At 55.1% G+C, this 136,636-nt stretch overlaps 4 protein-coding genes across 16 annotated transcripts; 3 read left to right on the top strand and 1 right to left on the bottom strand.

The window, feature by feature from the left end:
* The first annotated feature begins 5,496 nt into the window (after positions 1–5,496).
* On the top strand, positions 5,497–11,742 carry LOC114111638 (extracellular matrix protein 2-like). Its single transcript, XM_027963449.2, has 8 exons — positions 5,497–5,869; positions 6,197–6,478; positions 6,765–6,880; positions 7,204–7,336; positions 7,554–7,711; positions 8,573–8,712; positions 10,566–10,892; positions 11,330–11,742. Exons 1-8 carry the CDS (start codon positions 5,497–5,499, stop codon positions 11,508–11,510), a joined length of 1,710 nt encoding a protein of 569 aa, XP_027819250.1. The 3' UTR covers positions 11,511–11,742.
* A 6,829-nt stretch (positions 11,743–18,571) lies between these two features.
* BGN (biglycan) lies at positions 18,572–32,441 on the top strand. Of its 2 annotated transcripts, XM_015104664.3 has the most exons (8): positions 18,572–18,681; positions 27,129–27,380; positions 27,652–27,764; positions 28,530–28,743; positions 29,247–29,357; positions 29,610–29,703; positions 29,806–29,944; positions 31,336–32,441. In XM_015104664.3, the coding sequence occupies exons 2-8, from the start codon at positions 27,140–27,142 to the stop codon at positions 31,531–31,533; spliced, it is 1,110 nt and encodes a 369-aa protein (XP_014960150.2). In that variant the 5' UTR covers positions 18,572–18,681; positions 27,129–27,139; the 3' UTR covers positions 31,534–32,441.
* Positions 32,442–55,589: 23,148 nt separating this feature from the next.
* Positions 55,590–98,664, top strand: ATP2B3 (ATPase plasma membrane Ca2+ transporting 3). Of its 7 annotated transcripts, none has more exons than XM_027963063.2 (21): positions 55,590–55,916; positions 59,296–59,493; positions 59,763–60,020; positions 60,226–60,351; positions 60,478–60,603; positions 63,363–63,404; positions 64,495–64,659; positions 64,936–65,150; positions 65,636–65,878; positions 66,203–66,444; positions 68,742–68,976; positions 73,576–73,755; positions 73,872–73,959; positions 74,648–74,754; positions 75,558–75,749; positions 77,094–77,307; positions 78,040–78,251; positions 79,427–79,534; positions 80,851–81,033; positions 85,978–86,064; positions 95,808–98,664. In XM_027963063.2, exons 1-21 carry the CDS (start codon positions 55,709–55,711, stop codon positions 96,126–96,128), a joined length of 3,750 nt encoding a protein of 1,249 aa, XP_027818864.1. In that variant the 5' UTR covers positions 55,590–55,708; the 3' UTR covers positions 96,129–98,664. The 7 variants fall into 7 exon arrangements, with proteins under 7 accessions (XP_027818864.1, XP_027818867.1, XP_027818866.1 ...); XM_027963066.2 differs by having other exon boundaries at positions 85,978–86,091; XM_027963065.2 differs by having other exon boundaries at positions 85,978–86,131.
* A 4,493-nt stretch (positions 98,665–103,157) lies between these two features.
* Positions 103,158–112,639, bottom strand: CCNQ (cyclin Q). 6 transcript variants are annotated; one of them, XM_027962984.3, is made up of 6 exons: positions 112,363–112,639; positions 109,690–109,873; positions 108,274–108,406; positions 106,649–106,876; positions 105,805–105,840; positions 103,158–103,654 (listed from the first exon to the last, which is right to left on the bottom strand). In XM_027962984.3, exons 1-6 carry the CDS (start codon positions 112,478–112,480, stop codon positions 103,565–103,567), a joined length of 789 nt encoding a protein of 262 aa, XP_027818785.1. In that variant the 5' UTR covers positions 112,481–112,639; the 3' UTR covers positions 103,158–103,564. The 6 variants fall into 6 exon arrangements, with proteins under 6 accessions (XP_027818785.1, XP_027818787.1, XP_042098518.1 ...); XM_027962986.3 differs by having other exon boundaries at positions 103,158–103,594; XM_042242584.2 differs by having other exon boundaries at positions 112,514–112,639.
* Between the last annotated feature and the right edge of the window lie 23,997 nt (positions 112,640–136,636).

Below are 136,636 nucleotides of genomic sequence, written 5' to 3'. Positions count from 1 at the left end.
TCCATCGACAGATGAATGAATAAAGGAGATGCAGCATATATATATATGTGTTTATATATATATAAAACTCAGCCATTAAAAAGAATGAAATTCTTTGCAGCAACATGAATTTGCAAACATGCATGGCCCTAGAGATTTTCATACTAAGTCAGAACGAGAAAGACAAATACCATATGATATCACTTATATGCGGAATCTAAAATACGAAACAAATGAACCTATCTCTGAAACATAAACAGACTCACAGACATAGAGAACAGACTTGTGGTTGCCCAAGGAGGAAGAGGGAGGGAGAGGGAAGGATTGGGAGTTTGGGATTAGCAGCTGCAAACTATTATATATAGGATGGATAAACAACAAGATCGTACTGTATAGCTGCTGCTGCTACTAAGTCGCTCAGTCATGTCCAACTCTGTGTGACCCCATAGACGGCAGCCCACCAGGCTCCTCTGTCCCTGGGATTCTCTAGGCAAGAATACTGGAGTGGGTTGCCATTTCCTTCTCTGTACTCTGTAGCACAGGGAACTATATTCGATATCCTGTGATAGACCATAATGGAAAAGAATATGAAAAAGAAAAACTATATGTGTGTGCGTGTGTTTATAACTATACATTTTTCTGTACAGCAGACATTAACACAACATTGTAAATCAACTATACTTCAATAAAAAATTTTTTTTAAAGTCAGATCACATGTAGCTCCTCTGCTTAGAAATCCACAGCAGTTCCCTGCTTCCTTCAAGGTCAAAGGCAAAGTCCACTGGCCACACTTTAATGCGCTATCAAGCTAGCCCTGCAACCCTTCCCCAGCCTCACCCCTCACTCAGCCTGCTCCACCACACTGGTCTCCTTGCTGGTTCTCAAAGTGGGCCAAAGCCTTTCCTGCCTCAGGGCCTTCACACTGCTGTCCATCCTCCTCGGGGGGTTCCTTACTGGAGCCCTTTTTGCATGGATATCTCCTTTTTACTCACATCTCAGCCCAAACGTCAGTTTCTCACAGTCCTCATCCTGCCGAAAGTGTTTCTTCCTACCAGTCACCGTGGCCAGCCCCTTTCCTTCTGATGGGGTCCTCATGCACCTCAATAGACAGCACACTCTGTGAGCACAGGGAAGCTGGCCATGTGGTTCACCACTGTACCGCACACTGTGCCAGGCATGGTGTCTGGCCCACTGCAGGGGCTCAGGAATGTTCTGTGAGCAAAGATCTGTTCTCCAATCCTCCCTTGACAGGAGAGGAGCTTTCCGCTGTGCAGTTCTAAGGAGGCTTGAGGGACGAAAGGGCATTGCTTTGTCATCCTCTAGGCTGCCAATTTGAGTGAGTCCTGACTCATGAGGGTATGTGTGTTCTTGGGGGGCAATTGCATGTAGACAGTGGGCCACGTGGAAGGGAAGAACCGGAGGAGAAGAAGCAAGACTCCCTTCCTAGCCCTCAGAACCTTGAGATTGTGCAGCCAGAAGCAATTGTGATCATCTCATCCAGTTTCTATACGTCCCTTCCAGTTCTCAGATTCTAGAACTTTCTAAAGAGACCATATCCACCACAACGAAATGGGGAGACCAAGGCCCTGAGCAGGGAGGCTTCCTCCTGACATCACATGGCTGAGCTGTCCGGGCAGAGCTGGGAGACCAAAACCCTTCCAACAACCCTCAGGCTACATCTCTGGTTCCTGGAAAATCCAGACACCAGGCTCAGGGTTAGTGTTGGCCTGGGGCCCTGCCTGTCTCAGCCCAGTCCACGAGCAAGCTCTGTGTGCCGGCTGTGCTCTGTGAGGGCGGCTGCAAGGTCCCCACGATGGCCAGGCCCCTAGATACTGGACAGAGTAGATGGCCAGGTGGCTGATGAGCCCCCAGTGGGAGAAAGGCAGCGAGGACAGGACTCCATGGGACTGGGGGGCTGAGAGTGCTCCAGGCCTCGCCCCTTCCTGCCTAGGTGGGTAGGAGCTTAGGCCTCCCTCCTCCAGGCCACTGTGCCAAAGAAACCTGGGAACAGGCTTCCCCCACCTCCAGCCCAGCTAATGGGAACCAGATGGCAGGATGTTTAGTCAGCGCCTGGGGAGCGGCGCGAACAGGGGAAATGGGTTGGGGGCCAGGATTCCAGAATCCATCCCCAGGCAGGGGGAGGGTCAGAGCCGGGGCTCCCACCAGTCCATCCATCTCCAGGGGCCCATCTGGGTCCTACCACGTCCTCAAGCAATGCCCAGATTGGGAGGCAGGAGACCCGGTCTCCGGCATCAGACTTGGGCCAACCCTATCCCCTCTCAGTTCCTTCTCTGTACTGAGCGGGGAGGGATTGGGCTCAGTGGTCCAGGATCCCTGGGCAAACCCTGGTCTCCTGTGCCTACATTCTCCCCATCCCCCAGATTCAGCAAAACATTAGCCCAGGATATCCTGTGTCACCTATGAGCACACAAGCAGATGATGGCTTCATCTTTGGCTCCCAGGGAGCTTGATCACAATCCCCAGACTGTCTCTGTCTCATGGTCCCAAATTCAGTTCTTAACCCAGAGCCCCGGATAGGATGGCAGACCCTGTGTGGCTCACGTAGGACTGTTAGGGGGCCCAAGGGCTCTGGGAAGGCAGTGCCTGCTGTGTCCTCACCACATCTGGCACTCGGGACTCAGGCTGTTCCCCAGGCACAAAGGAAGACTCACTTGTAGGGGGAAATCTGTGCCCTCTGCCCCATGCTAGGTCTCACACATTCCTCCCTGGCCCCGGACAGATACCTTGAACCCCAGATGGCTACAGGCAACTCCTCCACAAGCCTTCCTGGCCCTGTTCCTCACTCCTCCCCCTCTCCCCTCCACCCAAGCCTTGCCCACAATTAACTCATTTTTTAAGATCGCTTCCAAACATAAGTCAATGCTGGACAGAGCTGTAGGAAAAGCTTCCTCAAGGCTGGCCCCAAAGAGCCATGTGGTGAGACCCAGCCGCTTTGCCAGCCCCCGCCTGCTGCCACAGCTGGGCCTAGAGCTGGGGCCCTCTGAGGGCGGGCCAGGGAGCTGTGGTCAAGACACCCCTTCTTTTCCCCTGCTCTCAAACCCCATCCCGACCCAGAGGGACCCATCTGCCTGATGTCAGCAGTCCCAGTGGGACCTGGAAACTGTTAGCCAAGAAGTCTGTGAGGACCTGTGAGATGGCCTCACCCAGGCGGCTGCCAGGTTGCCCCAGGCCAAGGGTTACTGAAGAACCTGGCTGCCCTGGCCCACACACACTCCCATGTTGGGGTGAGGGCATGGAGGGGGCCTGCAGGGTATATGTATACCCACCCTCCATTTTACAGAGGAAGAGGTGGAAGCCTGGAGGAAAGGGAACTGCCCAGAGGTGGGGGGCACTGGGGCCCCATCCCAGCTCTGCCCACGGGTTCTGTCTCCCCTGGAATTGGGAGGCCTCAGCATTGGCAACTGCATTAGAGTGGCTGGAGCCACCATGGTTTGGGTGGCCTGAGAATCTGCCCTGGCTCCCAAGGACGTTGGAGGCCCTGGGGTGTGTTGTTGGCTCTCAAGGCCCGGACCCTCTCTTTTCCCAGCCACTGAGGTAGGACCTGGAAGCCCAAGGTGGGCAGCCCCGTCTGTGGTGGGCCTCACAGGTCCCCCTGTGTACAGAGACAGAAGCCCTATTCACGGGGGCCACTGGGTCAGGGCCAGTGGAGAATGAATGCAAGCTTCTCAGAAAAGGAGCGAGAGTGCTCAGGTCCAAGAAAAAAAAAAATCAATCTCTCTTTCTCCTCAGATGAGAGCAGTGGATTTTGCGAGAAGCGGGGGGCCAGGCCTGGGGAGGCGTTTATTGGGGGACAGCCTTCCTGGAGGAGGGCTGGGCCAGGTAGGGGAGGCTCGAAGCACTGTAGCTCTGGGAGCCAGACTGTCGCCTACTGCCCCACTGGTGTTCCATCCTTCCCAGCCTTTCATCTCTTTTGCCAGCTCCAGCGACCATGAAGAGGGTGCTACTCCCCGTCCTGGCTCTCTGGGTGGGGTGCTGCCCTGGAGGGGCCTTGGCCAAGCAAGTCCTTGGCCCGAGAGGGCCCGGGGTTCGGCCAACCCCCACAGGGCTGCCCACCCTGCAGCCGCCGCCACCCAGCGCATCTGGGCCCCCAGACGGTGAGTAAGTGGCACTAGCAGGGAGGCTGGCATGATGGCACTCTCCCCCACTACCGGGACCCCCACCTCCAGGGCTGGTGCAGAGGGAGAGCAAGCAGATTCACCCTGAGGCTGCCCACCTCATGACCCCCCATGAGTGTTCCATGCAGGGCCACAAGGGACCCATGAGCCTCAGGGAATCCATTCCTGGAGGGCAAGGGGGCATGGTGGACTCTGAGAGGCCCTTGTGCTGATTGCCCATGGTGGGGACAAGGGAGAGAAGACACCCCCTTGCCAAGAGAGGCTGCTGCAGCTGGATCTGGAAGAATGGACCCAGGTTTGCTGGTTGGAGAGTACAGTTGGCTGCCCTAATGCCTACCAAGGGGACCAGGAGAAGTGTGGGAGGCCAGAAGTGGAGGCCCCGCCCAGGCCCAGGGGTGGGATGGGAGGGGCCCGTGAGGGGACCCAGTCCCCTACCCACTGCAGACAGCAGGACTTGCAGGACAGGCCCATGGTCAGTGCTGGTTGAGGAGGGGCTACCATGCCGTGAGGGGCTTCCCCGGGTTGCTCAGCAGTAAAGAATTCACCTGTAATGCAGGAGACCTGGGTTTGATCCCTGGGTGGGGAAGATCCCCCTGGAGAAGGGCATGGCAACCAACACCAGTATTCTGGCCTGGAGAATTCTATGGACAGAGGAGCCTGGCGGGCTAGAGTGCATGGGGTCACACAGAGTTGGACACGACTGAGGGAACTAAGCATGCACGATGCAGTGGAGGGGAGGCCTGGATTGGGAGACTATTATCCCTATTTTGCAATGGCTGACAGCCCCTCAGAGTGGCCTGTAGGCTCTCCTCACCCTCAACACCTCCTCTCCCAGTAGGCACTGGGGCCTCCACCTCCAGGAGCAAACTGTGCCATGTGGCAGCGACCCTTCATCTTCCCAGACGGGATCCCTACCCTTCCCTGCCCAGGAAGAAGCCACAGGGAACTGGAGACACAGGAGCAGGCCCCACCTCTCTGCATAGGGCAACTGAAGGTCTCCTGGGCCCTTCATAAGGGCCCTGCTGGTGCCTTGTCCCTGAAGGATCCCTGGGAGTTCTGAGAAGCAGGCAGGGTGACACGGCCTGCTTATCACATTGAGAACCTCTCTCCTAATCGGAGTCCCCCACTCTGGCACCGTGAAAATGCAGGTCGGAGATCAGGGAATCTCTGACACTTGGTGGCTTTGGGTTGGTGACAGAAGGCCAAGAGCTCCTGAGGAGAGAAAAAAAAGGCAGAAGTGAGGCCTGGGGAAATACAGGAGAGAGACAGGCAGGCCAACGGCTTATCTCCCTCCTCGGGAAGGAGGTGCTGCCTCCCAGGCACACAGGGGTCCCAGCCACCCCACCCCAAACTGGCTCCTTCTGCAGGTCAAGTGCGACCCATGCTCACGAACGGGAGCCTGGACAGGCCTGACAACGGGCAGCTGGACAGGCCACCGCTGCGGCCCACCTCCAAGGAGAGAGCCCCCAGAGCCTCCACCCAGCCCACAGTCCCTCGCTGGAAGGTCCTCGCCAGACCCAGGCTGACCCAGAGGAGGTCGACACAGCAAGCAACCTGGGAGAACAAACAGGGCCACAACCATGGGGCCAGCACCATGCAGGTCCACCCCCAGGCCACAGATATAGCCAGGCCTGGGGTGGCAAGAACCCCCCAAGCCCAAGAGGGTGCCATGGTTGCCAAGAAGGGCCAGGGTAGGCAGGTCGGAGGCCGGGAAACCAAGAAAAGGGGCCCAAAACCCCAGAGGTCCCCCAAAGGTGAGGACTGGCTTCAGACACATAGCCCAATCACACTGACACCCCCACCCACTGAGACCCCCCACCTGCTCTCAGAGTGCCCAAGCTGAGTGCCCCCATCTGCAAGGCAAGAGGGTAACCCTCCCCAGGCAGATCTTCTACCCCAGCCTTAGGGCCCCAATTTGGGCCTTTGCCCTTGGTGCTGAGGGCAGGAGGCCCAATGGCCTGTTTTTCTGGTACAGCTGGCTGAGTCACTAGCAGGTCTGGGGAGCCCCGGGAAAGACCTTGCTCCTCAGTGGGGCCTTGTTGCCATGTGAGCAGGCTGAGGCCTCTTCTCTTATCCTCCAGGGGCCCCCCAGCAACCCAGGCCAGCAGGCTGGTGTAAGAAGGATCATAGCCGAGGCGAAGGGGGCAGCAACACCTCGGAGACCACAGGTCATGGGTGGAAAAGAGCTGGAAGCAGGCGAGGGCAGAGCCCTGGGCCTATAGGCCCAGGCACTGTGAAGTGGATCATGCCCTCCCTGCCAGCTTCCTGCCTCCTGGCCCAGGCGGCCATTGCCTGCAGCAATGTCAAGATGAAACGTGTCCCTGCCCTGTCCGACCCTGCCCTGACCACGCTTTACTTGGCAGGTGGGTGGGCCCGCTTTCCCACACCTACTCCCATGGCAGGGATAGAAGGACATACACTTAGGTGTCCACCGCAGTTGGTCTTTGGTCCCCATGGCTGCCACCCCGCCACGCCTGGGGACGACTCACCACCCCTCTGACCTGAGAGGCTCTGACTGTGTCAATCAGAAGAGCCAGCTCCTTCAAGGAGTCTGTCACTGCGGCCTCTGGCCTGTGTGGAGGAGGTACGGAGTGGCAGAGTGGAGGGGGATGGAGGAGCCGGGAAAATGGCTGCCTTGTGTGTGTGCAGAGAACGAAATTGCCAAGATCCCAGCCCACACGTTCCTGGGACTACCCAACCTGGAGTGGCTCGACTTGAGCAAGAATAAGCTGGATGCCCTTGGCCTGCACCCCCATGCCTTCAAGGTACACAGCAGCCCCTCATCTTGGTCTCCTAGGGGGGCCAGTGCCAGGGGCATCAGTGATTTAGGGTGACATGGTCCATAGCCGGGAGCATGGAGGCCAACACAGATCCTGAGGTCCCCCAAGGGACCAGCACTCTTGGGAGAACCTGAGTAGAGTTCTAGAAATCTCCAGACAAGCCTGGTCCAAGAGGGAACCAGGAAGCCATGATGCAACCCAACCAGGGTGTCTGTGGGAAGGACGAGCCTAAGGCCACACCTGGATGGCCCAGCCCCAGCCAGTGGCACCCCAGTCTTTTAGCTTGGTCTTCTCCTCTAACCTCCTAGAATCTGACGCGGCTGAAGCGGCTGAACTTGGATGGGAACTTGCTGTCCACGGTGCCAGCCTTGCCCACTTCCCTGCAGGAGCTCAAACTCAATGACAACCTTCTTCAGGGCCTGGAGTACAGCAGCTTCCGGGGTGTGAACAGGCCCCAGGGGGAGGGGCCAGGGGGAGGGGCCAAGCAGAGGCTCCACCCAAGGCAGCCTCCCGGGGGACAGATGGGGAGCACCAACCCAGAAAGGTGGCCCTGGCCTCCAGGGCCAGGGGGGTGTCTCTGGACCTAAGGTGGGCAGCTCCCAGCCAGCCTTCTGAGCTCGGCAGTCAGTTCACCTGTCCCCTCGGCCTGCTGCCACAGGTCTCAGCCAGCTGCTGACACTGGAGGTAGAAGGGAACCGGCTACATGACGGAAACATCTCCCCCCTAGCCTTCCAGCCCCTGCGCAGCCTGCTGTACCTGAGGCTGGACCGGAACCAGCTTCGGACCATCCCGCCCGGCCTGCCAGCCTCCCTGCAGGTAACTACGAGCCCTGAGGCCACGAGAGGCAAAGGGAAGTGAAGTCATTCAGTTGAGTCCGACTCTTTGCAACCCCAGAGACTGTGGCCCACCAGGCTCCTCCATCCATGGAATTTTCTAGGCAAAGAGTACTGGAGTGGGTTGCCATTTCCTTCTCCAGGGAATCTTCCCAACCCAGGGATCGAACCTGGGTCTCCTGCATTATAGGAAGATGCTTTACTGTCTGAGCCACCAGAGAATCCCTGGAAGTGAGAGTCACTCAGTCGTGTCCAAATCTTTGCGACCCCATGGATTATAGAGTCCATGGACTTCTCCAGGCAAGAATACTGGACTGGGTAGCCTTTTTCTTCTCCAGGGGATCTTCCCAACCCAGGGATCGAACCCAGGTCTCCCACATTGCAAGTTGATTCTTTACCAACTGAGCCACAAGGGTAAAGCTGTGGCCAAAAGACTGGAGTGTCTGCCCGCAACAGCTGAGCCAGCTGCCTGAGGGGGCAATTTTGATGCTAAACCCACAAGGCCTCAGCACCAAAGAGCCTTTCCTCCGCCTGATGAAACCTTCCTGGAGTCCAAAATTGAGCCTTGAGGACCATTGTGGACCTGCCAGGTGTCCCTGAACAAGGCTCATGCCCTCTCTGGGCCTCATGATCCCTGGTGCTTGGAATGCCCTCTGAGCCTGTGTCTTGCGGGACTCTGAAGAGTCATGGTACAGCTTGCAGGTGTCAACTGGGATCTTTTGTACAGCTGGCCACATCCCTGAGAGGGGCAGAGACAGTGGGATCTAGTGGAAGGGGGCAAGGAGCTGGGCTAGGCCACCACTGAGTGGTGGGTGGACTTGCTTACCCTGAACCCTGGCCCTAGGAGCTGCACTTGGGCACAAATGTCATCGAGGAGGTTAGAGAGGGCACACTGAACCACAGCCACAGCCTCAGTGTGCTGGTTCTCAGCAACAACCGGCTCCAGGAGGACCGACTGGCACCCCGTGCTTGGATCAATCTTCCGTGAGTACTGTGGTAGCCCTGGCACTGGCCAAGTTCTGCCCCCATGAGCACAGAGATAGAGGATGCTCACAAAGGAAGCAGAGAGTTATGAGGGAAGGCAGAGAGACTTCACGGGGCCTGGTGGGTCACCTGGGTCACCTGGGTCCTTGCCCAGGGTTCAGGGTGGCCTGGGCCCTCAGTCACCACCTGCTCCTCCAAGATTTCCGTCTGGCCTTCCCACCCGACAGAACTCCCAAGGCCACAAAATCCCTCCTCTGCCCGTGCCCAGAGGGAGGGCAGTCTAGGTGCTGCAAGCTGTCCCCATGCTGGGTTTAGCTAGGAAGCAATGGGGGCAGGAAGGGGCATGGAAGAGATGGCAGCCACAGGAAAAAGGCCTGTGAACTTCCTGGGGCAGCCATAAGTAAGTACCACAAGGAGGGTAGCTTAAAACAACAAAGAGCTCTGTTCTTGTAGTTCTGGAGGTCAGAGATCCAAAATCAAGGTGTGGCAGGGCCGTGTTCCCTCCAGGGTAGGATATCTTCTGCCTCTTCCAGTTTCAGGGGGCTCCAGGTGCCACTTGGCTTGTGGCCACATCACTGCAGTCTCTGCATTTTTCACCTGGCTTCCCCTCTGTGTCTGTCTCTCCTCTTCTGTCTTATAAGACCACCTCCCATTGTATTTCCTGCCCATCGTAAAGCAGGATGATATCATCCCAAGATCCTTCACTCACTCACATCTACAAAGACCTTTTGGCCAAATCAGGTCACATACACGGGTTCTGGGAAGCCATATCTTTGGGGGACACTAGTCACCCCACTATAGGAAGAAGAGTCCAGGATGAGTCCCTATGATCTCATTTGGATGGCTGAGTCAGGTCACCAGCAGGAGGGGCTGGGGAACAGACAGGGCCTTTACAGGCACTGCCTAAAGAGTCAGGATGTGACCCCAGGACTGGCCAAAGGGCTGGGGAGGGACAATCCTTGGGGTCTGAAGACAACAGAGGCAGGGCAGGGGTGGGGTGAGGGAGGGGTTGAGAGTCCGGACCGCCATTTCAGGGACCAGAGCCTCCCGCCCTGCACCCTCGTGTTCCAGGAAAAAGTTACTAGGACGTTTGGGTTTAATTATTCCTTTTTCCTCTCCCCCTCTTGCCAAGGGGGCAAAGGAAAGCAGACAGCAGCCTAGGGAGGGGCCGCCCAGCCGTGTTCTACTCCTGCCACGGGGCCTGGGCAGGGGGCTGGCGGCCAGTCAAGCCTAGGCCGGTGCTGGCCAGTTTTTCTCCGGCTGGTAGACAGAGAGGGGGCTGCTGGCTCGGCAGGCTTAGGAGGCACCAGTGACCCACCTGCTTTGGATGGAGGATGGCATCCACCCCAAGGCCAAAGAGCTGACCCCACCCACAGGGGCTGGGTGAGGGGGGATATCAGTGAGAGAAGCCACTTGCCTTGCCCCAATCTGTTCCAGAAGCATCACCACCCTGTGCTCCTATTTTCCCTCCCCATCAGTCTTCAGCTTGCCTTCAGCCTGGGTAGGGCCAAGAGGTCGAGAAAGTGCAGCGTGGGGACTACCAGGGAGATAGCTCTTGGCCCAGACCACTGGCCCCTCCGCTCGGGCTTAGGAGGGAGGGAAAGGAAAGGGAAAGGAAAGGGTCTTCCATCTCTGCCCCAAGGGCCAGCCTCACTAGCTCTGCAGTGAGCAAGGGAGGACCCCGTAGACCTTTTCCCAGCCTTCGTGGACAGAGGGCACACAAGCCAGACAGGGCCTGGCCCTCCCCAGCTGTTGGGAGACTTGGTGGCAGCTGCCATCTTGAAGCAAGTCCCCACCCTCCTCTGGGGCTTGGACCAGGGGCCACCGACTATAGCTCCCCTACTGCACCCCAGGAAGCTGGAGGCCCTCGACCTGTCCTACAACCAGCTGGTGCACGTGCCCTCCTTCCTGCCCCGGGGCCTTCGCCACCTGACACTGCACCACAACAGCATTGAGCGCATCCCCGGCTACGTGTTCGCGCACATGAAGCCCGGCCTGGAGACCCTGCACCTGGCCCATAACAGCCTGCGCGAGGACGGCATCGACAGCGTGTCCTTCCTGGGCCTGCAGGCCTCCCTGGCTGAGCTGATCCTAGACCACAACCAGCTGCAGGCCGTCCCAAGAGGTCTCCTGGGCCTCCGGGCGCTGCAGGTGCTGCGTCTGAGCCACAACAAGATCAGGTAGGGCTGCATCCCGCTGTTCCCTCACCCCACCCCGCCCTGGCCTGTCCCCACCTCCAGTCCGGGAGGGAGGCAGCTCCACTGAGACCCAGAGACCCCGCCTGGCAGGCTGGCCAGATGTTCTGGCCTGTGGACTCATCACCCAGGGGCCCCAGAGGCCGGCGGCAGGACTGTGGGGTCATCCTTCCCTGCTTCCATGGGCCCATCTTGATTGCTGTGATTGGAGGCCATGCCCAGAGGCTGGTAGAAGAATCTGGGCCAGGGGAGGGCAGGAGAAGTTCGGAGCCCCAAGTAGCCAGGTGACCCTTCACCCTGGGCCTGGTGTCTGTGCCTTGGTGTCCCCACCATCCACTGTGGGGCCATGCTTTCTTTCCTCTACCTGATGCCTGACTCTCCTTTCATGGGTCTCGGCTCCTCCTGCAACCCCTCCTCCACAGACACGTGCCCCTGAATTCCATCTGTGACACACGTGTGGCCCAGGACTCCAACCTCATCTCCACGCACCTGGAGAACAACCTTATTGACCGGCGCCGCATCCCACCCACTGCCTTCTCCTGCATCCGGGCCTACCATAGCGTGGTCCTCGAGCCCCAGCAGGGGGAGGGGGAGTCTGCCTAGCCCCACTGCCAGCCTTCCCCGCCCCCTTCTCTTGGGGGACTGGAGGTGGCAGGAGCCTAGGCCCAGCTCTGATGGATTGATGCACCACTGAAAGAAAGTTCTAGAAGACCCTGCTGCTTCAGATGTGCCCACATCCCATTGACTGCCGAGGCCCCTTCACTCAGTAGATGGCCCAGCCTGGTACGGTGCTGGTTTGGACCTGAACATAATAAATGAATCTCATTCAAGCCCACTTGCCTCCACCGCCCTCCCTCCTTCCCTCTCTCCTGGATCTCAGCTGCCTGTACACGCTGGCACTCCAGGGTGCATGGAGCCCTCAGAGCCCACATCCTGGACATGGCTTCATCAGCAGGAGGTTAAGAGGGCCTGATTCTAGAATCTTCTCCAAGAGCCTCCCCACCCCCACCCTCCCTGGCCAGGGTCCTGAAGTCCCCTTGCAGCTTGGCCCAAAGCCATCTAGAGGCCCGGCTCACCTCCACTGTTCAGGGAAGCATCACTACCCTCTTGTCCAGGAAGCGTCTCTGTCCCAGAAGTGGACACACACAAGAGGTGCTGACTGTCTGCCTGGTAGGGGAGACAGCAGCTAGCTATGAGTGCTCAGCCCCGCCGGGCCCTCCAACTGAGCCCGTTGGAGGTCATTGGAACGGTTCACAGCCCCTGCCCTGGGGCATGGGGAGCTCATGGCAATATGGCGGCCAGAGAGAGAGCATATGACAGGCACTGAGGATGCAGCGCAGCTGCTGGATGTGAAGGAAGAAGTGCCCACTGTCAAGACCTTGCCCTGCCAGCGCCTTGGCCTGGGGTCTGGGCCTGGGAGCTGGAAGTCCTGCATCAGTCCCATTCTGTAGTCAGCCCCTACATGCCTCAGCCCTGAGTTCTGAGCAGAGAAAAGGCCAGACTCTGGCAGGGGGCGGGGAAAGGCCTGGGAAGCTGGCGGAGTGTTTGCTTTGGACTCATCCTTGCATTCCTTTTCCTCTTGGGCCTGGGCCCACAGATATGGCACTTCCTGTTTGGACTGGGTCAGAGGTCAGCAGCCCTTGAGGCACTGGCCCCGTGGGGAGGCCCCCGTTGCTTTCCCAGCTCTCACAACCCCTCCTCCCCAGTCTGGCTGCCTGCCCCTCCAGCCCCTCCAGCTCCAGTTCAGTCAGCCCCTAGTCCCCTCCCCAGACTCAGAGTTCTGCCCCCCCCCCCCCCCGCAGGCACAGGAAGTTCAGGCTGGGCAACCCCCACCTCCAACTGCTCTTACCTCCCTACTGAGCAGACCCTCTGGGCTAATTCCACTTCACACAGAGAGTGCTTGGCCCTTGGGGCTTCTGTCAGGTGGACTGAACCAAGCAGGGACTGGGCAATCCTTCCATGACCCTCCTCAGCCCCGAGTGGGTATTCACCATTGAGCTCCCCAGAAGCTGACTCAGAGGCGAGGAGAGGTGTGAGGAAGTCTCCTCGGAGGCTCTTGAGGGGAGAGGAGAATAAGAGTAGGCCCAGAGAGAAGCTGGTATGTGACCAACAATGCAAGACAAGCCAAGGCCCACAGGTGTCCTGGACCCAAGCTGATCAGGAGCTGGAACAGGGCACAGGACTTTTATACCCCCTGTCATCATTAGGTAGGCCTTCCCAGCAAAGGAGGGGGTGACTGGGGCAAAGACCCTCTGTTCAGCTCAGACAACTCCCCTAGAGGGCCAGGATGTCAGGGCCTTCAGTTCTATCCAGGTGGTGTCCGTGGTGGCATGACCCCAAGGAGGGTGACAACCCCAGACAGACCCCAAGCCAGGGGAGCAAGCACAGTGCAGCCAAGACCTGGCGGCAGGACCAAGCCCACCCTGTACCCTCTGTTCACTGGTGCCTGCTGGCAGTGGTGCCCAGTGGTGGGCATGGCCCAGTGAGTAACCCAGAAACACTGGGCATCAGAGGGTTCCTCATGGTCATCACGGTGATGGTGGTGATGACAGGGTAGGGGTGACTATATTCAGGTGGTGAAAAGCAAGGCATTCATCAGTCCCTGGACCAAGGTGGCAGAGGTCTTCCGATGGCAGGGGTACGACTGAGGATGAGACCAGTGGGGACAGTGGGAACCAGGAGCAAACACAGAGGCTAATGGCTGCTAGGAGCAGAGAAGGGGGACAGGGAACCAGGGGGCACTCCTTCCAGGAACCTCAAGGGCCCCACCCCACGTACAATCCCAGAGTCCTGCCCACTGACGTTCTTCCGGCCACCTCTTCCTCCTGCCCAGGGCTCCAACCCAAGGGCCTGCCACCCAGTCCTTCAAGGGGCTTCCCCCAGCGGGTTCCAAGCCTTCCTCCTGCCTCATGGTCTTTAAGAAAGACAGGCTGAGGAAAGGGCGTTAGAGAGTGAGGAGGATAAAGGATGTGACGGGCATGCTGCCCCCGCCAGGCCTGCCTCCCCTGACCCCGACCTGTGAGCAGTGGCACCATGGGGGGCACGCAGGGCCAGTCCAGCAAAGCTGGCTGCCTTGCCCCCGGCCCTGCACCTGCTCTCAGCTACAGCACCTACCAGAGCCTGCTGGCCCTAGGGCAGCAGGCAGATCCAGGGCCCACTCCTGGGGCCTGGCGTCTGCCAAGGGAGGACCCCCCCCCGTTTCATGGCCTTCTGGGGTCTCCCTGGCTTTGCAAGCAGCCGCAGATGCAGCCCTGTGGCACAGTCCCCTGTCCAGCTGCCTCCTCTAGCCACACCCAGAGCGTGCCTCTCTAAAGATAGCTAGATGTGGGCCAGGCCCCCACGAAGCCCCCTTCGAGCCCTGAAATTACAGCCCTAGCGGCCTGGGACACAGAGCCACTGTGTGATTATGTCTTCAAGGGAAGGTCAAAAAAAGCTCTGGCATAGAGAGTGCCAACTTTCACCGACTACGCCTCAGCCATCAGAGCTGGGAACCTTCCAGAACGTGGAGGTTCGGCCCACTCTAAGGAGTGGGACTGGCCCCCGGCATCCAGCGGGTCCCCTGGGCACGTTACATCTGCTGGCCTTGGGGGCTCCAGAATGCCAAGGAACCAATGAGGTGGGAGGGACTGCTCCTAGTTACTGTGGGCCTGGCCCCTGCCCTGGCCCTGCCCAGGCCATGAGGGTGCAGAGATTTGGGCAGTGTGGATGAGGGCAGTGGATAAAACCAGCAAGCTGAGAGTAATGGCAGGCAAGGCTGTGAACTTGGGGGTGTCGGCTTGGGTGCAGGGGCTGCAGTGCCTAGGAGCCTCGAGGGCCCTCTCCAAGATCTTGACTGAGTTCTAGGCAAGGTGGCATGTTCAAGAATTAACCCTAATGTATGTGTGTGTCAGGTCCCTGCCTGGCAATGGGGCTTCTATGGGTGATGCCCCCTACTGGGCTGGCTGTGCAAGAACCTTTGGGAGCACTTCAAGGAGGGGCTGGAAAGCAACCCTGGGACACCACTGGGAGCCACCTCCTCCCAGAAGTCCTCCCTGCGCCCCTCCTCCCAGAAGTCCTCCCTGTGCCCCATCCACTGAGCTCCAGGCCGGTGAGGGGGACCAGTGGAAGTTGAGGCTGACTAACTCAGTGTCCAGGGAAGTGACAGAGATGCAGAAGAGATACCTGAAAAAGGACTGGGAAACCCAGAAAAACAAAGAAGGGGAGTGATTAGCAGTGTCAGAGGGGAGCACCAGCCAGACACAGCAGGGCAGGGAGGCCAGGAAGGCCCTGAAAGGGGGCTGGCTGAGGACCCCTGAAGGTCAGGGCCAGGCTAATCTCTCCAGACCCTAGAAGCACACAGGATGGGGGCAAGAATCTGGGTGGGCTGGCGCTCAGGCTGGGGCAAGCGCTCTCTGAGCCTCTGGGAGCCTGGCCCACTGGGCCACCTCCCAGGCTACCAGGCTCTGCCCTTTAGGGATGTACAGCAAAGGCAGCTTGAGCGGGCTGTATTCTTGACTCCTGGCACAAGGGCCTTCTAACAAGTGGAGGCTGCTAGGGTATCCTGGCTGAGGGGCAGGGGGCTGCTGGCAGGATCACCCAGTCCTCTTTAGTCCCTTGGGACTAGTGTCCAGATTAGGGCTTTGGGGGCCTGTGCAGTGATGTCCCAGAGGTACAGAGCATGCTGGGTAATGGCCTTAGTTACCCCTGGGCTCCTGCTGGCAGAGGCTGGCCTCTGCCTTCTGGCCCACCCGCCCCCACCTCCAGTTCCTCAGCCAGCCCTGTCTGCGCTGGTTCTTGTGGAGCTAAGACAGCTGTGCATCAGCCTCCTCTGAGGGCCCGGGGGCCTCAGGAAATGCCTGCTCTTCCTTCCTGCCTTGACCCCATGCCTGCCCTCCCCTGCCTCCTGCTGCCTCCTCCCAGCCCCAGGAGGCCAGAGGCCAGGAGGCTGTGGCTCTGCTGGCCAGCAGAACGTGCTGTGCTCAGCGGCTGCTTCAACTGGGGGTCCCAGTTGTTCCTCGGCTGCAGAGAAGAGGGAGGGGGCGGGGGAGGCCCAGGACTGAGGTGCAGCCTGGCTGGTCTGGGAGTGGCCCCCAAATTAGAGGGCCAGGCCCAGTGACTCAGTGGGCCTTGGGCCGGGCGTGCAGTTATGGCTTATTGCAGACTGCAAACCACAGACAGAAAAGCCTTCCAGGCGCAAGAACCGTATTTACAGACATATTGCCCCAGACGCACCTCCAGCTGTGGGGAAGAGCTCCAAGGTGCAGGGTGTCACCTCACTGCTGCCCCAAGTTCCCTCCAGGAGCCTGCCTGGCCCACCACTAAGCTTTCCCACCTAACTGCCCTCCTGCTCCCCTATGGTCTTCCTTCTGCCAACAATGTCCCTCTTCTCTACTTGTCTGCTCTAAGTCCTCTCCTCCAGGAAGCCTTCCTGAGTGCCTCTGGCGCTGTGTATGGCCATGGCCTGCCCCAGTCGCCTCCCCGCAGAGCTCAGAGCCCAGCCGTAGAGTCCCCAGAGCAATGCAAGGCTCCACAGAGGGTGGCTGGGGGCACCAGGCCAGGTGGGACCTTACTCAGTAAGCAACTTGGCTCCTTGGGCGGTAGGCATGCCTTGTGCCCTTTTTGTTTGCTTGGTTGTTTGGTTTTTTTTTTTTTTCATTTAAAAAAGATTTCAATAACTTTATGGAGCTATATTGCATTGACCAAAATGCTTGTCCAGAGTTTTCTATAATATGTTTTGGAAAGATTCTATAGCATACAATTAATTCACCTATTTAATGTGTACAATGGTTTTTGTTTGGTATCTTCACAGAGGGTCCAACATCATCATAGTCAATTTTAGAACATTTTCCTCAAGTCCTAAAGAAAATTCATACCTTTGGCTGTCACCACTCTATCCACCACGCCCTCCTAAGAAACCACGAATTTACTTTTTGTCCCTGTCCATGTGCCGATTCTAGACATTTCCTGCAGGCTCACGCATTGTGAGCAAAAGGTCTTATATGTGTTTTGGACCCTCTTTCTCCTCCTTCCCAGCTGTGAACGAGAGTTGCTGCTCTGTGGGGTGACCTGGGCTTCATGGTACGAGTCCTTCTACTGCCGGAGATATTTCAATATGTCACCAATAAACAGGAAAAAAAAAAAAGCACACAAACAAATAAGCGAAATAAACCCCCGTGTCTGGAAGGGCACGTGCTTCCAACCAAGTGTCACTACCTCACCCATGGGAACAAGAGGGAGCCACCACAGCTTTGTCAAGGCTGTGTCCCAGGTCCAACTGGCCATGCCTGAATGGATGCTTCCACACGGAAAAGAGATCTGGGCCCAACCACTGCCCTGGTAGAACTTTCTAGAACCTACCTGCCGGCTAGGTGGGCGGGACCCTGAGGCCTCACCCATGTTCTACTTTCATTGGCTCCGCCTCTCCCTGACCTGCCCTCAGCCCCTGCTAGGTTGAGTTTTTTCTTTTTTTTCCTCCTTTGGGCTCAGTGGAGTTCTGTATGGCCTTCATTTCTTTCCAGATTCTCCTTTGCAGATCTCAGGGGCGCTCCTTGCCTCAGTTTCTCATCCCATCTAAACCCTCACCTCTGTCTCCCCAAAGCTGCTCTTGCAGGAGGCTCCCTGGGCCAAGACTGGGCAAAAAAGGGTGGGGGAGCAGAATTGGGACCCCACGGGACAGGGAGGAGGGGTGGGCTTGTCTCTCAGGAAGTGGCTGAGCTACCAGGGATGGCGTGGGTGTCATGGCTGCTGACAGCCACTTTATGGGACACTTGGTGGGCTGACCCGGTTACTCCAAGAAGTGGCCAGCACCAGCCTCAGCGCTGAGGAAGTGGCCACCCTCACCGCGGTTCCTGCACCCTAGGGGACCTGCTGGATGGAGCAAGAAGGATGACTGGCCGGGTCCGCCTCTCTGAATCAGCTTCTGTGAGCCTCAGCTCAGGGCAGGCAAGCCGGGGAGGAGGACCCCCCAGAATCTGTGCTGCCCCCTGCCAGTTCCCAGCTGAACCCCATTCTGAGGTCACGGGGACAAAAAGGCTGGAGTGGGCCAGGAAGTGGATCCAGCCCTTCCAGCAATCCGCCACGGCTCCCTTCCTGATCCCAGACAACCACCTCCTCCCCAGACTGCAGCTGCCACAAGTTCGTTCTGGGAAGGCTCAGGACAGGATACCAGGGGCCCCTCGCTGGACTAGCACTTGAAGGCCACCACCTCCTTGTCCCCCTTCCATTTCTGCCCTCTTGCCTTCCTCTTCCAGGCCAAGCGCCGGCCAGCCAGCCGGCTCCCGCCCCCCTGGTTGGGCCTCAGTGTCCCCATCCGGATGGTGGAAAGTTTGAATCTCTGAGGCTGCGTTGTTGTTGGCCTGGAGACGCCAAGGGGCCTTGTCTGAGTGAGAGAGTGTGCCTCCCCGGGGTGGGGGGCAGGGGGTCGTGGCCTTGGAGTGGGAGGGGTCGTCCTTGGGGTGGGGGGCGTAAGGGGGAGGGGCACAGCTAGCCCAGCCGTCTGCAAGAAAATTACTCCCTTTGAAGCTGCCAGGGGGGCCGGGAAGCCTGCCCCCTCCTTCCCTTCCTCCCTCCCTCTCTCCCTCCCTCCCCGCCCCCTCCCCGCTGTCCCCTCCCCTTTGGCCTACCCGCCCGCCCAGCCTTTACCCTCCCTCCTGCCGCCTCCCTCTCCCTCTCTCCCCGAACTGCCCAGGAGTGAGCAGCTGCTCTCAGACGACACAACACACAGACGGACGCAGGGACTGGCTGACGCCTCAGGCTGCCCACCAGCCACCGCGTGCCCACCGCTTGCCCTCCTCAGGTAAGCCCCCCACCCCACAAGCCCCATCCTGTCCCCCACCGTTCCTACAGCTGGCCTGGAACCGCCCTCGCCCTCGCCCTCGCTGTCTCATCCTCCAGATGCCCCGACCCTGCACCCCCCAAACTCACCCTCCTCGTCCCTACCCCTGCCCCTGCAGACACCCTTACCGCCATCTCCCGCCCCCACCCCGCCGCCCCCAAGGCTGCTTGCAGATTCCCACCCCACCCCACCCCACCCCCCGCCCCTGCTGCAGGATCCCAGCATGCCCCTTCATGGCCACCCTGCGGTCCCTCCTTGGTCCCAGTCCTATCTTGGCCTCTTTTCCTCCCTGGGTCCTCCAGGCACCTTCTCCATCCCCTTCCCTCTCCCCTTGCTCAGCCTTGCTTCACACTCCACATCCCCCTGGGCTTCTGCCCCTTGGCAGCCATCCCAGAACATCATCAAGTCCCAGGTGCGCCCTGCACCCCCTCGCTGGCCTGACTCCGGCCCCTGGTTAGGACAGACCTTCGGGCTCCGGCCTGAACTCAGTACTGGGGAGCGATCCCCAGGGCCTGGGGCTAGACCACGGTGTGGGCTCCGCGACTTCGTTTCCCAGGCACGCCCCAGGCACCCTGCCCAGATATTCCTTGCTTACTCGCAGGCGAGTGTTCTGCGTTCACCTCCTCCTGGGTGAGGCGTGGGTCCACAGAGCCGTGATTGGGGATGGGGTGGGGGGTGGGGGATCTGAGTGGGGCTGCCTGAGTGGCTCAGGCTTCTCTGTCCCCAGAACCTCCTTGAATTGAGGCTCCAAAGAGGGGTGCAGAAGGAAACCCAAGCCACTGTGCCGTGTTAGCCAGGCCAGCTTGGCCTGGGGCCCCAGAGGGCTCTGTGGGTCAATTTGAGGACATCATCATTCCAGGATGGGCACCTTTAGGGAGGGGTGGAGTTCAAGAGATCCCAGGCTAGGTGCTCTGTTCCCCAAAGGCCGCACCCCGTGGGTACCTGGGGGCACCTCTAGAATGGAGAGAGCATCCCAGATCTGAAACCAAACAGTGCTAACAAGGTTGCCCTCCAGAACTGGTCCCACGGGACCCCCTACTCCATCCATTGTAGAGGGGGCAACAGAGGCCCAGAGAGCGGCAGGAAACTGCCAAAAGTGGCCCAGCCAGTCAGGGGCAGAGCTGGGGCCAGGGGTCAGGGCTCCTGACTGACAAACCCGGACTATTGACCCCATAGCATCCAGGGAGCTGTTAGAGGCACTCGAGTGTTGATCATGATAGCTTATGGTCAACTGCAGGGTGTGCAGATTAGTGTGGGAGGCGGCCAGGCCCCAGGCCTCTGTCCTAGCAAGCTCCCAAGATGGCTGGCATGCCAAGGGACCTGCCAAGGAACATAGCAGAGTGCCCTGGAAGACTCAGGGGTGGGAGCCCCACCTCACCACTCTATGGATGGGTCTGGGGCCTAGGCACGGGTTGGCAAGAGCTTCCTGAGTTGGCTCTGCTCAGTGGAGCAGAAGGCCCAGGGTCCTCTGAGGCAGAGTGCTGGTGTGGGGCACAGAGCAGACCTTGCTCAAGCCTGGGAGATTGCTCTCACAGTTGAAGTCTTCTTAAGGGCCGCTCAGGTTGCCGATGCGGCCAGTCCCGTGCACTGGGGTCTCCTGCTTCTGTGCCCACTCCCCTCCCTGGCCAGCCACCCTGTGGGGACTTGTTGGAATTGAGAGAAGCTGGAGGTGCTCTGGAATGTGCATCCAGTCTCTCGGGTTCACGAGGAGGGATAACACATGGCCGCCCCTGTGTGCGCACAGGTGAGTACCTGTGCCACCCGCAACCACCTATACAATCCACACCGTGGTGGTTGGGCAGAAGCGCTTTTGTGCAGAATGCCCTATGACCAGCTGTCATAGGCACATCGAAAGGAAGGCACATGGCTGTCTCGCAGCCACAGGGGCCAGGCCGTGGAAAGAGGCTGGCATCAGGGAGGGCTCCCATCACCATGTAGCCAGCAGCTGAGTGGCCGCCCCACAACCCTGGCTGGCTCACCCACTGGCCCACCTTCAGGTCGCAAAGACCCAGGTCACAGAAGGCATTAACCAGCCTATTGCTTTTAACGTCTTGCCCTGGAGCAAGGGCCTCACTGTGTTGATGAGGAGTCCGAGGCCCAGTCCCTTCAACTACAGGTCTGGCGACAGTTCTTTGCCAGTTGATTTTAGGGGCCCAGAAACGTAGGGTACTAGCCCTCTCACCATTGCACAAGATGACATACAAGCCTTGGCCTGAATTTCTCCCCAATCCCATCAGTGGCCCTGGCTCATCACAGAAAGGTGAATGGGGAAGGACTGGAGCAGAGGGGGTATTCAAAAGACAGGAAAGCATCTCCTCTCTTTAGCGATATTCTGTAGACACTCAGGACCGCAGAGGGTTCCTTCCAGCATCAGCGTTAAGTCCCAGAGGAGGAATCAATCATGAGCCTTCTTCCCAGAGCCACCCACCGCCGGCCCTCCTCCACTCCCTGGAGAAGCCCCAAGGAGACAGTCCCATCCCAGTGGTCACTTGTCCTTGGTCGCCTGGGACAGTGGCCGGCCCCCAGGGCCACCCAGGAGCACATGAACAGCAGGCACAGCCCAACGCCCAAAGTGCCCATAGGGCCAGGCACTGTCTGGCATGTGCCCCCTGCCCTCAGGCAGGACACCAGCCCCAGCTCCAGGGTCTCCAAAGCTCCACCTGCTAGGCCACTGAGCCGTTGGTCCTTTGGCTGGCATGTCTGGGCATCCCCCTTCCTTGCCCATGTGCCAACATCCTGGATTGTTAGAAAAGGTCTTCCCACACCCACCATGACAGCCTCCCAATCGTCCTCATCAGTTACCCCAGGGTGGGAGATCTCGGTCCCTGCCTTGAGCTGGGCACCCCTCCCTGAGCCTCTCTGCCCTGCTGGTGGGATGGGACACACCAGCCCAAGGGTTTAGCTCTACTCGAGGGGCTGGAGGGTGACAGTGACCTTCCTGGGGGCCCCTGCTATGAGCTGCAGTGGGGGAAAGGGGGATAGGCATGGGCTCCTGAAGGCGGGCACACAGGATCCTGCCAGCTCCACCCTCCTCCTGTTGGCTGGTTCCCGGGCCAAACAGTGCCCTCCCATCCCCTCTGTCCTCTCTGCTCATGTATTGGGCCCACCCACACTTCGATTACACACAAAACCTTTTTGGTGAATCCCATCTTCAAGGAAGCCAGTGGGAGACAGCCTGGGGGGAAATGGGGAAGGGGTCTGCTTAGTCTTGCTCACTGGGGCTGTGGGTCATCTAAAGATGAACCTTCTAGATAAGAGGTCCTGGGGTGAAAGCCTTCCCGTACCTGGAGCCGTCAGCCCCAGGGTCCCCCAGGACTTTCTTCACCCCCTCTGGGAACCTCCCCCAGGCTCTTGGAGCGCCAGCCACAGTTCGGCCCTCTTTGGCTTGTCCCCCACCCTCTCAGCAGCCCAGTTTGTGCTCCTCGGTGGGCTGGGATCTCTGACATCCCAAGCCCACCGAAGGTGCCAGGGACTCTGACGACTCCCCCCTGTCTCTCCCTGGGTAACACATCCAGGGTCCCAGCCAGCTCACACCCAGCTCTCCCGGTCCATGGTGTAAAGTCCCAAGTCAGCAGAAACTGCAGCACAGGGCGGAGCTGCAGGACACAGGGCAGCGGGCTGGGAGAGGTCCCAGGCTCTACGCAACAGCAAACCTGCCCCCGCATCTCGCCTACCAGCAGCCTCTAGAAGAATCAGATGGCCCAAAAGGGACATAGCAGTCAGAAGCCCGAATGTCCAAGGGATCACGGATTTGGGCAACAAAACTGGGACCTGAAGGAGCCGGACAGAGGGCAGAGGGAGACTGGCTCTGGGAGCCCTGTCTCCAGAGACAGGGGCAGCTGGGGAGCTGGGTGCCACCTCCATCCTCTCACAGTCTCAGTTCCAGCTTGGCCTCGATGGTGGTCCTAGGGATTTACAGGCCACCTCACCACACAGAGGGGGAGCCCTGGGAGGGGCTGAAGGTCACAGGTCCAGCAAGACCTCCTAGGCTGGCTGCAGAGAGCAAGCTCCACCCCAAGCTGAGCCCCCAGCCCCATGAGGGAGCAAGGCAGCCAAGGGCCTCAGGTTCTGGGAGCCAGGCTGAGAACATCTCCCTGTGGGGTCTGGCGCCTGCTGTGAGCTAAAGGCTTGGGGGACCCTCCAGGCCAGGGTGGCCTGATGGCTTTCCCAAGCCACTTCCCTGCAGCTGCAGGAGGGGTAGGGCCATCTGTCCCCACGGGCCGAGGGGAGCTATTGATGGTGGCGGCCTGAGAGATGCCATGTTTCCAGAAACTGCATGATTCAAGCCTGGGGGCTCCAGACCCACAGGACAGAGCCTTGTTTTGCATCAGCGTCACCTCCAGCCTGAGTCGGGGAGAGGCGATGGGAGAGACAGCACTTCCTGCTAGCCCTGGGGAAGGCTGTTAGGAAATCACTTGGGCCTCCTGTAGCACCCCTGGGAAGCAACAGCACCCTCGCTCTCCCTCGGGCTTTCTTCAACGAGCAGGAGAAGGAAAGCTCTGGGGCGGAAAGACCAGGTGACCTGGCTCATCTCCTGCCTGATTCCTGGCATGGCGGAAGGCCAGCCCTTAGACCTTCCAGCCTTCCAGAGGTTTCCCAGCAGGATGGGGGTGTGATGGGTGTCTTCAAGGCTGTGGGGAGAAAGGTCTGGCCTGGGTAGCACCAGCCACTGGCCTGGGGCCAGCTCCTTGCAGCAGATGGGCTGGCTCCCTGTGGGTCTCTGACGCCCACATCCAGGTCTAGTCTATGCCTGAAGGCTGCAGGGGCACAGGACCCAGCAGGAAGGAGTCGTCCTGGCCAGCCATGCTTGGATGCCTGCTCCCTTCATAGCTGGAAGGCATGCTGAGGCCACGGTGATGGGTTCAGGGGTGGCTGGGGTGTAGACACAAGCAGGGCAGAGCTCACCCTAATCCCCACTGCAGCCACCAGCCCCTCACACAGTCATCCTCACATGCCTGCACACACGTCAGCTTCAGGAAGACCCAGGGATGGCACCCGTGCCCACTCTCTGGGTGCCACCTAAGGGCAGACTAGAGCTGGAGGGTGCGGGGGACGATGGGTTGGAGTCTAAGAGGGAAGCGGGCAGAAAAGTGGGCACCAGCAGGGCTGAGTGGAAGATGGCATGCGTGTCTGAGTTCAGGTCGGGTTGCTTGGTGGGGCCAGACACTGGGCTTAGGAGTCCAGCATCTGTGACTTGGCAGCTGTGGGCCACACATCTGTAAGTGAGTTCCCAGGGCCTGCCAGACCTCAGGGCCTGCTCCTGCCACCCTTGGCCTGGCGTGAATGCCTGGCATGGCCCCTCCGTGTTCTCAGTGGTTGCCAGTGTGTCTTGTTTGGCTGGGACCTGGAGATATCCCAGTCAGAGGACTGCACAACCTTTCAGAGGGCCAGACAAGGAGAGCCCTATTGGGTGGGGGAGGCGGTCCTCACTCCCACCCATGGGCGCCCAGCCTGAGGCCTCACCGCCATCACCACTTCTTTCCGTTGCTCTGAGGAGGTGGAGCTCGTTGAGCTCAGAGAACCCCCTGATGGGGCCCAAGGCTGCCTGAAGTCCTCGGGGACATGCCCGGGGAGGCTGATGAAGGGAAACTGAGGCCTGGAGGCCTGGCTAGGCTGGGGGGACCAACTATGGTTCTCACCCTCTGTGTCCATAGTGAAAACCTGGAGGCCTGGCGTTGCCTGAGGTGGGTTCTTTTCTCTAGGTCTCCATTTTCTCTTTCATCAAATGGAACTTTGGTCCTGGGCGCCTCCTCCAGGCCCCTCCCTGGCTCCTTCTGGCCCTGAGGGCTGGGGGTGTCTTTCGCGGTCTCTGGCAGGCTTGGTGTCCAGCCAGCCCCCCTCCCCTCTGCACAGTTCTGGCTGTTGAGTCGCTTGCCAATTCTCTGTGGGGAAAGGAGGGCTGTGGCAGAAAGCCCGCCAGCCTGCCCACTGCCTGGGCCCGGCCAGGAGCGGGGGAGAACCAGCCAAACCTTGTCCTCTGCCCTGAGGGCTCTGGGGGCCTTCAAGACCTCAGCCTCCCACTCCCTCAGAGTGAGTTTCCAAAAGAGCCCGCCTTTCCCCACCCCACACCCCACCTCAGCCTCTTTGCAGGGACCCCAGATGCACCTTGGAACCTGGTTCGACTCCTCTGCAGCCTCCTGTCGCCCCCAGGGAGGGTCCCATGAGCCCACGCAGGGCCTCGGTGGCTAGTCCTGCCAGGGCGCTCCATGTGGAAGGCCCAGACGCAGGCCGAGGCTCCCTGTGGAGGCCCCCAGGCCTTCCCGGTTCCCCAGGCCTGGCTGGACCGCCCCGCCCCACCCCAGCCATCCAAGTGGACGGTGGATCTCAGAGCCTCCCAAGGCTTCAGCGGGGTGTTCTAGCCCTGACTCATTCCCCCTGTGAGGTAGCGGCTTTGGCAGGGGTGCCAGGCGAGAAGGGGGCGGCCTCCTCTGCCTCCTGCTCTGTCTCGCCCTTCTGCCTTCACCCTCCCCTTCACTTCCTCGTCTCAGCCCTGGGTGTCCAGCCGTGCCTGGGAAGTCTGGGCCCACCCTACCTTGCCTTGTGCTTTGAGAACCTGTGGGAAGGAAAAGGGACTTTTGGTCCAGGTAGGCAAACCCAGGGTCTTCTCCCCACTCTGTGCCGAGACCCTTGGGGCTGGGGGTGGGGTGGGGTGGGGACTCCTCCAGTCCTATGGGACCAGCATAGGGCTGGTGGGCCCTTGAATATGACCATGGGCGCTCAAGGCCCAAAGGAGCCAGGAAGGCCAGGGGCTCCCCCAGCCAGGAGGGACCCTCACTTTGCTGTGTGACCTGAGAGGCAAGGCTGCTTTTCTGAGTCTATCAGTGGGGGCTGCACGCTCAAGAGGATTGCCAGCCTGCTGGGGGCGCTCTGGGGCTGGCTCTGAGGCTGAGGCCGCTGAACCCCCGGCCTGGGCACCCCACCCCCCACCTCCAGCATCTGCCCACCAAGCGCACTGCCCACCCCAGCTGCTGCAAAGGTGGGAGCCAAGACAGGTCACGTGACCAGCTCTGACGGGCGGGAGGGGTACGAGAGAGGGCGGCCAGATAGCGATCAATGGGAACCCCAGGGGCAGAGCTGTTGTGCCCACGGGTCTGCAAGTGGCCACAGGCCCTCCCACTGCCTGAGGGTAGCAGGGCTCCAAGACAGCCGCCCCCCAGGCCACTAGCCCAGCCCCACATCCACTGGGCCTGCCTGGGGCCTCTCCTCACTTTGCAGCCAGCCATCAGGCTCGGGGGGCTCACCCCAATCCTGCTGAAGCCCCAAAGAGCCCCTCCCCTGTCCAAGACAGGCCCCAAGTGAGGGCCTCTGTGGGGTAGGGTTGAGGTCCGCACGCGAGGCAACCCCAGACACCCTGTGCTTGGGTAATAAGCAAGGCAGGCACGTGTATCCCTGTGTCATACTTGGGAAAATGAGGCTGGGGCTTGCCCAGGAAATCTAGATGAGGGGGCAGCCTCTTCGTGGACAAGGTTTTCTGCTAGAGGATCCCATCTGGATGGGAGCAGCCTCTGCTGGAGGAGGAGAAGGCAGGCAGATGTAGGCACCAGGGGCAGCCTCGGACAGAGCGGCTTTCCCCCAACTCCCACCCCTAGCCTGCTTCCCAGCCTGAGGGCCTCCAGAGAAGCCTGACCCTGCCCGCCACCCTGGCAGTAGCCTATTCCCTTCCAGTGGCCTTTCCAGGGGGCTGGGCCATGGACAGAGGTCAGGGGAAGGCTTCGTGGGCCAGAGGAGGAAGCCAAAGCGCCCTGGGAGCAGCAAGGATGGAGGGGGACGCCAGGGTTCTCCCTCCATCTCTGGGATTCCACACATGGGCTAGGAGGATGCCCCCTCCTCTGCTTTGCTCCAGGGCTAGCCCAGCTCTGCCAAGCATGCCCACCCTAGTGCCTTGGCCTCTTGACTTTCTTAGAAAAACGTGGGTGCACTGCAAAGGGGGCTCAGGCAGGAAAGGATTGACCCCAGCCCTGGTAGTTATCTTTCAATCTTGATTCTTCAAGGTCTGTGGGGGCAGAGGGCTGGGTTTCCCTCTCCACCACCTCCACTAGCCTCCCCGATCTCCCCACACACAGGCTGAGGCTGACTCAGTGTCCTGTGCAGGGAGGGGAGTGATGCATGTGTGTGTATGCTCATGCATTGGAGGGGTACAGACTCACTAACTGGAAAGACACAGCATAGCCCACGGTGGCCAAGTCCTGCCTGAAAATGGAGCAGGGCAGAAGGAAGCCAGCCATGCCCCTACCCTGCCCAGGACCTTCTACCCACCCACACCTCCCTCCTGGCCACTCCAGCTTAGGGTCTGGCTGCTCTGGGGAGGTGTGACAGACATGAGGCCAGCACACACACAGAACCCCAGCCCCCGGGTGTAGGCATCGGCTGGCCTCCCCTGATGGCCCCTCCTCACCTTGGCTTTGCAGGCACGCCCACCATGTGGCCCCTGTGGCCTCTTGCAGCCCTGCTGGCCCTGAGCCAGGCCCTGCCCTTTGAGCAAAAAGCCTTCTGGGACTTCACCCTGGACGATGGGCTGCCCATGCTGAACGATGAGGAAGCTTCGGGTGCAGAAACAACCTCGGGCATCCCAGACCTGGACTCCCTCCCACCCACCTACAGCGCCATGTGCCCTTTTGGCTGCCACTGCCATCTGAGGGTCGTTCAGTGCTCCGACCTGGGTCAGTCTGGGGGGGATGGATGTGGAAGGCTGAGGGTGGGCAGGGAGTGACCTGGAGCTGACTCAGGGATCCTGATTTCACTGTGGGAGGGTGTCCCTGGGTCTGCTTAAAAGCACATGGGGAGGGAGAAGAGTGTCCAGCCCTGGCCTTGGAGCTGCACCCACTTGGAGCCACAGAGTCCCCATGTGTGGGTCTGCATGTGCGCCCCTCTGGGGCTGTGGCCGTGGCCATGGCCGTGGCTCACACTGCTGACTGCGGTGCTGGCCCCCAGGTCTGAAGGCTGTGCCCAAGGAGATCTCGCCCGACACCACCCTGCTGGACCTGCAGAATAATGACATCTCTGAGCTCCGAAAAGATGACTTCAAAGGCCTCCAGCACCTCTACGTAAGCCCACCCCTGACTCTTCCAAGGGGCTGGGAAGAGGCAGCAGGCCTGCAGCCCAGCGGGTGTGTGGAGGGGTGGGGTCCCGATGGGTGTGGGCATGCACTTGTGCAATGTGAGAGGGGACCGGGGACCCAGGGAGTCCTGAGAGAGGTTAGGAGGCAGCTGTGGCAAAAGCACTCAGGGTCATGGGCACATGTGCAATGTCAAGACAAGATAAAAGGAAAGTGAAGTTGCTATTTCACTTTCCTTTTATCCTGTCCTGACTCTGTGACCCCATGGCCTGTAGCCTACCAGGCTCCTCCATCCATGGGATTTTCCAGGCAAGGGCACTGGAGTGGGTGGCCATTTCCTTCTCCAGCGGATCTTCCACACCCATGGATCAAACCCAGGTCTCCCCATATTGCAAGCAGACTCTTTCCTCTCAGAGCTACCAGGAAAGGACAGGATCACCCAGCCCAATTCTCTCTGTTGACCGTTACCTTTGCATCTTACTGGCTCCTCCCAGCAACACAGTAAGGAAAGGCTGCATCTCAACCAGGGTGCAAGTAGGGTAACCAGGGCATGAGCTGCAGCAGCCTTGCTGGACCTGAGTGCTGGCTCCCACTCTGCACTTTGCCCATGAGCAGAGGCAGATCTCCTGAAGGCTGAGCTGGGGCTCCAGCATCTGTGAAGCCCCGACAACGTGAATCACTAGCTCAGGGGCAGGGAAGAGGAGAGAGGAGAAGGCAGGCAGGTGGGGAACTGAGGCTTTGTGTGCCACCTCAGGCCTTGGTCCTCGTGAACAACAAGATCTCCAAGATCCACGAGAAGGCCTTCAGCCCCCTGCGGAAGCTGCAGAAGCTCTACATCTCCAAGAACCACCTGGTGGAGATCCCTCCCAACCTGCCCAGCTCCCTGGTGGAGCTCCGCATCCATGACAACCGCATCCGCAAGGTGCCCAAGGGAGTGTTCAGTGGGCTTCGCAACATGAACTGCATTGGTGAGCCAGGCCCACCCTGTGGTGGTCCTCACCCCTCCCCCACGGTGGTGAGGGTGGACAGGGAAGGAGGAGGGTCAAGGAGGAGGGCTCTGCTCGCCAGAGCAGCCGGGTGCCATGGACAAGCCAGCTGGCCTCACAGAACATTCTGGAGGCTTGCCTAGGGTCACACCCCATAGCTGCCAAGGCAAGGTGAAGAGAAACCCAGGCCCATAATGAAAGGGCAAGTATAGAGCTGGCACAGCCTGCCAGCCAGGGGCCAGGTGGGAGAAGCTGGGAGGGCTCCCCTTGTCCCCAAGGGTCCATGCCAGGCCCAAGGCCCTTGGTAGTTTGTGGTGTTCAACAGCAAGGAGTTTGCAGCTTGTCCAGTAAATTAGTGGCACTGCTTTCAGGGGGAGATGAGGGAGCGGGTGCTTAGTGGGAGTCCCTTAGGAAGTGACAGGCCCTGAGCGTGTGGGGACAGATGCTTAGCCTTGGCTTCAGGGCTGAGAGAGCCTCTCTCCTAGAGATGGGTGGGAACCCCCTGGAGAACAGCGGCTTTGAACCGGGAGCGTTTGATGGCCTGAAGCTCAACTACCTTCGCATCTCCGAGGCCAAGCTCACTGGCATCCCCAAAGGTAGGGAGGCATTCTTTCTTTCCCACGTTTTGGGGGGCAGCACAGGTAGCGAGCCCAGAGCCATCTGGAGCCACCCAGTGTACTCAGGGAGGGCTTTGGTCACCCCTCTCCCCACCTGGGGCAGAGCTCGGCTCTCTGCTCCACCAAGAGTGAAATCGTGCAGACACACATACACACACACAGGACCAGGCCTCCCCCACCCCACAGTCTCCCCTCCTGGATTCAGCTCAGAGCATCCTTTTTTCCTGGCAGACCTCCCTGAGACCCTCAATGAACTCCACCTGGACCACAATAAAATCCAGGCAATCGAGCTAGAGGATCTGCTCCGCTACTCCAAGTTGTACAGGTAGGCTGCGGAGGTGGGGTCTCAGGGGGTCCTGAGTCTGCCCAGTGCACTGTGGCCCATGGACCCCATCACATCGTCATTTATTCATCTATCCCTTCCCAGGCTGGGCCTGGGCCACAACCAGATCCGCATGATTGAGAACGGGAGCCTGAGTTTTCTGCCCACGCTGCGGGAGCTGCACTTGGACAACAACAAGCTGTCTAGGGTGCCAGCTGGTCTTCCAGACCTCAAGCTCCTCCAGGTGAGAGCCAGGTTTTTCTAACACGCAGCAAAGGGAGGGGGCAGTCGATGTCCCTGGGGCAGCTGCTGAGACCCTAGCTGTCAGTGCTCGGACCCACCGCGGAGCAGAACGGGAGTTCGCTGTGCAGCTGGTCAGATGTGTCCTCTGGCCGGTGACTCCAGCTCCTCATCTGGAAAGACACTGAGAAAGCGAAAGGGGAAAGTAGGGACCCCACTGTGGACAGCGAGGAGGCTGGGTACAGGGGTGGCAAAGTGGCAGGATGCGCCAGAGCCAGCCTGGTAGATATTTGAGCTCAAGGTCTCTCGGGTGGGTTCAGTTCAGTTTGGTTCAGTTCAGTCGGTCAGTAGTGTCTGACTCTTTGCGACCCCATGGTCCACAACACACCAGGCTTCCCTGTCCTTCATCAACTCCCAGAGTTTACTCAAACTCATGTCCATTGAGTGGGTGATGCCATTCAACCGTCTCATCCTCTGTTGTCCCCTTCTCCTCCTGCCTCCAATCTTTTCCAGCATCAGGGTCTTTTCAAATGAGTCAGCTCTTTGCATCAGGTGGCCAACATATTGGAGTTTCTTAGGTGGGTGGGACCCCCACAAAGGTGCCGCAGGCCCAGGGGCTTGGGAACAATCTGGGCAGGAAGTGGCTTGATGAGGGGGTCAAAAAGTCCTCTCAAGGTCTTCTTTGGCCTTGCTCTGGACCTCAGACTCTGCCTACATGCCAGAAGATTGGCCATTCTTGCAAGCTGTCCAGTTGGGATGAATCCATCACCCAGCCCTGCAAGGGGATTGCCAACCTACAGCGGCAGTGCCCTCTAGTGGCCATATCCTGCCACCTCTAGAAAGCACTGTTGCAGCCCTCCAGGCCGCATCCCTCTGCCCCACCCCATCAGACAGTCCTCACGCTCCCCACACTACAGTCCCATAGAGAGAAGCTTTGAGGAGTTGGGGGGTGGGAGCAAGTGCTCCTGAGGACTAGGAGGAGGAGGAGACCCTCAGTCCAGGGAACCCAGAGGAAGGGCCAAGGACTGTGTGAACCCAGGGTGGCATCCTTCCCACATCAACAGCACCATTCATACCCACCCCATTAACCCCCAATCCCAGCATCCGGTCACACACCAGTGCCTGAACACTGCTCAACAGCAGCCTGACAACCATACGTAAGCCAGTTGTACTCCTCCAGACAAAGGAAGAATCACCTCCAGGCCCTCAAAGGGTTGTATGGATGCAGCACAGGAACCCCTGAGGCGGCCAGGCAGGACTCGGCTGGCACGGAGGGCATCAGCCTTGCGGGTTCTGCCCACTGCTTGGGCTCCCCAAGTGGGGCCGACTCAGGGATGGGGTTGGAGGGGGGGGCAACGGGGCCTGCTGCCTTGAGCTACGCCTCTCTGTCCCCAGGTGGTCTATCTGCACACCAACAACATCACCAAAGTGGGCGTCAACGACTTCTGCCCAGTGGGCTTCGGGGTCAAGCGGGCCTACTACAACGGCATCAGCCTCTTCAACAACCCCGTTCCCTACTGGGAGGTGCAGCCGGCCACCTTTCGCTGCGTCACTGACCGCCTGGCCATCCAGTTTGGCAACTATAAAAAGTAGAGGCTGTGGCAGCTGCTGCAGTGGCGGCCTGGGAAGGGTCTCTTGGGGTGCACGGTGCGTGTCCTGAAGGGGTGGCAAAGCAAGGGAGCCAAGCCCTGCCTTCGACCCCCACCCTCCACTCACGGCCCCTTGACACCCCCACCCTGGCTCCCAAGCGTGCAGGTGGGGTGTGATGCCTGGCCCCCATCACATGCCCCTTGACTTCAGAGCTGCCCCTGCCCACCTGCATCATACCCATTCAGAGGCACCCCCCCACTCAACCAAGCTTTCTTCCCATTCACCCCAAAAGGAAATAATCTGAGGCTCCAGTCCAAGGTAAATGGTCCCTGGGGGGCTCCAGGATGGAGACCCCACTAAGCCCACCCCACCTGCCAGACACACATCCCTCCTCAGCCTTTTTTCCTTCTCAGCCCCCCACCATCCTTCTGCGAGTTCATGGCCCCCCAGGACAGCCTCCTGGGTCTCCTGGCCCCTGGACCGGTCTTGTTCAGCTCTCTCTGTCTGTCCCTCCCTCTCGTTTCTGACATCCTTGGGCTAAGTCTGCTTTCTGTTTCTCTGCCCAGCCATTACCCAGGCAGGTGGAAGTGGGGGACAGCTGCCCTCCTCTGCCCAGGCTCACCCGAAGCCTGGGTGATCCTTCCAGAGGCCAGCAGATAGGGAGGTGCTGCACCCCCTCCTCCACAGCCAAGAGAGGAGCCCTGGGCTCAGCCAGACCCTGAAGGTCTGTCCCACTGGAGTTCCCATCACGCTTCTCACTGTCCCCTTTCCCTCCATGATGGCTCAGTCTCCCCTCCCCTTGCCTTCCAGCCTCTGGTCTGGTGGAGGTTTCAAACCATCACACCCAGCTTGAGGAGGGGCTGCTTCTGAGGTTGGTTGTTGTCTTTCAATTAAAGAAACACTGTGCAATACGGCTGTGTGTGTGCCACCTCTCAGGGCGTCTGGGGACCCAGCAGGAGGGGGAGCCACAATGGGCTACCACAGCTGGCTTCCAAGTTCTGCCTCTCTGTGCCCATGCCCAGCCTTGGGTTGCCTACTCACTGCTTTCCCTGCCTTCGAGGAAGGGTCCTGAGCACTCTCAGGTTGGAGGCTAGACCTAGAGGACCTGAGAAACCAGGCAGAAGGCCCCAGGCTGCCCCCTTTCCCTCGCTTCTAGTCCCCTCTGTTGCCCAGTCTATCCCTGAAGCAGAGCTGGCTACAGACCACCAGAGGGAGCTGGTCTTGGAGTCTGGGGGCTCAGAACGGTATGGGATGTCAGCTGTGGGCAGAGCCGTGTGCCACACCCATGTGAGCACCAGGGTGCGCACTCCTAGGAGGTTCAGGCCTCACATGGACAGGATCCAGTGCCATGTACACCTACCTGTTCTGACTTGGCCTAGGCTCCCAGCGGCATGTCCATTCAGTAGGTCTCCCAATATGCCAGCAGAGCCATGCCCAGGTCGTAGCATGCAGGCTTAGGCTCACTAGGAAGGACCGGGGACACAGCCGGTGAAGCTGGGGGACATAGATCTGCCCTAGAGAGGATGAAGGGAGAACAGTCCTCAGAGAAATGCCCCTTGGATGGCAAGCCCATCGGGCTAAGCAGGAGGCAGGCTGCCTCCAGCCTGATGTCTCTGTCCTCGTCCTGCACCAGGGTCCTGGGCACTGGGCGATGGGAGCCAGGGCTTCCCTGAGCAGCCATGGGCCACTGATGGAACACGAGAGCCTGGATCTCTTTGAAGCCCCTGTGTGGTCTTTTGTCATGCTGGTGGCCCCGGGCAGCTCGTACCAGCCCTGACCTGGCAGTCCGCACTGGGTCCCTTCAGTGCTGGAGCTGCCCGGGCCCTCTGGGTTGGCAGGGGCCCTGAGTCACCCCTGGCAACAACGCTCTGCCCCAGGGGTCTGGCGTGGAACAGCCTTTGCCTCTTCCTGAAAGCCCTGCCCTCCTGAGACTGGAGCCCACGGAGGTGGGGGCCAGCAATGGATGAACACCACCCTTCCCAGGTTCTCAGTGTAGGGCCCTTCCACCCCTTGGGCCCTTCAGGAAGCAGGTTTTTCCTTTGAGGGATGGGAGGTGCTGTTCAGTGTGGTTGGCCCCACGATAGAATGCCACTCGTCGGCATCATAGCACTATTCTGGGCCATGTGTCCCATGGCCCCCGCAATCTCTGCTGAGCTGGGCAGGCTTGGGGCAAGGGCACTGGTGTGGGGCCAGGAGTCAGGGCCTCGATCAAGTCCCCTCACTGGCGGGAGCTCGGGGCACCAGATCCTGGGGCACGGCTTCAACTCAGCACCGCCCCCCCCTGCCCCCGCTGGGAATCATGGATGCCTGTCTTCTCTCCCGGTGGCCTTGCCCTTCCTTCCCTCCCCGCCTCTGTCTCTCTCGGGGACATGGGTGCCTTGACAAGCCAGTGGGACCTGTGTCATAATGCTGGGAGACACAGAGCTGACCCCTGGGGTAGGGCCCCTGGGAATGTGGCCCATGGACCTAGTGGGTCACCCTGCATGAGAGGTGCCAACACCCCACAAGCATGACCAGAGTGTGGCTCTCAGTGACCCAAGGGACCACCCAGGCCACCCACTATCCCACCTCCCCACTGCAGGTTCGGAGACCGGTTGGAAGGGAGGTCTCCATAGCCAGAGCCCCAGGTCCAAGACCAACAGTCCTCTTAGCGTCAGTCGGCTACGGGGTGAATGGCAAGGTCTGAGATGACAGCAAGAAGAATGCGAAAGTGGAGAGTGACCGGCCTTTGAAAAAAGCCTAAGGCCACATCTCTGGCAGCCCACAGCCTGCCGAGTACAGAGAGCTGTGATACTGAGCTGTGAGCTGGGGTGGGGAGCGATGGATGGGTGGAGGGGAGTCCAGTTCCAAAGCCACAGTAACCCCCAGGGAAAGAGGGGGGAGGAACTGGCTCCAGCCGACCTTGAGTTGGACTGGGTCCAGCCTGTCCTTGGGTACAGTCTGGGCATGGGGGAAGAGCTGGAGAGGGGGCAGGGGGTGGCGTGGGGCCCCCTGGGGAGCTCTGGGCACGCAGGTGTGACTTGCAGGAGGGGTCTGACCCTGAGAGTGAGCTGGGGCCGGCGCGCACACACACACACACACACGCGCGCGCACACACACACAGGGCAATGAAAGTCATGGCAGCAGCTCGCTGGGGGCCAGCAGTCCCGTGAACAGAGAGGCCACCAAGGGGCTGCCTGAGTGACCCAGGGCTGGGGCGGGGGACATTTCCCAGTCCTCCTGGCAGGTCAGGTGCCTTCTGGATGTGGCCGGGCCCAGCTGGAGCCTAAGCTCAATCCACCGCTGGGGTTTAGACAAGTTGGGGCTTGTCCGGGGGGCAGTCAGCCAGGTGTCTGAGGGCAGGGGCAGGGGCACTGAAAGTGACAGCCCCTCCTGAAGGGCCCAAGGGCTGGAGGGGCCCCAATCTGAGAACCTGGGGGGAGTGTTCATCCATTGCTGGCCCCACCTCCGTGGGCTCCTGTCTCAGGAGGGCAGGGTTTTCAGGAAGAGGCGAAGGCAGTTCCACGCCAGACTCCTGGGGCAGAGCATTGTTGCCAGGGGTGACATAGGACCCCTGCCACCCCAGAGGGCCCAGGCAGCTCCAGCACTGAAGGGACCCAGTGCGGACTGCCAGGTCAGGGCTGGTATGAGCTGCTCAGGGCCACCACTTTGACAAAAGACCACACAGGGGCTTCAAACACAGATCAAGTCTCTCGTGTTCCTGAACGCAGGAGTCCAAAATCAGGGTATCAGGAGGGCTGCAAAAATTCACTCCTGCCTCCCTCTTAAAAGGACACGTATCACAATAGGTAGGGCCCACAGCTTGAGATGGTATGGCCCCTGCAGCCTGGGGTCTTCTCTGCCTGGTTGTCCTGGCCATCCTTGCATCTGGGCCCTGGGGGGCACCCGCTTATATCTGGAGCTGGTGGTCAAGCTGGATTTTCATTGAGATGGGTGATGGGATGCAAGCCTGACCCAGTCATCCACACCAGGGAAGAAGAGCCCCGAGTGCTCTGAGTGTGTGTGTGTGTGTGTGTGTATGAATAACTGAGTGCATACAATTGTGCACGAGTATGTGGCTATGCATGAATAATTGGAGATGAGAGGGTAAAGGTGTGAGAATAACAGCATATGTGTGTGTGGGTGAGTGAGTATGAGTGAGCCCTGTGAGATAGTGAGTGTGGCTATGAGGAATTGTGGCTGAGCAATTGTAAGTGTGCACATGTGAGGCTGTGACCATGGGTGAGCTTTGGTGTGAATGTGCATGCATAAGTGTGCATGTGTTCTGAGTGAGCAAGTAGGAACGTCAGCATGAGGGAGCATGTGTGTCACTGTGTGTGTGTCAGCGTATGTGAGTGGCAGGGTGTGTGAGCGTGTGTGTGTCACCATGTGTGTGTCAGCGTGTGTGACAATGTCATCATGTAAGAGTGTGTCCACATTCAGGAGGATGTATGTCAGCATGTGTCAGAGTGTGTGTGTGTGTGTGTGTGTGTGTGTGTGCGCATGCACCCACGTGGAACGTCTGAAATGTACCAGATCTCAAGAGCTGTCCGGAACAGTTACTTCTTGCAGGAGGGACAGACTGTGACAAGGTGGGACTGTCCCCTGACCTGGGGAAGACCTCCTGCAGTGCTTTTGTGGCCTTTAGGTCCTGCCATCCTGGCACCTCCTCCCCGAGCTCCCAGCACCATCTTATGTCTCCTGCGGCCTTTACCCCAAATGCCATGTCTTGACTTCAAGCTCTGCCCACCAGCTCCCTGTGTCAGGGTCCCAGCCACACCCCCAGCGCCCAGCCCGGGCCTGGCACTCAGGATACCCTGGGGCCCTGTTTGTCCGAGGCAAGAAAGAATTAGTGGCTGTGTCTGGGCCTTGTGTCCCTGCCTGCTCGGGGGTGGTGATGCTCCCTGGGGCCTGGCACTTGTCTTCCGTACACTCAGCCCCCGTCCTATGCCACCCCACCCTGTGGCACTCTGCCCACTGCTCCCAGTCGGGGTGTAGAGGCACTGACTGCCCCTGGGGTTGGGCAGCTTGGGGCTTTAAGGACCAGGGGCAGGGCTGGCCAGCTCCTACCTGGCCACTGGGTGGCCGTGGGCACACACTTGAGTCTGTCTGTGAATGTCACTACGTGCATTTGGCCACACGGTGGTGATTGGGGGGGGGGTCTTCTCCTCACTAGAGTTTGGTCTGTGTGTCTGTTTCCATGTGTCCGTGAAGGTGTGCTCTTGTGTGTCTGCCTCTGGGTGTTCACCTGTGTGCAGGATCGCCCTGGGTCCTGTATGATGGTGTTTGTGTGATAACCTTTGGGGTCATCGACTTTGAGACCCTGTCCCAAGCTCTGGCCACTCTCCCGGAATACTGTTTAGATGTCTTAACTTCCAACCATTAGCAGGTAGTTTCCTGAGAATAACCAACACCTCTGAAGCTGCGGGGTGGGGGTCAGGGGCCAAAGAAGAGCAAAGACCCCCACATTACAAGTCAGCAACGCAGCTTCACGCCCCATTTGACTGTCAAGGAGACAGAATCCGGGCGGTGCCCTGGAGAGGGAGAGGCAGCCCGCCGCTCTCTGCGCCCTTTCTATGAGCTCCCGGGTGCCAGGGTCCCCCAGTACCCAGCCTGCGCCCACCCCCATCCTTGGCAGCCGCCCTCCGGGGGTCACTGCCAAACCAAGAAGGGCAGGCACCCCCGCGCGTCCTGGGCGCACACTGGGCGCGGAGCTCCGGAGTCCCGTGGCTTGCGCCCCGCGGCCCCCGAGCCGCGCGCCGCCCCCCGCGCCGGCTCCCTCCTCCCTCCGTTCTCCTCCCCCCTCCCGCTCCCTCCCTCCTCCCTCCCTCCGGGCTCAGAGCTGCGGCTGGAGCCAAGCGCGCCGCGTCGCCTGCCGCTGCCGCTGCCGCTGCCGGTGCAGAGCGTGGGGAGCACTCAGCCGCAGCCTTCGGCCGCCGCGGAGGGTCGTGCCCGCGTCCCCGGCCAGGCCGCCCCGTGCCCGGGCCTTGCGGTCCCCGGAGCCGATCGTGGCCCGCCGGGCCGCCCGCCCGCAGAGACCAGAGACAGCGCCCGCCTGAACCGAGGCCGCGGGAGCGGCCGTGCCCATGACCGGGTAAGTGGTGCCCTAGACACGCGGCCGCCGCCGGGGTGGGCGCGGGCGCGGGCGGAGCGGGCGGCCCGGCAGGTGGCCCGACCCGCAGGTGGGGGGACCCAGATCCCCGCTCGGAGCCACCTGCGCCCCGCGTCTGGCCTGCGTGTCCTTGTGGCACCGCTGCCGCGAGTCACTCTCGGGGGCCCTGGGTGGCCGGGCCGGCAGCGCCCCGCAACCTGCGCCCGGCGCCCCGCATCCTGCGCGCACGCGCATCTGCGTCTAGGGAGAAAGACCGCCGGGGGCTGCGGGCGGGTCCAGGAAAAGGAGGGGAGGGTCGCACAGCCCGAGAGTGGGTGCCGGGCCTGGGCTGGAGCCGGCGGCATGCACACGCACCTTCTCGGAGCCTCTAGGCACCCCTCCCCCACACCCCCGCACCCCACGCCCTCACACTGTATCATCCTTCCCAGACCCACAGTCTGAGAAACCCTCACACGCTCCCACACTGTCCCCCCTCCCCCGCACACCCACACAGCTGCTGGGCCGACCCCGCCACCAGCCCGGGCAATGCGACGGGCAAGCAGCCCCGGCCACACTTGGCTAACTCCTCCATCACTCCGTGCGCCAGCGTCCTCCCCCTCCTCACCTGGGTGACCTTGGCCGGATGGCTTCTCCCCACCGGTCCTGCCGCGTTCTCTGAGGTTTCGGATTCTGGCATTTGGAGCACAGTTGTGGCACGTCCCCACCCCCCTCCTCCCGAGGCTGGGAGCCCTGGGTCTCCTCTTTGCTCTCTGGCAGACTTGGTCTCCTTCCTGCCCCTGGCCCCTTTAGGGCTTAGCGGCCTGATCAGCTGCGGATGGGTGGGGGCCCGGCATGGGGCTAGGAGGACCAGAGTCAGCCTTGGGGAGCCCAGGGCGGGGGTCTGGTGAGGGGCTGGGAGAGGTAGTGGCGATGCTCGGTGAAAGTACAGGGCAGGCCTGGGGCCCTGGAACCCGGCACTTGACACTCCTCGGGTCTGGGGCGAGGGAGTGGGGCCACTTGGTGGATCAAAGCTGAGCCTATTGGGCCCCCAACCTCAGGCGCATCTCTGCCAGCCACGGGGTCAGGTCTAGCCTGACCCCAACCATTCCAATTTCCCTTGGCTGCCCCAAGGAATTGAGTGCCAGCCTGGGAGGCAGCCCCCTCCTTTGCCCCCCAGCTCTGTCCCTTCCCAACCCACTGGCGTCACCCCTCACCTATCGGTGAGCATCTTCAGGCAGGGACTGGGTAGTCATCTACACGGGGTGCTCAGGTGCCCAGCAGGGGAGGCCTGACTCAGAGTGGGCATGGGTTTCTGCATGGCATGTTTGCGACCTTGACCTCACGGAATCTGCAGAATCACCCAGGGAGGGAGGCCAGGCCCGCATTCTTGTCCCCATTTTCCCTAGGGGATAATCGAGGCCCCAAGAGGGGAAGGAACTTAGGCTTGCATTTGCCTGAATGGGCAGGTGGCTGCTGGGGGAACAGCTCCAGAGGCCCTGGCATGGTTCTCATAGGGCATCTACTCTCTGGCTGAGTCTCAACAAGCATCACCACTGTTGCCATCACCCCTTTTCCCAGACGAGGAGGCCAAGGCCACGTGGCTCCTGAGAGGGGAACTGGGGTGCAGACCTGAGTGATGGGAACACCCGGCCTTCTCTGGCCCACGGAGAGAAGGGTTGGGGGTTACTGCCCAGGCCTCTGAGGGTCTCAGTTGAGGCTCAGCAGAGGGTCTGAGGGTGGAGCCAGTCCCTGGAGAGCAAGTCGTTAGGAGGGGGCTGGGCAGCTGTGATCTGAGGGCATGGATTGTCCCCGCTGCTAGCCTCAAGGAGGAGGGCCAAGGACACAGGCAGCCTGGATCAGACCAACCTGGTCCATGCCTAGCGCCACCAGGTGGTCTGAGCGAAGGGGCAGGCGTCTCTGGCACAGAAGTTGGGGGCTGGGGGAGTAACGCAGGCAGATGGAACCGGGGTGGCGTGGGAGGGGGCTTTGTGCAGAGCCAGAAGGGAAACCAGTCCTCCGGGGAAGGAAGCCCCAGAGGTTAAGAGCGCTGGCGGCTGGTAGGCAGGGACTTTGCAGCAGGCCCCAAGGGGACAAAGAAGGTGGCCAGAAGTGCCCCACTTTGGTGCCAGCTCTGGGCCTGCTGGTCTTTGTGACCTTGGCTAAGTCTCTTCCCGCTGCAGGCCCAGGGAGCCCAGGGGTGGGCCTTGGTGAACTCCGCTGACATTTGAGGCTTCAGAGCTGGAGCTTCAGAGGCTGAATCATTTGGGAGCGCAGGGAGGCCAGCCGTGACTCAGTGTGGACTCTCCGTCCGGTCCAGAGCAGCCTCTCCCAGCGCGCAAAGAGGCAGTGAAGGGTGCTGGGGTCAGCAACAGCCTCTCTGCCCCTCCTCCAGCCTGGCTTTTAGAGAGAGACCCTCATCTCCTTGGTGGGCAAGATCAGAGGATCCTGGGCCCCTGGGGACTCTGAGAGCTCAATTCCAGCTGGGACTCTCCCAGCTGGGCAAAGCCAGGCCCAGCTTCCTCCTACCACCTTACAGAGTTGTCAGCATACATGTGGACTTTGCATGCTGCACTCCCTTCGGTTTGTAAACTGAGGCTGTGTGTATTTAACTGATGGCTGCTGTCTCTGTCAGAGGTCACCAACGCGTCAACTACTGTCAGCCCTGATAGTGATAACTTGTGCCAGACATGGTGGTCAGGGCTTCCCAGACATTCTCTCACTTCAGTGAAACAACCGAATGAAGCAGCAACTGTTGCTGTCCCCGTTTTGCAGATGAGGCCACTGAGGCCCAGGGTGGTTAAGCAAGTTGCCCAAGGTCACACAGCCAGGAGAAGGTGCTCAAAGCCAAATTGGAAGGCAGGCCAGTTAGACTCCCAAGTCTGGTTTGTGAGTGTCGCCACTGGTTCCATCGCCTCTGGGAGTCTGGGTGGATCTCAGCAGAATGAAGCGTTGGACGCATGAGCCTATTCGGGTCAAGGGCGCTTCCAGTCCTGGAAAGACCCTACACCTCACACCTCACTGAGTCTTCAGAATGACCCAGTAGCTGGGCCCCCAGATACCCCCTGAGGGAAACGGATCAACTGTGAGGTTTTACGAGTCCAGAACAAGTTGGGGGCACTGTCTGCCCTTCAGTATTCTTCCCTGGGACCCCTCTAGGGCACCTCTACAAAAGTGGGTAGGTGTCTGCTGATACATGGAGACCTGGGCTGTAGCAGCGAAGGCAGACGGTTCCGTCTGACCTAGGGCGTGCTGCCTGTGAGATGGGCTCAGGGGGCCGGGCTCGGAGATGACTTTACTGGGAACAGCAGGCAGACCCTTGCACTGCACAGATGCTGCCACACCCCCTATGCTTCCCCAGAAGGCCAGTTCTTTAGCTGGTACCCCAACTGCTGGCTGTTTCTCCCTGCTCTGCCCCGGTTAAGCTGGCAGAAGACAGGCCAAGCAGTGCCTGGTTGCAAAGCCCTGCCTGTGCACCTTCTGTTGGGTGGGAGGTGCTGGAAGTGGGCCTGGGAGCGCTGCTTGGAGAGCAGGATCTGAGCCCAAACATCCCCAGGACAGAGGAAAGAGGCTCCCTGCCAGAGGAGTCAGGGCTGGGTGTCATCAGACTGCCCAAGCTTGGGAAGGGGATGAGGCCAAGGTCACGTGGCTAAGAGGTGGCAGAACTAACTCCCAGAACCACAGGGCAAGGAGGACCAGTGCCGCTGTGGGGGCAGAGCGGGAGGTTTCTACTGAGTCCCAAGTCCAAGGCAACTCGGGTCCACATCAGAGTCTTGTGAAGTGGGTGCTGTGGTCAGTGTCCTTGGGGATCGCCTTACATAATGCTGTCCTGAGCCTGACTCAGTGTTCTGTAGGTGGCTCCTCAGTAAAGGGGAACCATTGTCTTCAGATGAGAAATGCACTTCCTATAGCGGCCAAGGTTCAGTGTGGTAGCCATCGGCCACAAGTGTGAGTGGATGAAAATTGCAGTTGAAAATTCCAGGCTTTGGCCACACACCATGTTTCAAGTGCTCAGAAGTCACACACAGAGAACATTTCATCAGTCCAGGATGTTGTGTCACCCCATGCCACTTTAAAGCCAATGCAGACCGATCCTCATGGGGACCCTGAGTCTACTCCCACACTTACCAAGGGCCAGCCCAGATGTGCCCACAGAACTGGGCAAACTGAATCTGTCTCCTGCCTTGGGCTTGGGATCTCTCACTGGGCATGCTGAAGGCACCTGGGCAGCTCTGCAGATGGAAGCTCTTGGGTGGGTTTTTCTTTTAATAATGCTTATGTCTTTCATTTTAAAATAATGCTCTTAACATGCATGCTTTTAACAGAAAATTCATGCAATGCTGAGAAGTAGAAGATGTAGAAACAGCCCTCCCCATCCTGTCACCAAAATGCCAGCCAGTGTTTCCCATTTCATTGGACACATTTCTGCTCCGTTTTCTTTGCATGGGCTATTTAATTTCACATTATTGTAATTATACCGTGGGCACCATTGTGGAATGTATTTTTTTTACTTCACACGAGCATTTTCTTTATTGTAATTCCTTTCTAAATGATTTTTTTTTTCAAAATGGATATGGTTTAATTTTTTTTAAGATTATGAAAGCAGTCAGTACTTATCGCACAAATAAAGTACTTGAACAAGGCAAAGAAGGAGCGACACACGATGGTTCGCTCAGTCGACAGCAGTTTCTCAAGCACCCAGGATGTATCGGGGCGCTCCTCAGGGCTGTAATTACAATTTTTAATGGCTGAATAATATTCTCTCAGGAGATTGTAATTCGCTTAATTATTTGGCTATTTGTGGAGATTCAGACGGTCGGATTCATTTCACTCTCCTCCGTGAGGCTCTGTTGAGCATCTCGGCGGGTGACTCCCTCTGTCCCAAGGACAGAGTGCCCAGACGGAAGTTCGTTCTGCCAAATTCTGCTCCAAAGGGCTTTTCTGGGTGTCTGAAGGGCTGGCTCACTGCAGCCTTGCCAGCATTAAGCTTTATAATCAAACAACCTGGCATAAATATCTAGGTCCAAAATAGCTACTTCAGTTTCTATGTCTTGAATTATTCCCGAGGATGAGCATTTTTCCACGTTTATTGATTGTCTCTCTTCTTGTTGAGTGATTTGTTTCTTCCTCACCTTTATTTATGAAGGGCCAAGAGTTTCCTCTTGCTGTTCTGGGTAAACTTGATCTGTGAAAGATACTGACAGTTCAGCATTCTGGTTGCAAATAGTTTTAAATCCCCTTTGTTCTTTGCCTTTTCATGTTTTCATGCAAAAGGTTAACGATTTCTGTCTCACAATTCTGTGTGTGTGTGATTCCTTCTATTGCTTCTAGGCTTACAGAATCCCTTACAGAAAACTAAGAACTGTCCAGGGCTATCTGGGTTGGCCCTATGTCTGTGTGTGTGTGTGTGGAAGAGGAAATGTCAAACCACTCCAGTATCCTTGCCTGGAGAATTCCATGGACAGAGGAGCCTGTTGGGCTATAGTCCATGGGGTCGCAAAGAGTTGGACACGACTGAGTGACTAACACACACACACACATTGCATGTGTGTGAGTGAGCATATGTGTAGCTGCATTTTTAAGATGTCTAACTCTTTCATCCAGGGGTGGGCAAACTTTTTCTTTGAAGAGTCAGAGAGTAAATATTTTCCACCTGGCAAGTCACAATGCCTCTGTCCTGACTGTGGCTGTGTACCAATAAAACTTTATTCACAAAACCACTTCACAGCCAGATTTGGCTTTGAGGCCGGAATTGGCCAAATCCAGTTTAATCAAAAAAAAAAAAAAAAAGCATGTTGGGAAATAATACAAGGTGAGGCTCCCGAGTGGTGAGCCATCATCTCCATTTCTTTTATTAAACCGTTGTTCCCTGGCTAATGTGTGATCTTGATGTCTGGTCGGGCCTGTGCCTGGGTCATCTGCCCACACCCTGTGTCCTTTGATGCCTCACCTGCAGGTCCCACATGAATTATCTGAAAGCAAAACTCCTTTGCTCTTCTTGCTTGCCTCTTCGTCCCTTGGCCTTTAGAGCTGCTTGTCCAGTCCCTCGAATCAAGCTCTTGTTGTCTGGGTCTCTTCAGCCTCTGGAGCAAGGATGCTTCCCCGCAGACTTGGCTGGAATCTGGCTCTCCGCAGACACTGGGTTTTCCTCACAGAGGGACACAGGGGAAGCAGGGGTGGGTGTGAGAGCGTGATCAGAAGCAAAGGCCCACAGTAAGGATGGCCAGATGGCCCAGGGTCACCAGACCCTGCTGATTAAGAAGTAGGAAGACAAAGCCGGCCACCAAGCAAGGGGCCGGGAAACACGGGCTTCACTGCCAGCCACCTCTATCCTGGCCACAGGGGACCTCAAAGCATGGGGCTCTGGTCCTCCTGGAGCCCTTTGGCATCACAGGTCTGAATCCAGGCTGGACCTGAACACAGGTGGATGCCACCCAGCCACGGTGGACCCTTCTTCCCGACGGGCCTGGGCACGTCCTCCAGCCCCGGACCATGGTGTGCTGGGCATCTTGGCACAGCCGCATGCTGACAGCCACCCTGGACCCCCCGGGGGTGAGGACGGTGGCAGTGGGCTCGGGGCCAAGCCTCTGTGAGACAACCGCTGGGCAGCTCGTGGTGGTGGGACCAGCCCGACCATGAACACTCAGTGCCCTCAGTCGGGGCACCTGCTTCCCTGCCTCGTCCAGGTGTCCAGCTGCCAGGCAGGCCCAGAGGGACCTTCCCTGATGCCCGCTCCCCAGCCCTGGGCCTCAGCTCCGTTCCTGCTGGAATAGTCTGGGCAAAGTGTCCTGTGTTAGTTTGGAGCCAGGGGCCTGGGAGGGAGGCTCGTGAGCCAGGGCCGGGGGTCCAGGCTCCTTGGTGCTGGGGTTCTGGCTGTCCTGGGGGCCCCCCACCCTACCTGATCGCTCCCTCCTGGGCCGCTGACCATGCCCTTCCTCCCAGGTCCCGGTGGGAGGTGCCTGGATGTGCTCCCCTCCTCTGTCCTGAGGAGCACAGCAGAGCGAAGGTGCCCCCAGCACCCCCATCCACCCACAGGGCCAGAGGGCAAGGACTGGCTAGGGGCTGCTGCCTGGGACCCCAACCCTGGCAGCCCCTGGAGAGGCCCACGTGGCTGCAGCTCTGGGTAGGAAGGGAGCGGTTTGGTCAGGGCCCCTGGCCTCCCTCTTCTGAGGAGGAGGCAGCACTGTCATCTGATTGCAGGGGGTGCCAGACCTGTCCCCCCAATTCACACCCCACCATCCACCAGCCCCTTCCTGGCTCTCGGCCTTAGTGGGCCATGATCAGCCTAGTGGGGGGCATTCGGACCCTGTATTGTTGTGATGGGGGCCCTTCTGGCTCTGCAAGACCCCCTACTCCCTCCCGGGCACCCCCCTGGGGCTGCAGGGCTTTGCTGGAGAGGCTTCTGCATTTGTGTGTGGGGTCCTCCATCAGAGATAGCTTTCAGGACCCAAGAGTGCACAGGGTCCATGATTCAGATGGCAGCCAGGCCCCTGTTGTCTGGTGCCCTGGTGACCTTCACATTCTGCCATGGCTGCCAGCTGGGGTTGGTAAGGATGCTGGAGCAGAGCCTGGGAGTCATGCAGATGCCCCTCCCTGGGCCACAGCTTCTGAGCTGTTCTCCAGGGTGGCACTACTGGCCACTCTCTCGTCCTCTGTCCATGCTCTTGGCAGCAGGTCAGCCTGGAAACGTGGCCCGAACACTCAGGTGTGCTAGCCTTTCATGTGTGGGTCACAGAAGGTCAGCTAGACTGGACTCCCACATTCAGTCTGAGTGCGTCTCCTCTGCTCCACCCAGCATCCTTGCCATTCATTCGTCCCAGTGGGGTGCCCACGACCAAAGTCTTTGCTACATACTTGGTGTGCCCATGCCCAGGGTCCCTGTATGGTAATGATCCTCATCACTTCTTTCTCCTGGCCATTAAACCTACCTCCAACCTCCGGGCAAGCTGGGTCCTATGAGGGACCCAAAGAGACCTGCTTTGCCATCACTCAGAGACCCTCTAGGTGGGGCCCAAGTTAGCCCACACATCTCTGGTCCCCTATCTGCAGCCCGGCCTTCTGGACTCTTCTGTTGGCCGAGGGGAAGTGGGGGTTCTTCCCTGACGGTCCTCCAGCCCCTGACCTTGACTTGAAGAGTGCTTCCAATCTGCCTTCCCAAGGGGAGACAGAAAGCAGACCCTTCCCTACAAGGACCCATAATGGGGCCCCCTCCGTCCCTAGGAGGAAGTGTGTGTCCTGACAGTCTCCTTATCTAGTCCCCCTGGGCCTGCAGTGTCCCATGGCCTCCAGCTGTCTGTAATTTCCTTAATTACCTGCTTAGGACTTGGCTGCTTCCGGTGGCTTGGAGCTGGCTCCAGGGAGTGGAAGCTGGCAGGGTGGGCACTGTGGTACCATGGACAGAGCCAGGGAGGATTTTTGTGTGTGTGTCGGGGGTGGGGGGGATCAGGATTGAGGGCCCCTCATTCTATCTACATGTTCTTGGTGATGAAAGCCTGGAGGTCAGGGCTCCACAAGCCCCATGTGTGTGTTCTCTGCTCCTTAGGGGACCAGAGGCATGCCCCAGGGGCCAGGCCCAAGTGCTTCTGGGTCTCCCCCACAAGCCCACCATTCCTGAGCCCACCAGCCAGGCCCGGCTCTGCGGAACAGGCCCAGGACCTAAGCGGCTACCACCTGCTTTCAGGGTAAAGCAGGAGGGCAGAGTGTGGCAGCCTGGCATGCGGGGGCGGGGCAGCTGGCCCGGGCTCCCTGCTGCAATGCAGCGCTCTCCTGGCACGGCGGCCGTAATTGGATAATTAGTGTCACTATGCTTCCTGCCCGTGGGCTTCTCTGCTCCTGCTCGCTCACGCTGTCGCCTTCCCTGGCAGGAAACAAATGATTGCTACCCCCCCCACCTCCAGGGTAGAGTCATGACCCCCATAATGCTGCAAGGCCCCAGTAAGTAAAAGGGCTTCCCACTTCCCTCAAGGATGGAGAGGTACCTGGGAATGTGAGGCCACCCATGTAGGAGAGTGGACTTCCCCCCAGAAGCATCCTAGGGACTCAGTTCCTCTCCAGGCCCCCCACCCAGGCCTCGTGGTCCCCAGGAGGGATCTGGGGCTGGGTCAGCTTGAGGATGGCCCCAGAAATGGGGGAGCATGTGAAAGGCACCCCCATGGGTCAGCCCCTGGCCAAGCAGAATGGTCTGGCCTCCCTGGTGGAGCCTGGTCCCTACCCGCGAATTCTGGTCTACAGGTTTGGCTGCTGGGCTTGAGAAAACCCTCCAGGGAAACGGGCCCTTGGGGCCCCTCCTAGGGGGGCAGTGTGTGGTGGTGGCAAGTTCACAGCAATGCCACCAGGAGGAACAAGGGCACCATTCCCTGATTCCGAAGTGGAGACCAAGAGAGGTTGAGAGATTTGTGCCGGGCCTCACTCTAACCCCAGCACCCCCAATCTCTGAGGTATATGGAAACAGATTTCCTGTCTGGTCACTTTGGTGAGCTCTTTGAATTGGTTTGAACCACGTGTTCGTCACTTTTCTGGGCCATCACTTGGCAGATGAGCAATGTAGAGTTCTCTGGAATCAGAGTACTTGAGTCCACATTGGCCTCTGCTCATTGCTGGCTGTGTGATCCTTTTCTGTTTTAAGAATGATTTATTGACTATAGAAGACTTTTGTTGCAGCCTGCAGGGTCCTTGATCCTCGCCGAGACATGTAGGAGCTGCAGTTTCGGCATGTGACCTCCAAGTTCCCCAACAAGGGACCGAACCAGGGCCCCCTGCCTTGAGAGTCCAGAGTCCCAGTCACTGGAGCATCAGGGGAAATCCCTGGCTGTGTGATCTTGAGTGAGTTCTTTAACCTCTCTGTGCCTCAGCAGCTTAGTCCTAATGTGGGGATAATGACTCCTCCCACCTTCGAGGCTTGGGGCACAGAGGGAATGTGGAATTACACCATGATACAGAAAGATGCTCAGTATTGCCTGTGACCTGATGGCTTGTCTGTGTCTCTCTCTCCTAGGACAATATCAAATGACACAGATGAGAGGGAGCCCAGTTCAGAACCACCCCATGTTCCAGGGAATCCATGGAAATGTCACTGGTTAGCAGGTCATGGAAACTTCAGGGAGGCCTCCTGGATCTCTGAGAACCAGGGCTGACTTTGGTCAGGGAGGGAAGGCAGGCATCTTACCTGCTGGCTGAGTTCCTCTCTATATACCTGAATTACCCAGGAGAGAGGCTTAAGCTCTGTAACAGAGACGTAGCTTAATGGACATAAAAGTGAATGGGAGAGAGGATTTCTTCTGTGCGTAAAAGTCTAGGGAGGCAACCTTGGGCTACTTGGCCATCAGGGATCTGGCTTCCTTGCGTGGCATTGCCATCTGTGACATATGGATTCCACATGCCAGATGGAGCAAGATAACTGCCTCTGCTCCAGTCTTCACATCAGCATTCCAGTCGGCAGGAAGGAGAGGGGCAGGGGAGAACACATCCTTCTCTTTAAGGACACAACCCTGGAGTTGGCTCTGTCCCCAACTTCTGCTGAGAACCCTTAGTGCTGCCTGAGAGTAATGCAGTTCCATGTCCCTTTTGCTCGCATTGGCCAGGATCTAGTCACATGGTCCTCTGTAGCCACACTGGAGTTGGGGGAGGATAGTCGTTAGCTGGATGACTAGACTAGCTAAAGATTAAAATACGACGTGGGAAGACGGGAATAGAAATCAGGAAAAGTCTAGCGAGTCTCTGCCATGAGCTCCTGGGGATTGGTGAGCAGCTCCTAAGGCTGGATTGTCTGCTCTGGCCACACCACCTTCTGGTTCCTTCGGAGGACAGGATGGGGTCAGCATCTCTGAGGAAGTGCACATGCACAGCAAGGAGAGAGGGGGCACCCACGGAGGCCCTGGGAGCCACACGGCTTTCGAGAAGGGGACAAGAGTGGTGGCAGTGGCTGCCAGCAAGTCTGGCCTCTCAGCTCATCTGTTTCTCTGCCATGTATTGAGGCAGCCACCCAGCTGAGGCAGGCTGTGGGTGGTGCTGAAAGCCCTTGAGGCCGCAGAGTTGGGGTGCGGGAAGGTCTGCTTAGGTTTCTATGCAGGCAGGTGCTGCTCCAGGAAGTTAACATTTACATGGGCCAAATGGTCAGCTGATCTGCCGGTCAAGGCAGTGGAAATTCTGTGATGACTGTATGACCTGGGGCACCACAGGAAGCTAATCTGGATACAGAGCAAAGGGGCCACGTGGCCTCTTAGGTTTCTTAACTGTGGGAAAGCACACAGAACTTCCAATTTAGCATCTTGACCATTTTTAAGTGTCCAGGTTGGTGGCATTAAATACATTCACGTGGGTGTGCAGCCATCCCCAGAACGGTCCATATTCCCCAGTGGAAACTCTGCCCCATTAGACTCTAACTCCCCCTCCCCCAGCCCATGCCCCCTCTACATCTTCCTCTCAGTTTAGGGTCTGACGACTCTAGGCATCTCATACCAGCGGAGTGATATGAGGTCTGTCCTTGTGTCTGGCTTCTCTCACTGACCATCACGCCTTGTCGGTCCAGCAGTATTGTATCGGGTGTCTTTTGAAGGCTGAATCACACTCCATTGTGGGGCTGGACCACATTCTCTACATCCAGGCATGCATTGATGGAGTCTTGGGTGGTTTAAAATGTTTTAGTTGTTGCAAATAAGGCTGCTGTGAACACGGGCAACGAGTATCACTTCAAGGCCTTGCTTTCCCTTCTGTTGGGGAGATTGCCTTCAAGTAGGATTGCTGGATCCTATGGTAATTGTACATCTACATTTTTGAGACCCACCCGAAGGCAAGAGCTGAATCAGGGAGACCCCAGTCCCTGCCACCTCTAGGAATCCAGACTTGTGTTTCTCCAGGTTCTAGAATCCTTCTGGAGTGGACTGTGCTCAGTGGGGAACTCCAGTGTCCGGAGTCTGTGCATCTGTGGTTCAGTTGACCTCACATGGTCCTTTGAGTCTGTCCCTGGGGCAGCTTGGGTGTCCTGGTCACAGCACAAAAGGGACAGCCCCACATGGGTGGAGACGGGAGTGGGTGCTGCACACGAGTATTGGCCCTTTTCTGCTGTTATTGTTTTTGTCCAAAGCTGTTCCCTGGGAGAGCCACTTGGTGGGTGCACAGATTGTACCAGGAACAAGGGGGAGGGAAGGCATGGAGGTGGGGGAGGGGAGCTGGGCTGTCCCTTTAAATCTGTTTTCTCTGTTTTAGTTCCTTCTTTTATCCCATCCTCCTCCCTCCACTAGCACAAGTGTCGGTGCTGTGAGGGCCCAGGAGCTGCAGTGATGGCGCCTCTGAAATATTAATGAGGATGTTCTCTGCCTCAGCGCCTTCCCCCCCAGCCTCCCTCCCTCCCTCCCTGGCTGAAAGCAGGCCTGGTCCTTGGATCCCTCCTTTCCCTTGCCCCTGTGGTTGTGGTCACCAAGGTGCGTTGGGCAGAAGGGAAGGGGTGGGGCCAGCAGAGGGCGAGGGCCTGGCAGGGAAGGGGTGGCATGGGTGAAGTCAAGGGGGAGGGGGTGCTGGGATCCCCGGCCCACCTGCCTGGGATCATGGGGATCTCCTGGGCAGAACGAGGGTAGGACGCCCACTCCCCTTAGTCTCCAAGGGCTCCTGGCTCCAAGCTCATCTGCAGGTTCCAGGTGCCTAGACGTAGCGAGAGGAGGGGACTGTTATTTCAAGAAATCTCCACAGCAAGTCTGAATGCTCAGCCCCCTGGTCCCCACGCAGCTGGGTCAGCCAGAAGGGCACGCACGGGGCAGGTGTCAGGTGGCATCTGGTGCCCTGGGACTCTGCCTCGGATGGGACTCAGATGGGACTGGGGACTCTACCATGGGGGTTCTGCTCCCTGGCAGGGGTGTTCTCGGCCCCAGCTTACTGCCAGGAGGGCCCAGGGACTTCTGGCTGATACCACCAGCCACAATCCGTCCACCCCAGGGAGGTGGCAGTGCCAGTCACAGATGCCCGGTCAGCCCTGTGGGTACAGATGTTCTCCGCTCCTCGTCTCCTCGGAAGGGCTATCTCTCCTGGCAGCCCAGGGTGGTCTGACCCTCCCTTTGGGGACATGGAAGGCAAGGCCTGGAGGTCTGAGCCTCAGTTTTGCCTTCTCTGAAATGGAGTGAAGGCGTCTCTTTGCCCTCATGGGGTGTCTGTGAGGAGGCAGTGAGGGAAGCCTCTGGAGCTGGGGCTTGGGAACGGAAGCACCCCCATCTCATTCAGAAAGCTCCTAGCTGCCCAGGGCCCCAGGGGGAGGGGGTTCACAGGAGGTGAAGTTGGGGACCCAGGCATATTAAGTCAGAGGTACTGGGCCAACTCCCAAAGCCGGTCAGCGGTGGCCAGGGAGGGCCAGCGCAAGGCAGAGAAGACTCCTGGGTTTCTGGTTGAGTGGACATGAGTCACAGGGCCCAGGGGCAAGAGACATCGGAAAATCCAAGCACGAACTTGAGCAGTCTCCAGCTGTGCCCCACGAGACCCCACCCCCACCCCCCCAGGTAGCAGCCTGTTGAAAGTCACACAACCGGGGGAGGTAGGTCAGGAAGCCCCCAGCAGGTCGGCTCCTGCCACCCCACCAGTGCCAGCCAGTTTGGGCCAGGATGGAGCAAAAGCCAGAAGGTCCGAGTCCCCTCTCCATGGAAGTTTACAATTCAGTTAAGCCAATTAAGGTTTGAGAGATGGAAGTGTACAGAAATGGTATGTTCCCTGCCCTTTCAGTGCCTACAAACCGTTCTAGGCAGCCAGCCCAGGCCAGGAAGTCTCTGTCAGGCCTGCAGCCCTGATAGGCCTGATCACTTCTGCTCTTGGCCATTTCGGGATGACTGCTGTCCTTTTTTTCAGGCGGAGGGAGGCCATCCCCCAGGCTTACAGGGAAACCAAAGGATATGCTGTTTGGTCTTGATCTTACTGATGACTCCTATACCCGGTAGCCTGTGGAGTTGATGAAGAAGAACGTTCTTAAGAGCACACTCTCCAACTTGGGGGGTCAACTTATCATCCCTGCATCCCACCTCCCAAGGACCCTGGCTTCTCTCAGACCACCCAGGCCTCCACTCACTCACTTGTCTAGCTCCCTGTCCCCAGCCACAGCCCACCACGAAGTGGGCTCCCTAGCCACTCAATAACCACGTGTCTCAAAGAGATGATGACCCAAGCACAGGACAGACCCACTCTCGGGTCGGCGCCCTGGCAAACAGAGTGAAATAAGGATTTGGCCATGGGATTCTAGACTCAGCGGCAGTTGGTTTGGGCGGGACTGTGTGGAGAACCGTTCATGTGAATTGCCGCTCAGGTTCATCAGAGGCTGTCGGGGGAGAAGGGGACAGGACCATGTGCTGACCGGGCTATGGGATGGAGCTGACCAACCAGCACAGGACAGGAGCTGAGGGGGCCTTTAAAGAAATGTGCAAAAGGGAAGGCTAGGAGGACTGATGCTGGGGCATGCTTTCTGGGCAGTGCAGCTTGGAGGCACAGACTGACAACTCTTGAACCAGGCCACATAGTGACCAGTCACCCAGCTGGAGGGAGACCTGTCGGGTGGTAGACGGGGAGATCCCTGGAGCCTGCCTGGCAGGCGCTGAGGGCCAAGGAGTGGGCCACAGCTGCAGGCAGGAGGCCAGGCTGCAAGGTGGAGCAATGGCAAATCCAGCCAAGGGACCGCAACGAGAGGCTGGGAGAGCTCTGTGCCCTCGAAGAAGGCCAGGCCTCAACTCTCCGCCTGGTCCCCTTACCAGGAGTCACTCTGGAGCCAGTAAGGCCACAGCAATGACAGTAGGGAGCCCTGGTGTGGCTGGGTCTGGGCAACCGCTGGAGGAGGATGAAGGCACCCTTGGGTGAGCCCTGGTTGTCAGGGCCAGGAGGGAGGGTGCTGTGCCCTAGAAGGGTGCAACCTTCACCTGGATGAGCCCACCTGACTCATATGGGCGGGACTGAGTGCCTTCCAACCAAGTCTTGTCTGAGTGAGTGTAGAGGCCAAAAGGATAAAAGGAACAGATTGTTCACCTGGCTTCCCTTTTAGAGCAAAGCATTGGGGAGGTGGCTTAGTGGGGGGGCCATGAAGGCACCCAGCTTGTCCTTAGGACCCCAGGGTCGAACCCACAAGATCTTGGAATGCAGGCCAGTGGCCTGCCTGCCAAGGGCATCACAGCCCGGGGTGAGTGCCGGCCAGAGCTAGGGACTCTGCTCAGGGACAAGTGACTCACATATTTGCCAGATGCCCCCCAGCCTCCCGAATTCATAGTACCCCCAGGTTGATCAAGCTGCCTATCTGAGCCCCAGGATCGGACTCCTGAGGCCGTCGGTGCCCTGTCCATGGGCCCAGGGCTGATCAAAGCCAAAGCCAGGGCCTCCACGGACGGACGAGAACCCCTCTCCCCTCCAGCAACCAACAGGCAAAGGGGCTGGGGCGACTGAGCCCAACATGGCCAGTTTCATCCAGGGTGCTCCCTACTGGGAGTGTCGAGGCAGAGGCACAGAGCTCAAGGCATAGAAAGCAGGGCAGACAGGTATCCCAGCACAGGCAGCACCTAAGCAAAGGTGGAGAAGGAAGCTGCAGGGGCGGGGGGGGGGGGGCGGGTGTGACAGTTCGGGGCATCTGCAGAGGACTCAGGAGTGTGACTGACAGTCAGAAGCTGCCATTTCAGCCTCCAGCGCTTCCAGAAAGAGCCTGAAGTCAGAAGCAGGAGACCCGGATGTCCCTGTGTCTCTGCCCCTTCACCTGGCCAAGTGACAAATGGGAGGGGGATTCCTGCCGTGCCTGCCTAGGTGTGTGACGCCTTCACAGAGCATCCCAGAAGGAGCCCACCCGGCCTCAGACTAATGCCTGGAATCCTCGCTTCCTTCAAGTCCCCTGAGCTCCAGGCACACCCTGGGGTCCCCACTCCCCCTTCTCCTGCAGTCCCAGCCCTCATCTCCTGCCTCCCTCCCCTATTGTGCATCATCAGCCAGCAGCCCTCTGCTTGGTGGTGGCCTCTGCCACTCTCGGTGGCATGGGATCGGCAGCCCAGTTTCCTGTCTGGGACCCTGTCCCGTTACCTGCCTCCTTCCTGGTCTCAGAACACTCTTCCAACCAGAAAGAATGGCTCACTCCTCCATCCCGGCCCCCAGCTGAAACTGTGCCCCCCCCCCAACACTCCGAAGCTGTTATGGCCATGTGTCTCAGCAGCAGGACCTGCTAGGTACCCACCTCCTGGCCAGAGAGTGCAAGGACCTGTTCAGTCCTGCCCACCCCTCCGTAGCCAGCAGGGATGGCCAGCATGGACACAGAGTAGGTGCTCAGGAAAGATTGGTCAGATGGCGAACAGGAGGGACAGGCGGTGGGGAGATGCGTGGGAGCCGGAGAGGACCGTGCATTCGCGAGTCTGCCATCTTGTTCCCACGTCTTCCGGCAGGGAAGGCTGCTTCGTGCAGAAACTGTCTAGAGTGTTAACACTTAAGTGCCCAAACTTTGACAACCTGGCTCACTTTAGATGGCCATTGGCTGAGATGCCTTTCAGGCTACACCTCTGTGGCAGGAACCGCCTCAGTGTCCAGAGGAACTGAGATCCCCTTTGTGTTCCGAGCCCCCTTGGGCTGGTGGGCAATGAAAGAAATGAACCTTGTTTCCCAGAGACCTTGGTCTCAGCCCCTGAGGACTGGGGCACGTCCCTGCTTCTGGCATTGGCCAGCCTCTGAGAGTAGCCACAGCTCTCCTGAGATCAGAGGCCACACGCCTCTGGGCCGTTGTGTTTCCATGGGCAGTTCTAGATCAGAAACCTGGGTGGGTAGCCAAGAGCTGCTTCCAAGAGGATCCTTGTGAGCCGGGAGCTTCCCCAAAGGTGAGGGATCCAGCCCAACTGAGCCACGTTGCCAGGAGCCGTCTGCGCCGGTGTGAAGGCCAAGGCCACATGTGCTGAGACTCGTTCAGTCCCGGGAGCTTAGTGCGCGGCCTTGGAGATGCCGCCACTCCGCGCAGGCCACAAGCCGGGATGAGAGGAGGGGAGAGACTAGCTAGAGAAGCTCGGGACCTGGGACAAGGCAGCCCAGCAGCCCCTGTGGCCCACACCAGCAGACCTAGTGAGGGCTCCAGACGGGGCAGCCAGGGGTACCAGAGTTCCTCGGGCAAGTTTCAGGATGCTCTGTGGAGGAGGAAGGTGGGTGGCCTGGGACTTAGCCAGCTGTTGTTAATTTCGGGGAGACCCCAGCTCCTCACTTTGCCATCTGGAGGGCCGGAGGGTGAGGGGGACGGGGTGGCACTGTGTTGTGGGGCAGGGTAACAGAGAAGTCACCCGTGACCTGTGGCTGTTTTCTGCTTTCTCCTCCGCCCTCCCCTTCCACTCCCTCCCTCCCTGCCTCTTTCCCCTTCCCTCTGGCCCTCTCCCCTCCTTTTCCCCTGCCCACCCCACCCTCTCCCTTCCTAGCCCTGGACCCCAGGTGCCCCCAGGGTAGCAGAAACACCCTGTGCACTAAGCCCTGACCTAGTGCCCAGCTGCCTCTGTCCATGGCTTACCCTGTTCCCTGGACCCCCACGGGCCTGAAACCTTGAGCCGCAGGGGCCCCGCCCGAAGACCACTGCCTCCAGGGACGAGTCTTAAATCAGGCAAGCGAGGGAGTGTGATGGAGCGTCTATGCCGGGGCAGGACAACCCACTGTTCGTTCCATCCCAACATGTCACGCCTGCTCCAGTGTGGGGGCCCAGGTGAACTTGGGGGGCAGCAAGAGCCCCCATGTCCCAGGTTGCCTAGTGCTAGCAGTTGTAGCAGAATGGGAGGCTCTCATTCTGCCTCCTGCCCCCAGTGGCAAGCCCTGCCAGCTTGTGTTCCTGTGGTGGGCAGGACTGAGGGGTAACCTGGCAGGCAGGCCTGGTAGGCATGAGGGCCTGGCCCGGCCTGGGGGTGGTGGTGGGGGGGGGGGGGGGGGAATTTTGCACCCAGTGAGTCATGGCTCAACCTGAGTGCACATTTGCAGAGAACATTCCAGAGAGGGGACCTTGGTTTCATCTCAACTGCGCTTCTCACCTCCTCCCCAGGTGTCTGCACTTGACCTCCCCCCTGGCTACACCTCACCCCAGTGCTGGGACCTCGGGGGGCCGCCTACCCCCGGCGGAGGCTGCACCTGCGAGAACACCCCCGCCCCCGTGCCACAGGCAGGATGGGCGACGTGGCCAACAGTTCCATCGAGTTCCACCCCAAACCCCAGCAGCAGCGGGAGGCCCCACATGCAGGCGGCTTCGGGTGCACGCTGGCCGAGCTGCGCTCCCTCATGGAGCTCCGGGGGGCCGAGGCACTGCAGAAAGTCCAGGAGGCCTACGGGGACGTGGGCGGGCTTTGCAGGAGGCTGAAGACCTCACCCACCGAGGGTAAGTCTGCCAGCAGGGCGGGTATGCCAGCGGTGCAGAGCCATTACCTCCCCATACTCCTCCCTGAAGAGGCTCTGTAGCCCCAGGGCAGACAGGGCTTGCAGCCGCTTCCCAGAGGCACTCTTCACTAAACCATGACCACGATTGTGCCCTTATGCCCTCCCTGGGCATCCATTTTCCCCTAGAGTGGGAGATGCTCTGCATGGGGCAACCTGCCCCCCTGCTCCCTGCCTCCATCACCAGTGGTTCCCACTTGCATCTCTTCTCTGGATGAAATAGCACTGAAGTACCCAAGCCAAGTAAGGGAGGAAGCTGGCACCGAATGGCACATGCTGGTGGTATGGGCCCTAAACTGAAACCTCAGCAAGAGATGAGCAGGGCGGCCCTTGACCAAGTGTTCCCCACATGCTGTCCCCCTTCTGTGTCCTCCAGAAGGTTCTGGGCGTGGAGGCCTTATGGGTCTGTTGGGAGGCCAGGATCCCCTGGGGGGGACCCAGGCTTGGCCCTGGGTTTCACCAACTGGAGCATTTCTGGCCTAGCTGCCACCTCCCTGGCAGGGCTACTGGGGCTACCCCAGGCCGGTGCCAGGATGGTCCCTGACCAGCACAGATGAATCCTATCGGCCCTGTCTCAGCTGGCACACTTTTGTCCACCAGTGCCCTGGCTTCCACCCTTGTCTCCTGCTCCCTGGCTCCATCTGTGTGCAGGTGACACCAGGGCTGCAACAGGGGGTAGAGATACGCCCCTGCTCCCCGCAGAGGAGGTGGGCCTGAGGCTGGGTGAGAGCACACCCACCTGGCCAGATCAGGAGCACCGAGGGCCCGCCTGGGTCCCTCCTGCTTTGTGCTCTCAAGGGCCCCAGCCTGGTGCAGGTGTGTGATCGATCAGGGGCAGATGGCTTGGCTTGGGGCCAGAGGATCTCTATCCTCCCCTCCTCCTGGCCCGTCCCCCCACCCCCAACTTGGGGCTGGGTGGAGGGAGGCCCGAGGTAGAGGGCCATTTAGCCACCAGGGCTCTGGCCTCTCCCAGATAAAAGGAAGCAGATGGGCTTCAGCTGGCAGCTCCTTCCTCTGCCTGTCAGGCCTTGTTAAATATTTAAAATGTCAAGGCCCCTGGGAACATGCCCGATTCTGTCACAGTGGCTCTGGCACTCACCCGGTGGAGGGGCAGGCCTAGAGAAGAGCAGGTGCCCAGGTGGGTGGCCCGGCCATGGCAGAGGGAGCCAGCCGGCCCACTCTGCATCCAGAATAAGGCTGTGGTCCTGGCCCACCTAGATGCTCCCACTGCCATTCAGACACAGTGACCTGAGCTCCAGGATGGACAGGGAGGTGGGGTGCAGCATAGCTGAGCCTCAGGGCCCCCGCACACCCCCTGGCAAGGTGGGGGGAAGGCAGCAGGCCAAGCAGGTGCATGCTATATTGGAGGAGGGGACTTTGGGTTTCCTCTCGGCAGTAAATGCATCCAAGAAAATTTCAGAAGCTGGGAGCCTAGGCCAGGCTAGGGTGAGCGGCCCTTCCCCTTCCTGGCCTCCACTGACACTCATGGAAAGGAGGGGCAGATGATTGGAGAGCCGCACGATGTGGTCCTAATCCAATTCTGATGGCATCTGGCCTCTGGTCCGGGCAGGGTGCCCATCTGTGTCCATGCCAACCGCCGGCCGCTGCCCCTGCAGCCTAGACCGGGGCTGGACCAGTGTGTGCTCAGAACCAGAGGGGCTGCTGCTGGCTGTCTTGGGTTGCCCTCGCGAGCACTTCTCCAGACCCCGGTGCCAACAGGAAGGCCAAGGCCTCGGGCTGCTCTAGGGCAAGGGAGAGAGAGGCATTGCGGCAGCATCAAGGGCAAACCAAGGCCAATGGCCAGGCCAAGGGAGGGAGAGAGGAAACTCCTGGGAAAGGGGCCCTGAGGGCTTGGCTGGGCAAATGGGGTTGGGCAGGCAGCATGCAGATTCTTGAGGCGTGACAGGGGCCCAGGGGCTCTCTAGATAGTGGGTTGGGCCTCTGTGGTTCTTGGTGGCTCCAAGTCAGCACCCTTTCCCAGAGTGGGGGTAGTGGAGACCCTGGGTGTCTGGGAGATTCAGAGTTCAAGAACCTTCTGAGTAGTAAGCCCCCTTTTCATATGTTCTGTAGGTCAGGGGAGTGGGACACAAGCCCTCAGCTGGGTCGCCGAGCCCTTCAGAGCTGAGGTTCTCAGTTTCTCCCAGTGGGAGACCACAGCCTCCAAAACCTTGACCCGTGGCCGGGCCCAGCACAGTGAGGCCAGCAGAGAGGGACAGAGATAGCTGTGGCTGCTGCTGGTGAGGGAGACAGTGTGTGGCCGCAGCCTAGCTCGGAGGGCGCATTCTTGTTGGTCCTTCCACCCCGAGGCGCCATCGTCCCCTCCCCAGAAACAAACTTTCCCTACCCAGCACATGCCCACCCTCCTTCTTTCGGATCCTCTATACCACCCTCAGCACGTTCATCTTCTCAAGTCATCTGGGACCATGTCTTGCGTGGGTTTCCAAGCCGACAAGGAGCACCCCACGGGCTGGGACCCCAGCCCTTCCGGTTGCTCTACCCCGACCACCGCCCGTCCGCACTGGAGGCCTTGGGAATTGTAGCTCCTCAGGCCTGGCAACTGCAAGCCACGGAGTCCATGAGGTGTCAGTGTGGGGTCAGGCAATTGGGGGGGCCAAAAAGCCAGAAAGCTTTGGGGTGGAGGGGTCCTGTGGAAGGGCCTAGAAGGAAGCCAAAGCCCAAGGGCTGAGGTGGGACCAGGGCACTGTGTCTGCCCCTGGGGAAGATGGCCAAGTGGATGTCTGGCCTTGGGAGGCAGTGGCCTGAATGCCAGTCCCATGTGGAAGCTTTCGCTGCCTTCAGGAATGAGCCTGAGGAAACTCACCCTGTGAAAGCAGAGACCCAGAGACCTTGGTGCTGACCTGGGTAGGAAGTGGGTTGTCCCAAGAATGAGAAGTCAGGCCACAGATTCTGAAATGAGTGCCTGGGGCCAGCCCCTTTGTGGGTGTGGATTTTGCACCCTGCATTCCCTCCCTGCCACCCCACACACAGCAGCTTGCGAGGATGCAGAGGGGGTTGTTAGCTCCTGGCCCCACCCAGGCGTATGGGAGGGTGGTCCAGCCCTTCCTCATGCTGGGATCTCTGCACTATCACGTGCTCGCACACCTGTGCCATCCAGGCAGCTGGAGACACTGCCTGCGCCCCCTATGTGCCCTCCAGGCTTTGCAGAAGGGCTCCAGGCGCTGGGCCAGCGTGGTTCCGCTTCCTGGGAACTTTCAGTCTAGAGGGGGAGACGGGCGGATGTGGAAAAGGGAGCGGGAGGTGCGGGGCTGGCCTTTGCCATCATCTCCTTCTGTGCCTCTGCTCTGCATCCCTGCACTGCGCAGGCCTGGCTGACAACGCCAACGACCTGGAGAAGCGCAGGCAGATCTACGGGCAGAACTTCATCCCCCCCAAGCAGCCCAAGACCTTCCTACAGCTGGTGTGGGAGGCCCTGCAGGATGTGACCCTCATCATCCTGGAGGTGGCTGCCATCGTGTCCCTGGGCCTTTCATTCTATGCACCGCCCGGGGAGGAGAGCGAAGGTGAGGGGCGGGGCGTGGAGGGGAGGGGCGCCGGGGGCGGGTTGTTGAGGGGGCGGAGCATTTCATTCTATGCACCGCCAGGGGAGGAGAGCGAAGGTGAGGGGCGGACTCGGAGGGGCGGGGCGTGGAGGCGCACTGCGGGCCGAGGGCTGCACCACCGAGGGGCCGGAGGAGGGGAGGGTCCTAGGAGGTACCTGCAGCAGGAAGGAGCCAGTGAAGGAATTCATCTGCCGCCTCCATCCTTCCCTTCTGTCCTCGGGCGGGCGCAGCCTGTGGGAACGTGTCGGCTGGGGCCGAAGACGAAGGGGAAGCCGAGGCGGGCTGGATCGAGGGGGCCGCCATCCTGCTGTCTGTCATCTGCGTGGTCCTGGTCACGGCCTTCAACGACTGGAGCAAAGAGAAGCAGTTCCGAGGCCTGCAGAGTCGCATTGAGCAGGAGCAGAAGTTCACCGTCATCCGGAATGGGCAGCTCCTCCAGGTGCCCGTGGCCACGCTCGTGGTAGGGGACATCGCCCAGGTCAAGTATGGTGAGTGCGCCCAGGGCAGCACCTCCAGCACACCCAGCTGGGTGCTTCTGTGGGCCCGGTTCCCTAGCAGCTGGATGACCGGACTGGGGATGGGTGGCTACCCAGGCCCAAGGGGACATCCTCTTGGAGTGGTGGGAGGCAGTGGGGAGGAAGGCTGCTCAGACGCTCGGACGGTCTGTGGTTCTGTCTGCCTGGCCGGCCTTAGGAGACCTGCTGCCTGCTGATGGCGTGCTCATCCAGGGCAACGACCTCAAGATCGATGAGAGCTCCCTGACAGGCGAGTCGGACCATGTGCGCAAGTCGACAGACAAGGACCCCATGCTGCTGTCAGGTGAGCCCCGGGGGAAGCAGGGCTCCTGGTCCTGGGAGGCCTAGGGGGACAAGACCTGGAGGTACTAAGCGTGCCTCCCAGCCCACGGTACAGATGTCTGTCTCAGCCTTTGTGTTGCTGTGCCAGGCACTCATGTCATGGAAGGTTCTGGAAGAATGGTGGTGACGGCCGTGGGTGTGAACTCCCAGACGGGCATCATCTTTACCTTGCTTGGAGCTGGTGGAGAGGAGGAAGAGAAGAAGGATAAGAAAGGTAAGGCAGCACTAACCGTTGTATGAAGCCTGCTTTCTCTTCTGAGCCTGCCTTCTGGTGGTCCCTCGCTCAACCCATCCCTGCTCTGGCACTGATGAGAACCAGCCCTCGGCGGGTGGGAGCCCATACCCTCTCTCCTGGAATTCCTTTTGGAGGCCCCTCTTCTGAGGTCTTTGCCCCAGAGCCAGCAGGTTGGGACCCCCAGTCTTGTGCGAGATAATTTCCTTTGGATGGCTGTGCCCTGAAGGCTTTGGGGCATATGTGCCCAGGCACAGGTGTGCCAAGGTGTGGGGAGGGCCCTGCTTTAGTAGGAAGGGAGTTGGAGGGCAGAGACCAGCCACCCTGGCTTGGGAGAGCACTTCGGGGCCATCATTGGGGGAGGTGTTCAGCCCGCAGGGGGAGGTGTTCAGCCCACCTGGTGAAGTGCTGAGGGCCCCAGGCCACCATGACAGCTAGGTGTCATAGCCAAGGTGGAGGGCTCCCAAGTAGGAGGGCCTGGGCACCCTAAAGGCCATCATGGCAGAGGAAGCTGAGAGGGGGCTGGGGCCCTCACCCCAAGGGAAAGCACTGTCAAGGGACAGATGTCTTCAGAGATCCCAGCTCTGTATCCAAACTGGCACATGGCTACCCAGCTGCTTCCCCTGAGCCCCAGACATGGCAGTCCTCACAACATCTGCTCACAATTCACCTTGCACTGACCTGGATCTCCCCTTAGGCCACTCCTGTGACAAAGCAGGTGAGGAATGGCATTTGCTCCATGTGCACCCCACCTCTGAGTGAAGCCCCCTGCATCCACTAGAAGTACAAAGACACACAGTGGTACGAGGGGACCGTGTGCCAGATGCCTGCAGCCAGGGTCCTGTGGACATAGGCAGCGAGTCACCAGTCACCAGCTCCACCCCAGTCAATCAAGGCCACTGGGCCTTGAGCGCAGGTGGGATCAGTCTGCCAGCCCAGGAACATGGGGATGGGTCAACATAAGGAAAGACTTCCTCATGTCCCCCTTCCTGGGCCACTGTGTTCCTTGGAGGAGACAGGTGAGCTGCTGTTGCCTAGAGGCTTCCCAGGGCCCCAGGTCCTGGCATCCTGGGCCTGGGTTCCCTTCGTGGACTCCCCTCCCTGCAGGGCTCAGCCCAGTGTCTCTGCACAGTCAGTACCCTGGTGCCCCCAGGACGGCCCAGTGGGTGGGTAGGCAGGCCCCGGACCTCCCCTAGGCTGGACTGGAGTCCCCAGTGACCTCCAGTGACATCCTGATGGCTGCTTGGCAGGTCGCCCCCCTCCGTGTTCCTTCCCGGGCTCCTCCCCTCCCACTAGGTCCCTTCAATGTCAGAGGCCTGAAGGCCTCGGTCCTAGCCCCTTATCTTTGACCTCCAGCCCCCTGGGTCCCCGCAGCCCCGGGTCCTGTCCCCCACTTGCTATGTCAGGTAGGAGGTATCTCTAGCACCTGGCTTCCTAGAGGAAGGGAGCCCCGAGGGGAAGCCGACCTGGCCAGGCTCTGGGAGGGGGCGTTGCACCCACTACTGCACACTGGAGACTGGAAGGTGGGGTCTCACTCTCTCCCCACCTCCGCTGCGATCCATCCTGCCTGCAGGCTGAGCACTCCCTGACCACCAAAGGCTGTTTCTTGCCTTCTGGCCTGACTTCTCGGGGTCCTCTTTGGGCTGACTTGTCTTTCCTCTTCCTCCCCTACCTTGGCTCCTGCCCCCTCTGCAGGCCAGGTCCAGCCATCATCTTCTGGCTGTGCTCATCTCAAACCTCCCTCCCCCCTCCAAAAGGCTCCCCCAATCACAGGGCAATACCCTTTCCTCGTGCCGGATTGTCACCCACCCCTTTGCCTCTGAATGCGCCCATGGGGCCCAACCAACCCCCCATGAGGGTGGGGAAGGAGCCTCTCCTGATTGCCTGGAACCCCCCAGACCACACCCCACCACCTGGGAGCTACGTTTCCTCCAGTCTGCATCTCAGGATCTCCAGTGACCATGAGCTATTCTGTGGGGGCTGATGAGCCAGCCCACGCGAGCCCTTCCTGCCTGGGATCAGTGGTCTTTGGACGTAGGGCTGTCCATGTGTGGTTTCTGGAGAGCTCTCTTGGGTGTAAGTGAAGCAAGAGAAGCTGGGGTACAGAACCCGAACCCCCAAGCCTGAAGCCCCTCACCTGCTGGCTCTCCTGAGCCCTCCCAGTGGGACAGTCCTTGCCAACCTTGCAAACCAGAGGCACGGCTGGCACCATTTACGTTGACATGGGGAAGCCAGTCACTGCCACCATTCCTAGCAGCCAGCTTCAGGCTTTATGGTGGCAAAGCACATCAGCAAAGGATCCCCGCACAGATCCACCTGGGGTCCAGCCCTGATGCTCCCTCCAGTGCTGTGGGTGTCCTGACCCTGGCCAACTCCTCTCCCTCCATGGCCATGCTGTGTAGAAAGCTGATCTCTAGGCCACCAGGCTTAGGAACCATCTAGGCCAGGGAACTGCAACCCTCTGAGCCCTGGATAGATACCGCTCCATGTAGGACCTGGGCTGCACAGCAGGACACGAGCCGTTGTCTTCCATGAAAGCAGTCTCTGGGGCTAGGAAGGTTGGGGACAGCCGATCTAGGCAAGCCCCTTGTGCTGGTTCTGGCCCGCGGGTTCACTGCCTGCCCCTCCTCCCGCACACACTGGCTGCAGTGTCCTGTGCCCCGCTGTCCCATGTGCGTGTGTGTTACCAGGGCCACGTGGTGTTCTCAAGTCTCCGTGTCTGTCGTTCCTCTCCGTTGTAGGCAAGCAGCAGGATGGGGCGATGGAGAGTAGCCAGACCAAAGGTAATGGGCGCTCTGCACTCAGGATGGGTGGCAGAGGGTGCCAAGTGGGGTGGGGGGGCTGCCTGCCTCTGCTGCAGGGGCAGGACCTGGAGGCCAGGTGAGTGGGGCGGGCAGCCAGTCAGCAGACCCCGCCAGGAGTGCACAAAGATGGCCCGTGAGCCCACATCCTGGTGAGGGATCTGATGCTCTGGAAGGGGGACTCACCCAAGACCTTGTGGGGCCAATGGGTTCCCGGCTCAGTGGCCTTTCTGCTAAGGCTTTGAGGCCTGCTGCCCTCTTGGATGAGGCAGACAAAGAGTTCAGAGGCTGCTGGTGGTTGGGCGGGCACTTGGGACTGGAGGTTAGTCTGATGGCCAGGGCCCAGGCTGGGACAGGGAGTGGCAGACTGCATTGGGGGCAGAGACTAGAGTGGTCCAGCTAGGTGGGATGTTGAGTGTCACTGAGGCTGCAGCTAAAGGGCTAGGAGATGGGGCCACAGGGATTGGCTGATGTGCAGAGTCACTGAGAGCTCATTCAGTGGAGATGAGGATGAGTGGTAGCATTGGGTACACCCTCCGGGTGGTGGAGGGACCATAAAGGGTGGTGAGGAACACAGTACCACTAAGTTAGGGCAGCAGGGGTGCTGTGACGGGACTTCTAGTTCCAGAGAGGAGGTAGACAGACAGCTAGTAGAGAGGAGCAAAGAAAGGCCTGAGCCAAGAGCAGGGGAGGACAGCGCGGGGATTCTTGGGCCTCCCTGAGGGCAGTGGGGACATGGCTTAGACGCCAGTGTGCCAGAGTCAGCTCTGGGTTCTGGAACATTCTGTGGACCCCAGGTCTCCACTCTCAGGTATTGAGGTTTGGGGTGTCACAGGACTGACCACGCTGTGTGCATTCCCCAGTTAGCAGTGCTTCTGTCTGTCTTCTCTTCCCCTGCAAGGCCCCGAGAGGAGCATCTCGGTCCTGCCCTGGACAGCGCCCACTTCAGGAGGGCCTGGGCTGAGGAGAGAGGAGGGCTGGTGTGCCATTGCTTGCCCTGTGAAAGCCCCCCTGTAGCCGTCACCCCAGCAGGCAGGTCCTAACCTTGGCTTCGGGCTTCTCCTTTGTACAGCCAAGAAGCAGGATGGGGCTGTTGCCATGGAAATGCAGCCCCTGAAGAGCGCAGAGGGCGGGGAGATGGAGGAGCGGGAGAAGAAGAAAGCCAACGTGCCCAAGAAGGAGAAGTCAGTCCTTCAGGGAAAGCTCACCAAACTGGCAGTGCAGATTGGGAAAGCAGGTGGGGGCCGTCGACGGGGTAGCCCAGGGGGCCACCTGGTGGGCAGAGAGGGCGCTGGGCTCCTGGGCTTGAGGTTGGGCCAAGGAGAACAAGTGAGCAAAGGAAAAGTGATGGGGACCCAGGGGACCGGCCAGGGACACATGACAGCCTTCAGGGCCCGCTTCTGCCTCTTCTGGTGAGGATGGACTGTGACCCTCCAAGAGTCCAGGGACAGGCTGAAGCATCCCTTATCTCTTCTGTCTTGCTCTCCCTTCCTGCCTCTACTGCCTGTGGCAGGGCTGGTGATGTCCGCCATCACTGTTATCATCCTGGTCCTCTACTTTGTGATCGAGACCTTCGTCATAGACGGCCGGGTGTGGCTGGCAGAGTGCACACCTGTCTACGTGCAGTACTTCGTCAAGTTCTTCATCATTGGTGTCACCGTGCTGGTTGTAGCTGTCCCAGAGGGCCTGCCTCTCGCTGTCACCATCTCCTTAGCTTACTCCGTCAAGGTAATAAAATCAACATACCATGGATTCGAATTCCGTGGTACCAGGATACAGAACCAGGACTCGAGGCACAAAGCCCTTAAGCAGCTTGAACAAGCGAGGACCAGATAAAGTTTGGGATCGCTCAGGGGCAGAATGGGGGCGGGGGGTTGGCGAGCAGGGATGCAGAGCTGGGTTTGGACATCCTTCTCCAACCTGGCCTCCTGGACATGGGGGCACGACGAGCCAGCATCTGCCAGATGAGGGCAAGGTCCCAGGGCGGCAGGGAGTTGAGGTGGGGGAGAAGATGAAGGACGACCCCTAGGACACAGTGGGGGAAGGCAAAGATCGTGGTGGGTGGGGAACCCAAAGGGCCTGCCTGAGAGGGGCACCGGGCAGGGGCATCATTCTGGCCCATCTGAGCTGTGTTTCTTACTCCCTCACCCCCTGGGCCAATCCCCTCCCCCAGGACAGCTGGCTACCCAAGCCTCCATCTGTGCCCTTTACAGAAAATGATGAGGGACAACAACCTGGTCCGCCACCTGGATGCCTGCGAGACCATGGGCAATGCTACGGCCATCTGCTCTGACAAGACGGGCACACTCACCACCAACCGCATGACCGTGGTGCAGTCCTACCTTGGGGACACCCACTACAAAGAGGTTCCGGCCCCCAGTGCCCTGACCCCCAAGATCCTCGACCTCCTGGTCCACGCCATCTCCATCAACAGTGCCTACACCACCAAAATACTAGTGAGCTGGGAGCCAGTGGTGGGCGGGCCCAGGCAGGGGCGGCAAGGTGTGGCTGCAGGGTGGGCTGTCACCAGGGGCTGGCTAGGCTCCCTTAAGGACTTTTTTGAGCAGGGCCACAATCATTTCTGGGGTGCTGGGCTCCCTCCTCATCTGTGGACCCTGGGCAGGGCCTGCAGGTTCTGGAAGCCCTTCACAGCCCAGTGAATGGTGGGAAAGCTGCCCATCTAGTCCATGCTGGAGGCCAAGGCTGGCCTGGGGTCCAAGGACAGTAAGGTGGGTGGACTTGGGGCCCCCAGGGCCATGTTGGTTCTCCTCACCTCACAGCCTCCAGAGAAGGAAGGCGCCCTCCCACGCCAAGTGGGCAACAAGACAGAGTGCGCTCTGCTTGGCTTCGTCCTGGACCTCAAGCAGGACTTCCAGCCGGTGCGGGAGCAGATTCCCGAAGATAAGCTTTATAAAGTGTACACCTTCAACTCGGTCCGCAAGTCCATGAGCACGGTCATCCGCACACCTGACGGCGGCTTCCGCCTCTTCAGCAAGGGCGCCTCAGAGATCCTGCTGAAAAAGTGAGTGGATGGAACTGGGGCTAGCCAAAGGCTATGGCTTTTCTGGTTTTCCTATTGCAATAGACAGTAGCCTGAAACTGGCCCTTTTAATCACTTTAAAGTGCATTCAGTCCCAGACAAGTTGATAACCCCAAAGGAAACCCCATGCCTATCCCCATCCCCCCAGTTCTTGCAGGAGACTCAGGTTTAATTCCTGGGTCAGGAAGATCCCCTGGAGAAGGAAATGGCAATCTACTCCAGTATTCTTGCCTGGAAAATCCTATGGACAGAGGAGCCTGGTGGGCTACAGTCCATGGGGTCACAAGAGTCGGACACGACTTGGTGACTAAAACAACCAAACAAATAACCAACAACAGCTGTTTTTCTGTTTGTGAGTTTACCTATTATGGACATTTCATATGAAGGGATCATACAGGATGTGTCATTTTGTATCTGGCTTCTTTCACGGAGCGTGGTTTGCAAGGTTCACCTGAATTGTAGCCCTTATCAGTGCTTCATCCCTTTCTGCAATGGAATAACATTCCATTGCATGGACAGACCACCTTCTACTTATCCAGTTGTCCCATTGACAGACCGTTGAGTTGTTTCCACCTTTTCGCTACTGTGAGTCGTGCCACTTTGAAGGCTTGCGTAGAGTTTCTGCTTGAACACGTATTTTCAGCTCTCTTGGGTATATTCCTGGGAGCAAAACTGGTAACTCTGTGTTTCATCTTTTGATGAATGCCAAACGGTTTTCCTCAGCAGCTGCCCCACTTTAGCTTCCCATTAGCAGTGCCTAAGGGTTCTAGCTTCTCATCCTCACCTGATTATTACCTGATTATTGTTGCTGCTGTTGCTACAGCCATCGGGATCACACAGCGGTTTTGACTGGCATTTTGCTGATGACTAGAGATATTTGGTGCCTTTTCATGTGCTTGTTGGTCATTTGTTTAGCTCCTTTGGAGGAATGTCTACTCTAGCCCTTACCCATCTTGGATCTGAATTCTTCATCATTGTATTATTGAGTGGTAAGAGTTCTCTGTATGTTCTGAATATTAGATTCTTAACATATATCTGATTTCAAAGCATTTCCTCCCATTCTGTGGGCTGCTGTCTTTTCACTCCCTTGATAGATTTCTTGTTCCTTATCTTGATTTGTCCTTGGACGCACAAATGTCTTTCAATTGGGAAGTCCAATCTATCTCTCCTTTTTTGTTGCTTCTGCCGGGTTCCTTTCAGAGGTTAGTGATGTTCTCAAGGTGATAGTGGTAATAGCAGCACAGCTATGAATATACTAGGACCCATTGCACGGGTGAATCATGTGCTGTGTGAATTAGATCTCAACAGAGCTGTTAGGAAGACTGAGGTGGTGCCCTGCCCAGTGCCCTGCCCCCCACCCCCACCCCTCAGCATTCACACCTTCCCTTGGCCTTGACCTCTGCAGCCCTCAAGCACCCTCCCCCGCCCACCTGGCTCCTCAGCTGCTTTCTCCAGAGGAGCCGCCTTCTAAGACTTGACCTAATTGTACCTCAGTGCTCACCCCTCCCCCCGCCCCGCCTCCTTCCGGAGCCTTCAGGACAGGCAAAGGCCTGAACAGAACCTCCACAATCAACATTTTTTCCTTCCTCACCAGTCTTCTCAGGGCCTCCACTTGTCCAATGGCCATGCCGGCCCCCGGGGCTCAGGTTTCCTTTGCTCCTTCCTTTTCTGTGCCCAAATCCCGTCAGCCCTCCCCATCCCAGCCCTTCTGGGGCCTTGGGTTTTTGCTAACATCCCCCCTCTTGCCCCAAAGCTCAACAGGGCAAACGCAACACACACACACACCCACCAGGTCCCATCGAGTGTGCAAAGATGTGCTGCACAAGTGTCTGAGCTCCTGGCTCCCGGGAAAACAGAGTACCATCAACCTGGTGCCAGAACCGGAAGTCCTCAGTCAAGGTGTGGGTGGGGTCACCCTCCCCGGAAGACCTCCAGGATGGGATGCTCCCTGGCGTGTCTCCTTGGTCTTCCTTGGCTTGTAGCTGCATCTCTCTGGTCTCTGCCTCCATCATCACACAGCCTTGTCCCTGTGTCTGTGTCTCTATGTGTTTTCTCCTCTTTATAAGGACAGCAGGCATTGGACTGAAGGCCCACACTCATCCAGGATGACCTCATCTTAACTTGGCAACAAGCCTCTTTCCAAATAAGGTCACATTCTGAGGTTCTGGTGAGAACAAGGTGGGGGTTCTTCTAAGCCCCAGCAGCAGCGGAGCACCACCTCCCTCAGAGAAACCCTCTAGCCTGCCTCACACCAGCTCCTCCTGCTCCATCCGCCCCAGGTGCACCAACATCTTGAACAGCAATGGGGAACTCCGCAGCTTTCGCCCTCGGGACCGGGACGACATGGTGAAGAAGATCATCGAGCCGATGGCCTGCGATGGGCTCCGCACCATTTGCATCGCCTACCGGGACTTCACCGCCACCCAGGAGCCCGACTGGGACAATGAGAACGAGGTGGTGGGCGACCTCACCTGCATAGCCGTCGTGGGCATCGAGGACCCTGTGCGGCCCGAGGTAGCTTGTCAGGATGGCTGAGGCAACCGTTCTTGTCTGCACGGGGCCTCGGCCTTGGGACACAAATGCGAGGAGGGGACTGCCCCTTCCTCCTGCCCTCCTGGCCATCACGACCTCCCTGCCAGGCTTTCTAGATAGAACACACGGCAGCCGGCCAGAGTTGGACCAGGTGAGAAGGGTGGACGATGGCAGAGCATCGGGGACGTGGCCGCCATGGCCCAGGTCAGACCTCCCAGGCACACTGGAGCCCCCTTGTTCTCTGGCCCTGGCGCCCTTCAGGAGGCTCTGTGCTGCCCTCTGGAAGGTCCCCTCTTGGCTTGGCATCCACGCTTGGCTCAGGTTCTGCCTCTGCCAGGGGAGAGAGGGCAGCAGGTAGAACCCTGATGGCTGCCAAGGCTAGCAGAAGTGATGGACCAGAGAGGATGATGAGGAGGGGAGGGACAAACCAGGGACAGCTGACTGGGCTCTGGTTCAGAGAACTGGGTACATGGTACTTGAGGAGTGCTGGTAGATAGGAGGACAGTTCTCAGCTGAGGCTTTGATTGGGGCTGAGTGGGGTTCCAGACATCCCTATGGAAAACTCAGAGCAAAGGTTCTGGCCAGAGGGACATAGTCCGGAAATGACTTTACATGACTTAGGGTCATGAGGGTAGCCAAGAAGACGGTGGGAGGAGCCTGCAAAGGAAAGGGCCAGGCAGGGAGGTGAAACAATGGGAAACGTGTTGGCTGGAGCAAGAGGGCAGGTGGCCCGCCCCACCCTGAGCTAAGCAGGTCCTGTGGGACGGCGCAGGGAGCCAGTGCTTGGAGATGACTTCACTCGGAGCTTTCTTGAAACGCACCAACAGGGCAGAAGCTAATCAGGGCCTAGAGAGGAAGAGCAATGGGGAGAGGTATGTGTCCTTCAAGACGGGAAACCCCATCTTGGAGGAAGAGAGCCTATTAGGCTGGCCTTGGAGTGGGCCCAGAGAAGGTGGGCAGTGGAAGGAGCTGCCCAGGAGAGCAGGATGAGAGGGTGCCATTGAAGGTGGCAGGGCCACCCCGGGGGACCCAGGGAGCAAGCCTTTCCCCTCACCAGACCAAGGAGAAACTTTGAGGCAAAGAGGAGGGCTGTGTCCACACAGCGAGCCAAGTCCTAAGGCCATGTGGCCCTTGCCTAGACCGACGGCCTCCCCCTCTGAACAGAGCCATTCGCCACTGCTGTCCCTAGTGTTGACGGCAACAACTCTACACTTTTCCACCCAGCTATCACAGACAGAGGAAGATGAGGTTCCCAGATTCCCAGGGCCATGGCCAAGGCCATGTCCACAGCATCATAACCAGGCCGTCTGGCCCTTCCACCTCAGCCCCCTGGGCCAAGGAGCCCTTCCAGTTTCCCCTCATTTCCCCCATAAATATTCATTGCAAACTGAAGCTCTGGTCATCGATACAAAGTTGGAGGCCTGAGATGTATGCATACATTCTAAGACAGAACTGCAGAGGCAGGTCCACGGTGGCTTGAGACTAGGGACCAGGGTGGGGGCTAGATGGAACAGTCCAGAAGGCAAGCATGTGGGTGGGGCAAGGCCTAGACCTTTCCCTGTTGGTGCTCTTCTCAGAGATACATTTAAAAAAAAAAAGTCTTCATCTTAGAAAAAACCTGGATAAAATTTCCAAAAAGGTCACCATGAAGGCTCAGCCTCAGTGGCTGCCCCAGTGGGCTGAATCAGAGAGGGAGAGCACCCTCAAGGCAAAATAATGGGGTGCTTGTTTTAGAACCAGAAATCACCTTGGTAAAGGGGCTCTGGGGGCAAGATGTCTTGCCTCTGGCTGGAGAATGGCTGCATGAGAGACTGGGCAGCAGGTGGCACCAACACAGCCAGGACAGGGAAGCCAGGCAGGACGCCCCCCCTACCATGGGGACCAGCCAGCAGACAGTGGCCAAAGAGGACACCCTGGGTCCCAATGGCAGGCAGGAAGACCGATGGCACTGTTAGACTTGCCAGGATGTCTGTGGGCCTGGGACAGCTACAACCCAAAGATGGCCTGTCAGTGGCATGTCTCTGCCCCTGGGGGATCACTTGGCCCCTGTAGGCATGCTGTATTTATGCCAGGGGGTGCAGGGGCTCATGCAGACATGGAGCCGCCAGGCATCAATGGACCAGGGCTGTGTCCATTGGGACAGCAGGGATGCAGGTGAGGAAGGACAGTCACCCGATGAGGGAGAGGGCACGTACAGATGGAGGGGAGCTTCCTGCTACCTGCCTGGGAGGCCAAGGGCCTTTCAGACCAGAGAGGGAGCCAGTGGGGCCGCAGCCACTCGGAGACAAGCAGAGGCTAGATCAAAGCTCAACGTGCTCAGGCGCATCATGACCACTGGGTGACAGCAAAGAGCCAGCTACCAGACGCTTCAGAGCCAGGAGGGAACTTGCTGGAAGGGAGGATGTCTCCAGGCAACTCCCAAGGATCCCCAAAAAGCAGAAAGGGTCCTCAATTGAGGCTAAGTGAGGAGACACACACATTACGGAAGGGGCGGGATGCAATGCCCCTTCCCGGGGCTGGGGCTTCTAGGTAACTTGGCATAATGTGTAAGGTCACTCTGTCCCAGCCCTGGGTACCCATCCACTCCCTACTTTCTCCATGGCAGAAATCACAGCCACTACCCCCTGGCTTTGGGGGCCCCCAGTGGGCCCCAACGTCCCAGGCCAGGGCTCCCCCACAGCCCACCTGGCCCAGCCTACTGGCCACCTCCCCTGGGGTCTCATGGATGCCCTGCCCCCCACCCTTGGCCCATGCTCCCCTGGCCACCACACATGTGTGTCCCCATCACCCCTCTGTCCCCGGTGCCCAGGCCTGGTTGCCAGGCCACACCCAGGACACGGCGGGCTCTCTAACTCTCTGTCCCCAGGCTCACATCGTCCCCAGGTTCACATTGTCCCCCGGGCTTCCAGTGGTGCCCACTAGGAGCTCACAGAGGGTTGCACTGGGGCCAGCAGACACAGCAGGCAGCTGGGTCTCCTCAGGCTGCACCCCGCGCCAGGGCCCCATCTGGACATGTCACAGGCCTAGGTCTCACCTCCTAATCCAGTTCCCTGAGCTCTGAGCCTCCTGTCCCCTCCCAGCCCTCAGGCACTGTCGCCCTGGCTCCCCTCCACACTGCCATCTCAGGGCTCACCAGCCCATCCTCATCGAAAAAACAGGAGTGTCTCCACTCTCTGGGACAAGAGCACCACCTCTCAGTTAGTCTCCACTCCCTACAGCCCATTTCCCCCTCAGCACCAGAGGGATCTCTTGTTCTGTCTTTTCTGAAATCTACTCTTAACGGAGATGTGAGGAACCACAGCGATGGCCCATTTCCCCCTGAGAACACCTAATCATGTCAACCCTACGGCTCTAAAAGTCTTGAAAGTGAAAGTGTTCATTACTCAGCTGTCTCTGACTCTTTGAGACCCTCTAGACTAACCCGCCAGGGTCCTCTGTCGATGGGATTCTCCAGGCAAGCATACTGGAGTGGGTGACCATTTCCTTCTCCAGGGGATCTTCCCCACCCAGGGATCAAAGCCACATCTCCTGCCTTGCAGAAAGATTCTTTACCAAAGTTAGTCTTGTGTTAGTCACTCAGGAGTGACTGACTCTGTGACCCCCATGAACTGTAGCCCCCCAGGCTCCTCTGCCCATAGGATTCTCCAGGCAAGAATACTGGAGTGGGTTGCTATTTCCTCCTCCAGGGGATCTTCCTGACTCAGGGATCAAACCTGTGTCTCTTACATCTCCTGCATTGGCAGGCAGATTCTTTACCACTGAGCCACCTGGAAGCCCATCTGTGTATGTATGTGTGTGTATGTTTGTGTGTGAATATATATGTGTGAAACTGACAGTCACTCAGTCATGTCCAACTCTTTGCAACCCCATGAACTATACAGTCCATGGAATTCTCCAGGCCAGAATACTGGAGTGGGTAGCCTTTCCCTTCTCCAGGGGACCTTCCCAACCCAGGGATCAAACCCAGGTCTCCTACATTGCAGGCAGATTCTTTACCATCTGAGCCACCAGGGAAGCTGTTAAAGTCTTAGGTTTTATATTATTTTAAAAATAAAATAAGAGATGCAGAGACAAGTGAATCAAGGCCTGGGAGGGGAGGCCCATGATGGCTCCTGCCATCTGACCGATGGGGCAACTGGGACCAGAAGTTCTTTTCTCATCCTTCCAGACCTCACAGACATGGTACCCCACCAGCTAGCCTGCTAATGGGGCTGGACCTAGCTCAGCTACTGTGGGTCTCCATTTCCCTGGTGGAAACTGGGTGATTTCTACAGTCACCTTGCTGGACACGGCCCCAGTAGTGCTGCTCAACAGCGTTCCTGTGGCTTCTCTCGGCCTTGCTCCTGGGGTCAAGGCCTAGGTCTGAGTTGTTGCTGCTCCCTGGGACTGGCACAGGGAAGGAGGCACCTGGTAGGGGATGGGGGGGACACTGCTCCCTGTGGGTCAGGCCACTTCCCCCACCACCTCCAGGCCCCATGGTGAGACAAGGGGCACCTCAGATCTGGACGGAGGAAAGGGTAGAGCTCAGACACTGGTGCGTCTGGCCTGGACAGCTGCACCCACCCATCTTATCCCTTGCAGGTCCCTGAAGCTATCCGCAAATGTCAGCGGGCCGGCATCACGGTCCGCATGGTAACGGGGGACAACATCAACACAGCCCGCGCCATTGCGGCCAAGTGCGGCATCATCCAGCCCGGGGAGGACTTCCTATGCCTGGAGGGGAAAGAGTTCAACCGGCGGATCCGAAACGAGAAAGGCGAGGTAGCTCTCTGCCCCTCAGTGGCCCGGCGGGTCCAGGGTTCTGGCACTTCCTTCACCCTGCCCCTTGGTTCAGCCCCTCCAAGACTCTACAGCATCTATGTGCTTTCCCCTCCCAGATAGAGCAGGAGCGTCTGGACAAGGTGTGGCCTAAGCTGAGGGTCCTGGCGCGATCATCTCCCACCGACAAACATACTCTGGTTAAAGGTAATGGAGTGGGCTCGCTCATCGCCCCACCTTCCCCCTGGCCCAGGTGGCATGACGCAGGGGGGAGGGGGCGGTGTGGCTGTCACCTCGATTGTGGGTCGTCTGCTCCCAGATGCCCAATGCTGAGCTTCCAATTGGGTGTCTGGCCCTGCCTAAGAAGCAGGCTACTCAGCTCTGGATACATGGCTCCTGGAGATTTTGTCCCAGAGGAAGTCACTTGTCCTTCCCAAACCTCAGTTTCCTCATTGGGAAAATGGGGATAATAATGGAGACTCCCTCCAAGGGCTGAGTGGCCAGAGCTTGCCCCTCCACTCCCCTGCACTCACAGTATCAATGGAAGATGCCAGCAGGGGCCAGCCTCTCATCAGAGCAGATGGGCAAACTGGGGCCTGGGAGAAGGAGACATTTTTCCAAGTCACCCAGTGCCAGGCCCCTGCCTTGTACCAAATCCCACAGCCCTGTATTGTCTCACTGGGTGAGGACCAGGGTGGGAGAAGCAGGATGCGGCTGCCAATCAAGACACAAGATTTGGTCCCAAAGGTGATGGAGTGTATGGAGAGTTGGAGGCAGTAGGCTTGGTGGCAATCTCAAAGGCTTTCCAGAGCCAACTGGCCTCCCACAGCCCCTGGGCTAGTCACCTGGGGCTGCAGATGGCAGGAGCCGTGCCCTGCACTGATCTATGTTCCAGGGATCATTGACAGCCACACGGGTGAGCAACGGCAGGTGGTGGCCGTGACAGGAGACGGAACCAATGATGGGCCAGCCCTCAAGAAGGCGGATGTGGGCTTCGCTATGGTAAGCTGCCTGCTGTGCCAGTCTGGGTCACTGTGGCAGATGGGGCCCTGTGACAGAGGATGTGTAAGCTTTGGGCAAGTGTGGGAGCTAGCATTGAGGCAAGTTTACAAGTGCCATACATTTCTTTCTCTCACATCCTGACCACCTCTGCCAGTGATTTGTGCCAAGGTATTTGGTGTGATGGTACCCAAGGTGATGAGGGACTGGCTGCATTGCTAGGGGGTCGTGGGGACTTGTCTGCTGAAAACTTGCCTCACCATCTCCAGGTCCAGTCTGAGTGAACCTCAGCCCCACGTGTGATGAGCCTAGTCCCCACATGAGCTTTTCCTCTGTGCATCTCTCTCATGGCTGAAATAAAGCTGGTTCTTTCTGTAAAAACAGCTGAGCAGGGTGGCCTTGGCACAAAACAGGCTGTGCTTGGCTGCCAAAGGCAGAAAGCAAGCGAGGCCTCTCCCAGGCCACCTCAAAGGAGGGGCACGGCCCTCAGAGTGCAGGCACCAGGGGCACAGAGCAGTCCTTCCCAGGGCCATATCCAGAGGGGGCCCAGCCCCAGCTCCGGGCACTGAAGGAGCCCAGCTGGGCAGCACCATGGTGACCTGTGTGGGCTAGGAAGCCGTGTTCTCTCTCTGGGACTCCCAGGGGCCCCTTACGCAGGGACCCGACAGAAGACCAGGGGGAGGCCACTGCAGGCATGGTGTCTTCTTCATTTGTGAGCAAAACTTCTGTAGTACAAGGATACGTTTGGAGTGAGCAAGGAGGGCTGGGGAAGGGGCCTGTGGACATGGAATGTGTGTGCCCTCCAGGGCATTGCAGGGACAGATGTGGCCAAGGAGGCCTCAGACATCATCCTGACGGACGACAACTTCACCAGCATTGTCAAGGCTGTCATGTGGGGCCGCAACGTCTACGACAGCATCTCCAAGTTCCTGCAGTTCCAGCTGACGGTCAACGTGGTGGCTGTGATTGTGGCCTTCACGGGCGCCTGCATCACTCAGGTGGGTGCTGGGGCTCTCCCTTCCATGACCACAGCTTTCCCACCTGGTGTGCCTGGGCCTCAGGGCCCAGTGGCAGAAGCCAGGTTTTTCTTTGCTGCTGACTTTTTTTCCATTTAGATAGAATTCACCTAACAAAAAATTCACCATTCAATGACTTTTAAGTACATTCACAGCACTGTGCCGTCATCACCTCTGTCTAGTTCCATCGTGTTTTCATCACCCCAAAGGAAGTGCCATCCTCATCAGCAGTCACTCCCCACTCGCCTTCCACCACTTCTGGACATTTCAACTCCATGGAAGCAAATCATAGGTGGTCATTTGTGTCTGGCTCCTTCACTTAGCACAATGTTCTTAAGGTACATTCATGTTGTATCAGGTACTTTATTCCTATGGATGGAGGACTGATGTTCCATTGTATGGATGGAGCACCTAGCTTTTCTGCATCCTTTCATCAGTGGGCATTTGGGTTGTTTCCACCTGTGGCCACTGTGGACTTATGTGTGCAAGTCCTGTCCTGGGTCTGCTGGGAACTCTGTGGTTAACCTCTGCAGGAGCCTCTTCCCCTTTTTCTATCATCCAATTCTCCCCATTAGTGAGTATTCAGAATTTGTCTCTCTTTCAAAGGTATTTTTTAATTGAGATAAAATCCTCATAACATCCTCTGTACCATAATAGCCATTTGAACCAAAGTGTACAACTCAGTGGTTTTTGATGCTGTCTCCATCTTGTGCAACTGTTAGCTATACTTGTACCCACTAAGCAGCCACACTCCACTCTCCTCTCCCTCCACCCCTGGCACCCACCCATTTGCTTTCTGTTTCCATGGATCTGTCAGTTCTGGAAGTTTCATAGGAGTGGACTCCGACAGGATGTCCTTGGTGTCTATCTTCTGTGAGGCTCATTTTTAACCAACAAGTCAGAAGTGATGAGGAGGAAGGCCCAGGTCAGTTTCTACCTCTTCCTGGCCCATGGGCATGGGAGCACAGGAGATCACCCATTCATCATGCTCTTTTATGGTTTGGGGCAACTGACAAGGGGGTGGCAACCTCCTGCTAACAATTGGGACCACATCTTCTACATCAATGCCAGCAGGTCAGAGAAGAAGGGAGACTAACAACATTTTAAGAGCAGCAATCTGAGAGCCAGTGAAAACTCTCTGCTCACCTTAAGGCAACATAGGGATAGAAATGTCAGAATGTTACGGGAAGGCTGGATTTATTGCAATTTCACTTGAATTAAATTCCAGTGACATTGACCCCTAGTTGAGTTTCTTCCCAGGGGGTGGGGGTGGGAGGTCAGTGAGGGTTCCAGACCCATGTTGGGGTGACTGGCTGCTCTCCACAGGACTCTCCTCTCAAAGCCGTGCAGATGTTGTGGGTGAACTTGATCATGGACACATTCGCCTCTCTGGCTCTGGCAACAGAGCCACCCACTGAGTCACTGCTGCTGCGTAAGCCATACGGCCGGGACAAGCCCCTGATCTCGCGGACCATGATGAAGAACATCCTGGGCCATGCTGTCTACCAGCTCACCATCATCTTCACCCTGCTCTTCGTCGGTAGGTTGATCCAGAACCACATAGCCTCTGGCCCTGTGTAGCAGTGGAAGGGACAGGTACTTAGAATCTGATTTCCAGTGAGGACCCCTCAGCCCTCACTTCATTGCTATCCTGGGAGTTTTCTTCTGTGTCTGGCATCAGCAACTTTTATGTGATTCTTTTATTTACACCAAGTGGGATTGTCACTTCTTCTGTTTGTGGCCTCTCTGCCTGACATCAGGGGGCTCTCCATGGGTCAGGTGACCCTTGGTGGCTTGGCTTTCAGCACACATTCCTGGGAGCAGACTTGAAGCTCAGTGCAGGGATGGTGCTGGCCAAGGGTAATACTCATGCAAAACGTCTTTTGGAGGCACCAAAAGATAGCCTCTGGGGATACTCTCATGGGACCTTTCTGTGCAATCTTGGGAGCAGAAGCTGTTCATGGCTAAGCCAAGGTTGGTCCTTGTAACAGGACAGGCAGGGCAGAGGAGGGTCAGGCCTGCCCTGAGACTTCAGTTCCCATTCCTTCCCTAGCTCAAGCCAATGCGCAAATGGGTTTCAATGTCTTCACTCATGTCCTGGGGACACTCCTATCCTGGGTGACAGCTCCCGTGGTCAGGATCCAGCCTTTGCTGTGACCTAATGTGGGTTAGCCCGGGGGTGCTGGGAGACTCATGACTTCCCCCTGTATCACCCAGTGGGAGGTATCACCCACCTGGGTCCAGCTCTCCTCATGTGGCCCTGGGCTTGCAGGGGAGCTCTTCTTTGACATTGACAGTGGACGGAACGCTCCCCTGCACTCGCCACCCTCCGAGCACTACACTATCATCTTCAACACCTTCGTCATGATGCAGCTCTTCAACGAGATCAATGCCCGCAAGATCCATGGCGAGCGCAATGTGTTCCATGGCATCTTCAGCAACCCCATCTTCTGCACCATTGTGCTAGGCACCTTTGCCATCCAGGTAGGATGGGCGGCTCCACTGTTGGAAAAGGTGGGGGAGAGGGGACCATCACCCCACTCTCCACACCAGCCTTGGCTTCTGTTCCCCTCCTGCCCACATTCCCCGATGCCCAGCCCTCTGAGCATCTTTGTCTTCAAAAGCCCTGGCCTGGCCCCAGACTCACCTGTTCAGTTCCAGAGGGTTTCAGTGGATCTTCCCCAGAGCTGACCTTCTCCCAGGTTTTCTCACAGGTTTGCCATCCCCATGTCTAGCACTCGATTCCTTGGCAAGAGACCACTCTAGCTTCAGAAGTTTCCTGTGACAATTCTCCCTGTGCCAGGCTGGTCACTCAGCTCTCCAAGAGGTGCTGAGCATTCAAAACCAGGGCATACTGATAGAAAATGTGAGCCAGAGTGAGGCCAATAGGCTAGGACAATAGGCAAGTTTTTTTCTTGCAGTTTTCAGAGGAAGGCCTGCCACACCATGGGAACACCTGGGGAAGCACCCAGGCTTCTCGGGAGGCAGAGGGAGAGTAGGGAACGAAGGCAGGACCTGTGAGATTGAGGGAGCAGGCTGAGGGTCTGATGGTATGAATAATCTCTTGGCTCTGGGGTGTATGGCTGTCTACCTCATGGTCTAAGACCTGGCCCTGGGTGGTTAAGGCAGGAGGACACTGGCATGGAGGGTGAGAGTCCAGGAACAGAGGGAGTTGGGGTGCAAGCTCAGGACCAGTTGGTCTGGAGTTAGAAAGCTCACCCTTGGGAAGAGGCCACCTCCCATGGAGCAGTGATGGGGCTGCAGGAGGCCCATTGGAGTGTCCAGCACCTAGCACATTCAAACACCATGTCCATAGAAGCTGGGGACTTGGCTAGCACTGCCAAGCCACACCTGCATGCTGGAAAGAGGATGGTCTGGGGCACCAGGGTCAGTGGGCTCCTGGCAACAAGCAAGGCCCTGAGCCCATCTGGCATGACACCCACAGCCTATGGTCAGCCGGTCTGGGAAGCTTTCTTCAGCACTGGCTGAGGGGGAGATGAAGGGAAGGAGCCTGGAGAAAGGAATTCTCCCATGAATGGCCTGTCTATCTGGGTGAATCAAGAGGCCCTCTGACTCCCTGAGCTGGGCCCACAGGCAGGGGTGCCCCGAGGGCTAGAGGTGCTGGCTGGACCCACCTCCTGCCCACCCCTCTCCCACAGATTGTCATCGTCCAGTTCGGTGGAAAGCCCTTCAGCTGTTCCCCTCTGTCCACGGAGCAGTGGCTCTGGTGCCTGTTTGTCGGTGTTGGGGAACTAGTCTGGGGACAGGTAAGCATCTACCTCAGCCACTTTTCCAGCCCTGTGCTCCCTTCCCAATTGTCTGAGTAAGTGAAGACAACCCAGGGGCTCCTGTCTTGCCTCTGGGACAGGCCATGACCTAGGTGCAAAGCTACAAGTGACAGCATCAGTGGAGAGCATGCAAACGACCATGGCCAGGATGTGACAGGCCCTGGTAAAACCGCCTGCCACTCCCTTTTCCACAGTAGGAGTTGAAAATCGTGCTTTAGAATTGGGTAACTTGGAAGATGTTAACACATTTGAAGCTACACAACACCTCTCTGAACCTTCAAGAGGACAAGAGAACGTCTCAAGGGAAATGAGGAAATCCTCTGAGCTGACAGAGGGCAAGTCTCACACTTCTGACTCTGTGGCTGCCGCTAAAGCTAGTTCCTAGTGCCAAAGGTTACATTAGGAAGAAAGGGCTTGGGTACTGGGGCTGGGCAGAGGCCAGGAGGGGCCAGATCAGGCCCTGGGAACACAAGAGGCCCCTAAGGATATTTCTCCAGAGTTCTAGAACATTGGTGTAGGAGGCTGAGTCCAGTATGTACTTTACCCTGTGTCTCAGGCCACCTCAGGCTACCACAAAGTATCATAGACCAAGCAGCTTCAACGTCAGATGTTACTGTCTGGAGGTTGGACATCCAAGATCAAGCTTACATAGGGCAAATCCAGGAGGGAACAGGAATAGGCTTCCAGGTCCCCACCACAGGAGCCACCAGCAGCACAATTTCTCCCAAGAGCCACATGTGACAATATGCATGGGTACCATCACCAGGAAAGTTCCCCTGAGCAGTGCTTGAGGGGGAGTCACTCCTGGAGGCCTGGAGCACCCATGTGGCTCACCTCATTTTCTTGATCTCTGGGCCCCGGAGGTCAAGCTGGTATGAGGTCCAAGGCCCTGCCGGAAATCACGCTGCCATGATTTCCAGCATTTCCGTGATTTCCAGTGGCATAGACTACCGGCCCTCAGCCCCTGACAAACCAAGATCCACTCATCAGGCAGGGCCCTAAAGGTCTCCTCCCAGGAGCCAGGCCAGAGCCAGACCTTGGTCTGGTAAGGCGAGTCCCTTATGTCACATACTGTGTGGAAAGGTGACATGCATTGCTCCTCTGGGCACACACACTGCCCCCTCACTGGGAGGAAGCCTTGAGAAAGTAGCCAAGCATGGTGCAGGGCAGGCGGAGGGAGCAGCCTTGGCCTGGGTCTGAGGGAGGTGGGCAGTGTGGGTCCCTTCCTGGACCCAGCAGCCCTCCCACTTCTGACAGTCACTTCTGCCTGCTGTCCCTCACCTCCGGCAATCCAGGTCATCGCCACCATCCCCACCAGCCAGCTCAAGTGCCTGAAGGAAGCAGGACATGGGCCCGGGAAGGATGAGATGACTGATGAGGAGCTGGCTGAAGGAGAAGAAGAGATTGACCATGCTGAGCGGGAGCTCCGCAGAGGCCAGATCCTCTGGTTCCGGGGCCTCAACCGGATCCAGACACAGGTAAGCCACTGGGAGGCTTGGCCACTCCAGCTCTCCCACCTCAAGACAGGGGCCAGCAAGCCAGAGGTAGAGAATGGGTGAGGTGAGCCTGAGACCAATAGGGCAGCCCTGGGGTCTGGTCGCCATGAGCACAAGGGCAGTTTCTTGGAGTGCCCAGGGACAGAATGTCACTGAGAAGGCCTCTCCCTGACACCCCCTCAGAGCCCAGGTGGCCCTCCCCAGAGTGGGTGCAGGTGGCAGCTAAGAGTGTTTGCTGTGACCAAGAGCTGTGTCTTGGAGAGGTGAGGGCACAGGCCACCTGCAATTCGAATAGCTACTGGGACTTGTTTTATTTCCTGGGGGTGGTCCCAGGTCACGGGAAAGGGACCTTCTCAGGCTGAGGCAGACGCCCACTTCAAATAGCCTTTGATGAACTCACCATTTATTGGGTTATATTGAGAATTCTAGGGAAAGACTTCATTGGGAAGCACACTCTGGCCACCAAGGTGGTCCATTCTGTTCATCCCAATCTCCAAATGTCAGTGCTGGTCAAGGTCTAGGCCATCAGCAGTTGTCCTCTAGAAAGTCAGACAGTCGTGATGGGCACCCCGCTGGGGGCGATTGCAAAGGCTTCATGAGAGCCTGCCTGACAGAGCCACCCTCACTTCCTGCCCCCACCTCTTCCCGGCCAGCCTTCTTGCCAGAATGTTCCATACTTGCTGTTTCTCCGGGTCCTTCCCTGGCACTCCCTGGTGATTTCATCATGGCCTGACATCAGTCCTCACCAAAGTCTGCGAGACGTCCTCCTGGCTCCCGAGCTGGGCCATCCCTCCATTCCTCCTGCTGCCTCCCAGCGCCTTTCCAGAAGTGCAGTCCACCCTGCTCTCCTGGCAACTTCCTGTCCCCTCTCCCTCTTCCTTGCCTGTCACTCCCACCCCCTGTTGAGATCTTGGTCTGCCCCCGCCTCTTGGCTATGACTCCAGCTTCTGGAAATCCCACAGGCCCCGGGGCAGGGTGGAGGGGGAAGGCGCCCATTCCCCGTAGCCTGGCCCTCCTTGCATAACCTCCAGATGGCGACCACCTCCTCCTCTTTCTGGCCAGATAACCAGCAGCCCTGGGCTGGGGCTCTGCTCAGCCCAGACCACAGGCCCCACCACCCCGAGCCCACCTCCTCCCAGCCCCCCAGCCGCTGATGAATGGCTCCATCACTTCTGCACAAGCCAAGAACCTGGAGCTGCCCCCAGCCCTCTTCCTGTGTCCCTGAACACTTGGGTACATGTCCATTGCATCTGTAATCCAGCCACCGCCAGCCTCCTCTGGGCCTAATCACCTGTGTCTCTGCCTGGTTTGTTTCCTGTGTCCACCCTGGACCCCTGCAGCTCTTTGTCAACCTAGCCAGTCTGTGACACCACTCCCTGCTTCTCCCATGCGTTTCTCCACACTCTGTACTGGACCCCCAGCCCCACTGCCCTGAGCCAGCTCCAACTGCTTCTTCCCCTGGAGACCCACAGGAGGGACAAACACTGCCCAGCCCCTGTTTAGGCAACTTCCCGCCATGGGCCCCTTGGCCTGGGTGGGGACCTCAGCCCATGGCTCTCACCGGCATCTGCCTGCAGCGTCTCACCCATCACCATGGGTTCATCCCAAAGTGCCCTCCTGGTGTCCCTGGCTCACCAGCTGCTCCCGCACAGACCTTGGGGTCCTAGCCTCCAGGCACCCCTCTCTCCTCCCCGAGCCCTGGCCAGAAGCTCTCAGGCTCTCTCCTGACCCATGCACCCTGCACCCCGAGAACCCCTGCTGCCTTTCCAGACTTCCCACTGCTCCCCCACGCTGCTGTGCCTCCATGCTGGCTGCTGTCTGGGCCCCAGGCCTCCTTAGCTCCTCATCCTGTGAAGCCTTCTCAGAGTCCACTCCCTGCTGCCACCAGGGCACACACACTCAGCTGAGCCTCCACTTGGCATCAGAGGCGGGCAGGATGCCCCGGGGGACTTTCCAAAACTGCAGGGTCCCGGGTCACCCAGAGCCTGGGATCCTATAGGGCTGGGTGAGGGGGCACCAAAGAGCACCATGTGAAAGAGCTCCCTGGGGTCCCAAGGGGCTTCTCCCAGCCTCTGGCTCATGCCTCCTGGCATCCCAAGCACCAGCATGGCCAGAGAAGGATGTCTTCAGCCCAGCCAGAACAGCGAGTGCCCACTAGAATGGGAGGAGCCTCTGATGCCAGCTGTCTAGCTCTCCCCTGTGGCCTCCTGCTGCTCATCTGTGAGCTTCTACCCACCCTGTCCCGGCCTCGATCGGCTCTGGGGTGTCATGCCAGGCAGGTTGTGTGGCAGAGCCTATTCAATCCCATCAATGAGCTGAAGACAGCAGCCCTGCCCCCATCCGAGGTGTCTGGGTGGAGGTCCTTGGTGCCCCAGCTAGCTGTGTCCCCTCAGAGTCTGACACTTCTGACCCCTGCTTTCCACACAGGGAAATGGGGCCCAGAGAGAAGGGACCTACCTAAGGTCACTCAAGTCTCCCTCCCCTTGACTTGGTCACATCGAATCTGCCATGCTTCTCAAGAATGATGAACCAACGTTACTGTAGCTCACTTTTTAAAAGTTCTTTTTTATTCAAAATACCTACTTGAACCGAGAAAATAAAGCCCAGGAAAATTAAAGTCCCTCAGGTTGTATATACCCCAAGCCAAGAGAACCATTAGATTCTAGACAGACAGCCTTAGATTTCTGACTTTTGCAAAATACAGAATTGCTCCCAAGATTTCAGAGGCCACAACTTTTTAAGTTGCTAAATGGAGGCCTTTCCTAACCTGCCGCCCACCCATCATGGCAGTGCACCAGCCAGGCAGGACATCATTTGAGAATGTGCAGTGCTGTGCTCAGTCACTCAGTCATGTCTGACTCTTTGTGACCCTATGGACTGTAGCCCGCCAGGCTCCTCTGACCATGGAATCCTCTAGGCAAGAATACTGGAGTGGGTAGCCATTCCCTTCTCCAGCGGATCTTCCTGATCCAGGGATCAAACCCAGGTCTCCCATATCGCAGGTGGATTCTTTACTGTCTGAGCCACCAGGGAAGCCCAAGAATACTGGAGTGGGTAGCCTACCCCTTCTCCAGGGCATCTTCCTGACCCAGGAATTGAACTGGGGTCTCTTACATTGCTGGTGGATTCTTTACCAGCTGAGCTACCAGAGAAGCCCTCATTCCAGAATAAGTCCTCAAATCTAAGGACTTAGAGTTTTTCAAAGCACTCATGACGTGGTCTATTTTGCATTCCATTATAAAGCAAAGAGAAGCTTCAGCAGTGACTGTGCCTTGTTCCTGGCCCAGTGTGGGGGCTTCTGGGATGGGGGGGGGGGCGAGGGGAAAATGATGTGGTATTTTGACTGATACCATCATCCCATCAGGACACCACCTGGAGAGGCCCAATCAGAGACAGGAAAGGCATTTTTTTCCTTCCTTTGTTGCCTTTTCCACAGTAAGAGTCCCCTCTTGAGACAGACTTATCTTTGTAGCCTTAGAAACATCTCAACCTAGGGAAGAAATATAAAGAGACAGCAACATCATGGCATGGGTCATCTTTCTTCAGTGTGTTGTGGCACTCAGCACTGTGCCAGCCCCATGGGCACTCAGCAGTGGGCACACAACAATAAGTCTGTCTCACAGTGCATCCAAGGGTTGAAATGATGGACGTCTTCATTGTGATTGGGATGGAGGGAATCCAAGCACTCAAGTTGCTTTCTTCCTAGAGGCTGGCCCTATGTCAGACACACCACAGACCCTGGTGGCTACCACGTAGCCACCTGGGGGCTTGGGAGCAGGGGCCATGGCCTTGGGCCCAGAGCAGGCAGCCAGTGTGCTCTGGGCTCCAAAAATGCATACTGCTCACATCATCCAGTGAACTCTCTAGAAATAGTTCTAGATAGGCACTTTCTAGAAATTGGATCCACCTTCTAACTCCAAAAAATTCCATAAACACACACACACATAGCCTGCCCAAGAGGTCATCCCCTAAAAAGCACCCCAAGTGCGTCACAGCAGGCTGCTGTCCCAGAACCTAGACACACAGATTTCTGATGGCAGGACATTCATAGTGCCCACCCACCCACAGTCACCTGGAAACCCATGCCTGGCTTTGCTCCACCCCCAGCCCCCCCCCTCCACCAGCCAAAGGCAGGGTCGGGAAATCCGAAGACACTGTGTCTCTGGCAAGTTCACCCCCATGGCACTTCTTTCCCAAAGGCTCCCTGGAAGCTTAAAGGGTGAGGGCCAAAGCCAAAGCCATCTTTGCTCCCCAGACCTATCTCTCCATTTTCCTCCCATCCTGCCTGTGGCTCTGTGGGTAGGCATTCTGATAAGACAAAGTGGTGGCTTTGAGAAAACCCCTCCCCCTCTTGTAAAATCCATTCTTCCATTGAGATTTCCCTCTGAGTACCCCTCAGTCACTTGGATGAGCCACAGAAGCAGAGTGATGCCAGGTTAGAGCCATGTAAGCAAGGACGGGCGGGAAAGGGCAGCTGTCCCCACCATCCACGACCTCGTTCTTAATGGGAGCATGTCACATCCCTCAGGTGTGTTGGGGCAGCAAAAAAGTTGAGCACTACTGACCTAGGATAACAAAGTATTGCCAGACACAGGTATTTATTGACAAGTGGCTTGCAATGAGCATATCGTGAATGCAAATGGCTCTCCCTAAAATCGTTTGTGGTGCACCTGATCCATCAGTAATCCCCGAGAGCCCCAAGTCTTCTGAGCCGGAATCATTTGCTCAGCAAACCGTCTCTTGATGGATGACGCAGAGGCCGAGGGCCTTGGCCACGGTCCCACCGGAAGCACCGCGACGACCCCTATGAGGCTTTGCTGTCACGATATGCGCCCAGCATGGTCCCTGTCCCCACCTAGCCCCACCCCCATGCAGTCCCCAGGACCACAGTGCAAGCCAACCTTTATCTCATTTTCTCTCCCACAGATGGAGGTAGTGAGTACCTTCAAGAGAAGCGGTTCATTTCAGGGTGCTGTGCGCCGGCGGTCCTCGGTCCTCAGCCAGCTCCATGACGTAACCAATCTTTCTACCCCTACTCACGTAACTCTCTCTGCTGCCAATCCCACCAGTGCCGCTGGGAGTGAGTCTTGAGTCCCCTTTTCTCTCGTAAATGGCATCTCTGGGGAGGAAAAAGCCTCCAACTCTTCCTTCTCTTTTTTTTCCAGTCTTGCATCCTCCGCGCACCGTGGCTTTTCCGTTCTTTCTTTATTGCCCTGTTCAGTCCTTCCCACCAGATGGTGTGTCACTCCAAAGCCATAGCCTCTTATGAAATGTATTGAATCCATGGCACTGCTGGACCTTCGTTCTTTTCTCTGTTTGGTTTATTGTAGTTTATTTTATTTTCGTTTAGTACTCCTTCTGTCATTGGTTTTCTTTTCTTGAACTGGTCTGCCTTTGCTGATGGTTCTTCACGAACTTGGGCCATATTCTAGTGGTGCTGGGGACTTGGTGGGCACTTGGTCAGTGTTCTGCGGGGCAGCATGAGGTTGGCGTGCGGGCTCAGGGCCGTCTCCAGGACTTGAAGGAGAAGCCTTTGCAGCATCTTTCGCAGTGGAAGAACCCAGCCCACCAACTGGGGACTAAAGAAACAGCTTCCAGAACTCTCCTTGAGGTGGTTTCCAAAGGCAGTAGACCTGAACCACCAGGCATTAGAGGTGTCCCCAGAAGCCCTCCTCATGCCCCAAATCCACCGTCGGCCACATTGCCATTTGTCCCCAATGCATCTTTGCTCTTTCCAAGCAGGCTTGAGGATTGGAAGGTCTTAACCTGATCTGGTCCATACTCTCTATCCTCCTTCCTTCGAGAAGTTGGGAGATATTGATTCCTTGCTATACGTTCCACTGAAAACTTCCCGCCATGTCATCACATTTAGAAAGGAACCCAGGGGGCAGTCCTGAAGAGGTAGAAACTTCCACATTTGCTCACATTTCTTTACAAAGACAAAAGGAAAGCCATCAGACCATTGAATCCACTACCCCATGGTCCCCCGAATGACAATGCAAGGAACCATGTGTGCCCCACCCACCCAGGGTCACCTACTTCTCGTAACAAACTTGACATTTTCAAAAACAAAACAGTGAACCTTCAGATGTGAGCCTCTTTCCTTTCCTTCCAGTGGGACCTGGCAGCTCTCACTCCGAGAACACACCACTCCCCACAGACAGGAGTCGTTAACTATGCTTTTCCCACCAGACTCTGGGATTTTCTTTTACCTTGATTTCTTCTCTTTTCCTTTTTTTCTTTTGTCTTGTAGTTTCTTTATGGTTTTTGGTTTGTTTGTTTTCTTCTTTTTTTTTTAGGAACTGGTGAGAGGTCCCCAGTGGAGGGTGTCCCTCCTCTTGCATAAGCCATTGTTTCAGGCCACTCTGCCCTTTACAGAAGGGATGTGGACTGCACTGGTCCCCACTGGGGTCACCTTGTCCCCTTTGGAAATGTCACGCATGTGAACGCACACACACACAAATGCATTCTCCATCCCACAGGCCACACATGTGTCCGGCTACCTTGAATGCTCACTGAGACACCCACCTGAGCCACAAATACTGGCTGATGGCCCTCATGGGTGAGCTGGAAAGCTCCAGCCTCATCACACAGGGGAGTTGCCACCACTCCACCCAGAGAGACTTACAGGAGGCTTGGCCAGGGCCCACTGGGCAGCTGCTGCCCTCCCCCTGCCCCACTTCCTCCACGTGTTCCTTTGCCATCTCTCTCTGTGCTTTCTGTCTGTCTGTCTGTCCATCTGCCTGTCTGTCTGGGTGCCTCCAGCTTCCTCCCTTGGGGCAGTGTCTCTCCTGTATCTTCCTTGGCTCCTAGTGCCTTCCTTCTTTCTGTGGCCATGTGCCGCACCCCGCTTCCCACTGCCGGGAGCCCAGCAGTGCAGAGTAGGAGCCACTCTCCAGGGACCCAAGTAGCTCCTGGCCAGAAGAAGTTTGGCTGTCCCTTCCACACCTTGTGCCACTGGGAGATGAGTGCCTTCAACCTGCGGAGGGTTCTGATGTTCTGATTCACAAGGGGCGGCCTCAAAGGCACAGCACCTCGGAAAGGACCCCTCTGCAGAGGAAGATGCTGGATGGAGGACCAGGTGACACCAGGGGACATTCCAGATTCCAGATACTGCCCACCAAAACTGCTTCCTCCCACCATCACCGCGTGGCAGGTTGGCTTGGAACTCTAAACTGGTTCCCAGTCTGAGCTTCAAAGACCCTGAGAAATCACCAAGCCTGGCACCCGCATCATGCAAATCAGGGGAAGGCCTGGTGGAGTAGAGGACAGCCCCAGGCCTTAACTCTCTCCCTCAGAACTTACCAGTGGTCACGGGGCACAAGGTTTCCTCGGGAAAACCTGGCTCTTTCAGGAAGGCTCCTGTCCTCCTTGCCCACCACTTGGCCAGGCCATGCCTCGTCCTGAGCACCACAGCCAGTCTCAGCCCAGTGTCACTTCTACGGAGAACCTCGGGCTCTCTAGGTGGAAGGCCCGGTTCAGGGTGTGGACGAGGAATCTGAAGGCCAGAATGAAACATGACACAGATCACCCAATGCAGGTCCCAGCATGTAACATCAGTGCAAGAAGTGGCCAGAGAATGTCCTCAGAATCTGAAGGGGAGGAGAATCCTTCCAAAGGATGTTTGCGGGGAGGCTAGAGATGCAGTGATCCTTGGGGCTCAATGTGCCCACATTCACAGCCACCCACGCTTCCTAGTCAACCTCTGACATCCCCCCAAGCTCGGCTTCCCATGTCTATATGTGCTTGCGAGTCTTTGCTGCTCCTGGATTCAGGAGTCCTACTCGGTCCCCACACCCCTGGTCAACAGGCAATGACCTCCCAGCTCCACAGTGGCCTTAGCTGCCTCCTCCTTGCTCACTCAGCCATTTCTCCCACCTGGCTCAGTGGCTGCCCCACCACAGCCATTTCATTCTTGGCCTGCCACCTCATTTCACAGGACCTCAGCCATGCTTGGCCTTGAGGCCACCCATATGAGTGGCTTAGGGAAATTCATCCTTTACTAACCACCTTCAGTCTTTTGGAAATGAAAGGGGTGTGAAATCCTATCCTCTGCTAGTGTGTCAGTCACCCCCATTCCTGCCCTGATTACACTCTCACACAATAATGCTGGCTGTCAGGATGCCAAAGGTAGAGCCAGACAGGGAATGTCTAGTCACTCAGGTTTACTAATAAGCAGCAAGCCCAGGGTGCCAGGTGGTTGCCCCCAGGTGTGAGGGGGGACACACAGACACACCCCAGGCCCTCCGCAGCCACACATCCAAAGCCCATTCCACATCAGCCCAGCCGTCTATACTCCAACGTTTACTGTCGCAGGGGCAGCTTGTGATTTTGGTCAGATGTGGCCAAAAGAACTCCCTCAGGGCGGTTTTGTTCTGATCAACCGTGCCAGAAACATATCATGGCAGTTGTTTTATTTTAATTGGCTTTTGCAACGTGAAAACATTCCATCCAACTTGGCAAAGCCCAGCTAGGTGGGGCCTTGGGTCTTCCATGGACATGCCCTTCTGGAGAGCAGGGAGAGTGCTCCTTACATGCTTACAGAGCAGTAGTTAAGGCAGCCCCATGGAGGATGGAGGAAAGAGTCTGCAAGTGAAAGCTGTCTCATTTGCTGGAGTTTGCTTCCTTCTCAGGAAATCCATTGGTTTCAAGCCAACTCTGCACGTGTGGGTTTCTGGGAATAGTGTATTGGCATTTGCAGTTGACTCTTTGACAGTGTGCACACTGTCTCCACACTAGGAACAGTATCAACCCTGCCCAAGCCTTCATGCAGGTAGGGGCCCTACCACGTGGAAGGACCTTGCAGGCAATTCCAAAAGCACACACCAGCTGAAAGCCTAAGGCTGACCCTGGAAGCCCTGCTCTGGAGCCCTTCCCAGTAGGCACTTCCAGGCCAACTCCAGGGGCTGGGAGCCAGGGCTGAGACAGCTCAAGAGACTTAGATGAGATCCTGAAGCTAAAGATGGCTGGGGTGAGAGGCAAGGCCAAGCTCCCAAAAAGCCCAGGACTCTCCAAGCCTTGATCAATTGAGTGCAATGTTGTGCTGATGCCAGCCACTGAGGCTGGACTATCTCAGTCCTGGGCACGCACACATGCCCACAGAATGGGGGGTAATCTTCACAACTTCAGCAGCCACCAGCATTTTCGGTTGGCCAACACCCACAAATCCATGTCTTTTGTTTGGGATTCAGTACCTCAGTGAAAGGGCCAACTCTGGAGTTTGCATTTTCACACCTCCTAATTCCATGGTTGAGGAAAGGGAACCTTCCCCTTGCTGTCCCCTCAACTGTGGTTCCATCACCTTACATGTCTTTGTGTTGCTTTCAAGTCATGAATCACCTTCATGTCTATTGGGGGGGGGGGTGGGAATTGAGAACCTGAAATTCATGGAGGCCTCATGGCTCTCCCCAGCTGCTGTGTTCAGAATTTGCTCTAAATCCAAAGCCCCAATGCCAGGGAAGCTGCCAGCTTCCTTCTTCCTACAGAAAGTTCTGGATTAGTAGTTGGTCCAGAGCCAGGCATATCCATCAATCATGTACAGGCTTTCAGGGAGTAGAGCAAGACAGGGCAGGAGTTGGCCGGAAGAATTCTGAGTTCTGTGAGCCTCATGCTGAGACAGGAGCCGAGGGTAGAGAGGATGTCAACCCCCCTAGGGCCTGTTCATCCCACAGGACAGAAGGCGTCAGGCCCAGTTTCTATTGTGACTGTTGTTATTGCTTTTAGTTTTCTCTTCTCTCCTTTTCTTTTCCTTTAATAGGGTAGGTGTTCCCTCAGTCCTTCACCATCCTGTCTGCTTTCATGGCCCTTCCCCGCCTCCACCAGCACCTCCATTGCAAACTCCAGTGATTAAAATTCAAAACCAAAGGACCGCCCATCCAATTTCAGCTGTGACCTTCACAACCCTGCCTCCTCAGGCCCCAACTATTCATCAGTAGCATAGCCCCATGGCAGAGTCTGACACAAGCACCCCTCCTCCATGTGGCCCCAGTGGTCCTGCAGGTCAGGAGTGCAGGGTGAGAAGAAGGCAGGCTCTGGGCGGCAGACAATAAAGAAGGAAGCTTGCGCTCAGTGCAGATGCTCACCAGCCTCAGAACAAAAGGAAGGAGAACAAGAGAAACATTAGGGGCGCTGTTTGGGATAAAGGTTTTCTGAGACAGCCTCTTAGAGGGTGGATTGTCAGCTGAGTTCCAAATGAGGAGACAAGGCTGATGGGATGATCTGGTGGAAGAAAAGTCTAGGCGGGGGAAGGGGGCAGGTGTGATGGCCTTGTGGGACACTCAGGCTAACTGTTCTGAGCAACGCGGGTGGAGAGTGCTGGTTGGGGGAGCTATGATGGGAGACATGTGCCAGTCCATGTGGGCCCCCTGCTCTCAGGGGTCTTATGTTCCAGTGACAGGAAACAGAGAATAAATAGGATGTGTGAGGTGTTTGAAGGTGAACCGTGCTGGGGAGAAAAGGAGGCAGAAGAGGTGCCGGGCTGCTGAGGGAGATGGGTGGATTGCAGCTACACATGGAAAGAAGTGAAAGGGAGCCATGAGGCTCCCTGGGGAAGAGCCTTCCTGACACAGGGAACAGCCAGTGCAAAGGCCCTGAGGCAGGAGTGTCCCACTTGAGGAAGAGCCAGGGGGCTGCAGAAAGTAAAGGAGGAAGAGGAAGATAATGGTCCAAGGCAGGCCTTGGCAGTACTTTTCCTTTGAGGGAGACAGGGCTATTGAAGGGTTTGGAGCACTGGAGGGTGTGACTCAGTCTGACTTGTGTTTGTTTGAAAACATGGCTGGGGCTTCCATGCCAAGAGAGAGCAGAGGTCAAGAGAGGCAACAGCCAGACAAGGGAGGAGACCTGGGAATGGGAGGTAAAGTTGAGGAAGCAGGCAGAGCCCTGAGTATGGACATAGAGATGAGGCCTCCTTACCAGACAGATGGTTAGAAGCACCCAGGAGATGCATGGACGTGGGTGGAGAAAAGGCCCAGATGACCCGGTGTCCAGCCTGGAAACGGGTTGGCATGGAGAGCAAGGGGCGGAAGAGAACAGAGCCAAATGAAGCTGGGGTCCTCCATAGCCACAGCTGGAAGGACTGCAGGACCAAGAGAGGGGCAAAGAGTAACCTAGATGAGGTACAGGGAAATGGCCAGGCGGCACGCCAAAGCAGTGAAGGAGAAAAAACAGCAGTTCTCATATGCCAGGAAGTGGGGGTTGCGACGGGTCTCAGGAAAGATGGGGCGAGAAACTATAGGACAGCATCCAGCCCCAGCCAGACCTGCCCTAACCTAGGCGTCCTCTTCGCTGGCTGGTGCTTTTCATGTCTTTCTTTCACCTTTAAATTATCTTACAGTCACCTGGACTTGGGGTGGGGTGTCCCACACTGCACAGACTGGTGTGAGTGCCACCACGGTAGGACCCAGAGCTGCCTCAGCAGCCTCTGGGATGTTTGGAGTCCTCACCTGCTAGACACAAGGGCAGGACCCGACTCAGTGTCAGACAAAAGGGATGGAGACAGGGAAGACCCCCCGGGACCCAGGGAAGATCCAGGGGCCCAGGCCCCAGTGTCTCTGTGCTTGGGGGTTGTGGTCCCCGGGAAACACAACTGCAGCCATGGAGGTGGGAAGGGCTCCACTGGAGAGAGGTTTGAGAACTAGGGGCCGCAAGATATGCTGATATTCGGCCCTGGGGTTGCAGTACTGGGTGCCTCCAAGGTTCAGCCAGAGCCCTGCCCCCTGGATGGGAAGACAAGGCAAGGGGCAGGGTTGGCAGAGGCAAGGCTGGGGGTCCCTCCAGGACCTCCTTCAGTGTGAGAGGCCTATTAGCCATCCACAGGAGGTGCAGGGGCAGCAGATGCCAGGAAGGGTGGGTCCTGGCTGCAGGTGGTCGTGGTGCAGGGGGTGTTGATGGCATCGACTTGGGCTATAAGCTGTGGGCAACACTGGCAGCCTTGAGTGCAGTGACATCCCTTTGGGGTTCTCGAGATGGAGAGGTGACCTGAGGGCCTTGCCCCAGCCTCTGGGACAGCCCCGGGCCAGGAGAGGAGCTAGGGCAGGGTGCTGGATCCACTTGGCTGTGACCAGGCTTTCACAGGGAGGCACCAACGTCACCATGGGGACATCCTCAGGGCCCTGGGTGTGAGCCCAGGCCTCCAGGGTGGTTCTGTCTTCCCAGTTCCAACCAAACCCATGTCCCAGAGGTTGGCTGTGCCCTTTGGTGGGAGGTGGCCTGAAAATACCCCATTGGAAGACCCATCCCAAGCCATTTGTTAAGAGCCCAAGATTAGGATACAGGGAAACGGAAGCTGGAGGGAAGCTGACTCATGGTCAGCTGTAAACACACTCAGGTTGACTTGAGCCAGAGGTGCATGTTTGAGCAGGCAGCCCTGGCACCTTGTGTTGGTGACTGAGCAGCTGCTCTGTGCCAGGCTTTGGCACCAGGCAGCAAAGAAGGCTAGTGACAGACATTCAAGTGAGTCTTTGAGTACAGCCCGGAGGACGGCCCTGGCGAGGGTGGACTGGGAGAGCTGAGGGTGAGTGAGCAGAGGCCTGGCTTGATCACATGACCCAGGCCCAAGGGAGGGCAAAGGAGGTGGCCAGGGCACCGGATGACTGCTGGTAAACTTACCACGAGGGCCACCAGAGTTGAGGGTGGCAGGATGCCACTGGCTCCCGCTTCTGTGGCTTAGGGGGTGTGGCTGAGAGCCAAACCAAGTCCTCCAGCATGACCATGCAGCCAAGAAGCTGCCCGTGGTTCTCCCACAGTCCTGGCACCAGAAAAGCCCCAAATGATGAGGCCACATCTGCCGTGGCTACAAAAAGTGAACTGTTCCCTTTCATTAAAAAAAAGTCAAAATGACACTCATTTTGGTGTCAGCCCCATCTCAGAAACCAGTCTGGGGAATGAAGGGGCCGACAGCAAATGATGGCCATCTAGCAGCCAGAAGATGGGTCTTCACCAAATTCCAAGCAAATCCTCACAGGATTTAAGATATGCAATTAGAAAATTCCAATTTGATGGCGCACTGTGGTTCATTTTTTGGCACTTGACTGCAAGGTTCTCCTGGTTTAAACTGATCACGGAGCACTGAGCCTGGTTGACACTAGAGGGTAGCAAAGGACTCATTGTTAACAGTAGGATTCATGGTCAAAACCAGAGGGCAGTGAAGTTGTCCTATGAAGGGCCAGGGAGCAAGTACTTTTAGCTTCTGGTCCAAGTCACTGTGGAAGCTATACGGCTCCACCCTCCAACACAGCCAGACAAAATGCTCACAGGGATCGATGTGGCTGCGGCCCCACTAAGACTTCATTCACAAAACCATGTTGAGGGCCAGAGTTAGCTCTTGGGCCACAGTTGCCAATACCTTCTCTAAACCAAGAAAATCCAACCCTAGCACCTTGGACTTGGAAGTAGCTTTAGAACTGACATGTGTCCATTCACTCACATAGGGAGTCTGGCCTCTGAATCTCAGCACAGGGCCAGCTGGTTAGCATGGGGGCCAGCTTAGGGTTTCCCATCCATTCTGCCTTCTAGAAGTATGAGAGCGGCCAGGCTGGGGGCCCAAGGATGGAGCAGAGAGAGGCAGCAGCTCTGCAGCTTGTAGACCCAATGAGACTTGAGCATGCATGGAGATGAAGGCAGGGCCATCAGAAGAAGCCGAGGGGCTAGGCCTGCAGGAGGTGTGGGGCTCAGGGCTGCCTGAGTGCAGCTAGAGCTGTAGTAGCAGGGGAGCAAGGCATTGTGGGAAGCTCTTTCCTGGGACCCTTGTGCTGATCTGAGGCCTGCAGATGCCAGTGGGGTGGCCAGAGAACCTGAGAATAGGGCAAATATGTCAGATTCCAGAGACTGAAAGAAGTTGTCTGTCTTGAAGACTGAAAAGGAGGAGGGTGAGAAAGGCTAGAGGGGCGGGTTAGGCGCACCCTGCAAAGGGTCTGTGAAAGGAAGTGATGACCTGGTCAAATGCTGGGCATCCGAGCAGGACAGGCTTGGTGGGTAGAAATCAAAAGTGGAGCCATTTTCCATCTTGGGTGCCTCCAGATGGGGGACTGGCAGGGGCCTGAGCCACAGTTCCCGGTTTCAGCCAGATGAGCCCTGGGCTGCAGCCAGGGCCAAGAGGTTGGCCTGGCAGCATGGACAAGGAAGAGGAGGGACAGGGACAGGCCAGTGCTCTAGGCACCCTGGGACAGAGTAAGGAAGAGTGGAGGAGAGGGAGACAGAGAAACTGGTGAAGTAGGAGGGCCAGAAAGGGGCAGTGTCATGGAAGTTTCCATAAAGAGGGGCAGTTGCTGAGGCATGGGAGCTGGGGGACAGAGGAGAGGACCTAGAGAAGCCAGAGGGGGACCCACTCAAGAAAAGCCTGCCGTGTACCCAGAGGCTGGGGACTTTTCTCATGCCAGAAAGTTCCAGATTCTTTGGAAAGAGAAAGTAGAGAGCCCAGGGCCCATCACATTCCCTTTTCCCAGTCAACTTTCTCGGCTCCCATGTTGGAATCCCCCCGCCTTCCCCCACCCCAGTGTAGTCAGCAGTCCACTGCAACTGCTGCTCGTGAGTTCCAGAATATCTACCATTTGTCCTGCATGCATGTCAGATGATGGGAGGTAACCACACCCAGGCAGAGGGCTCCGACCGTTCTCTTCCAAAAGACCAATGTTTGTCATGCAGTGACCCCTGCCATGGATGTGGGCACAACTGGCAGCGCCAGCCGCCGCTCATGGTCTCCTTCCTTCTTCCTTCCTCCCCCTCTATTCCCTTCCCTTCCCTCCCCTATCCCCCTCCAGATTCGGGTGGTGAAAGCGTTCCGTAGCTCCCTCTACGAAGGCCTGGAGAAACCAGAATCCAAGACCTCCATCCATAACTTCATGGCGACGCCCGAGTTTCTGATCAATGACTACACCCACAACATCCCGCTGATTGACGACACGGACGTGGATGAAAATGAGGAACGCCTGCGAGCCCCCCCTCCACCCTCCCCCAACCAGAATAACAATGCCATAGACAGCGGCGTCTACCTGACCACGCACGGCACCAAGTCAGCTACCTCGTCACTGTTTTCTTCCAGACCTGGGAGCCCGCTCCACAGTGTGGAGACGTCCCTCTAAGCAGGACTGCTCTGGGCACGCGCACCATGCACACACACGCACTTGGATGGGTGGGGTCACGGGCAGTGAGGACTGTTGAAGATGCCCGACCACCCTTGCCTGAAGCCAATCCATTCTAGGAGGGGGAGGAGGACGAAGGAGAGATCAGAGAATGAGAAGAGTTGTGTGTCCCCCCTCTTTTTCTATGGAAGCTTTTTTAAATGAACACTGTCATCCCACCAGATGTTCACTGTTTAGGCCATGCAGTGGGACAGAAGTCTCCTTGTTTTTTGGGGGGAGCACTCACTGCAGAGCAATTGGGTCAACAGTTTCAGCAGGGGAGTGTCACTCTGCAGGAAGGATGCTCTCACCCAGGTGGCCCACCAGCCCAGCACCCCCTCGCCAGGATGGGTGCAGTTGGTCTGTGTGTGCGTGTGTGCATAGCCCCGTGTGCACATATATACATATGTGTGCACACAGAGGACCAGATGCATATCTCAAGAATAAGGAAATACTTATCGGCATGATATTTCCATTCCTCTTATCCAGTATTTTCATTTTGAAATTTCATTATTTATTGTGCCAGGGTCGGTTTTTTTTTTTTTTTTTCAGGGAACTAGACTGCAAGAATCTCCTTTTGGTTGCTTGGGGCCCACTTCACTGCTCCTCCCCCGAAAGTCCCCTCCATCCCCTATCCTCCCAGCACAGTTCCTGGGAGCAGGAAGGTCAAGGAAGGCAGGTGCAATTCAGAACACTGGAAACATTTACGCTTTGAGACCCCTGCCTATAGAGGAAAAAAAAAAAGTCAAAATTGTTCTTTCAAAGGAAAATACCAAAGTATTATTGAGAATGATCCCCTCCAGTAGGTAGAAGGGGGAATTTTGCTTTCGGTTTCCTTTGGCTCCAACTCCGATTCTCTAAGTCCTGAATTCTGGCCAGTGGGTGGGTTTTCTTTGTCTGCATCTCCACTTCAAGAGCACGAAGCCTGGCCCTAGACGTTCCTGACCTCCTGGGGACAATCCAGGAGAGCTGGTCTGCAGGTGCAGGTAGGGCAGAATGCAGAGTCAGAAAGAAAGCAGAGAGGGACCAAACCCAGGAGGAGCTGACTTGGCCACAACGCAGACCTCAGCCCCCATCAGCACCTCCAGCTGGACTCCCACTCTGGTTTAGAGAATGCCAAGAAGTCTCTGAGCTGCCCCTAAAGAGACTTGGATCAGTTCTCAGTCACCCCTCGCCAAAGCACTCTCCTGACCCTGGTCTTCTCACTCAAAGATAACTATGATGCATGAGGGCATGGATTTGGGTCTGCAGCCACCTACGGTGACCTCGGGGATGCCAAGCCCCTGGGGGCAATGGTACCTCGTGTCTGTGGCTGTAATTGCGAAAGTGGGAAGCTGAGGAAGTCAGCTCTGCCACGTGGTTGGCTGAGCCCACGTGGAGGGCTGGATCTGGGTTCCCCAGACAGTTCCCTTGGGGGCCTCTCCTGGCAGTGTGGTCCCCCAGCATGCCCTCAGTTTTCCTCAAATTTATGATATCCCAGGAGGGAAATGCAGAAAAAAGCAGCGGTTCTTTTACCTTCAGAATTCTTGTCTCCCATTTTGCACAGAGGAGGTTGGGGTCCAACCACAGCCTGTGGCTTGGGCCTGGGAGCTGAGCCACTGGGGGACAGTTGGGAGCTGAGGGGCGGAGAGGCATTAACTAGACCACTGGCAAGGCTGGTTCGCCCATCCTGGGCCCATCCCACAGCCCCTGGCCAGGGCTGGTCTGACCTCGACCTGTGTCTGTGCACGTCTGGATGGGTGGCGTCCCAAGCGCGCTCAAGTCCCCACTGTTAACATAACACCATGTCACCCCTGAGCAGGAGTAGTCATATCTCGGGCCAGGGTATTTCGGTTAGAAAGGCAAATCCCACTAACAATGCCAGCTACAGATAACTTAAAGCCATCCCTTTTTTCCAAAGGGCACATTGAGAATGTTACCCATTTGTAAATTGTTCTCCAATGTCCTTGTTTAAACAACAACAAACAGGGCAACTCAATTTGTCGCAGGTCTGTGTGTTCTTAAATAAGAATTCAAATTGGAAATGTTGAAATGGAAGAAGATGCACGCGGAACACTACGCTCACGGGCTTCTTTTCATCCTCTGTTGTAGACACACTGGTAGGACACATGGTTGACATATAGCGCAAGCCTCACTGCTGCTATCCAGTCGCCTCCTGTGCTCGGCGACTGTTTAGTCCCCGGGTGCCTTTCCACGGGGTGTGGGGTGCAGACCGCTGCTCTCGTTTCTGTGTGTCTTCAGACTAGGGGGCCCTGTCTCACCGGGAAGCCCCTCTCTCTAAAGCATTATCTTATACGGAATGGCTTGGTCAACTGTGTTCAGTTATTAAATCTGTTTTACATTTTTATCTGCCTGTTAAAAAAGATGAACAAATATAACTTAATGAAGAAGACCACAGATGCATCATAATTTAAAGTCTGTAGTTGAATTTCCTAATTTTAAGACTAGACCAAAATTTCTGTATATTAAAAAAAAATGCAAGGCTGCTACAATCTCACTCTGGGTAATGTGTGTGATTTATTTGGTGAATTCTCCTCTGAAGCTAGAGAGGTGGTGTGCTCCCCTTCATCAAGCTGAGGTGAGCCCCAGGGACAGCGGGGTTCCTGGGGGTGCAGCCACCTTGCTGATCCTAATGGAAGGAGGGGAGTGCTCAGCTCACCTGTTCTGTGTGGTCAGGCTTGACTGGTCTTGACCTGGAAGGGCCTCACCTGAATGTCTAGACTAGCATCCTCAGAGGTGGGTGGGGTGGGGAATACCACCCAAATGCCAGAACCCTGGCACACATGCAGATGGTGTCTTTTTATTTTCACTGCTGCAAAGTACAAATAACATCACATTTAGCATCTTGACTATTTTTAAGTGTTCAGGTTGGCGGCATTAAGTATGTTCACGTGGGTGTGCAGCCATCCCCAGAACTGCCCATCTTCCCCAATGGAAACTCTGCCCCATTAAACACCATCTCCTCCCCCAGCCCATGCCCCCCAATCCTACTCTCTCTAGGGTCTGAAAACTCTAGACACCTCATACCAGTGGAGTCATATGGGGTCTATCCTTGTGTCTGGCTTCTCTCACTGATCGTCATGCCTTGTAGGTCCAGCCATGTTGTAGTGGCTGTCTTTTGAAGGCTGAATCACACTCCATTGTGGGGCTGGACCATGTTCTCTTCAACCAGGCATGCATCGATGGATGCGGGTTCCTTCTACCTTTTGACTTCTGTGAACTGCACACCTGTGAACATGGACGTACGCATATGTGTTTGAGCCTCTGTGTTCACTGCTTTTCAGTAGATACCCAAAAGTGGAATTGCTGGATCCTATGATAATCTTTTTTTTAAATTAATTAATGTATTTTAATTGGAGGCTAATTACAATGCTGTAGTGGTTTTTGCCATACATTGACATGAATCAGCCATGGGTGTACATGTATCCCACATCCTAAACCCCCCTCCCACCTCCCTCTCCATCCCATCTCTCAGGGTCATCCCAGTGCACCAGCCCTGAGCGCCCTGCCTCATGCATCGAACCTGGACTGATGATCTGTTTCACATATGGTAATACACGTGTTTCAATGCTACTCTCTCAAATCATCCCACCCTCGCCTTCTCCCACAGAGTCCAAAAGTCTCTTCTTTACATCTGTGTCTCTTTTGCTGTCTCACATATAGGGTCATTGTTACCATCTTTCTAACTTCCGTATATATGCATTAATATGCTGTATTGGTGTTTTTCTTTCTGACTTACTTCACTCTGAATAATAGGCTTCAGTTTCATCCACCTCATTAAAACTGATTCAAATGCATCCTTTTTAATAGCTGAGTAATACTCCATTGTGTATACGTACCACAGCTTTCTTACCCATTCATCTGCCGATGGACATTTGGTTGCTTCCATGTTCTGGTTATTGTAAACAGTGCTGCAATGAACATTGGGGTACACATGTCTCTTTCAATTGCAGTTTCCTCAGTGTGTATGCCCAGCAGTGGGATTGCCGGGTCATATGGCAGTTCTATTTCCAGTTTTTTAAGGAATATCCACACTGTTCTCCACCTATGGTAATCTTCTATTTACTTTTTGGAGGAACAGCCAAACCATTTTCCATGGCACCCTTTTCCATTCCCCCCAGCAGTGTACAAAGGTTACCATCACAGATTTCCTCTTTAAACCAAAGCCATGGAAAGAAAGCCCGTTATTGCCCTCATTCCCTGGCTCCGAGGGTCACTGCACCATTCATGCCTTCACACATCAAGTGTCTTTGAACATCTGTGCTGGGGCCAGCTGTGCGAACATCTGTCCTGGGGACAGCCAAGCTGCATGGCCCAGCCACTCTGCCCCACCAGCAGAGCCACAAGGGCAACCCTGGCTCATGATTTGCAGATGACTTGTGTGGAAACAGGGCCCAAAGTCCCTGCATCCTGTTTCCTCGTATTTCTATTCCTCCACTGTGCATGTCACCCTGGTAGACATGGCAGCGCCAGGGGGAGCATTTTCCAGGGAAACTGCCAAGAAACAAGCAAAATGGCTCCTAAGCTCCCTCCCAACCACCTGAGGCCATACTTGCAGAAAAGGCCAAAGGCAAATGGCAGCAAACAGCAGAGAAACGAATAGCAAGAAGTTCTGGCTTCATTGATACATGAGGTCCTCTCAAATAAGAAGGTGAAGTCAGTGGAGGTTGGGCCAAACACCATATCAAGATAGCTGTGCCTTCTGGGGAGATGTTACTCGTCTATATCTGAGTTCTCTTTTCCGTAGACTTCCATGAGCAAATAGGACTCAGGTTGCCAAGGGGAAAAAAAAAAAAAACAACTGGTCACTCACCAACGCCTTGAGGCAGGGAAAATACTACGACACCCATCCCTTCACAAAGCTGGGAGCCATTCTTATCAGCCGGCAGCCTGGGAACACAGGTGGCTGCCATGAACTCCGGGGACCTAAGCAGCAGGCCTTTCTTCTCTCCTGGTTCTGGAGGCCAGAAGGCAGATTCTAGTTTTCCCGTTTCTGGCATCACTGGCAGTCCTTGGCTTATAGACAAATAAGTCTAGTTTCTGCCTGCATCATCATGGGGCCTTGTCCTTATGAGCTTGGGTCTCCACCTGGTGTCTGTCTCTCTTCTTATAAAGGACACCAGGCATATTGCACGAGGGCCACCCTACTCCTGTAAGATTGCATCTTACCTTGATGACACTGCAAAGGCTCTATTTGCAAATAAGGTCCCATCTCCACAGGTTCTGGGGCTTAGGACGTGACCATGTCTTTGGGGGACACCAGACACTCCATCCCAGCTACAAAAGAAGAGATGGAGAGATGGACTGAGCCCCTACAAGGACCTGGTTTGCCCACCCACCCCCACCCCCCGCCTTTCTCTGGCTTGACAGGCCAAGGAAGGATTTATCACTTTAAGATGTGCTCTGGACTAAAAAGTTCCCAGAGGCCTGGGGTTCTAGAAAATCTTCATCTCTCATTATTGACCTTTTTGAATCTAAAATAAAAAAGACAGAAGACCGTATCTCTTTAATCCTTATTATCTTTTACAAAGCCTCAGTAATAGGAAGCCAAAGCAAACAAAAGAAAACCACTCTGGACCAGATTTTAATTCATATTGTGTGACTGAACTGTCCTTACAAAGCAGAGCTGGCCATGTCACATATTCCCCAAAAGCATCACATATGTCCCAATACCATTCCTTACCTCTGTTCCAACGACAACACACACATACAACCCCTCAGTGACACCCTAAGTCCCCAGCGCAGTGTGACAGATAACACACATGGGATGAGGGAGTTAAAATAGCTATCACATTCTGAAATGTTTTGGTCTAACCTGCTTGATTTACACAGTGGGAAACTGAGTCCCATTGAGACAAAGGAACTTGCCTGATACCTGATTATCGTTGAGAGGAAACTTAGGGCCACAAAACCTCCAGAGAGGCTGCTATTAGCCCTGCAGCCCAGAGCTCACCCAGTTCAGCTCTGTGGCTCACAGCTTGGCTTGGGACACCAAGGACAGAGCTAGTCAACACAGGCCAGGCAAGTCCCAGGGTCGGGGGCTACACCCCGCCTGTGGGGAGAAAGGGGGTGATAGAGGCAAGGTGCCTTTTAGAAAGCACAAGGTGGAAAGGACTGGCAAGAAACCCAAAGCCGCCTTCAGAGCCCAGCCAGGCCCTCACCCTCCACCATCCACACTCCGAGCCCAGGCCCTGGGCTTGGGCACCAATTCTGTCCTCAAAGGGAAGGACAAAGTGGAAAAGGGGACCTTGGTTCATATCCTTCACCTTGAAGCCAAATAACACAGTCACTTCATAACTCAAGGGAGCCTTGCTGCCTGACTTATCACCAAGGTATGACTCCTCCTTATGTCCCTGACCCAGTGGACCCCAGGCATGCCAACCAGCTCCCACACCTGTGGGTGCCAGAGGGCACAGTGGCCAGTGTCCAGAGCCCACATTCCCTGGTGACAAGCTCAGAAATGCAGTGAAGTACCTGGGACAGTCCCCCAGGCCCCACACTATCATGGTGAAGGGCGGTCCCACCAGCATGCGTGGAGCCTGGACCCTTTCTCCCAGGGAGAAAGACATTTGGGCCGGAGATTAACTAGACTCTGCATCTAGACTCACCATCTTGGCACTTTTAAAAAAAAATCTGTAACTTTCTAGATACATTTTGGTCAGATCTAGATTTCTTGATCTCAAATGATAGTCCTTAACCCCTCCTTCCAAAATGTAAGTTCATTCACCAAGCAGAATTACTGCCAAGCCCTACAAGTATCCCAGCAGAGGAAGAAGGTCACGTGGGCTCCTCTAGGGGGTGCCATTGTGACATGGGCACAAGTTGTGTCATCCTGCCCTTCCAGAAGTGGTGGAGGGTCTGCCCTTGGCACCTCAGACTGTAGGAAGGGCAATTCCACCTGGAGAGCCTCTGAGGAGAAATCAAGTCTGGATGGTACCCACAGACCTCCAGGGCAGCACGGGCTACAGAGCAAACACCAGGCATCTCAGCTGATTTCTATCATCTTTTATTACACAAAATAAAATTCCATCTGTGTTGAACATTCGTTCATACTTTCTATAAATCTGGCTTTTAAAAAATCCCCAGGGGTGCAGTCCCATAGCTTCTTAGATTTTCCTGCTGATGACATCCCTCTTCAACGGCAGTCAGGTCCTCTCAAAGCACAAATGTTGACGCGGCGACTGGCCTTGAGCCACCTCACGCGGTATACTCTCAGCCTGCCCGCTGAAGGCGTGACTCTCGTCATTATCCCGACCACAGCTGCTGGGGACAGTCATCGCCTTCACCAGCCCTCCCAGCTGGTCCTCTGGGGGCTGGCCTTCACGGCCCTTTGGCGGTGCTGTCCCCAGGCTGCCAAGCGTCCCGGGCTTCTCTTTGGGGAGGCCTGGACCAGGGCTTTAGGGGATCTCTGTGTCCATGGTATAAATCTGAATGAGATCAGACACAATGTTATCAATGGTTGGCTTGGTAAGGTCTTCACTAAACACCTAAAAAGGAGGAGAAGGAAAACAGGCTCTGGTTAGACTCCCTCTGGGTTAAACAAGGCACCTGCCACTAAGCACAGAACCACAGTACATGGGAGTGGAGATTGCATGGGGACTCTGCTATTGGAGACCATTCCAGACAGAAGAGGCTTTGGTGATCATCCAGCTCACATAGAAGAGGGGACTTGTCCTGAGTACGTGGGGAGCTGGTGACAGAGCTGGGCCCAGAGCACAGGCTCCTACCCATGAGTTCTCAGCTCCATGGTTTCTGGGGGGATCCATTTCCAGAAGTAGACTGGACACACCCCACCTTAGGCAAGCCCCTGAGGAACACATGGACTTGCTCTCTACCCTGGACCAGACCACCTTTTTTTTTTCTTGGTGGCAACACTCGGCTTGAGGGATCTTAATTCCTGACTAGAGACCGAACCCAGGTCCCAGCAGTGAGAATGCAGAGTCCTAACCACTGTACCACCAGGAAATTGCTCAGACTGCCCCTTGACTGTGCCACAGAGCTTATAAAATTGCAAGATGAGTCCCCAGGGGCCCAAATGAAAGGGGTTACCCTGCCTGTTTCCAAGTAAGGTCTGGCCCTGGCCCTGCTCCTGGGAAGGGACTGCTAGGCCCTGCCTGACGAGAGGGGCCCTGCCTGGGAGCTTGGACCTGCTCTCTCCTGGACCATACTTCCATTCCTCTTATCTTGGCTGATTTCAACCTGCATCCTTCCCCAGGAACTAACCCTGACACACATAACCATGAGTATAATGGCTTTTCTGAACTCTGGGAATCCTCCCAGTGACACATGGAGCTTAAGGATGCTCCTGAGGACCCCTGATGACACCAGAAGTAAAAGGCAAAACAAGGAGTCCCTGGTTGGATGCTGTGGCCCCCAGGCCTGGGGGTTGCTGTCTGGGCTCCAGGTCTGGGGCTGAGCCAGGGCAAAAGCTGGACTTGAGTTCCTCCTGCTGCATGGACACCCAAGGAAGCTTGAACCCATCGTGGGCTGTCATCTCAGGTGGGAGACAGTGACCTGGAAAAACCCTGCCCTCCCCATCCAGCTCAGGAAGATCCAGCCATTCCCCTCCCTCCCTCTGCCCCCACACTCTGGGTAGAAAATAAATATCTCAGAAACAAAGGCTTGCTTGTCAGGATCCACTACCTGAATGCTTCTGGAGACCCCAAGCCAAGAAATGACCATTAAAAAGTAGCCCAGGGCCAAAATCTGGAAGCAACCCAAGAGTCCATCCACAGAGGATGGACTAACATGACGCAGACCAGCTGTACCAAGGAACGGCACTTAGCCTTAAAAAAGGATGGAAAATCTGAGTCCTGCTACAACTCACTACTGCTTTAGAGCTGGAGTGTCATCGACCCAGAGGACAAATGCAGTTGGGTGCCAAGGGCTGCCCCACTGCCACCACCACACCCAAGGGCAGACAGGCTTCACGGGGGATGTCAAGTCTCTTGAGCAGTGTGGGAAGTCCACCCAGAGCAGACAAGTGGCATCACAGAGGTGGCAGCTGGGTGCACGTGAGCAGGAAGTATCTCTCATCAGCAAGCAAGTGGCCTTCACACGCCCAGAGGAGGCCCAAGAGCTCTAGCACATGGAGCCCAGAGCCACCCAAAGAGAGCAAAGAACAAGGGGAGCGCAGCTATGCTGCCCAGAGAAGTAGGCTCACACAGGGGAAGTGTGTCACCCAGAAAAGAGGCCCACTACCTGATTCAACAGAAGGGGGACGCAGGGGGTCACACAATCTGGAAGTCCCCAAGAAGTCCAGCACAGAGCAATGCTTTTGTCCACACAGCCACCCTTCCCGCTCCCCCCTCTAAGCTGCCATCAGGCTACATCCAGCCTGAGGTTGGGGCCAGACACCTTTGTTCGACGATACCTGCACACCTACTACCCTCCAGGCCCAGGCGCTGGGCTTGGGGCCGCTGATGAAGCAAACAAGATCCCTGGCTTCAGGAGAGGGGGAAGGACAGGCAGGCAGGAAAGGACAATGAAGCACAGAGAGAAGCTGCTATCTCCAAGGAAGGGCAGTCTGGTGGGGGCGGGGAGGTGGTCAGGAAGGGGGAGGCAGCCACTGTAGGTTCACAGAGGAGGGGTAGTGCACAAAGAGGGGGAGTCTTCCAGCAATTCAAAGTCTGCTCACATGGAATCTCATTCCAGGACGAGGAGGGACAATGAGCTTCGTTTCATGAAGAAAGGAACAGCAGATTTCAAGCATGGTAAAGGAAAAACAAAGAATGATCTCAAAATCCCATTTTAAGCAATGGTGGGACTACTGAGGGAAACCTGCTAGGACTGCATGCAGCCTTTCTGGTGGACACAGTTGACCCAGCTCTCAATAAACTGCTCCCTGGGTCCAGCTGGTCTTGAGGAGGAAGGCTGTCATTTATCTCCTCTGTTTATCCATTCATCCACCCACCCATCCATCATCCGTCGACATTCCCATTCTAACATCTATCCACCCAGCCATCCACTCATCACTGATCCATCTCTGTATCTATCGCCTATCTACCTACCTACCAGCCACTGTCATTTTAGGGCACCCCTGATACTTCGAATGTGATGCCAGACTTACTGATGTCTCACCTACAGCAAGCTCCCACTCAATGCAATAAAAGTGCTTGCTTGAGCTCAGTAGTTCTCAACCAGGGATGACCCCTCCCCACCCCGAGACACTTGGCAATGTCTGGACACCGCTTGGGTTGTCACGGCATCCAGTGGGTGGAGGCTGGTGATGCCGCCCTGCACCCAACAGTGCCCAACGTGACCCCCCAAACATCCACAATATCAAGGGGGAAGAGCCCAGCTTAGGCTATGGTGACAGGATTATTTTCAAGCTTCAGGGTTCCCCAGTAGCCTGCATCTTTCTTTGCAGGTAATTACTACAAAGACATTTGACACCTGGTGTGGGGACTGCTGAAGGTTCCTCAGGGAGGGAAAAGGCGGGGGGCGGGGGGGGGAGACACACACCAGTGCAGTCACCTCACCTGCCACCATGGCTTCTCGGCCTCGGCCTCAGCAGGCACTTCAACCCCATAGGCTTGTAGGGCCAGGTGGATTACTGCCACGGCTATGTGCTGAGCCCGGAAGCGGAGGCAAAGCCCCCCGTGGTAGCTGTCCTGTAGCAAAGCCCAGGCAGTAACGGAGACAGGGGTCCGCTGCCAGCTGTAACGGTTCAGCCAGTTCTTGAGCGAGACCAGGTAGTGGAGCAGGTACTGTAAAGACACACCAGTCAGCCGCCCCCCACCATCACCTGCCTCCTTAACCGGGAGTCTGCAGGCCCTCCCCCTGCCAGCCTCTCTCTCCTAAACTGCCATGGTGTGTATACATCACAGATCAGATGCCGTCTCCCTGTGTCCACCTCCAGCGACCCTTGCCCCAGGTCCCCACCGGTTTGCCCACTCTTGTCCTCTGAACCCAGCTCCTGAAACCTGCCTGGGCCTTTCTGTCAACATGGCCCTGCTCCGGACACCATCAGCAATTATTCTGCTCCTCCCCTTGGCTCAAACATAAAGCTCCAGAAACAGCAGCCTGATCTGCAGAACAGACCACAGCCCCCACGGGCCAGCGAGAGACAGGACATCAGGGGAGCTCAAGTCTCTGAACACCCTCCAGCTTGACTGTCAGCTCCTGTTCTACCTGAACACATGCTCTCCTTGAGCCCATGGGGAGGGGAGCCCTGCACTGTGCACCAACACAAACCACGACTGCTGAGCATCTCCACCATGGGTTCTGGGATTAGGGAGGTGGTGGGGGGAAGAGATGGTAACAGGGGAAATAGGAAGGCCTCCATGGTGACCAAGTTGTTCTTTCATACGTTAACCAAGGCAGTGGCCACCAGTACACATGACAAACAAGCAACACCCAGAACTTGGGCAGGGGTGTTGTATCAGTGCCCACACCCTGACTGTTATCTTCTATTTATTCGAGTTTTGCAAAATGCCATTTGGGGAGGCTGGGCTATTTCTTCTGACTCCTTCTAAATCTACAACTCACTCGACAAAAATTCCAATGGGAAAGAGACAAAATCACAGTGCAGAGGCCCACATCACAGCACCTCCCCCTTCTCTCTGCAGTCCACCCACCAATAGCCCACATGAGGCCTCAGGGCCCCAAATGAGTCTGCTGCAGGGCTACTTTCTGTGATAGCTCTGCTGTTGGGAGGAATGTGTTCCTAGCAGTGAAGTCAGTGACCCAGCTTTTCTCAGGGTTTTTCTGCACAGATGAGCTGCGTGTGAGCTGTGAGGCGGAGTAGCAACTCCCAGGAACAGAGACTCCAGCAGGTCATGAAACCGGCCTTGCCTCTGCTTTTGTGGGTCAGTGAACACACAACTTATATGGGTCTAGGGACAGGTACAGGCTTCAGAGGGCACATGGATCCCAGCTTTCAGCCACAGCCGAGTGGGCAGAAAGGCAGAAGCTGAAACCAGAGCTGCCTGAGAACCCTGGGAGTGGGGATGAGACAGGCCACCTGAGCGTCACTGTGCCTCCTCGGGGCCCTGTGTGGCTCCAGGCTCAGGTGACTGCACTTTCCAGATAAAGAGCAAAGACTTTCATGCTGCTGGGAACCATAAGTGACTGCTGCCCTTCTACCAACCCCCACCACATGTACCTTGTGCGGGTGCTGGAAGGAGACCTGAAAACGCAGGACCCGCAGCACGAGCAGTTCGCACTGTACGATGCTGTCCCGGATCTCCCAGAAGCGCGAGTCTAGCTCCAAGGGGTCACTGCCCGGGTGGAAGTACCTGAACAGAGAAACAACATGGCTGGCAATAGAAGGGGGTGCCCCCAGGAGCCCTGTCATGGGGTGTCCAGATACACACACCAGAGCTCCTCTGTCATCGACCAGCATAGGGTCCACCTACATTGCTACACAGAGGATAAAAACAGGAACCAGGGAGGAAAGAAGCTGCCTCCAGTGTTAGCCCCAGTGGCTGTGCCATGGCACTCAGCAAGACATGGGCTCTTTGCACCCGGGGGTGGCAATGCCCATGGCATTCAGTCTGGGCCCAGGGAAGGTATTTAAACACAGGGATGATACACACTCAGAAACATAAAAGTATTTGGCTGTTTCCCAGATTGTCTTTCTTTCACTCCAGATCTTTCTGTCCTTGTGTACACCTTATTTGTCTACAAGACTCCCACCTATGCAAGATCACTAAGACGTACGGGAGCAGGATTTACACTCGAGTGATCAGAACTCTCAGCCACTGAGTCATCATTCTCAGCTCCCCTCTCGTCTTCTGAGCTCCCCACAGAACCCACCTGGGTGCCCACATTCAATTAGTGAGCCCTACAACTTCCCTTCGTGCCCACCCGCACTCCCTGCTGGGCCCTGGCAATTACAAGTGGACTCCGGCTGGCCCCCTGCAGTGCCCTCTCTGGTTTTATCTCCTAGTCATTCTCAGTACATCACGAACCTGTCATGTTTATGGGGTGGGGAGTGCTTTTCCATTAACTGTTTATTAAAAGAGAAGCAGCACAAAATAGCTTTCTTCCTTAATGATTACAGAGTTCCTAGAAGGGCTATGACGCACTGCTAGTCAGTAACTTTCCAGAAACTGCTTTCTCCCAGACCCACTGGGCCTTGGCACAGCCCATCCAGCTGGCTGGACCCCACGTTCTTCCCCAACAGAAACATGGCTACTCAGGCCCAGGGCTGCGAGAGACACTCCTGGGCTACTCTGACTCAGTTTCCACACCATCTAAATAGGACAACGGCCCCAGAACCCAACTGCTTTGATCTGTCCTGTCCAAGACACCTTGAGAATCTTCTTTGGTGCCCCTCTGCAAGCTCCCTCTGCTCTAGCCTGTAACAGCCTCTTTCCACCCTTCTCTGCATGCCATCAGGCCTCTGAGGTTTCCTGCAAATCTGGCCCCAGTTGCTGTTGCACACGTGTCCCTAGACTTCTGACACTGCGCTCACTTCTGCCTCTGCTGCTGGAGCTCCTGGCCCCAGTTCAAGGCCACCCAGGTGCCTCCTTCTGAGTTTGACTGCTGGCACCTGGGAGACACTGGAAGCTTCTACCTGTTGGAAACATTGATGATGTCACGTGTGCGCAGATGCTGTTCCTCCACTTTGCCGGCCAAGTAAAGGGAAGACATGGCCACCAAGTAGGGGTCGTAGGCGTCCAGGTTGATCTCGCAGAAGAATTTATGGTAAATGGTACAGGCGGTGGCGATGGGGATGGACCGCATCCCTAGCTTGATACCTACCAAGAGAAAACACACACGGGAGAGCTTCATCCAGAGCTCACCCCTTGTGAAGTATGAGGTGCGCCAATGAGTTGGGCACTGAGGGTGCACACGCCTGCTCAGACAGCACCGAGAGCCCAGGGCCCAGCTGACAGGGGCTGCCGACCCTTCCACGGGGTCCTTGACCTGAGGAATTTAGAGGTAGGCTTGTCAGACTCTGACAGGCTAATGAGCCCCTGGAGGTCACACTCAAGTGCGGCCTTCCCTTCATAGCTCTGCAGGTTCCTCATGTCTCCCAAGCCCCCAAGGCTTCAAACTTCTCCCCGATCTGTGCCTGGCATATCCCTTTCTGCACATCTCAAAAGCATCAGCTGTGTGTCTGTTTCCACGTGAGGAAGTATTTAACTAGAGGTCACTCCCACCTCTGCAGCTTGTAACCAAAACCCTGCCAAGGTGACAAGAGGAAAAAGGCCTCTGAGTGCCACACAGATGCCACAGGTCCTGATGCACTAGGGTACTAGTCCACAGGGTCAGAAAAGGCAAGCAAAGGAAGCAGGGTGACTGCTAAACGCAACCACAGGCCGAGCAGGAGAAAAGCAACATCAATGACCACAGCCAGGCTTGAGGAAAGAAGAGCAAGATACTGAAAAGGGAACAGAAAGAACTCAAAAACTGGAGCATGATAGTCTGATTTAGGCCTTAAAAGCCCTAAATCCCTCAGAAAGCTACTAATGAAATCACTGCACTGGGTCACAGAACTAAAACAAATTCACAATGACCAGGGTTAACAAGGGAAGGTGAACTTGACACCCCACAGACTGAAGGAAGATGGAGAACAACCAATAATCATTATAATTGTGCTCAACATTCTCTACCTAAAAAGATGTATTAGTTCCCTTGAGCTGCTGGAACAAAATACCATAAACAAATTGGCTAAAAACAACACGTTTTTTCTCTTACAGGGCCGGTTCCTTCTGGAGGTTCCAGGGGAGAATCCATTTCCTTGCCCTTTCCAGTTTCTAGAGGTGCCTGCAATCTTTGGCTCGTGGCCTCTTCCTCCAGCTTCAAAGCCAGCAGTGCAGCATCTTCTAACTGTGCTTCCATCATCACATGGCCTTTTCCTCTGCCGTCTACTTCTCCTGCCTCTATATCTAAGGATGGGTGTGATTATATCAGGTGCAGCAGATCATCTAAGACAGTTCCCTGACATCAAGATGCTTAATCCCACCTGCAAAATCTTTCACTACATGAAGTTAACAGTCCTAGGTTCTGGGGATTAGGATGGGGCAATCTCTGGACCAGTATTCAGCCTCACCGAGAGAGCAAGGGCATATGCAAAACATGAGAGGAAGGACATATGCAAACATTTTAGCATTAGCTTTCAACATTCAGCACTTAGTAAAACCTAAGCATGTCAAGGTTTAAACTTGACTTTAGACAGTGAAGTTCTATGTAGACAGTTCCTACATGGGACCCATCATTCTCAGAGATGTCAGATGAGGAGGTATTGCTACATGTGAGCCTCAAAGGGTAGCATGTTTTCCTGGTTTACACGGACCTTATAAGCATATGTGTGGCATATATGAGGGGCCACTGCCATCCTTCTTTATACACTTTTCAAAACGTTTTGAAAATTAAATGTACTCACCACTGGGATTAATGGTCCTAAACTATTTCTCCAGAGTCTGCTTATGTTGACTTGAAAGCAGACTCACTCAAACCACTCTTCCCCGGAGTGTACATAAAGTAACAAAGATTGGAAACAATGTAGCACTTTTGACAGAGAAACAACGTTTCTATGGAAATACAACTGGCTTCCTCGCCTGTTGGGAATAGGGGCGCTCAACATGGACGCCGCGACAGGGTTGGAAACACTCAAACCCCTCTTCTGCAGGGTGTACACAAAGTAACCAAGATCGGAAGCAACCTAGCATTTTTGACAGAGAAACAAGGTTTGCACGGAAATACAACTGGCTTCCTAGCCTCAGCCTTGGGAGCAGGGGCGCCCAACAGCACAGGGGACGCCATGTCAGGGTTCAGAACAGAGGGTGCACCTTGGATCCTCGCTATGACGGGACCTGTCAGGAGCGCCACGAATGGCATGTTCCAGAAGGTTCCATATGACCAACTGCGGGCGTCCCCTTATGCTGGGAGACAGGTGTGTCGGAAGGCACCTTCTAAGCTATGGCCAGTCCCTTGCCACATCTCCTCCTGAGGCCTAGGCGCCAGTCGTGAAATGGCCAAAAGCCCAGGAGGCAGGGCGTGGCATCAAGGCTGAGGCCAGAACCCACAGGCCGAGCCTCAGCTAGGGCCCGGTCTCTGCCTTCCATTCAGCCACGCCAGCTCCGCGTCTGGCAGGTCCCCCTCCTCCGGGAAGCGGGTCCCCTACTCCAGTAGCCCCTGCCCGCCTGCTCGCGGCTCCCGTGACAGACTGGGGGCCGGCTGGACGCAAGGGCAGCACTGCGGCTCCGGCCACCACGTCCCGCCCTCTTCCTGGCGCGGTTACCTGCCTCCATGATGAACCTTGTCACTCGGAAGTGTACCCTCGACTCAGGTGCCAGCCGCCCCTCCGAGCCCCGGGTCTCAGCCCCTCCTCCGCAGGTCCCGGGGCCACTGGCCTCCATGAGGCCCCGCCCCACAGACCCAGAGCCCCTCACCGGAAGGAGAGGCGCCCAGACGCGTGGCGCCTTGCTCCCGGGGTGTCCTCGCCGCGGGAGCCGAGGTGCCGCCCCGCCCTGCCTGGGTCGGCCCTCCCTACCCCCCCGGGTGAGGGTGCTGAAGGCGAGCCCGGCCGACTGCGCAGGCGCCAGATCAAGCGCAAGCGCACAGGCCCGCCCTGTCAGGCGTCTGTCAGGCGACTGTCCCGCTCCCCGCCCCTCAGCCTGGACTCCGGAAGTCATCCCGCGCCGCCTCAGGAGGCGTAGGTCCCGCCCCCGGAGACTCACACTCCGCCCCTGGGAGCCCACAGGCGGCCTCGGGGAACCCAGGAGGCTACTCCTCCAACGCGCAGGGAGGTTACCAAAGTCCTAGGGCCAGAGCGCAAAAACAACCCCCCTAACGCCTGAGCGACAAGTCCCTACGGTGTCGCTCCGGGCTGGTGGCCCAGCGTGGGGCCGAGGCGGCGCTTACCAGAGCTCACAACAGTGTCTTCCAACCGGACAAGACATGGGGTTCAATCTCAGTGTTCCTAAAACCCAAATCCGGCTTTGCCAGAGTTTCCCAGACCTACAGGTAAACCCTGAAGAAAGCGGTGTGCACAAAATGAGGACAGTTAGTAGGGCTGTTTGTGTCAGGCTTTTCCAGGGGCCCAGCATCCCTGGGGGACCTGCTTGCGGCTTTCCTTTCCAGACTGGCAGCAAGGGAGGAGCTTAAGAAATGTTTGCTCAATGAGTGTTAATTGAATATCCAGCTCCCAGTGCAATCCCACACTTCGTGTCTTCCACAAGTAGGAAATTCTGCATCAGGCATTAGGGATGTACAACCCCAAAGGGACCCCCAAGCTACTGATAGACAGTGCACTCTGGTCATTCTGATACAGCCAGACAGTTCCTATCATTTGAGAGAGTTTGGAAGGTTGAGAGGAAAAAGTCACCTTAAGGCCAACCTTTATCTTCTTTAGCCCCTCCCTAGTCAGTTTCCCCCACCTGGTTCTCTCTACACCAGCTGGCTTGGTTTCCTGGCACTGCTATAATAAATGACCAGCAAAGTAGGTGACTTAAAACATTAGAACTTTAAATCAAGGTGTCAACAGGGCCATACTCCCTCCAGAGGCTCTGTAGCAGCATCCTTCCTTGTCTCCCAGCTTCCGGTGGCCCCAGATGTCCCTTGGCTTGTAGCCGCATCATTCCGGTGTCTGCCTCCGTTGTCACATGGCCTCTTCCCTTGTGTCTGTCTCTTTTTTCTGCCCTATTTGTCATTGCATTTATGGACTAATCCAGGATGGTAGCAACTTGCAGTCCTTAATCACATCTGCACATCGGCATAGATCCTTTTGCCAAATAAGACCATATGCACACGGTTCCCGGGATGAGAACATGGACACATCTCTGGTGGGAGTGGGGTGGCTACCATTGCCCACGACTGCAGCCACCAGAGTGAGTTTTTTGCAGGTCAAGACTAAGGTGACCCTGCCTGGCTTAACAGCCTCCAGGGCCCCTTTACCTCAGGAGAAAGCCCAAGGCCTTGCCTGACCTTCTAGTCCTGGAGAAGTCACCCTGCTAACTGGTCACTTGTGGAAAAGGCCTTGGGCAGCTCCCCGAAGGTTATGGTCTCTCTGCCCAGTGAAAGAACTGCTCCTCACATTTTATCCCTGGCTCCCTCTATCCAAGGCAAGGGGCAGGCCCTCTGGGCTGATTACCTCTGAGTGTGCATGTGTTTGCATGCTTGTGAAGGAGCTTGGGACCCCCAGCCTCCTGGGCTAGTATAACAAATGACCAGCAATCTAGGTGATCAAGTCATGCCGTGATCATTCCATCACTGCTGTTTGTCCCTGGGACCAGAGCAGTACTCCCCTGACCCCTCCCAGCTCCCCACATCTGTGTAGGATGCACATGCCCCCCCTCCCTGAAACACGTGTGCACACAGACGCACGCAAGAGTCAGACACTCCCTCCTTGTCCACTGGGGTGTGCACGTGCTCACACCCAAACTGTACCACTCTTCCCTCTGGCCCGTGGCCCAGCAGCCTGCCTGTCACCTCCTTGCCCACTGGGCATGCTGGTTAAACAGTGCCCCTAGGGTTCCTCCTCCCCTGGGCCTTTTGTGGTCTGAGGAGTCTAGGCTCAGCGAGTAATAGGTGCCTGCGAATGTGACTCAAGGGAATGACTCAACGAACACATTCATTTTGAAAGCGCTGGGTCACAGGGCACCCTCCTGGCAGGCCGCCTGGGTGCAGTGGTTGATAAATGAATCATTCACTAGCCACCAATTGGAGCCAGCCAACCTCGGGGTAGCGTTTCTTCTCTCACAGGCAAGCCACACCCGTTATCGAGGCACTCCCTGCCTTGTCCCCCCTCATTCTGCCCCCCCGACCTCACCTGGGGATCACCTCCAGGCCCCGCAGAGAGAAGATGGTCAAGAAAGGCAGGGTGGACATCATCTTGGAAGAGGACTCTGTGATATTTGCCAAGACTCCTTATCTACCCCTGACCATGCTCCGTAACCCCGAGGGAGCCGCAGCCTCCTCACAAGGATGAATAAGTGAGTGAGGGGGTCACACTGAAGCTCAAAAGATGAGGCAGAGGAGGGCAGAGGCATTTGGGGCACAGAGGAAAGCTGTGCCCGGGCAGGACCTCAGGAAAGCCCACATGCTCTTCAAAGGCAGGGCTCACCTCCAAAGTGCCTGCCCTGCACACCTGCTTCCCAGGGGCCTCCACCCAAGAACCAGTCAGTGGAAGCCCTGCCCCTTTTCCTTGGAAACTTCTCACTCTATCACTTCTATCACACTATCACCGTTTCTTCCCTGCCTCCCCTGCCCCCCCACCCCCGCCTCACTGGCACCTTCTGGACCAGTGAAGGCAGCTGCTCAAGCCTCCCTGTGGATCCCTTTACCTGCCCACCCCCCACTGCCTTCCGCCCACCCACCCTTCTCAACGTTGCATCCTTGAAGCTACTTGTGTCCCTGGATTCCACGCTGTGCCTTTGGTCCCCCACCCTGCCCCCATTCCATCCTCTTGGTCCATTCAGGCTGCTGGAACAAAACCACCAGAGACACGGATTTCTCGCAGTTCTGGGAGGCTGGAAGTCCGGGATGCCAGCAGGATTGGGTTCTAGGGAGGACCCCCCTTCTGGATTACAAGCCAGCCAGCTTCTCACTCTGGCTTCACAGGAGAGACAAGGCAAGGGAGCTCCTGAGATGCTTTTGGAAGGGGACTAATTCCACAAGGGCTCTGCTTCATCACTTCCCAAAAGTCCGCCTCGCGGTACCACCATCACCTTGGGCCTTCTGACTTCACCAGATCAGTCTGGGGGAGGGCCTATTCGGACCATAGCCCTCGCCAAGGTCAAGGGTCACGTCTGAGCTGTCTCCTACCTGCGGCCACTCGTTGCAGTTGACTGCTTGGTACATGGTCTGGCTCTGTACCTGGACGGCTTTGAAGATTTGTGCTCCGTGTCTCCTCAGGCACCACCCCCCACATCTGGGCAAGCTTTGAAGCCTCGTGCTCCCTGTCCCCCCACGTCTGGGCAAGCTGATCAGGATACCCTCCCCCCAGCCCCAGCCAGAGCAAAGAGTCTACCATGCACTTGAGCTGTTTTCCCAGCACCTTGGGGGGGCCTCAGACTCAGAGCCAGGGATTTTTTTCATAACCTCTTAGTGGGTGTGGGGCCATCAGTCTCCACATCCAAACCACATTCAGGGTGGGGGTGTCCGTCTCACTTGCACACAGTGACCACAACACACGCCCTCCTGCCCCAAATGCTTTCCCTTCGGGGATTCCTAGGTTCCGGGCCTGTTCTCCTGGCTCGTCTCCTCCCTCCCAGGTCAGCTGAGTGCCCAGTGAGTCGGGCTCACGCCTGGTGCTGGGACAAAGCAGACAGTGTCTGCCTTCAGTAGCCTTGCTCTGGCTTCAGACACAACCACCTTTGTAAAAACGAAGTCCAATCAGTGCCCTTCCCTCTCCAAGCCCCCACAAGAGCCATACCAGCTGCCAGAAGGCAGCTCTATTTACCCAGCAAGTGTCCTCCCAGGCACAAACACTGGTGAGATTATAGTTCTTGGTTTATCTACTGCCTTGGATTATTTCCTTTGGACTACATGAGTTTCGAGTGAAGACAGACTCAATACGGAGAACAGTGGAGTGAGCTCTGAGCACCTATGAGATCTCCTATGAGGCCAAGTTGGGCCTCAGGAGAAGGGCCGAGAGTCAGCATGAGGGTCAGAAGATGCAATCCAGCCACAGATGTGCACAAACAGCTGCCACCAACGAGCCACAGGAGGGACTGATAACTGGCACAGGGGTTCTTTGAAGGCGTGATAGAAATGTTCCGGAATTAGATTATGGTGATGAGTGCATAACTCGGTAAATATGTTTATTTTTTTTTTAACTTTTAATTTTTACTTTATTTTACTTTATCATACTGTATTGGTTTTGCCATACATTGACATGAATCCACCACGGGTGTACATGCAATCCCAAACATGAACCCCCCTCCCACCTCCCTCCCCACAGCATCCCTCCGGGTCATCCCTGTGCACCAGCCCCAAGCATGCTGTATCCTGCATCGGACATAGACTGGTGATTCGATTCTTACATGATAGTATACATGTTTCAATGCCATTCTCCCAAATCATCCCACCCTCTCCCTCTGAGTCCAAAAGCCCGCTATACACATCTGTGTCTTTTTTGCTGTCTCGCATACAGGGTCATCATTGCCATCTTTCTAAATTCCATATATATGTGTTAGTATACTGTATTGGTGTTTTTCTTTCTGGCTTACTTCACTCTGTATAATCGGCTCCAGTTTCATCCATCTCATCAGAACTGATTCAAATGTATTCCTTTTAATGGCTGAGTAATACTCCATTGTGTATATGTACCACAGCTTTCTTATCCATTCATCCGCTGATGGACATCTAGGTTGTTTCCATGTCCTGGCTATTATAAACAGTGCTGTGGTGAACATTGGGGTACATGTGTCTCTTTCAATTCTGGTTTCCTCGGTGTGTATGCCCAGCAGTGGGATTGCTGGGTCATATGGCAGTTCTATTTGCAATTTTTAAGCAATCTCCACACTGTTTTCCATAGTGGTTGTACTAGTTTGCATTCCCACCAACATGTAAGACCAGAAACTATAAAACTCCTAGAGGAGAACATAGGCAAAACACTCTCTGACATAAATCACAGCAGGATCCTCTATGATCCACCTCCCAGAATTCTGGAAATAAAAGCAAAAATAAACAAATGGGATCTAATTAAAATTAAAAGCTTCTGCACAACAAAGGAAAATATAAGCAAGGTGAAAAGACAGCCTTCGGAATGGGAGAAAATAATAGCAAATGAAACAACTGACAAACAACTAATCTCAAAAATATACAAGCAACTTATGCAACTCAATTCCAGAAAAATAAACGACCCAATCAAAAAATGGGCCAAAGAACTAAATAGACATTTCTCCAGAGAAGACATACGGATGGCTAACAAACACATGAAAAGATGCTCAACATCACTCATTATCAGAGAAATGCAAATCAAAACCACAATGAGGTACCACTTCACACCAGTCAGAATGTCTGTGTTCCAAAAATCTGCAAGCAATAAATGCTGGAGAGGGTGTGGAGAAAAGGCAAATATGTTTTAAAAAATAACATGTTGAACTGTGTAGCTTAGATGAGTGACTGTTATGGTATCCGACATAGCTCCATAGCTGTTAATTTTTAAAGTTCCTGTGCTCTTCAGAGACAAGTGAACTGACAGCTGCTGCTACTGCTGCTAAGTCGCTTCAGTCGTGTCTGACTCTGTGTGACCCCATAAACGGCAGCCCACCAGGCTTCTCTGTCCCTGGGATTCTCCTGGCAAGAATACTGGAGTGGGTTGCCATTTCCTTTTCCAATGCATGCATGCATGCTAAGTCACCTCAGTCATGACCGACTCTGTGTGACTCCATGGACAGCAGCCCACCAGGTTCCTCTGACCATGGGATTCTCAAGGCAAAAATACTGGAATGGGTTGCCATTTTCTTCTTTGGTGAACTGACAGACCCACCCTCAAAGTCCTGAAATAGGGCAGATAATGGCACAGGGTACTTTGCTCCCCCTTGGGGAGGGGAGTTGAGTGGATTGTTGGAGATGGGGGAACACCCAGGCCTGACACTTCCACACATCCGGGATCCGCCAGTCTGAGTGGGGGCTGACGGAGACATCTTGACCCGAGTGCCTCTCACCGGTGACTTTCCCACAGGCCGTGTGACATTAGAGGCAGCGCTTAAGAGTGATGTGGCCACAAGCCAAGGAATGCCTGCAACCACTGGAAGCTGGAAGAGATGCAGAAGGAGAGATGTGGAAGGATCCTTCCCTAAAGCCTCCAGATGGGAGGGAATCCATTTCTGTTGACCCGGTTTGCAGTCCTCTGTTGCCACAGCCCAAGGAAATTGACACAAAGGGGTGTGGGAGGGAGTGATTAAGCCCCACCTTGCCATCTGCTACAGAGACAGTAGAGAAGATGGATGTGGCTTCTGATGGTTGTGTGGGCCCCTCACAAGTTCTGCCAGTGGAAGGAAGAAGGCCTGAGGAGGGCAAAATCTTTACCCCAGAGCACTGGGAAACAAAAGAGATAAAAAGACTGCAGATGAAGCAGTCAGATCCAAGAAGGTCAGGCAGCTTCTCAAAGCCTCCCAGCATGTGGATGCCAGCCCAAATGGGTCAGGGCTGTTAGCTCTGGGAGCTTAGAAAGGAAACTTCTCAACAGTTTGGTCATCCTTGCCAGGCGCCACTCTCCTGTATGCCTCTCTAGCCCCAGCCATCTCGATCTTTCTACCAGACCCTGTCAATGTCAATGCCAGCAGAGCGCTTTCTGTGTTTGCTATCGCCAAGGCTCATGGACACACCTATTGCTGTCTCTGCCCTCCACCAGGACAGGGCAGTAACGCATCCCAGATTTTTCTCATGTGTGTGCCCGCTATCACTTGACCAAGTCTGTCTCTAAAGGTGTAAATCCCCAGGGAGAATCTGATGGGATGAATCTTCATTATGAACACACAGCCCTCTGAAACAGGAAGCCACCTTTGGTCAAATCAGTGGCAGGGTTGAGGGGGCTCAGTGTCTATACACATTCCTAGGGAAGCTGTGTGGGAGGTCGGCAGTGACCAGCATGCCAACCCAGGAGCCCAAGGACACCCATTTAGCAGGGTCAGTCTCAGCGCATCTGAGCCCACGACCTCAGGTGTTACACTTTGTGCACCACCCCCATACACCCAGAAAGGGACTCAGAGAAAAGGGCGTCATCACCCACCCTTTCCAGTGGTCAGCCAGAGATATTGTCTTTGCTATTTGTTCACTGAGCAAGGAAATAAAGCCTTCAACTCTCTTGGCAGGCAGTCAATAGAGATGGTCTAAATTGCTAGATGAAGAAATAAGTGGGAAAAAGCCAGTTGTCTGGTGATACCCAGGCAAGTATCCGAAGAGTTACAGTATTACGTTGAAGGCAGGCCATTGAAATAGTGACAAAGTGCATCTAGACTGGAAAGGGAAAAATAAAACTACCTCTATGCACAGATAACACAACCTCATATAAAGAAAATCCTAAGGAACACACACACACACAAACTACGTAGAGCTAATAAATAGTCCATCCAAGTTGTAGAATACAAGAGCAGTATACAAAAATCTATTGTATTTCTACACAATACCTATGAACAATCAAAAATGAAATTAAGAGTTCTGTTCATAAGAGCATCGATTGAATAAAATACCCAGCAATAAATATAACAAAAGGAGGGCAAAACTTGTGTAACAACATACTACTGAAAGATATTAAAGAAGATCTAAGTAGAAAGACATCTTCTGTTCATATATTAAAAGGTTTTAATTGTTTAAATAGTAATATTCTTCAAACTGGTCTACAAATTCAATGCAATCGCTATCTAAATTCCAGTTGGCTTTTTGGCAGAAATTGACAAGCCCATCTTAAAATTCATACCGAAATGCAAAGGACCCAGATTAGCCAGCATAATCTTGACAAAGAACAAAGTTGAAGAACTCACACTTCCTGATTTTAAAACTTACCACAAAGCTACAGGAATCAAGACTATGTAGTACTGACACAAAGGTGGAGATACAGACCCACAAAATAGAAACCTATACTGCTTTGGTTAGCTGATTGTCAACAAGGGTGACAAGACATTCAATGAGGAAAGAATAGTGTCTTCAACAAATGGTGCTGGGACAACAGGTTAGTAGCCACATGCAAAAGAATGAAGTTGGACCCCTTCCCCACACCATATAGAAAAATCAACTCAAAATGGATCATAAACCTAAATGTACCATAACAGCTGAAACTGTAAAACTCTTTTATAAAAAATAGACATAAATATTCGTGAACTTGGATAAGTTCATGGTTTCCTAGATATGATACCAATAAATAACATAAGTAGATACATCATCAGTTCAGTTCAGTCTCTCAGTCGCGTCTGACTGCAACCTCATGCACTGCAGTACTCCAGGCCTCCCTGTCCATCACCAACTCCTGGAGCTTCCTCAGACTCATGTCTATCGAGTCAGTGATGCCATCCAACCACCTCATCCTCTGTTGTCCCCTTCTCCGCCTGCCTTCAATCTTTCCCAGCATCAGAGTCTTTTCCAGTGAGTCAGTTCTTCACATCAGGTGGCCAAAATATTGGAGTTTCAGCTTCAGCATCAGTCTTTCCAATGAATATTCCGGACTGATTTCCTTTAGGATGGACTGGTTGGATCTCCTTGCAGTCCAAGGGACTCTCAAGAGTCTTCTCCAACACCACAGTTCAAAAGCATCAATTCGTCAGCACTCAGCTTTCTTTATGGTCCAACTCTCACATCCATACATGACTGCTGGAAAAACCATAGCTTTGACTAGACGGACCTAGACAGACCTTTGTTGGTAAAGTAATGTCTCTGCTTTTAATATGCTGTCTAGGTTGGTCATAGCTTTTCTTCCAAGGATCAAGCATCTTTTAATTTCATGACTGTAGTCACCATCTGCAGATTTGGAGCTCCAAAATCACAGATACATTGTAATTCATCAAAAGTAAACAATTCCGAGCAGGGCAGCATGGCAGGGCTTTCCGAGCTCCGACTGGCCACCCAGCGCTGAGGAAAAAAAAAAAAGATTCATGGCTGCCAGGGGCTGGAGGGAGGGAGACTGGGGAATGACCACTCAGTGAGTATGGGCTTCCTTTTGTGAGTGATGAAAATGTTCTGGCCTAAGAGAGTGGTGATGTTTGCACAACCACGTGGTGATGGTGGTGAAGATTCTAAAAGCATTGAACTGTACACTTTAAATGAGTGAATTAGTGTGTAAGTGATATTTCAGTAAAGCTCAAAGGGAAAGTGAAGACCCCAAACCCTCATCTCAGAAACAACTGACTCCTGCACTGTGGTTACGTAAGATGTCACCATGGAGGAAGCTGGGAGAAAGGCATGCAAGACTCCCCTGCACTGTCTTTGGAACTTCCTGTGAATCTATAACAATTTCAAAATAAAAACAAAAAATGTCTGATGGGGCTGGGCTGTTAACTCAAGGCTCTGTGTCCAGCTTCATTCAGGTTGTTGGCAGAATCCATTTCCTTGAGGCTGAAGGACCAAGCTCCCTGCTTCCTTGACTTGTGGTCCCTTCATCTTCAAGCTGGTGAGTGGGGTCCTTCTCCATATCTTTTAATCTTTGACTCCCCTGTGGCCTCAGCCAGCAAATCTCTGCTTGTTAAGGGCTCCTGTGATGACACTGCCCAGCCAATAATCAAGGCTAATTTCCCCATGTTCAGGTCAATTGGTTAATAGCATTAATTACATCTGCAAAGTCGCCTCAGCCTTGCAGCATAACATATTCATGAGTACGACATCAGAGGACCAAGGAGGTGAGAGTCAAAATTCTGCCTATCACAGTGGGTTATTTTAAATCTGTCTGGGATGTAAACCCCCAGGAGGGTGAGGGTTAGGCATTAGGTGTTAGGGAGGAGGAGGGAAGCCATAAAAGAGCTGTACCCAGTTTGGAAAAGCCTCGACAACCATGAGAGGGGCTGTGGTCACCCAAGGAGAGGGGGCAGGTCACCCAAGGAGTAGGGGGCAGGTGGTGGATGGAAAGAATGGCCTGGGGGAGGCCAGCTGCAGAGGCTTTCAGAAGTTCTTCCACCCCAACCTTAGCCTGCAGTTTTCTCCTTGGATGTAGCATCCAAGGACCAGTCTCCTATCTCCTTGATCTCCAAAGACGGTCTTCCTAAGTCAAGGCTAGAAGGAATCACAGTGAGTTGGGGGCTAGCCTGCTGCCCTGAGCCCATTGTACTGGCCACAGCCTACCACCAGGGGGCAGAGTCGACTACATCAAAGGCCACACAGCTGGAGAGTGCGGGTGTGTGTGTGACTAAGCGTGTGTACAGACGTGTTGGGGGCATGCTCGTTGCTGGGTTGTCTCTTCACCAACCATGTCAGAGCCTCCTCTGTGCTGCCACAGTGGCTGAAAGGCTCCTCTCTGCTGGACACAGGCTCTCAGAACAGGAAGAGCTCATACAATCCGGTTGTTACCCTAGTCAACACCCAAAGCACCCATCTCCCCCGTTCAGGCAAAAGAAGGGATCTGACTGGGTGCTACAGATTGAGTCTTGTGGCAGCACAAACAGCCCTCTTTGGGGCCAGGAGTTGGGTCTCCTTCAGAGAGAGAAGGGAGCAGGCCACTTAACCAGCCCCCACAAACTCAGGCCCACCACCCTCCAAGCTGGATCTCAACAACTGAAATTCACATCAAAATGCAGAACTAGTGAATAACTGGGCTCAGGTCCCAGAAATAGGCTGCCCTTTCTACAGGGTGACGGGAAGATCCTCCCTGCTTCCTGTTGCCATGGTTTCCACTCTGCTACCAAGCAGCGGGCGCGGTGGAAGCCATTTCCCGCAATGGGATGCTGGTGCTGGCTGGGTGTGCAGCTGCCGTGGCCAAAAGCAAGCGAGATGGTAGAAAAAAAAAAAAACCTAGTCCCAGAGATCTCTCCCCACGGCCAGAGCGTAAACATCAGGGCATTATACACTCCTTGAGCACACAGATCAAGAGGCCTTGCAAAAAAGACTACACAGAAAAAAATAAATCCAAATGCTAAAGCCAACACGTGCTTGGGCAGAAGGCATTGCTGGTTTCGGCCCTGGGCATGGGTTCTTGGCACAGAGGAGCCCATTTCTCTTTTGGCCAGAACATGGTGAATGGGAGGGATGTCTTGGGTGTCCACAGCCTACAAGCGCAACAGACTCTGGGGTCTTACCCTTCTGCATCCTGCCATTTGGAACCTAGAAATTGCTGGCAGCTCTGAGCTGGGGGCCCCTGGGGCTGCAGCTTCCCTTTGGGACCCGGTCTGTTCTCCACGGGCCCAAGGATGCCCTATAGGTGGCCTGCCACCCTCCCAGGAGAGTGGGCAAGAATCAGAGTCCCTCCAGTCTCCAAACCTGCAGGCAGCCACTGTGCCAACTCAGGGACCCTCTCTATATTCAGTTTTCCAAGATGACTCAGGGGCCTTACCTTGTCCCCACAGCCTTAGTTCTGGGAAAGGTCTCCTGGAATAGGGAGGGCACGACGGGGTGCTGGGGTGAGGAGACTGCCCCAAGGCCTGGCAGGGGGACTGAGCACCCAGAGCCTAGAATAGGAATCACACCCGGATCTGAAGCCCCTCTGGTACTTCCTGGGTCTCTACTGGTCATTCTCGAACTTTCCCCACTGGTGGAACTCACTCAAAAGGCTTTGTTTATCCCACTTACCAGCTCCTCCTGTCCCTACCCCCTCACCCCTGACTCATTCATTTTTCTAGTCCTTGGGGGCGATTAAAATTCAGCCCAGACTCACATCTCATTTGAAGCACCCCATCCGCCTCCCCAGGACTGGAATGGACCGGAATGGAGACAAGTAGCTCTGACCTCCTTTCCCCTCCCAATACCCCCCTGCCCTGCTCCTAAGGCTGGGGCCAGCCAGCCTTGTCTGGTGCCACCGGCCCAAGGTAGAGGTGGCGGGGGAGGGGGTGCTGTTCCATCCCTGACTGTGACTCCTGCTGAAGGGTCACCCCTTTCCCAGGGTGGGCTCAGCCCCTCCTCACCAAGGACTCAGGTAGCCAGCCAGCACTGTCTTCTTGCCCCCTGCCATGTCCACAGCCCAGCCTCCTCTCCAGGTGGGTGCCCCCTTTCCGACATTGGCTCTCTGGCCACCCACGATTCCCGCCCCCCGAGGCAGAGGCGAGCAGGGGTCCCTAGCTTTCCTTCTCAACATGCTGTCTCAGTACCCCCTGGCCAATCGAGGGGGGCACTCCAGCAAGCCTCCTGAGACCCCAGTGGGGAGACGTGGGTACCCCCATTCCCAAGGCCACAGAGCCAGCTCTCCCCACCCCTCACTCCAGGCTCAGAAGGCAGCTGGGAGAGTGGGGAGTGACAGTCTCTGAGTCACCCCTCCATCGGGCTAGGGGTGACTAGCCCGATGGTAGGGGGTGACCCCCTACCACCTTTAAACCATTAACAGCTTCTGAGTGAGGGAAGGGGGGCAGAAAGACATGGCTAGACATGGCTACTTTTGCAAGAAGAAGCAAAAGATCCCCCAGGAGAGCCGTCATCCCTAACCCAACGCAAAACAAGGCTTGGAAACACACTGCAGAGACAGAAGGGCCATCAGTGAACTGGTTTCCAAATGCTTCATTTTTTAAAATTAGGCAAATTGATCATTAGAAAACTGATTAAGCTGGAGCTGCTGTTGGAATAAAAGGTGGAAATAAACTCCTTCATTTGAATTCCAAATGCAGGCTTGGAGGTGACCTGGTGGTTAGGCAAACTGGTTGAGGACGGGGAGGCAAAGGGACCCAGTGAACGAACATAACCTTGACTCTTCCCTCCTCCCAGACCAGAGGCCCCAGGAGGTGCGGCTCCAATGTTCCATGCTGCCAACCCGGGGGGCCCAGGCCTGGAGGGGGCAAAAGAGAACGTCTCAGGGGGCCTCTCGTGGGCCCCACACAGCCCTCGTTACAGGATCGGGAGGGGGCAGGGGAACAGCAGACCAGGAGCATCTGAGCTGCAATTTACTGATGTGTGCAGAAATCCTGCAGCATTTTAACTGTGGGTACCGCCCTGCCCGGGGTTCCAGCTGCTGTGATCAAGACCGTGGGCCCAGAAAACTGGGCCCTCCTCCCTGGGAAGGCGCCAGAGCCCGGCTTATGAAGTTTCCAGCCAGGACAGGATCCCAGCGCCTCACCAGAGATAATTCCGCAGAAGTCTTAGTCTCTAAAATTGTTTGTACTAGATAAAGAAAAAAGAAAGGAAGTGAAGTTGCTCAGTCGACTTTTTGCAACCCTGTGGACTGTAGCCTACCAGGCTCCTCCTACCATGGGATTCTCCAGGCAAGAATACTGGAGTGGGTTGCCATTTTCTTCTCCAGGGGATCTTCCCCACCCAGGGATCAAACTCGGGTCTCCCACATTGCAGGCAGGTGCTTTACCCTCTAAGCCACCAGGAAAGCCCACTAAATAAAGAGAAGGCACAAAAGAGTACCAACATGGTTCTTTGAGAATGTCTTGCTTCTAGGGTGGTGAAGAAGATTTTTGGAATTGGTGGAGGTGCTTAAATGAAGGGCCTGAAATTTTGAAAGCTTGCTTTTCCTTTTAAAACGTTCAACACTTTAGGAAACAATGAAGACTTCAAAGTAAAAATTGAAAAAAAAGAGTACCAACAAAACGTATGTGGGTAGGAAGATCAATGCCAGCAGGCCCTGCTTACTCACTGCTCAGCCTGGAAAAGAGAAACGTGACGTTGCCTTTAAGGACCTTGGGTGTCCCTTCTTGTCCATCCCACCCCACTTCTCCCCCTGCTTCAGATGGGACCTCTTTCTTGAATTTTGCATTGATCACTCCTGGACTTTTCCTTACAGTCTCGCCACCTTTGTATGTGTCCATCCCCCAACAACATGTTTCCTTTCGCCAGATTCCAAGTGTACATAAATGGAATCATGCTGTGTGTATTCTTCTCGAACCTGCATTGTCATTGAACATGGGAATCTTGAGACTCACTCATGCTCCCCCTTAAGAGCTGACACTGAGTCCCATGGTCATCTTGGTGGACAGTGGGCCCGAGTCCATCTTTTGTACTGTTACAAACAGGGTGGCTTGACACACTCGTGGACAGATGTCCTGATGTTCAGGGTGAGTTTCTGTAATGATCACAGGCAGGGGGAGGCCCCTGGGCCGCATGTCACATGAACCCTCCACTCTGCTAAGGATGGATGAATCACTTTCCCACGGCTTGTGGGCCTGCAGCCTCTGAGTTTTCTTGTGGTTTGCCCAGAGAGCCTGATATTGTCAGACTTTATCCTCCATGCAGATTACCAACTGTCCCAGGATTTTTCATTGAAAAACATCTGTCTCCACTGACCCGCAGTGCCAACTTCGTCATGCATTGAACTTCTCCATGCAGCTCATCTGCTTCCACTGTCTCTATTCTGCCACTTTGGTCTGTTTGTCCCTCCTTTTGCTAACACCGCAGCTGCTTAAATGTTGTCCCTTTAGAATCCATCTCAGAATCTGCTAAGGCAGCTCCATCCACCTGACCATTTGTTCGCTCTTCCATATACATTTAAGAACTACTTTGTCAAGCTCCATTTTTAAAATGGCATTTAGGTTGCTACTGTAGTCAATCAATAAATCAAATGGAAATGTTCAAAACATGCTCGAAACTTTGATTTTTTTGAGACTTCTGGGTAGCCAAGATAATGGTGGCAAGGTCCATTTATCTGAAACTCTCAACACAGCTTCCAAACCAATCAACTAAGAAAAACAAGAACAAATACGACCACACAAAATTCATGCCCTCAGCATAACCAGAAGACAGACAGCATCCAAATTTCGAATTATGTAAAACAAATAAAATCACAAGGACAGGGGGAAATCTCTTAAAAAATAAAATACAAACAAAAATGAAGCAACACATATATCAATGTATAACCACCCCAAAGGGGAAGAAAAGAACCAAGCCAGGTAACCTTTGAACACAGTCCTTGGCCTCGCTGCCCTTAAGTTAAAGACAAAGAACTACCAACAAATATTGAACTCCAGAGAGTAGCTTTCTTATTTGCAGAGATATGAGTTGACAACTCTGAAACTGCTTTCAGAGTGTTCTAGGGTTGAGCAAATACACACATGAATTGAGGCTGAGTGAGCCAGCTTTCTCAATGAGAGAAGGAAATTAGAGGTAAGCAAAGGGGAAGAATGCTAGAGTGAACCTGGAATCAGAGATGTCAGTATGAACTCATGGAGAGAGAGACAGAGAGATAGATCATTGATAGAGAGATAGACAGACATTGAATACTGATTAATAATACAGATGTGTGAAAGTGTACATATATATCCAAAGATATACATCTATATGTGCTTCCCTGGTGGCTCAGAGAGTAAAGAATCTGCCTGCTATGTGGGAGACCTGGGTTCAGTCCCTGGGTTGGGAAGATCCCCTGGAGGAGGGTGTGGCAACCCACTCCAGTGTTCTTGCCTGGAGAATTCCATGGACAGAAGAGCCTGGTGGGCTACAGTCCATGGGGTCGCACAGAGTTGGACATGTCTGAGACACTAAGCACATACATCTACATGTATGCATGAATGTGTTATACATAAATATGTGGGGTGTGTGTGTGTGTGTAATTTCCCAATAGGTTTCTAATTTCAACAATTATCCACTCAAAATGAACTAGGGATCCTAGGATAAATGGCAGATCCTAGGAGTGGGGGCCGGGGAAGGTCTGGAGGAATCTTAGAACATCCTGTTCCTCCAGAAAGTAAGGAATCCATGACTCTGTGTTGGTATAAATAAACAGGTAAATGGGGAGAGGTGAAGGGAGGTTCTTCTTCACAGTAAAGCCAAAGAATAAGTGTGGAAGGAATGTTAGAACTGTAAAGGCACCATTTGGCAACCATCATAGGAATGACTGACTCAAGCAAAAATGATCAGTGACCGAAAAACTGCTGGGTGAAGGTTTGACAAAGAACTGGATGTTTAAATAGTCTCAAAATGTGGCCCACGCACACAAATGGAAAATAATAGCAACTCAACAGGTGAGAAACCTGGCAGACATCCCATCAACTAAGCCATCAAAGTTACATCTTCACCAGTAATGGGACAAACCACTGTTGTGTGCCTCCATGTGTCATGTGCCACTACGTTGCTTCTCTGACATGTCTACCAAAAGTGTAAAACCTGAATCTAATGGTGAGGAAATGTCAGACCAACCAAAACAGAGGATACTCTCAAATAATCAGCCTACGCCTTTGAAAAATGTCAATGCCATAAACCACAAAGACCCAAGAACTGCTGCAGATTAAATGAGACTAAAGAGACATGGTAACCAAATGTAATTCATGATAAAATGTGCTCCTTTTCTAGAAAAGGCATTATTGGGACAACTGGCAAAGTCTGGACAAGGGTAAGATCACAGTATTGTTTCAGTGTTATTTTCGTGATTTTGATAACTGTACTGGACTCATCACTGAGCAAGGTTTTCTTATCTCTCCTTGCTGTTCTTTGGAACTCTGCATTTAGATGGTGTATCTTTCCTTTTCTCCTTTGCCTTTTGCTTCTCTTCTTTTCTCAGCTATTTGTAAGGCTTCCTCAGACAACCATTTTGCCTTTCTGCATTTCTTCTTGGGGATGGTTTGGATCACTGACTCCTGTACAATGTCATGAACCTCTGTCCATAGTTCTTCAGGCACTCTGTCTATCAGATATGATCCCTTCCATCTATCTGTCACTTCCACTGTATAATCGTAAGGGATTTGATTTAAGTCTAACCTGAGCAGTCTAGTGGTTTTCCCTACCTTCTTCAACTTAAGCCTGAATTTGGCAATAAGGCGTTCATGGTCTGAGCCACAGTCAGCTCCCAGTCTTGTTTCTGCTGACTGTATAGAGCTTCTCCATCTTTGGCTTCAAAAAATATAATCAATCTGACTTCAGTATTGACCATCTGGTGATGTTCATGTGTAGAGTTGTCTCTTGTGTTGTTGGAAGAGGGTGTTTGCTATGACCAGTACATTCTCTTGGCAAAACTCTGTTAGCCTTTGCCCTGCTTCATTTGTACTCCAACGCCAAACTTGCCTGTTACTCCAGGTACCTCTTGACTTCCTACTTTTGCATTCCAATACCATATGATGGAAAGGACATCTTTTTTTGGTGTTAGTTCTAGAAGGTCTTGTAGGTCTTCATAGAACTGTTCAACTTCAGCTTCTTTGGCATTAACAGTTGGGGAATAGACTTGGATTACTGTGATATTGAATGGTTTGCCTTGGAAATGAACAGAGATCATTCTGTCATTTTTGAGATTACACCTAAGTACTGCATTTCAGATGCTTTTGTTGACTATGAGGGCTATTCCATTTCTTCTGAGGGATTCTTGTCCACAGTAGTAGATAGAATAGTCATCTGAATTAAATTCACCTGTTCTGGTCCATTTTAGTTCACTCATTCCTAAAATGTCAATATTCATTCTTGCCATCTCCTGTTTGACAACTTCCAATTTACCTTGATTCACGGACCTAGCATTGGAGAGACCAAGGGAACATTTCATGCTAAGATGGGCACAATAAAAGACAGAAACGGTATGGACCTAACAGAAGCAGAAGATATTAAGAAGAGGTGGCAAAAGCACACAGAAGAACTATGCAAAAAAGATCTTAATGACCCGGATAACCACGAAAGTGTGATCACTCACCTAGAGCCAGACATCCTAGAGTGCGAGGTCAAGTGGGCCTTAGGAAGCATTACTACCAACAAAGCTAGTGGAGGTGATGGAATTCCAGCTGAGTTATTTCCAATCCTAAAAGATGATGCTGTTAAAGTGCTGCACTCAATATGCCAGCAAATTTGGAACCCTCAGTAGTGGCCACAGGACTGGAAAAGTTTAGTTTTCATTCCAATCCCACAGAAAAGCAATGCCAAAGAAAGTGCAGACTACCACATAATTGCACTCATCTCACACACTAGCAAAGTAATGCTCAAAATTCTCCAAGCCAGGCTTCAACAGTTCATGAACCGAGAACTTCCAAATGTTCAAGCTGGATTTAGAAAAGGCAGATGAACCAGAGATCAAATTGCCAACATCTTTTGGGTAATATAAAAAGCAATAGAATTCCAAACAAACATCTACTTCTGCTTCATCGGCTATGTTAAAGCCTTTGACTGTGTGAATCACAACAAACTGTGCAAAATTCTTAAAGCGATCAGAAAACCAGACCACCTTACCTGCCTCCTTAGAAATCTGTATGCAAGTCAAGAATAAACAGAGCCATACATGGAACAATGGACTTGTTCAAAATTGGGAAAGGAGTACATTAAGGCTGTGTATTGTCACCCCGCTTGATTAACTTACATGCAGAGTACATCACGCAAAATGCCAGACTGGATGAAGCACAAGCTGGAATCAAGATTGCCGGGAGAATATCAACAGCCTCAGATACACAGATGACACCACCCTTATGTCTGAAAGCGAAGAGGAACTAAAGAGCCTTTTGGTGAAAGTGAAAGAGGAGAGTGAAAAAATTGGCTTAAAACTCAGCATTCAAAACACAAAGATCATGGCATCCGATCCTATCACATCATCCAAATAGATGGAGAAACAGTGACAGACTTTATTTACTCGGACTCCAAAATCACTGCAGATGGTGACTGCAGCCATGAAAGTAAAAGACACTTCTCCTTGGAAGAAAAGCTATGATCAACCTAGATGGCATATTAAAAAGCAGAAACATTACTTTACTGACAAGGGTCTCTATACTCAAAGCTATGGTTTTTCCAGTCATCATGTACGGATGCAAGAGTTGGACCATAATGAGAGCTGAGCACCAAAGACTTAATACTTTTGAACTGTGGTGCTGGAGAAGACTCGTTGGGAGTCCCTTGAACAGCAAGATCAAACCAGTCAATCTTAAAGGAAATCAGTCCTGAATAATTGTTGGAAGGACTGATGTTGAAGCTGAAGTTCCAATACTTTGGCCATCTGATATGAAGAACTGACTCCTGGGAAAAGACCCTGATGCTGGGAAAGATTGAAGGCAGGTGGAGAAGGGGATGACAGAGGATGAGATAAGGTTGGATATCATCACAGACTCGATGGACATGAGTTTGAGCAAACTCTGGGAGTTGGTGATGGACAGGGAGGCCTTGCATGCTGCAGTCTGTGGGGTCGCAAAGAGTTGGACACAACTGAGCAACTGAACTGAACTGAACTGAACTGTGCTGAGATTGGAGAATGTTCCTTGTTTTTAGGAAATACGCTCTGAAGTATTTACAGATAAAGTAGCATCATGTCTTAATTGATTTAAAAGATTCAGAAAATGTGTTATGAGTGTGTGTGTGTGTGTGTGTGTGTGTGTGTGTGTGTGTAGATAAAAGTGACAAGAATAAGGCAAACAGAGTAAAATGTCAACATTTGGGAAATCTTTATGAAAGGTATAGAAAAAAATCTATTCTTCTTTTTAACAACTATAGTGAGATATAAATCATATGCCATGCAATTTACCTATTGGGACTATGCTTAGGAGTGGAATTTCTGGATCATATGGCAACTCTATGTTCAACATTTTGAGAAACTATCAAACTTCTAAACAAGCTGTACCACTTTACCTTTTTATCAGTGATGTATGAGGGTTTCAATTTCTCCACTTTCTCATCAACATCTTTTGTTCTTTTTTTTTTTTTTTTTTTTGCCACACTGAATGGCATTCAGGATCTTAGTTTCCCAACCAGCAATTACACCCATGTCTCCTGCAGTGGAAGCATGGAGTCTTAACCACTGAACCTCCAAGGAAGTCCCCCTTCATCTTTTTGATTCCAAGCATGCTAGTGGGTATGGAGAAGTATCTCATGATGTTTTGAAATTGCGTCTTCCTGACAATTAATGGTGTTGGGCATCTTTCATGTGCTCATTGGCCACTTGTACATCATCTCTGGAGAAATATCTATTCAAATGCTTTGCCATTATTAGCTTTGAATCTTTTGTCTTTTTATCATGAAGTTGTAAGGTTTCTTTTTATATTGTAGATACAAGCCCTCTGTCCAATATATGCCCCTGAGCTATACCCCCTTTAATCCAATATATGATTTGTAAACATTTCCCCTCATTCTGTGGGTTGTGCTTTCACTTTCTCGGTAGTATCATTTGTGGCGTAAAACTATTTACATGAAGTGTATTTATCTATTTTTATCTTTGGTCACTCCTGCTTTTGGTATCATATCTAAGATATCATAGCCTGATCCAAGGTCATGAAGATTTACACCTATGTTTTCTTCTAGGAGCTTTATAGTCTTGGCTCTCATAATCAGGTCTCTGATCCATTTTGAGTTACTTTTGTGTATGCTGTGAGGTAGGAATACAACTATTTTTTGGCAGGTGCATATCCAGTTGTCCCAGCACCATTTGTTGGAAGACCATTTTTTCTTCCATTGAATTGTCTTGGCTTCCTTTTCAAAAAATTTAATTCACCATAAGTGTAAGGGCTTATTTCTAGACCTCAATTCTATTACATTAATTTATAAGTCTATCCTTATGCCAATACCATATAGTCTTGATTCCTGAAGCTTTGTTAGAAATTTTGAAATAAGGAAGTGTGAGTCTTCTAACTTTCTTCTTGTTTAAGATTATTTTGCCTGTTCTGGGATCCCTTCCATTTCCATGTGAATTTTAGAATTGGCTTGTCAATTTCTGCAAAAACACCAGCTAGAATTTTGATAAGTATTGTATTGAATCCATAGATCAGTTTGGACAGTGAAAGTGAAAGTGAAGTTGCTCAGTTGTGTCCAACTCTTTGCGACCCCGTGGACTGTAGCCCACCAGGCTCCTCCATCCATGGGATTCTCCAGGCAAGAATACTGGAGTGGGTTGCCATTTCCTTCTCCAGGGGATCTTCCTGACCCAGGGATCAAACCCAGGTCCCCTGCATTGCAGGCAGATGCTTTAACCTCTAAGCCACCAGGGAAGCCCACAGTACTACCACTTTAATATCAGTTCTTTGATCTGTGAACATAGAATGTCTTTCTACTTATTTAGATCTTCTTTATTGTCCTTTAACAGCATACTGTCGTACAAGACTTGCCCTTCTTTCGTTAAATTTATTCCTAAGCATTTGATTCTTTTTGTGATTTATAAATAAACTGTTTTTTTAATTTCATTTGGATTGTTTATTGCTGTGTATTGAAACACAATTGATTTCAGTACCTTGATCTTGTATCCTACAACTCGCTGAGCTCATTTATTCATTCTAATAGCTTTTTAGTGGATTCCTTAGGATACAAAATCATGTCATCTGTGACTAGAGATATATAACTATATATATATATATATATATATATATAACTATCTCTTCTTCCTTTCTAATCTGGATGACTTGCATTTCTTTTTCTTGCCTAATTGCCCTGGCTGGAAGCTCCAGCACAATGTTACCTGAAAGTGACAAGAGCAGACAGCTTTGTCTTGTTTCTTATCTTAGGGGGAAAGTTTTCAGTCTTTCACCATTAAGTATAATGTTCAGTTCAGTTCAGTTCAGTTCAATCGCTCAGTTGTGTCCAACTCTTTGTGACCCCATGAATTGCAGCACGCCAGGCCTCCCTGTCCATCACCAACTCCCGGAGTGCACCCAAACTCTTATCCATCGAGTCGATGATGCCATCCAGCCATCTCATCCTCTGTCGTCCCCTTCTCCTCCTGCCCCCAATCTCTCCCAGCATCAGAGTCTTTTCCAATGAGTCAACTCTTCACATTAGGTGGCCAAAGTACTGGAGTTTCAGCTTTAGCATCAGTCCTTCCAAAGAACACCCAGGGCTGATCTCCTTTAGAATGGACTGGTTGGATCTCCTTGCAGTCCAAGGGACTCTCATGAGTCTTCTCCAACAACACAGTTCAAAAGCATCAATTCTTCGGCGCTCAGCTTTCTTCACAGTCCAACTCTCACATCCATACATGACCACTGGAAAAACCAGAGCCTTGACTAGATGGACCTTTGTTGGCAAAGTAATATCTCTGCTTTTGAATATGCTATCTAGGTTGGTCATAACTTTCCTTCCAAGGAGTAAGCATCTTTTAATTTCATGGCTGCAATCACCATCTGCAGTGATTTTGGAGCCCCAACAAATAAAATCTGACACTGTTTCCACTGTTTCTCCATCTATTTCCCATGAAGTGATGGGACCAGATGCCATAGTCTTCGTTTTCTGAATGTTGAGCTTTAAGCCAACTTTTTCACTCTCCTCTTTCACTTTCATCAAGAGGCTTTTTAGTTCCTCTTCACTTTCTGTCATAAGGGTAGTGTCATCCTCATATCTGAAGTTATTGATATTTCTCCCGGCAATCTTGACTCCAGCTTGTGCTTCTTCCAGCCCAGCGTTTCTCATGATGTACTCTGCATATAAGTTAAATAAGCAGGGTGACAATATACAGCCTTGACATACTCCTTTTCCTATTTGGAACCAGTCTGTTGTTCCATGTCCAGTTCTAACTGTTGCTTCCTGACCTGCATATAGGTTTCTCAAGAGGCAGGTCAGGTGGTCTGATATTCCCATCTCTTTCAGAATTTTCCACAGTTTCTTGTGGTCCACACAGTCAAAGGCTGTACAAAAAAGATCTTCATGACCAAGATAATCACGATGGTGTGATCACTCACCTAGAGCCAGACATCCTGGAATGTGAAGTCAAGTGGGCCTTAGAAAGCATCACTACGAACAAAGCTAGTGGAGGTGATGGAATTCCAGTTGAGCTATTTCAAATCCTGGAAGATGATGCTGTGAAAGTGCTGCACTCAATATGCCAGCAAATTTGGAAAACTCAGCAGTGGGCACAGGACTGGAAAAGGTCAGTCTTCATTCCAATCCCAAAGAAAGGCAATGCCAAAGAATGCTCAAACTACCGCACAGTTGCACCCATCTCACATGCTAGTAAAGTAACGCTCAAAATTCTCTAAGCCAGGCTTCAGCATTATGTGAACTGTGAACTTCCAGATGTTCAAGCTGGTTTTAGAAAAGGCAGAGGAACTAGAGATCAAATTGCCAACATCCATTGAATCATGGAAAAAAGCAAGATAGTTCCTGAAAAACATCTATTTCTGCTTTATTGACTATGCCAAAGTATGATGTTATCTGTGTTTTTTCCTACATGCCCTGTTTCACATTGAAGATGTTCCCCCCCTCCACCATTTATTTCTACTATTCTTGTAATCTTTCACATATTTGAAATTATGTTTAAAAAAGTTAAAGCGAAAAAATATGTATGTGTTCCAATCCATGAACATAGCATATATTTCTATTGTTATTTTTATCTTTCCTTCAATGTCTTCTCAAGTGATTGCAAATTTCTAAATAATGGTCTTACATGTCATTTTTTGTATTTACTGCTACATAGATATTTTACGCTATTGTAAACATTATCTTTCTTTTATTTATAAATTCTGTCCCTGCTTATTTTTACTTATTTATATCCAGAAACTGTGCCAAATTTTCTTATTAATTTGAATAATTTATCTGCAGAATCTTCAAGCTTTTTACATAAACTATCATAGCATCTGCAAAGAATTTCTAAATCTTCTTTTTCAATTTGGATTGCCCTACGGCACTGGCCAGGAACTCAAGTACAATGTCAAATGGAATTAGCCAGTAGCGTTTATCTTGTATCTGACTTCAAACGTAATGCTTTCAACATTTCACAATTCAGTAATTTGGTTTTTAGCTCTTTTACCCATTTATCTCTAGGTGCACATTTCTCTTCATTTATTCTGCAAGTAGTTTCTAAGCCCTCTTTAATTTGTAGTTTGAGGTACCCCCCACCAGTTTTTGGAAAGTTCTCAGCCATTAGGTCTTTTAATGCTGATCATGTTCCCTTCCTTCTCTCCTCTTCTAATTATCCATTTGTTTAGCTCTGTATCCTGTCTCTCTTTCCCTCTTTTTTTAGTTTCCATCTCTTTTTCTTTCCCCAGTTTATTCTGCGTAGTTCCTTCTGACTTACCTTCCAGTCCACTGATACTCTCTTTAGCTATACATAGTCTGCTCTTATGCCCATACATTTGTTTATTACTTTTGGTTACTGTCATTTTTAGTTCTAGAATTTTTAAGTAGCTCTTTTT

Source organism: Ovis aries, chromosome X, assembly GCF_016772045.2.
Source record: "Ovis aries strain OAR_USU_Benz2616 breed Rambouillet chromosome X, ARS-UI_Ramb_v3.0, whole genome shotgun sequence".
Classification (NCBI taxonomy): Eukaryota; Metazoa; Chordata; class Mammalia; order Artiodactyla; family Bovidae; genus Ovis; species Ovis aries.
This window is presented reverse-complemented; position numbering and strand designations above follow the sequence as displayed.

Coding starts and splice junctions, on each gene's coding strand:
- LOC114111638 (XM_027963449.2), top strand. CDS start 5,497: ATGCTCACGAACGGGAGCCTGGACAGGCCTGACAACGGGCAGCTGGAC. Junction 6,881..7,203: donor TGCACCCCCATGCCTTCAAG/GTACACAGCAGC, acceptor CTAACCTCCTAG/AATCTGACGCGGCTGAAGCG. Junction 7,712..8,572: donor GCCTGCCAGCCTCCCTGCAG/GTAACTACGAGC, acceptor CCCTGGCCCTAG/GAGCTGCACTTGGGCACAAA.
- CCNQ (XM_027962984.3), bottom strand. CDS start 112,480: ATGGAGGCCAGTGGCCCCGGGACCTGCGGAGGAGGGGCTGAGACCCGG. Junction 106,877..108,273: donor CCTTCCAGCACCCGCACAAG/GTACATGTGGTG, acceptor GTGTCTTTACAG/TACCTGCTCCACTACCTGGT. Junction 103,655..105,804: donor GTCCTGGAATGAGATTCCAT/GTGAGCAGACTT, acceptor CCTCCTTTTTAG/GTGTTTAGTGAAGACCTTAC.
- BGN (XM_015104664.3), top strand. CDS start 27,140: ATGTGGCCCCTGTGGCCTCTTGCAGCCCTGCTGGCCCTGAGCCAGGCC. Junction 27,381..27,651: donor CGTTCAGTGCTCCGACCTGG/GTCAGTCTGGGG, acceptor GCTGGCCCCCAG/GTCTGAAGGCTGTGCCCAAG. Junction 28,744..29,246: donor TCGCAACATGAACTGCATTG/GTGAGCCAGGCC, acceptor CCTCTCTCCTAG/AGATGGGTGGGAACCCCCTG.
- ATP2B3 (XM_027963066.2), top strand. CDS start 55,709: ATGGGCGACGTGGCCAACAGTTCCATCGAGTTCCACCCCAAACCCCAG. Junction 55,917..59,295: donor GAAGACCTCACCCACCGAGG/GTAAGTCTGCCA, acceptor TGCACTGCGCAG/GCCTGGCTGACAACGCCAAC. Junction 60,604..63,362: donor AGAGAAGAAGGATAAGAAAG/GTAAGGCAGCAC, acceptor TCTCCGTTGTAG/GCAAGCAGCAGGATGGGGCG.